General features: G+C 37.8%; 2 protein-coding genes across 4 annotated transcripts; both read right to left on the bottom strand.

Annotated features, from left to right (window-relative positions):
• Positions 1–19,732: 19,732 nt before the first annotated feature.
• CCNJ (cyclin J) lies at positions 19,733–37,170 on the bottom strand (the record flags this gene model as incomplete). Of its 3 annotated transcripts, none has more annotated exons than XM_082674219.1 (5): positions 19,733–22,778; positions 23,397–23,556; positions 23,644–23,943; positions 30,625–30,835; positions 37,102–37,170. In XM_082674219.1, the coding sequence occupies 5 exons, from the start codon at positions 37,168–37,170 to the stop codon at positions 22,367–22,369; spliced, it is 1,152 nt and encodes a 383-aa protein (XP_082530345.1). In that variant the 3' UTR covers positions 19,733–22,366. The 3 variants fall into 3 exon arrangements, with proteins under 3 accessions (XP_082530345.1, XP_082530346.1, XP_082530347.1); XM_082674220.1 differs by having other exon boundaries at positions 23,397–23,523; XM_082674221.1 differs by having other exon boundaries at positions 23,397–23,520.
• A 13,049-nt stretch (positions 37,171–50,219) lies between these two features.
• On the bottom strand, positions 50,220–142,070 carry CC2D2B (coiled-coil and C2 domain containing 2B; the record flags this gene model as incomplete). The annotated part of the gene is made up of 33 exons (XM_082674100.1): positions 50,220–50,408; positions 52,294–52,471; positions 53,999–54,057; positions 58,508–58,630; positions 59,019–59,153; positions 61,363–61,476; positions 64,074–64,163; positions 67,321–67,518; positions 67,661–67,843; positions 70,223–70,321; positions 75,312–75,408; positions 80,166–80,275; positions 81,061–81,157; positions 82,636–82,806; positions 87,295–87,386; positions 90,657–90,749; positions 96,351–96,554; positions 97,696–97,834; positions 101,965–102,112; positions 103,261–103,411; positions 106,072–106,249; positions 108,808–108,926; positions 109,122–109,227; positions 113,982–114,122; positions 118,732–118,829; positions 124,416–124,625; positions 132,804–132,932; positions 133,033–133,169; positions 133,524–133,722; positions 137,463–137,546; positions 140,246–140,311; positions 140,672–140,748; positions 142,010–142,070. The coding sequence occupies 33 exons, from the start codon at positions 142,068–142,070 to the stop codon at positions 50,220–50,222; spliced, it is 4,275 nt and encodes a 1,424-aa protein (XP_082530226.1).
• Positions 142,071–144,179: the final 2,109 nt, after the last annotated feature.

Genomic DNA, 144,179 nt, shown 5'->3' with positions numbered 1-144,179 from the left:
TCCGTGACTTCTTTCTTTTTTTTAACTTTTTTTAAAACATCTTTATTGGAGTATAATTGCTTTACAATGGAGTGTTAGTTTCTGCTTTATAACAAAGTGAATCAGCTATACATATATCCCCATATCTCCTCCCTCTTGCGTCTCCCTCCCACCCTCCCTATTCCACCCCTCTAGGCAGTCACGAAGCACCGAGCTAATCACCCTGTGCTATGCGGCTGCTTCCCACTAGCTATCTGTTTTACATTTGGTAGTGTATATATGTCCATGCCACTCTGTCACTTCGTCCCAGCTTACCCTTCCCCATCCCCTTGTCTTCAAGTCCATTCTCTATGTCTGCATCATTATTCCTGTCCTGCCCCTATGTTCTTCATAACCATTTTCTTTTTTTAGATTCCATATATATGTGTTAGCATACGGTATTTGTTTTCCTCTTTCTGACTTCACTTTATATGACAGACTCTAGGTCCATCCACCTCACTACAAGTAACTCAAATTCGTTTCTTTTTATGGCTGAGTAATATTCCATTGTATATATGTGCCACATCTTCTTTATCCATTCATCTCTCAATGGACACTTAGGTTGCTTCCATGTGCTGGCTATTGTAAATAGAGCTGCAGTGAACATTGTGGTACATGACTCTTTTTGAATTATGGTTTTCTCAGGGTACATGCCCAGTAGTGGGATTGCTGGGTCATATGGTAGTTCTATTTTTAGTTTTTTAAGGAACCTCCATACTGTTCTCCATAATGGCTGTATGGAATTTACATTCCCGCCAACAGTGCAACAGGGTTCCCTTTTCTCCACACCCTCTCCACCATTTATTGTTTGTAGATTTTTTGGTGATGGCCATTCTGACTGGTGTGAGGTGATACCTCAATGGAGTTTTGATTTGCATTTCTGTAATGATTAGTGATGTTGAGCAATGTATTTGTTGGCAATCTGTATATCTTCTTCAGAGAAATGTCTGTTTAGGTGTTCTGCCACTTTTGGATTGGGTGGTTTGTTTTTTTGATATTGAGCTGCATGAGCTGCTTATAAATTTTGGAGATTAATCCTTTGTCAGTTGCTTCATTTGCAAATACTTTCTCCCATTCTGTGGGTTGTCTTTTCATCTTCTTTATGGTTTCCTTTGCTGTGCAAAAGCTTTTAAGTTTCATTAGGTCCCATTTGTTTATTTTTGTTTTTATTTCCATTTCTCTAGGAGGTGGGTCAAAAAGGATCTTGCTGTGATTTATGTCATAGTGTTCTGCCTGTGTTTTCCTCTAAGAGTTTTATAGTGTCTGGCTTACATTTAGGTCTTTAATCCATTTTGAGTTTATTTTTGTGTATGGTGTTAGGGAGTGTTCTAATTCCATTCTTTTACATGTAGCTGTCCAGTTTTCCCAGCACCACTTATTGAAGAGGCTGTCTTTTCTCCATGGTATATTCTTGACTCCCTTATCAAAAATAAGGCAACCATATGTGTGTGGGTTTATCTCTGGGATTTCTATCCTGTTCCATTGATCTGTATTTCTGTTTTTGTGTCAATACCATACTGTCTTGATTATTGTAGCTTTGTAGTATATTCTGAAGTCTGGGAGCCTGATTCCTCCAGCTCTGTTTTTCTTTCTCAAGATTGCTTTCGCTATTCAGGGTCTTTTGTGCTTCCATACAAATTGTTAAATTTTTTGTTCTAGTTCTATGAGAAATGCCATTGGTAGTTTGATAGGGATTACATTGAATCTGTAGATTGCTTTGGGTAGTATAATCATTTTCACAATGTTGATTCTTCCAATCCAAAAGCATGGTATATCTCTCCATCTATTTGTATCATCTTTAATTTCTTTCATCAGTGTCTTATAGTTTTCTGCATACAGGTCTTTTGTCTCCTTAGGTAGGTTTATTCCTAGGTATTTTATTCTTTTTGTTGCAGTGGTAGATGGGAGTGTTTCCTTAATTTCTCTTTGAGATTTTTCATCATTAGTGTATAGGGATGCAAGAGATTTCTGTGCATTAATTTTTTATCCTGCTACTTTACCAAATTCATTGATTAGCTCTAGTAGTTTTCTGGTAGCATCTTTAGGATTCTCTGTGTATAGTATCATGTCATCTGCAAACAGTGGCAGCTTTACTTCTTTTTTACCAATTTGGATTCCTTTAATTTTTCTTCTCTGATTGCTGTGGCTAAAACTTCCTTGTATTGTTCCTGATATTAGATGAAATCGTTTCAGTTTTTCACCATTGAGGACGATGTTGCCCTTGGGTTTGTCATATATGGCCTTTATTATGTTGAGGTAAGTTCCCTCTATGCCTACTTTTTGGAGGGTTTTTATCATAAATAGGTGTTGAATTTTGTCAAAAGCTTTTTCTGGATCTATTCAGATGATCATATGGTTTTTCTCCTTCAGTTTGTTATTATGGTGTATCACATTGATTGATTTGCCTATATTGAAGAATCCTTGCACTCCTGGGATAAACCCCACTTGATCATGGTGTATGATCCTTTTAATGTGCTGTTGGATTCTGTTTGCTAGTATTTTGTTGAGGAATTTTGCATCTGTGTTCATCAGTGATATTGGCCTGTAGTTTTCTTTCTTTGTGACATCTTTGTCTGGTTTTGGTATCAGGGTGATGGTGGCCTCGTAGAATGAGTTTGGGAGTGTTCCTCCCTCTGCTATATTTTGGAAGAGTTTGAGAAGGATAGGTGTTAGCTTTTCTCTAAATGTTTGATAGAATTTACCTGTGAAGCCATCTGGTCCTGGGCTTTTGTTTGTTGGAAGATTTTTAATCACAGTCTCAATTTCAGTGCTTGTGATTGGACTGTTTATATTTTCTATTTCTTCTTGGTTCAGTCTCAGAAGGTTGTGCTTTTCTAAGAATTTGTCCGTTTCCTCCAGGTTGTCCAATTTATTGGCATATAGTTGCTTGTAGTAATCTCTCATGATCCTTTGTGTTTCTGCAGTGTCAGTTGTTACTTCTCCTTTTTCATTTCTAATTCTATTGATTTGAGTCTTCTGCTTTATTTTCTTGATGAGTCTGGCTAATGGTTTATAAATTTTGTGTATCTTCTCAAAGAACCAGCTTTTAGTTTTATTGATCTTTGCTATTGTTTCCTTCATTTCTTTTTCATTTACTTCTGATCTGACCTTTGATTTTTTTCCTTCTGCTAACTCTGGAGTTTTTTTGTTCCTCTTTCTCTAATTGCTTTAGGTTCAAGGTTAGGTTGTTTATTTGAGATGTTTCTTGTTTGTTGAGGTAGGATTGTACAGCTATAAACTTCCCTCTTAGAACTGCTTTTGCTGCATCCTGTAGGCTTTGGGTCATCGTGTTTTCATTGTCACTTGTTTCTAGGTATGTTTTGATTTCCTCAGTGACCTCTTAGTTATTTTGTAGTGTATTGTTTAGTCTTCATGTGTTTGTATTTTGTACAGATTTTTTCCTGTAATTGATATCTAGTCTCATAGCATTGTGGTTGGAAAAGATACTTGATACGATTTCATTTTTCTTAAATTTACCAAGGCTTGATTTGTGACCCAGGATATTATCTATCCTGGAGAATGTTCCATGAGCACTTGAGAAGAAAGTGTATTCTGTTGTTTTTGGATGGAATGCCCTATAAATATCAATTAAGTCCATCTTGTTTAATGTGTCATTTAAAGCTTGTGTTTCGTTATTTATTTTCATTTTGGATGATCTGTGCGTTGGTGAAAGTGGGGTGTTAAAGTCCCCTACTATGATTGTGTTACTGTCAATTTCCCCTTTTATGGCTGTTAGCATTTGCCTTATGTATCGAGGTGCTCCTATGTTGGGTGCATAAATATTTACAATTGTTATATCTTCTTCTTGGATTGATCTCTTGATCATTATATAGTGTCCTTCTTTGTCTCTTGTAATAGTTTTTGTTTTAAAGTCTATTTTGTCTGTTATGGGAATTGCTACTCCAGCTTTCTTTTGATTTCCATTTGCATGGAATATCTTTGTCCATCCCCTCACTTTCAATCTGTATGTGTCTCTAGGTCTGAAGTGGGTCTCTTGTAGACAGCATATATATGGGTCTTGTTTTTCCATCCATTCAGCCAGTCTATATCTTTTGGTTGGAGCATTTAATCCATTTACATTTAAGGTAGTTACCGATATGTATGTTCCTATTACCAAATTCTTAATTGCTTTGGCTTTGTTATTGTAGGTCTTTTGCTTCTCTTGTGTTTCCTGCCTAGAGAAGTGCCTCTAGCATTTGTTGTAAAGCTGGTTTGGTGGTGCTGAATTCTCTTAGCTTTTGTTTGTCTGTAAAGGTTTTAAATTCTCCGTTGAATCTGAATGAGATCCTTGCTGGGTAGAGTAATCTTGGTTGTAGGTTTTTCCCTTTCATAACTTTAAATATGTCCTGCCACTCCCTTCTGGCTTGCAGAGTTTCTGCTGAAAGATCAGCTGTTAACCTTATGAGGATTCCCTTGTATGTTATTTGTTGTTTTTCCCTTGCTGCTTTTAATTCTTTTTCTTTGTATTTAATTTTTGATAGTGTGATTAATATGTGTCTTGACCTGTTTCTCCTTGGATTTATCCTGTGTGAGACTCTCTGTGCTTCCTGGACTTGATTGACTATTTCCTTTCCCATATTAGGGAAGTTTTCAACTATAATCTCTTCAAATATTTTCTCAGTCCCTTTCTTTTTCTCTTCTTCTGGGACCCCTATAATTCGAATGTTGGTACGTCTAACGTTGTCCCAGAGGTCTCTGAGACTGTCCTCAATTCTTTTCATTCTTTTTTCTTTATTCTGCTTTGTGGTAGTTATTTCCACTATTTTATCTTCGAGGTCACTTATCCGTTCTTCTGCCTCAGTTATTCTGCTATTGATTCCTTATGGAGAAATGTTAATTTCATTTATTGTGTTATTCATCATTGTTTGTTTGCTCTTTAGTTCTTTTAGGTCCTTGTTAAACATTTCTTGTATTTTCTCCATTCTATTTCCAAGATTTTGGATCATTTTTACTATCATTACTCTGAATTTTTTTTCAGGTAGACTGCCTATTTCCTCGTCATTTGTTTGGACTGATAGGTTTTTGCCTTGCTCCTTCATCTGCTGTGTGTTTCTCTATCTTCTCATTTTTCTTCACTTACTGTGTTTGGGGTCTCCTTTTCGCAGGCTGCATGTTCGTAGTTCCTGTTGTTTTTGGTGTCTGCCCCAGTGGCTAAGGTTGGTTCAGTGGGTTGTGTAGGCTTCCTGGTGAAGGGGACTGGTGCCTGTGTTCTGGTGGATGAGGTTGGATCTTGTCTTTCTGGTGGGGAGGACCACGTCTGCTGGTGTGTTTTTGGGTGTGTGTGACCTTATTATGATTTTAGGCAGCCTCTCTGCTAATGGGTGGGGTTGTGTTCCTGTCTTGCTAGTTGTTTGGCATAGGGTGTCCAGCACTGTAGCCTGCTGGTCATTGAGTGGAGCTGGGTCTCAGTGTTAAGATGGAGATCTCTGAGAGAGCTTTTGCTGTTTGATATTACATGGAGCTGGGAGGTCTCTGGTGTACCAGTATGCTGAACTTGGGTCTCCCACTGCAGAGGCTGAGGCCTGCCACCCAGCCAGAGCACCAAGACCCTGTCAGCCACACAGCTCAGAAAAAAAAGTGAGAAAAAAAGGAAAGAAAGAAAAAAATAAAATAAAGTTATTAAAATAAAAAATATTTAAAAATTATTAAAAATACAAAAAATTTTAAGTAATAAAAAGAAAGAAAGAAAGAAGAGAGCAACCAAACCAAAAAACAAATCCACCAATGATAACAAGTGCTAAAAACTATACTAAAGAAACAAAACAAAAGACGAACAACAAGAAAAAAAAAACAGACAGAACCCTAGGACAAATGGTAAAAGCAAAGCTATACAGACAAAATCACACAAAGCAGCATACACATACACACAAAAAGAGAAAAAGGAAGAAAATATATATGTCTGTGTATATTAAAAAATGGAAGAGAGCAACCAATAAACAAATCTACCAATGATAATAAACTCTAAATACTGAACTAAGATATACATAAAACTAGAAACAAATTAGATGCAGAAAGCAAACCCCAAGTCTGTAGTTGCTCCCAAAGTCCACCTCCTCAGTTTTGGGGTGATTCGTTGTCTATTCAGGTATTCCAGAGATGCAGGGTACTTCACGTTAATTGTGGAGATTTAGTCTGCTGCTCCTGAGGCTGCTGGGAGATATTTCCCTTTCTCTTCTTTGGTCGCACAGCTCCTGAGGTCCAGCTTTGGATTTGGCCTCGCCTCTGCGTGTAGGTCACCCTCTGGCATCTTTTGGGGAGTCTGAGGTCTTCTGCCAGTGTTCAGTAGGTGTTCTGTAAGAGTTGTTCCACATGTAGATGTATTTCTGATGTATTTGTGGGGAGGAAGGTGATCTGCACATGTTACTCCTCTGCCATCTTGAAGTTCTCCCCCCATGACTTCTTTTAATATGGAGTATTCATAAATGTTATCCTACAAGTTGGTGAAGAAATATTAAATTTCCTTTCTAATCTTTATTAGAAAATCAATCTTTATATTTAATTGCTTAAATTCTTGATGGCCCATTTTAATTGGCAGAATATTATTTTATGCTCTGCCTCCTACTTTGGCAACTGTGAGAAGTCTTTTGTTTAAGAAACAACATTTATGAAGTGCTTACACAGGGTTAAGAGATAGACATGAAAAGATGACTACACCTTGCCACAGCCTGGGAATACCTATATGAGAGTGATGTTTAAACATATAACTGTTGATGAAGGATGATCCATACTGTGATGAAAGTATGCATGGAGTAGAGAGAGGCAGCAGTGATTCTTCCCAGAATCTGGAGAGCATATTAAATAAAGGGGAGGGGAGGGGCTTCATAGAGCTTTGATACCTTGAAGAGACAGGCTCCTTTGTGAAAGCCCTCTAAGCAGCTTGGTGGCTGTGTTTCTCAACAGGGACAGCGTTAACATAGGATAGGACAGTTCATCACCACTGGACTCTCATAAGCATTGCAGGATATTTAGCAGCCTTGTATCTGTGGTCTTTTCCCACCAACTAGCTTCAGCTGGGGTCAGGAGGTGCCACTGGCTTCCTCACTCCCCATTTTTGATCTTTATACACGCTCACACTAGCACTTTCTGACCCTTCATGTTCATGTCTTTCTCATTCATTTCCTTTCATTCACCAAAGACTTTTGGTACCTGGCTTTAAGTTTCCCTTACTTCCCCAAGTCCCACCTTTAAGCCACGTGACTAAAAATTCTGTATGGGTAACCCAGGCAATATCCTGGCCCCTCAGTTGCTTGACTTCCTTAAATTCAATGACCTTTACCTTTTTGCAACGCCACTCATTCCCTGGACTTTGTCATCATTTATGTCAGCTTCGCCCTTAAAAGCTTAAAATAAACTCTTCGACTTTCTGCCCATTCTCCCAACTTTCTAACTGAATGACTTCTAGTGCATCTGCACTTCAGCTTCAAGGACTCCAAGCCCTTGACTGCACTACTCTTTCTCTATCAGTTTCTTCTGCTTTCCACTTCCCATCACTTCAACCACTACATTCTTGCACTCTTGTCCTTCTGTTGCACCTACCCAATAAAACCCAACCCAAGGTCAGAAATGATAATAATCACTAACATGGACTGTGTGCTTACTGTATTCCAGTTGCTCTTCTAAGTTTACCTGGATTGTCTCCTTTAATCTTCATAACAGCCCTGTGAGATAGGCATTATTATTATTTCCATTTTGCAGATAAGGAAACTAAAGTACAGTTTCTATCTATTAAGTAGTGTCTCTAGAATACGAACCCAAGCAGCTTGCCACTAGAACCCATGCTCTTAACTACTACTTTAGACTGTCTTCCAAACCAGTTGTCTTCTCCTTCTGCTTCCATACTTGGACTGATGAGCCATTTTAGGGACAGAGTAGTTTGTCTAGATGGAGAGTATAGAAAGTACTCATCTTACCCCTTGGTTCAGTAAGTGACCCTCTTGGTACTTTTCCAGCCAAGCCAGGAAACACAGAGGTTTCAGTCATTTAAAAAAGTAAAAGTATTCTTAGCTTTCAGGCCTAAGCTTGCCCAACTCTGCTCTAGATGGCTCACAAGATTTTGCTACCCCCTTAGGGTGTAGAGGAGTCACACGGTTAGGCATTTGAATCCCAGCTTCACTACTTACTGGTTGTGTGGCCTTCGGCATATATCTCCCCCTCCCTTTTATTTATTTATTTTTATTATTATTATATTGGCCATGCTTAGCCACTTGCGGGATCTTAATTCCCTGACCAGGGATCAAACCCATGCCCCCTGCATTGGAATCTCTGGACCACCAGGGAATTCCCTCCCCCTCCCTTTTAAAGGAGACTTTCTGGAGGTCTCAAAGAGTGCTTCCACTTACATTTCATTGGCTGAAACTTAGTCACAGGGCTCTACCTAACTGAAAGGGAGGCTGGGAAATTAGGCTCGGTGACCATATGTGCCCAGTTGAGAATTGGGGTTTTGTTACTAAGGCTGACTGAGAGCATGTGTTTGGGTAGGTAACACAGTCTGTGTCATACACTTCCTGTCTACAGCCCTGTCCAGATATTCTCTGAGCCCTTGAATAGACTCTTGAATTAAACCAGACACTGAGTTTAGTCACAGCTACCTGCTTGGGAAGGTGCCTCACAATGATCATTGTTAAGTTATGATGAGAGAAACCAGATTTTAAAGTCCAAGGACTCTCAGTACAGTCTGTGAAAACTCCTATTAGTATTAACAAAAAGCGTCATCCCAAAAGTCTTTAGAAAGTTACCATTTCAGATTTCTTTTGTGATGTTCTGTTTTCCATACTCTTCCAAAGTTCTGGATCAGATTCTAAGGTTAGTTCTATTTCTGGTGATGACAATACTTTGATGAACAAAATGTCAGCATGGAATTTTTCTACCATGCTGGTCATTAAAAATTCAAAATAAATAGGTATAATGATTTTAAATATTTTGCTTTAGGTTTTTTTCTTCTGGTAAATGCTTGTTTCCACAGCACCTGGGCTTTTAAAAAATTGATAGTGGTGACATTTGAGTAAATGGCACCTTGGTTGACCATCTCCAGAGGATTTCATGATAGGCTTAATCTTATTCAAGGTCTTTGATTTAGTGTCTGTTATCAGAGTACTTATCCAGATACAAGGGAAACTCTTCCACAGTCATAAAAACAGTCATGCGGAAATGGTTTCCACAGAGCACACTGCTCTACAACTGCCCACAAAAGAGGGCATTCCAAAAGCTTATACATAGCACATCAAAAGTATTAGGGTGGGAACTGGTGCCTTAGGTTATTTGGATTTAGAGGAATAAACCTTTCTGTTTGGATGAAAATAACATGATTTTATACTGTTATTGAACAAATAAAACATGTTTTGTTTACACAATTTATATACTATAATTTTATCATGTTTCTGACAGTTGGCAAAAACTATTTTGCTTTTGTGGAAATAGTGGGAGCACATGTCTGTCTGTTGGGTTCCCCTCTTTCAAAGCTGTTTTATGCTGAAATGTGTCCTCTCCGAAATGGAAAAACATCACCATCTTCTTGAGGGCTTTATTTGATGGTGTTATTGTTAGGTAGCCAGAGACCTCTGGGTTTGTTTTTTTTTTTAATTTATTTTTTTGGCTGCGTTGGGTCTTCGTTGCTGCACGTGGGCTTTCTCCGGCGGCGGTGAGCAGGGGCTACTCTTCGTTGCGGTGCACGGGCTTCTCATTGCGGTGGCTTCTCTTGTTGCGGAGCACAGGCTCTAGGTGCGCAGGCTTCAGTAGTTGTGACACACGGGCTCAGTAGTTGTGGCTCGCAGGCTTAGTAGTTGTGGCACGCAGGCTGTAGAGCACAGGCTCAGTAGTTGTGGCGCACGGGCTTAGTTGCTCCACGGCACGTGGGATCTTCCTGGACCAGGGCTCGAACCTGTGTCCCCTGCACTGGCAGGCGGATTCTTAACTACTGCACCACCAAGGAAGCCCCTGACCTCTGGGGTTTTTTTGTTTGTTTGTTTGTTTTTGTTTTTTCTTAATGGTGAAGTCATCTTTATTTCAGTACTTGACAAAATATCCCATAAAATTCAAAACTTCTACCATTATACAAAAATGTCTCTACAAGTGATATTATCTGTCTTCATCACCAGTAGCAAATATATTAGGCAGAAACATATAACTTCAGTAGCCTTATAAGAAAAGTGCAGGACACCTCAAGCTGCACATTCAACAGTAACATAATGCCAAAAGTTTAATCTTTTCACAAGCTCTGGGTTTTAATTTAAATGTTTTGGGTCACCTAGAGCAGCAGTCCCCAACCTTTTTGACACCAGGGACCGGTTTCATGGAAGACAATTTTTCCACGGACTGGGAGGGGAGGGGGGAATGGTTTCGGGATGATTCAAGAGCATTACATTTATTGTGCACTTTATTTCTATTATTATTACATTGTAATATATAACAAAATAATTATACAGCTCACCATAATGCTGACAGGAGGTGGAACTCAGGTGGTAATGCGAGCGATGGGAAGCCGCTGTAAATACAAATCTGCCACTCGCCTCCTGCTGTGCGGCCTGGTTCCTAACAGGCCACGGACTGCTACCAGTCCTCAGCCTGGGGGGTTGGGGACCCTTGACCTAGAGTGTCTGTCGTTATAGAGTGAATTGATTTATTGTGAAGTTGATATATAAATGACTTTTCTTGAAAGCATGCTGGTTCTTTATTCTCTGCTAAGTAAAACATCTTTGGGCATTGAGAGTGGGATCCTATTAAAAAGAAACCTGCAGAAATACTTTCTAAGACTTTCATCTAGAACCTCTTTGAGGCATAATGAAGAACTCAGTCTACTTGATCTGAGAGGCTTTTTGTTCTCCCTAAAAAGATAGATAAACAAAATGTATTTTCTCCAGTTGTAAAAGTAATCCATATTTACTGTAGAAAAAGAACACAGACAAAGTTACAGAAGAAAAAATAAAAATCATCCACAGGCCCATTACTCAGCAATAACTATGTTAAAGCCTTTGACAAACATCCTTTGAGATGATCAAATTAAATTAGTTAAACATACCCAGTGGAATACCCTAAAGTGATTTGTGAATAAGGGAATGCTTTGAGCCTCTCAATAATCCAACAACTGCTCTCTTTTCACACTTCGCTGGGAGGAATCTCTGTAAAGCATGTCTTCCTAAATGTATTAATTGCTAATCTGCAGCACATACCCAAACAATCCTTTCAGTATGTGGTTCTCAGTACTTCTTGGAGATCATGGTTTCTAGGATGACATTTTGTGATGCCTTGATAATAGGACCAGTAGAGGCTTTATTCTCTTAAAGATATGAACAGTATTTCCCTCTGGTGTGTGAAAGAAGAGAGAGACGTATGAAATTGAAGGATATGGTCCTATCATCTCAGATTATAGCGAGCCAGTTCCCTACTATCTGAAATCCATGAGGCACCTGTGCCAGAAGCAAAGACACAAAACATTTGCTGAGCCACTTTATTGCCTTTGGTGTGTTGGGATGGAGATTAGTGGTGGCATTTGCTTATGAAGACTTCTGGAGCAGTCATTTTTGAATTCCCTCTAATGCCACACATAATGCCTGAAGCCTAGTAGTTTGGTAGTGTTTAATAAGAGTACTAGCAATTGTGTTAAGAATAACCTTCAAAGAGCACTTGAGGACATATGTTGACACTAGCTCAGTTCTGATGCCCCTTAACTATATAAGAGATCCAGACTTTAGCCATGGTTGTCACCCTTCCTGGATGCGATGCTAGCCCAGTAACCTAATATCTAGGAATGGAGGTAGGTACAGGAATAATCTGCAGACAGTACAAGGACACGGCTGCAATCTGGAGCGCGTGCCACTTAGCCCTGCCCTCTACAATGAGGTGGCCTTCTATGGTGAAAAGATGTCACCTGGTGTCTTGGGAGCCTTTAGGAAAAGAAACGCATGTACAACAGAAGTACCTTGTTTCTGCATTATATGAAGCATAGTTTTTCAAAGTACAGTCTCAAGACTATCTGTACCAGAATACTCTGTATTGCCTTTTAAAAATGCAAGTTTTTGATTCCCATTCACAATTGTGATAATTTTTTTAAAAAGGTGAGATACACAGAGGTAAATGCAACAAGAAATCTGTAGGATCTATCTGAAGAAAACTTTAAAATTGTACTGAGAGTCATCAAAGATTTTAATAAATAGGTATATCTTACTCTTGGATAGGAAGATGTACCCCCAACGCTATAAGCAAGTTAACTTTAAAAGAAAATTTTAACTGGTAAAAATATTTGTAACAGGTAAAATAGCTAGCAGGCTAATTCCTGACTATATGAAATGCTTTTTAAAACAAAATTAGAACAACTGAAGAGAAATCGGCAAATGAATCGACATTCCATAGAAGAATGGCATAGGTATTTCATAGAAGAATTATAAGTGGCCAATAAACTTACTCAAAGCTTTTCAACTGCATTCAGAATTTAATGAAAACAAAAATGAGATATCTTCATCTGTGATATTTACGAAGATGAAAAAATTTGATAATAATATCCATTGTAGGAAAATGGTAAAATACATGTTCATTAGAGCATTTTTAATTGTTTCAAAACATTGGGAAATGATTAAAATATATATTGTATTCACATAATTTAGCACCAACAATTCTTCTAAAATATATTTGGATATACTTTGAGTATATTTTAATTTCATAAAAATATTGCAGATGTATTATGAAATACAAAAAGAATTAAATATTCAGTGTGCAAACCATGTAAGTGTATATGTGTGTACAGGAAGGATACCAAAAGGAGGTTATTAGTTATGCCATTTTGCTTTATATTTTTCATTTTCCAAATTTTCTATGTTCACCAATCAGAAAAAAAAGCAGTGAACATTAACAAACAGAAACCTCATGTGATCCTGTGAGCATTGGTGTAATGGTAGCATACTCTACACTCTTTGATGTATCTTGGAGATTGTCCACATCAGTTTATATAGAGAAATACTTTGTTCTATTTTTGTTGTTGTTATTTCTGAAATATACATTTTAAAGTAATAACTAGAATTATGACTTATTATACCAGAACATATAAGATTTTTAGAGATTTCATGTAATGTCTGAAACATTTATATTAACATATTTCCATACAAATAACCCAAAGAAAGTTTAGTATTAGTTGGTTTTTTTTGTTTGTTTTCTTATACTGCAGGTTCTTATTAGTCATCAATCTTATACACATCAGTGTATACATGTCAATCCCAATCGCCCAATTCAGCACACCACCGTCCCCACCCCACTGCAATTTTCCCCCTTGGTGTCCATATGTCTGTTCTCCACATCTGTGTCTCAACTTCTGCCCTGTAAACCAGTTCATCTGTACCATTTTTCTAGGTTCCACATACATGTGTTAATATACGATATTTGTTTTTCTCTTTCTGACTTACCTCACTCTGTATGACAGTCTTTAGATCCATCCACTTCTCAACAAATGACTCAATTTCGTTCCTTTTTATGGTTGAGTAATATTCTATTGTATATATGTACCACATCTTCTTTATCCATTTGTCTGTCTATGAGCATTTAGGTTGCTTCCATGACCTGGCTATTGTAAATAGTGCTGCAGTGAACATTGGGGTGCATGTGTCTTTTTGAATTATGGTTTTCTCTGGGTATATGCCCAGTAGTGGGATTGCTGGATTATATGGTAATTCTATTTTTAGTTTTTTAAGGAACCTCCATACTGTTCTCCATAGTATCTGTATCAATTTACATTCCCACCAAAAGTGAAAGAGGGTTCCCTTTTCTGCACACCCTCTCTAGCATTTGTTGTTTGTAGATTTTCTGACGATGCCTATTCTAACTGGTGTGAGGTGATACCTCATTGTGGTTTTGATTTGCATTTCTCTAATAATTAGTGACGTTGAGCAGCTTTTCATGTGCTTCTTGGCCATCTATATGTCTTCTTTGGAGAAATGTCTATTTAGGTCTTCTGCCCATTTCTGGATTGGCTTGTTTGTTTCTTTAATATTGAGGTTCATGAGCTGTTTATATATTTTGGAGATTAATCCTTTGTCCGTTGATTCGTTTGCAAATATTTTCTCCCATTCTGAGGGTTGTCTTTTCGTCTTGTTTATGGTTTCCTTTGCTGTGCAAAAGCTTCTAAGTTTAATTAGGTCCCATTTGTTTATTTTTGTTTTTATTTCCATTACTCTAGGAGGTGGATCAAAAAAGATCTTGCAGTGATTTATGTCAAAGAGTGTTCTTCCTATGTTTTCCTCTAAGAGTTTTACAGTGTCTGGTCTTACATTTCAGTCTCAAATCCATTTTGAGTTTATTTTTGTGTATGGTGTTAGGGAGTGTTCTAATTTCATTCTTTTACATGTAGCTGTCCAGTTTTCCCAGCACCACTTATTGAAGAGACTGTCTTTTCTCCATTGTATATCTTTGCCTCCTTTGTCATAGATTAGTTCCATAGGTGCGTGGGTTTATCTCTGGGCTTTCTATCTTGTTCCATTGATCTATGTTTCTGTTTTTGTGCCAGTACCATATTGTCTTGATTACTGTAGCTTTGTAGTATAGTCTGAAGTCATACTACAAAGCTGGAGTCTGATTCCTCCAGCTCCTTTTTTTCCTTCAAGACTGCTTTGGCTATTTGGGGTCTTTTGTGCCTCCATACAAATTTTAAGATGACTTGTTCTAGTTACGTAAAAAATGCCATTGGTAATTTGATAGGGACTGCATTGAATCTGTGGATTGCTTTGGGTAGTATAGTCATTTTCACAATATTGATTCTTCCAATCCAAGAACATGGTATATCTCTCTATCTGCTGGTATCATCTTTAATTTCTTTCAACTTTGTTCTTTTAAATGCATTTATGATAGTAAAACAAAGTCCTTTATTGATGAATATTTAAGTTGATTATGAATCTTTTGCTCTTATCAAAAATAGTAAAATAATTTGTGCCTAGCTCATTTCACATGTATGTAACTCTACCTGTAGGATAAATTCCTAGAAGTGGAATTTCTGAGTTAAAATATTTTTGCATTTGTAATTTTGATACAAATTGCCAATTTGCCCTTCATAGAATTTTATTTAATCAGACACTACCATAAGTCATGTAAGATAAAGCCTACCCCCTTACCAACACTGTCATCAAACTTCAACATGAAGTTAAACATCTTTCCTTTAGAGACATTTGTATTTCTTTTTCTGGGAACTGCCTGTTTATATCTTTCCCTCTTTGTATGTTAAGAAAATTAGCCCTTGCCTAGAGATCAGTTGCAAATACTTGACCCATGTGATTGTCTTTTAACTTTGATTATGGTGATTTTTGCCATGCGGAAAAAAGTTTTAATTTATATAGTTAAATTTTATAGCTTCTAGATTTCTTATATGTTTTGAGATGGGGATCAGTTTTTTTTCCCCCAGGTGGCTACCCACTGACCCAACTCAATTTATTGAATAATCCATGTTTTCCTCCACTGACTTGAGGTGCTACCTTTATCACATATTCAATTCCATATATATTTAGGTTTATTTTTGGAATTTCTATTCTGTTTCATTGAATTATCTGTCAAGTCATTTGTTGGTACCATAGCGTTTTATTTATTGCATGTTCATAATGTATTTTAATATGTTAGAGGGCTTATCTCCTTTCATTATCCCTTTCTCAGAAATTTCCTAGTTATTCTTACTTGTTCAGTTCATTTAAAAAAATAAGCCTGTGAGATTGTTAAATTTATAGATTAACTTAAGGAGAATTGACATCTTTATCATGTCTATTTTCCTTACCCCAGTGTATGGTATGTCTTGTTCAAGTATTCTTATGTGTCACTCACAAGTATTTTAAAGTTTTCTTCATGTAGATCTTGCACATTTCTTATATTTATTGCTAGGCATTTTACCTTCTTTTGGTGGGCATTGTAATTGAGTATATCTTTCAGTAAATCTCACTGGTGGTTGTTTGTATACATAAAAGCTATTTTAATTATGTACCCAGACAATGTATTGAATTCACTTATTCTCTGTATTAGTTTTTCAATTGATTATCTTGGAGTTTCCAGGTGTTCAATCATGTCTGCAAATATTGCTAATTTTACCTCCTCCTTTCCAATTTTTAAACTGTATTTTCTTTTGTCTGGCTGCATTGCATGCATGTATGTATTAGTTTCTTTGTTTTTCTCTTTAATAATCCATTAATTTCTGCATTTCTTTCCTTCTGTTTTTGTTTGGTTTACTTGTTATTTCTCATACTTTTTCAGTTGGATGTTAATTTTCTTCTGAGCACTGTTTTAGGTTTATTCTGGAGTTCCTGGTGTGTAGAATTTTCACAATAGTGATTTTGTACATACTCTTGAAATTTTGGTTTGGATTTCTTATTTAATCCAAGAATTGTTTGAGATTTTTTGGGAGGTCCTATTATATATTTTTTGTTCATTGCACTTTCATGAGAGTATGTTTTCTACATTAACTTTACTTTTTGAAATTGATTGTTTTCTATATGGGTTAATACATAGTCAAGTTTTGTGAAACTTCACATTAGAGCTTAATATTATGAAAGAAAACTTAGGTATAGTTAATTATTAGTACACTATTTACTCGTACACAAGGGAAACCAGTAATGGATTAATTTCATCTAGCAAAAGCAAAAATGGGAATTTGTGTAGTTTGGAAACCATGGATTTTGTTTTTTGGGGGTGAGCTGCAGATTAGCTGGCAGCCAGCAGAGACCCGTTAAAGTCTCTGCTGGCTGGGACCTAAATTCTGATTTTAGACACCTTGATGAGTCAAAAAAAAAGCAGTGTCAGTTGTCTAAGCCTCTTTGGAAGACTGAGAGTTTTGCTGTTGGCATAGGTGACAGGCTCTGTCAGTGTCCTTTGTTATCCTATCCGTCTTAGTTATGCCAGGTCTATACCATTTCCCTTCTCAAAATTTCTCAATATATGTCAATTAAGTATACCACAATATGTTAAGATTTTCTATATCTTATTTTTTAAATTACTGACCTCTCATGGACCAAGAGAGATGAATTATAGTTTCCTACTACCTATGTTTTTCTTTTATTTTTCCTTATATCCTCTGTAGATTTTATGTAATATTGTTGCAAGGTTATTTGATCCACAGATATTCATAACTGTTCATTTTTATTGTGAATTGTAACCTTTAGCATTACAGAGTACCCCCCCACCCTTTCCTGGTCTGGTTTAATTTGGGACTGAATCCAGCCATATCTATTACTAAGATGTTGCTACTTGTTTGTTTCTAGTATCTCTTTACTCATCCTTCTATCTTCAACCCTTCTGAATCATTTCATTTTTGTTGTAGGTCTTTTATGTAGAACAGATTTGAGTTTTGCTTTGTGATTCAGTCTGAAATTCTTTTTCTCTAAATAGTTGAATTTAGCTCATTTACATTTGTTAATTGGATACATATGGTCTTAGTTGTGTCATATTGTTATAGTTTCTGTATTTATACCTTCTAAAGTATTTTACTATATAAACTCCTTGCTTTGTTTTCTGTGTGTAGGTTTCTGTGAGGTTTATATTTTCGTTCCCATAGTTATTTACGTTTGTAATACCCCAGTTATACAATACCCTCAATGATCTATTTATTTAGCCAGACTTTCAGTATCTGTAATTCTCTTTCCTAAATGATGATAGATTGGTAAGCTAGACTTCATTAAAATTAAAAACTTTTGCTCTGCAAAAGACAGTGTCATGGGATTAAGAAGACAAGCCACAGACTGGGAGAAAATATTTGCAAAATACATCTAATAAAGGACTATTCTCCAAAATATACAACAACCTGATTAAAAAATGGGCTAAAGACCTTAACAGATACTTCACCAAAGAAGAATATACAAATGTCAAATAAGCATATGAAAAGATATTCCACATCATTTGTCATCAGGGAAATGCAAATTAAAGCCCACCTGTTAGAATGACCAAAATTTGGAACATTGACACCACCAAATGCTGGCAAGGTTGTGGAGCAAGAGAGCTCATTCATTGCTGGTGGGAATGCAAAATGCTACAGCCACGTTGGAATACAGTTTGGTAGTTTCTTACAAACTAAACATACTCTTACCCTACGATCCAGCAGTTTCACTCTTTGGAGCTGAAAACTTATGTCTACAGTAAAACCTGCACATGGATGTTTATAGCAGCTTTATTCATAATTTCTGAAACTTGGAAGCAACCAGGATGTCCTTTGGTAGGTGAGTGGATAAATAACTTTGATCCACCCAGACAGCGGAATATTATTCAGCACTAAAACGAGCTACCAAGCCATGGGAAGACATGAAGGAAACTTAAATACGTATTACTAAGTGAAAGAAGCCAATCTGAAAAGGCTACATACTGTAATGATCCCAACTGTGTGACATTCTGGAAAATGCAAAAGTCCCGAGACAATAAAAAGATCAGTGGTTGCCAGTGGGTAGGGGGTGGGGAATGGCATGAGGAAGAACGAATAGGTGGAGCACAGACTTTTAGTAGTGAAAATACACGATGGATAGATGCCGTTATACATTTATAATTGTATGCCATTGCACCTTTATACATTTATAATGGTGGTAATAGAATGTGCACCAAGAGTGAACCATAATGTAGACTATGGACTTTGGGTGATTGTGTCTCAGTGTAGGCTCATCAGCTGTAACAAGTGTCCCACTCTGGTGGGGGATGTTGGTAATGGGGGAGGCTGTGCATGTGTGGGGCAGGGAGAAATCTCTGCATCTTCCTTTCAGTTTTGCTGTGAAGCCAAAACTGCTCTTAAAAAAAAATGTCATAGAAAATTTTAATTTAAAAAAAAGTGGCAGTGGGTTAGGGATGAGAGGCATCTTCATAGGGAGCAGGAGCCTGGTCTGGATGTTTTCAACTGACTGTACTTATTAATTAAAAAAAAATTTTTTTTTTAATCTTAGATTTTAAAATGAAAGTTGAGTGATCCCTTAACCAAGATAATTTTAAACTGAGTTCCAGACTATAACCATTCTAATACTTCAAGTGAGCTTGTCATATCAAGCTAAATGTAAGCTGCTTGAGGCTAGAGAGGTGGTAAGTCTATCACTATGTGCTTGAGAAGGCCAGTTATTGATGAATATAAACTTATCACACGGGGCTCAGAATTACTTCAGTGTACAGCTACCTCCCCTGGTCTGGAATGCTTGTTGCTCTTTTTCTTAAATTCAGCCTTAAAGAACAGTGAGTATTAACTGACTCTCTTGAGGTGCGAGTAAGCGACAGTACACAGAACTAATTAAAAAAATACTTCTGAGGGATATAAATTCCTAACCCACATGTACAAACCTGTTAAAAAATTTTACTCTTCAAAACAAATTTTATCTGCTAAATTTTAAGTTGAATTAAGTAGCAAATGGTGCTTAAATGAAGACTATTACTGTTGACCCTCTCACACCTTTGACACCTTTGACCAGTTTCTGCATCCCTACTTTTGAAATCAGACTTCAGATTTTCTGCAGCTTGCATTGTTTCCTAATTTATACGCTGCAATTCTAACATTACTAACAACTGATTTTATGTTCAAATGTCCAAAAAGGTGGTGTCAAATATACTTTTGTTGGCTTTGGTGCTCAGTATGGAATACATAATGAATGGACAAATGTTCCCCACTACTATGGTTATATTCTCCATCTGGATAGCCTTTTCTTAGTAAGTATAATTCCAAGTCTGACTTACATGATATGGTTTAATGAAGCTGCAGATAACCATATTTATATTTAAAACAAAACACCAAAACCATTTTACCAAAAACTAGTTTTATTTTAAAATTAAGTGCATAGCACTCATCTAATTCCATTGGTGTGGACTTCAGCACCATACCGCTATTTGCAATTAATGTCATAACAGATACATTTTGGTTTGCAGTCTGTACTTTAGTGTTTATTTAGTGGACTTTGGTAAAGCCCTTTATGCATATCATTAATTTCTTCACAGTACACATTTAATGATGGTCCGGTAATCTCAAAAAACAAAAAAACCTACTTTAAAGACTAATCAATAAATTAAACAAAACAAAACCCACACCACTCCCCCACCCACACCCCCCGAAGCTAGCAGTTGTGAGTTGTATTTATATTGAAACCTAATGTTTTAAAAATAGTTCTGGTTCTCCAACCACCCCATCCCACCCCACCCTGGGTATGCAGCGACAGGAACCAATTATTTATTTTACTCTACACCGCCCCCCCCCAAATTAATCCAGTGTTCTTTAGCTTTTTTAAATATAAACTGGGAAAGTGTTATTATAGGATTTTTAAAAAGGCATATTCTATAACAAGAATGACATTTAAACCAGTCAGTAAAAGCATTTGACAAGACATTAAATTACCATAGGCACCAGTTGTTGTTTCAAGTTGGGATCTCTATCCCAGTATCTTACATTCATAGTATTATTGAGGTAGTTAAAATACTGAAAATTGGTCCAGGTTGCTAGGTTCTGAATGTGAATGATATATTCTCTTTTGAACCCACCTTCCCCCAAATAATTCAAGTTCTGTTGAGGTAAGAACTACCAAAATCCAATTAGCAGCCTTCTGTAAAGAGAAAGTGGTGATACTTTCAGAAAACAATTTTCATGCTTGAAAACTGCCATGAGTGAGTGTTCTTACCTGAGTGGTTTTTCATTTTATCTACCAGACTAATAACTCCACATCATGCCCTATGTACTTATGTACTCTAAAAGTTACCTTTCTTTAAAGGAAAGGATATTCTCTAAGAATTCATGCTGACAGAAGCCACCCACCCACATTCATCTACTGGAGCCATCTGGATCGATCGCTGCTGTGTTGAGTCCCTTCCCTTCCTAACAAAAGCCATTGGCTTGATTACTGAGACTCCTGCTGCATACCCACAACATCTTTATAATAAGTTTGTCTTCAATGCATATTGTGGCAGTTACATACCTGCCATGCAGTTTCCCTTCTATTCAAGTGCTACCTTTAAAAAAACACAAACAAAAAGACACAACTTACTAATTTTTAAATCAGAAAGCTTCCCTCCACCAAATATCTCTTCTCCCACAGTTAAGAGCACAATGTATACAGTTTCAGTTATTACAATGATTTTTTTCTTTTTACTTTTTCAGTTTATTCCCTCCAAACTCTTTACCCCCAAATTGCCCTTGCTGTAATGACTTATTGCTGTTTTCACTCATCACCAGTATAGTGACATGTCCCAGGGCAGTCCTGGGGCCAATCTAATGAAAGTCACCTTTGCCTGCTTACTCTTGACTAGCTGGATTCAAAGGTTGCTTATAAAACCTGTCTTCCATGTAACAAAGTGCTGCTCTAGCACAACCTGAGAACTACCCTGGCCATGTTCCACTTCAAAATAAACCTATGGGACTTTATTCTAGTACTGACATTTTACAGTTTTGCCTTCCCTTGAAAAAACTTTTTTAGAATAATATCAAATCTGAGTATAAATCATTGATTGCACTGAGAAATGCAAAACTCATATATGTATTATGAATGATAGGAACCACCACTTCATTCATTCTAGGATACAATTATGTTCTCGTTTGAAAACACATTCTAGCAGGAGTATACTAACCTATGTTATTAAGGTAGTTCATACTATAACATTCCCAAAGCATGTTGCATTACAGTTAAGAGTTTCCAAGTAGTTCAAATTCCCTGAGTTAAATGTGTTTAATTCTAAATATTTGAGGCTGATCTTTAGGGGAAAAAACAACAAAAATTTATGACCATGATTTTAAGATAAGAGAGCTACTCCACCCTTAATTTTAGTACATAAATCCAGATACCTATACTACCTGTGATAAGGAAGTTATATAGAATATCTAAAAAAAATTTTTTTAACTGCACAGACTGGTATATCATAGCAATTCATGAGTTTAAACTTAGTCAGAAATTCATTTGTAGATCAAAAATATAACTCAAAACTGCAGAATAAAAAAAAGGACCTCTTCAAAAATTAATACTGTAACTTTCCTTCATAAGAAGACTGTTTGGCAAGTCCACAGATAAACATTAGTTTCTGACATATAAGCCAACTTTAGGCCGAGGCCACCACAGGTCAAATCACAAAACGGCAAATTGAAGTCTGTCCAAGTTTTCTCTTGTGTTGAATGTTTTTGAAATATTTGGACCATCAGTTGGGGCTTTAAAATTTGTGTCATATAAGGATGTATTTTAACAGCATTTGACATACACACTGTTAAAGTGTTTGCAGTGTTAGCTTAGTCCTCCCAGATATTCATGGTGCATTGGAAGGGATATTCAGTCTTCCTGGTGCTGGTGTCGGAAGAGTTCTGATGCCATTTGGATCCCTTTGCTTTTGAAGAGAAGTTTACAAAAAGCTTGCCCCAGAGCTTTGAGTCACAAACAGTCTGGGTTACCAGTCTTACCTTCTCATAAAATCACCTTTCAAAGCATGGAGTAATGCAAGGGTAATGTTCATTTATCTGATAACTCCGGTTATAAGAAACATTAAGACAGGGCTTAACTTCTACTGGTATTGCCAGTGACATCCCAACACCAGTCTGCACGTGCCCAAGGCCCTGAACACTAGTTTGGAAGCCAGCAGGACATGTCGGTAGTGTGTAAGATGAGGTGTGTGTGGTAGATACAATCTGCTGACAGCTTGGTTGTTCCGATACAGGATGGCGATACTGCAGTGAGGTCTGATGCGTCTGATGGAGATACTGAGGCTGCTGAAAGTGAACTGCCCGAGAGGGCTGGGAGGCTGTCTGGAACACACTTAGTTGTGCTGGCTGAGGTCCTGCCTGTCCTCTCTGTTTGTTTGCTTCTTTCACATCATTGTCATGAGCGCTGCAATATGGAGAGAAAGGAAACTGTTGTTAATGTTAACTTGAGAAAAATTTGCAGGAAAGCCATGCACCACACCCAACTCCTTAACAGCTGACTCATTGGACTGCCCCACTGCCCAGGTAGCAGTCACTGCAACCATAATTTCAACAGAAAGATCTCACTCTTAGCTTTCTAAAAGCTCCTTTCCTTGGTAGAGCCCTTGGGAACTGGCTGCTGGTAGCTTTAAGGGCTATTTTCAGCTTAGGAGCTATGTCCACAATAAGTACTTAAATATGACTGCCACTTTGGTGACATCCTGATGGTCCCACAATTCAAAGATGTGGGAATGAGGCAAGATTTGCCTGGATGATCTCAGAGTTGTGGGCTCACGCAAGAGCACCTCCTTTCCTTATTATGTACCCCGAATCATACTAGCAATGACAACCTCTACCTGGGTAACAGCCAAAAGGAATTCCCTTTCCACCAAGTACTGCTCATACAGGGGCTTGCTCATGGCAGCAGGCAGCTGTCAGAGCCAGTATCCTAAAAGCTCTGGGCCTTTGAGAACTTGTTCCCAGGGCCCCTTATACATGAAGAATGTTAATAAGAAATTACAAACACAAGAACAAAGAGGCTTACATCAATAGCCGTTCAATGCACTGAACTAAGAAATCCCAGGAGTAAGCAGTAAGACGATGCAGTCTTGTAGGCCACGTTGGAGAAAGACGAAGTATAATCCTTGAAGAAGCCACACATGCTGCAGCTACTAAAGAAGGTGCATAATTTAGAAAGGCATAATCTGTGGAGACACCAAAAATGAACCTAAGCAACAGAATGCGCAAGTCACAAGCTCACAAGTCACTTACTGGCATCTACAATGACTCACCTTGCAAAGATACTTCCAGGAAGTAATCTGCATACTTGGCCATGTAGAGTTTAGTTTTTTCCAAGCAAATCATTGGCCAGCCGTCATGAAGATCGGTTTCATGCACAGCTTCGGAGAGATAATACTCAATGAAATGGGCAGCTGTTGGAAGGCAGAGGTTCCACTGAAAGGTTTCTAATAATAATAGTTCCATATGTAGCAAATTTTGTTTTGTTAATACTAGATTCATATTAGTCATACAACCCAGGCTGTTGAGCTGCTCCAGCTTAGGCACACTATCTTCTTTTTCTTCAAATTTACCTTATAAGCAAAGGAAAATAAGAGTGAGAGAGAAAATGTTAGGTGGGTGATCAATATAAGTCTAGTCACTTAAATGGGATCTGCTGTCCTAGTGCAAAGATTTAGATCCAAAGATATTTTTTCCCCTACTTTGGGCAGATACAATTGTGCCAGAACTCTGTGGTTCTCATGTCTACATGTTTTCTCTCCTAGTGCCTCTGTTCCCCACCCTTCACCCTCCCCTAAAAAAACCAAAAAAAAAAAAAAAAAAAACGGAATGTGTAAACATTTTGATATATGTCCTACTGTGTAATGAAAACAGTCCTATGTGCCAATGAAAAAATAACTCCATCATCTCACCAGCTGAATCTTTTCAGGAACTTTCTTTTGGGGGTCAGGCGGTAGTTGGTAAAAGAAAATTATGTTAGAACAGAAGAAAGTTTAAAGAATTTAATGTCATAGTTATCTAAAATCAAAAATAGCTAAGCTTCAAGTGTTTCATCTCAGCATATTTTCAGCATAATCTCAATTCCAGAGAGATACAAATAGATTAGAGGAAAAAAACTGGGTGAATATCTAACATAAGCATTCTCATTATACAAAAAATCCTATTCCTCCTCTTCTAAATTCAAAACAAAAACCTAGCCAAGTCTGTTATTAAGAAAAGGGAGGATATTTTATACCACTTTTATATCCCCTTACTCAAAGCAGAATAGGAGTAAAGATGCTCTGATGGCTGAACGTCATTATTTGAAGGCATTAACTTCTTTTCAGGAAATACTCATCCATATGCACAGCTGAGGAATAAAATGCCCTCTCCAGCCCCTGAATAATTTTTCTATGGATTATGTACCATCTCACACTTTAATTTCCAAGCAAGCATTTACTATATATAAATCATTCACTTTAGATGTTTCTAAAAGTTATGGCTGGAGAAAACTCAAGCTATCAAGTACTATTATGATTTTCCAAATGCAGCAACAGAACCAAAAGAGTTATCGTCAAATCTCTTTGGGTCTTTGTTCCATGATTATCCATAGAAGAAGGGAAATTAAAACTGAAGCTTTCTACCTCCTAGCATTATGTTCTATTTTACATTAAGGTATAAAATAGTCATATTATATTGCAATTATTATAGATTTCTCACAATAGCTTTTGCACTTGCTCATAATTAGAATATGTTATATGTTACTATATAAATTTTTTGTTCTACTATTTTGATAACTATTTAAATATATTTGATTTCTTTAGAAATCTTACAATTTTATCCATTTAAAAACATTTTGGGGGGAAGACCACGAAGACTACCAAACCAGAAGAAACCAAATGAGTTTCCCTGTGAAGTTTCTCTTCCAGAAGGAATGGGTTTACACCACACATTGAAGTTCTGACAACAAATGGTAGTGGCCAGAATCACTCAGCCCAGATGTTCCACATAATGGAGTCAGTGAGGTTTGTTCAAGTCAGCCTGCCTTAGGGGCTGGGGAAAAAGTACTGCTAACTACCCTGGTCTTTGCTTAGGGAGGGTGAACGAGAGTAGAAGGTTTTGTCTCCCATGCCAAGAGACTCTAAGCTCATAACTTTAAGAAGAGTCTAGTCCCAGAGAAGTTTAAAATTTCGCTCCCACTCCAGAAATTTTGAACTTTGTTAGATTTAAACTACTCTTAACATCGCTGCAGGTAAGAGATGATCCAAAAAACTTACATAATTCAGACTTTTCAAGAATCTAGATAGTCCTTCCCAATTCAAATCACATAAAGATAAATTTCACAAGTTTTGCCAGAGGCATTTATTAGTACAGCTGAAAGCACTAAAGTGGTCTTAATGACAGTCATCCAGCATGATCACTGCATAAATATAGGAGATGCACTGTTCTCAGTATAACCGAATGGAATTCTTCAGAAGGAGAATGACCTAGGAATTTAGTTCAGTCCCTCTGGATGAATCATTAAGACTTTCAAAGTACTCTATTTGTGTAGAAGCAGCAATACTGGCAGTATACTTCAAAGGAGTATTGTAAAAAATTAATGAGTTTTTTTATATCATGCTTGACGTTCCTTTGAAGAAATTAATATACCACAATCCACTGTTTAATTCAAGGATCAAGAATGTTTCATATTATCTCCTTGAAACTTTCAACATAGAAAACAACTGTATATGACCAATTTCACAGCTCAAGAAACCAAGGTAGCAAGGTTGGCCAATTCATTTAAAGTCAATTAAGTTGAGTCAAACCCAAAATGGAAGACTTATTTATGTCTGAATTCCCAAATCTGTGCTTCTAGACCAAAGTACTACACCAGGTTAAATGGGGACAACAACTACCAGAATAGACAAACTTTTATATTATTAAGCATCCATGGGGTTTTTATATTTATAAAGTACTTGGCTATTACAAGCATGAAAGCCTTTGCATCTTGATTTGCAAAGATAAAAAATAACCTGCATGCTGCATAAATAACCATACTTGGGATTTTAATTAATGTTTAAGTTTTTTTGGAACCTTTTCATTATATATAGTAATACACTCAGATACATGGATATTAAAGGATTTCAAAAAGTGTGACAGCGTCAATGAGTATCTGCATTCATATCCAGTAGCTGAACGCTATGTGTGTGACTATTTTAAATCTACTATCCATTAATACCACATACAGATCACAAAGATCAGTTTCTTCAATTGAAAGGAAATACCAGAAGCCATGTGATTATATTGATAAAGGCCCCCAAACAGGAAATAGAGGCACAGGAAATTCTCATCTGCTTCCCAGAAAACAAAGAATTAGGGGCCACAGAAACAAAACATCAGGTTGTCTTTATAGGAAATGTTCAGATCAGCCATGGAAACCAGCACATTTTCAAAGCCAGGAGTGAATGGCAGATATGTGGTAGTAGGGCATGGATCAGATGTCACTGTAATCTCTGCCAACCCACATTCTAGTCTTTTATTACTAAGTAGGAAAAAAGTCATCCTTAATATTTACCAAGAACTCTCACAAACGTATAAGACTATCTATCTAATTAAAAAATGGGTTAGGAACCAGAAGAGACAATTCATAGGAAAAAGAAAAAAGGTTCTAATCTCACTAAAAATTGATATATCAACAAAATCATCTGTGAAATACAGTTTTTCACCCATCAAATAGTAAAAAGCTTTGTCAACCCAGTATTGGTGAGCAAGGAGAAACAAGTTCTTGTCACAAATTTTTACTATTAAAAGCCTATAATCTCACTTTGGCTTCATCTTGACTCCAAAATCTTAGTTACACAATACCTTGAGCAAATTATCAAAAGCCTCATGTTTAAGACTGTTTCCATGCTCTCTACAAGTTCAATGCTGATCACAGAAGGCAAGGGAAGCCAGGGTATACATGTCAAAGAGTTAGAGTTTGAGAATTTCCCAGGATAAATCAGTCTTTTCTGGAATGAGCCAAAACCTTTGGGGCTAGGGAGCCAGTGAAGATTATAGAACACTTATGGAGGAATTAATCATTACAATGCTAACTTTTATGTGTCAATTTCATACATGCTTTTCAACATATTACCCCACTTGATCCTCACAACAACTTTGTAAGGTGTCTATTTTTATTTTATAGAGAAGTAACTTGAGACTCAAGTTCAGGTTGAAATTCATATTGCTGACGAGATTCAAACCTATATCCATATAGATTTCCTATAATCCCTGCTCTAAAACACTACACCCCTCTCCCCAATCTGTAGGCCCTTTCTTCCTACCTCTAATAGTATGTACACCCAGGCAGCAGGATATGCATTAGTACCTGAACTTACAAGCTGTGCTCCATTTTTAGCCAAACTCCCAAAAGCCTTCTGACCTATTTAATAACTGAAATACAGCCGTCACCCAGTCCTGTCAGCTGTAAGTTGTTTCTCACTTTTACACAACAGGCTGCCCATCCCAAAGCAGGGAGCAGCTGGGGGAGGGGGACATCCATTCTGTGAGGAGAGAAGCACTATTTGAATAAAGTTTATGATAACTAATTGGAGAGCTGACATCGGAATCCAAATATAAGACGACAGAGTGTAAGAAACACTAGAATGAACTCCACAAATTTAAAACAGACATTAGATACTGAAAACAGGCTACCAGTTTATAAGCATCCTAAGCACTTCTGTTGTAGTAAAGTTAGACTGGAGGGAGGAGAGATTGCAGTGGGCTACTAAGGGCCAGTCTCTTTGATTCCTGACCCTAGTGAAGAGCTGATAGCTTGAACTCGTTTGACCAGTGCCTACTTGGGAGGAGCTGAGACCCTGGGGGACACCTATCTCACACTTTCCCACTCTCCAGTGGAAGAGGAACAATGTAAAAGCAATTCTCTCTCAGGGAAAAAGGGGTGGGGTCAGTAGAACAAAGGGAGGCGGTATCTGACTCTTTTAGTAACAGGTGGTAAACAGTTCACATTTGAACACAGCAAATGCAAATCCTAGTTCCTGGAAAATGAGCCAAAAGAACTACATACTACTACACGGATTAAATCAAATAACCTTCAATAAAATAAATTGATCACGACGTTAAACTAACAGTAATAGATAATTTAAAAACAAGAACAACTGAAAACTCCATTCCAACCAATCTAAGATGGTGCACAAATAAAGTATCCTTTCCCCAAACTGTGGAAATTGCAGAAACCTGACACCAATGCCAAGTACTGCATCGTGGCCAGAGTTGTCATTCAACTAGAGACCTCGGTGAACTTTGGTAGTGACATGTAGTTTATGAATATCTAGTTTATAATCCCCAAGTAACTTAGTAAGTTACTAGTAATTTTAGTCACAAATGTAAGTCAGTATACGAACTGACTATGCATCACTCATAATTTCAGTCCATAGGCATAGACCAGGTAGGGCTTGGTAGTGGTAAAAGGACCGTGATAACCATAGCAGGCAATTTTTCATTAATGATCCCAAGTTTTTAAAATAACCTAACTTGCATGTTTGACTTCCAGTGTCTCTCTACTATAAACTGATCCTATAATAAACTAACATTCTCAGGATAACAAGAAGCCATTCCATGTGGATACTCACACATTTGACATGTCAAGTATGGGTTTTTCCAATCCTATGCAAACTATTAAACCACAAAGGGCTTCATAGCTAGTGATGAAACATATACAGAATTGTACACATGATTGCTTATGAGGATGAAACCTTAATTAAAGGTTAAATTAAAGGTTACTTATAAATGTACAAGCATACTCTGGCTTTCTGGATGGTGGGGAGAGGAGCAGGTGATGTGTCTGGATCTCAGAGGATAACAGATTAAGAGAGAAATATAGATATTCAGGAAATATACTATTCTGGTAAGAATTTGACTTAAGTTACATGGGGACAGGGTTGGAAGACAAGTCTAGAAAGGTGGCTGGGTCCAGATGAAAGGTTCTAAATGTTACAATAAGGAGTTTCCACCTCAACCCACAGGCAGTGGAAAGTCATCAGTGGGCTATGTTTATTTATATTCAGCCTGATCCACAAAGGAGTTGAAATAACTTACAAACAGACCTGCTCAAGGAGATAAGAGGTTGAGGTCATCAGATGAAAGGAAAAATAAGGGCAGGAAAAGAAAATCTGAGGAGAGATTGGTTTCATAAATGATACCACACAGGCCTGCATTTGGTTTAGGTTTATTTGCAGTCAAAGTGCAAAGGTGTTTTAGAAAGAATTCTGGTGGCAGGGTAGAGGAGGAATGTTCCTTAGACAGCAATCACATTGGATCCTAAACCCTCAAGTGGAGGTTAAAGGTGAAGGCAGTCAGTGTTTCTACATGCTACTTTAAGTGGGACTTAAATTTCTATTGTAATGACATGAATAATATAAAAACTACATAATGGATTCAACTTCAATATCAAATACCATCTTTTCACATTACTAAAAGAAGAAAACTTTCAGTTTCAATGCCTTTACTCACCCTCTTTCTCTCAAGGTACTAACAAACAATGAAATGTGTTACAGGAAGATGTTAAGAGAAAGGCACCAAAAGGCTCATTATCAGATTCTCCCTTACAGCTTACTACGTAGTTTTGCCTACTGCAAAAGCAGATGTTTTCACATTTATAGCAGTTGCACATGAATCTTCAGTTCGTTAATCCAACTCATTACATACCCAGTAGAAGGTATTCTAACAACAGGAGAGTATGGTACCTTTTAGAGTTTCTCAATCTAAGCTCCACTGACATTTTGGGCTAGATAATTCTTTGTTGTGCGGGGCTGTCCTGTGAATTGCAGATGTTTACCTTCTGCCCAGGTTGTGACGACAGCCAGAACTGTCTCCACACATTGCCAAATACCCCCCATAAGGCACAACTGGTCTTGGTTGAGAACCACTGCTTTAAGACAATGGTTCTCAATTGGAAAAGTACATCAGAATCACCTTTGGAACTTTTAAAAAGTTAAAAAATATCCAGGCCCCATGATGTGGATTGAGTCAGTAGACCTGGAAAGGCTTAGACATCTGTATCAGAATCTTTAGGATGTAGGACCAGGCACACATGCTTTTAAGACTCCAGAGCCACTTTTTAATATGTCTGGTTAAGAACTGCTATGCCAAAAAGCACTTTCAACATAAACTTTCCGATACTAGTAAACTGGAATGAAAGGAATTTGGTGATATTTCACTGAGTTCTATATAAACTTATTTTATTATAAACAATGGAATTTTCCAGTCATGTATATCAGATTCATACTTACTTGCTAGAAGCAGACAGGAAAGTGCAACTAAATGCAGCTGCTGGATAGAGATGTCATACCGATCCATAAACAGGTCCAGCAAATAGACAGCAAGATGTCGGGCAGAAGGGCAGAGGGTGAAACGATTGCTCACAATGGCAATCAAGTCAGCAAAATACCTTCTAAGATTTAGTTGAGGGGACTGGCCTTTGTAGGAAGGTAACTTCAGCTCCTAAATCAAGAGGAACAACATTCAGTCTAACATAGCATATAGAAGAATTATTCCCACAGTGCAAAGGTGACACTTTCCCCCCAATATATTACTGATACAAGTGCCTAAAACACACTTTTCTTGAGTAAAACACAAAAATGAAGAAGATGAGTGGCAGGATAATGAATGGCATTTAAAATTTAAAACCAAACTTTTCTCCTTATTCTTAACCATATCTGACATAACCAGTTGTAGGTGTTTCTTGCATTATGGAATAAATGTATTCTAACAAGATTTTTAATAAGGGAATCCTGTTTTCCCTACCAGGTGTTTTCAGGAAAACAGCATTACCAAAATACCAACCAAACCATACATACACACCCCCTACAAGAAGCTCAAAGCTTTTGGTTAGAAGGTAACAGATATGTTCCTCGTATGATGCATACTGTATTATACATGCAGGGATGTGGAAGGTACAGACTAGTATACATCCACTAGTATCTTCTAATCAGGCTTCTCATTTTTTAAAAATTAGAAAATTTCTATACTATTAAAGTATTTCTAGAACACAGAGAAAGATGGAAGGGTTCTAAATTCATTTTATGAGCTCAGCATAATGCCACACTAAACCCAAAAGGTATCACAATGGAAGGAAGTAACATGGATATGACCCTAAAAGCACAGGAAAAAAAAAAGACAAATTAGACTTCATCAAAATAAAAACTTTTGTGCATCAAAGGACACTATCAACAGAGTGAAAAGGCAACACACAGAATGGGAGAAACTATTTGTAAATCATATATCTGGTAAGGTGTTAATATCCAGATTAAATAAAGGACTCTTTTATATATACAACTCAACAAAAAAAAACAACTCAATTAAAAAATGGGCAAAGGACTTGACTAAACATTTCTTCAAAGAAGACGTACAGATGGCCAATAAGCACATAAAAAGATGCTCAAAATCACTAATCATTAGGGAAATGCAAATAAAAACCATTATGAGATACCATTTCATACCAATTAGGATTGCTATTGTCAAAAAAACCCAAAAAACAAAATCTAGAAAACAGAAACTAACAAGTGTCAACAAGGATATAGAATAACTGGAACCCTTGTGTATTGGCAGGAATTATAAAATTGTGCAGCCACTGTGAACAACAGTATTGCAATTCCTCAAAAAAAATTAAATGTAGAATTACCATATGATCCAGCAATTGTACTTTTAGGTATATACACAAAAGAAGTTAAAGTAGGGACTCAAACAGATATTTATACATCCATGTTCATAGCAGCATTGTCCACAACAGCCAAAAAGTGGAAACAAACAACCCAAGTGTTCATCAACAAATGAATGGATAAACAAAATGCAATATATACATACAATGGAATATTATTCAGCCTTAAAAAGGAATGAAATTCCGATATATGCTACAACATGGATGATTAAGTCATCTAGAGATGATTTAAAGTATACAGGAGGATGTGTGTAGGATATACACAAATATTACTCCATTTTATATAAGGGACTTGAGCATCCTCAGATTTCAGTATCCGCAGGGATCCGGGAACCAATTCCCCATGGATACTGAGGGATAACTATATAGTTTTTCACTTACCAGATTATATTTTATTAACTTTTTGCTTATGCTATCAAGAGTGGATATAGGAACTCCCATATATTATTGGTGACACTGACAATTGATATAACCTTCTGAAGGAGAACTAGGTAATATAAATTTTTGAAAATGCAGACTGTAGATACCCCTTAAGCTAACAACACCAGGCCTAGGAGTTTATCCTACATATAAGGAGGTCCTTTGCAGCACTCTTTTTAATAGCAAAATGGTAGAATAAAAAGGTTAATGTCAAAAACCTGCATGGATCTCCAGAGAATTATTTTGAGTGGATAAAGCCAATCCCCAAAGATCACATAGTGCATAATTCCACTTATGTAACATTCTTGAAATGACAAAATTATAAAAATAAAGAATAGATCAGTGGTTGCCAGAGGTTAAGGGAGGATGAGGATGGGAGGAAAGAGGGTGTGCCTATAAAAGGGTAACATGGGAGATCCTTGTGGTGATAAATGTACAGAAAATGTTCTGTACCTTGACTGTATCAATATCAATACTATCCTGGCTGTGATAATTGCACCATAGTTTTGCAAGATGGTTACCATGGGGGTTGGGGGGGAGATGGGGAGGGAGGACTGGGTCAAGGGTATAGGGGGTCTCGAAATAAGCATAATTTTTTTTAAAAGCTTGATGTCTAGCAACAAGGAACTAATTAAATAAACTTAAGGGACATCGATTCAATGTGGACATTAAAATAAAGGGCAGTAGACCTATATGTGTTGATATGGAAAATTCTGACAAACTGAGTGAGGGTGGGGTGGGATGAAGGTACAGAACAGTGAATATGTATTACAACCTCTTGTATCAACAACAAAAAAATTATATTTGCAAATATACTAATTTATTGGGTATCTTTTCAGGAAAAAAACCAATAATGCTGGTAACCTTAGGGAATCAGGGAATAGTGAGGGTTGGGGAAAGCTCATTTTAAACCCAATACTGGGTCTTCCCTGGTGGTCCAGTGGTTAAGACTCTGCGCTCCCAATGCAGGGGGCCCGGGTTCGATCCCTGGTAGGGGAAGTAAGATCCCACATACTGCAACTAAGCCTGCGTGCCGCAACTAGAGAAGCCCGTGCACCGCAACGAAGACCCAGCACAGCCAAAGTAAATAAACAAACAAATAAATAAAACACCAGATACTATCCCAAAATTTTTAAACCCATATGCATGTATCACTTAAAAATATATTAGTAGGACTTACTTGGGAGATAGGCTAATGGGCTAATGGGCTATTTTATGTTTTTAATTTTTGTATAAGTGAAAAAAGAATCAACAAATGCTATTGAAGAAAAAGAAAACACATTGGCTTAGGCTTGCTCAACTCTTTGAAGAGAAAAAATACTAATTTCTCTAAATAAAGGGAACATGTGAATTTCTCATGTAGTCTCTAGGATTTTTCTCTTCTTTTTTACCATTTCTGTAGATTTTTACAATGGTGCAAATGAGTTACCATTTCAAATTTCAACTTTCTTAGCTGTCATCATGTGACATTTATTGAGCATCTCCCATGTAGCAGATACTGTGCTTAACCTCAGGGATAAAAGCTGGAATACAGTTTCAAGCCTCTCTCCAGCAGGTGAACCAAAATACAGAGATTATTAGAATATAATATAGTAATGACAGGGTATTATAGAACACTGAGGAGGGAGATCTAACCCAGCTCATGGGGTGGGATGTTAGGAAAAAACAAAACCAGGGCAGGCTTTCTGTAAAAGAGGCCTGAACAAGGTCTTAAAGATGCACTGGGAAACTTAGCTGGAAGACACTTGTGGACTTTATTTTTAACAATGTTAACTTTGCCAAATGAAGATAAAACAAAGGCAAGAATCCAAGGGCCGTCACTAGGAGACTGTTAACAATGTGTCCAATACATTCTCTTTATATTATTTTAAATGGTAAAGTACAAGGGCTTATCATATGGCTGTCAGATTTAGTTCCTTGTCCATGTAGTGCAGTTATATGCATGAGAAATGACCTATGCTTTTCTCAGCTTATGAGTTTTTTCTAATGTCTATTCCTGATCCCCTAGAATTGAATGCTCTTGTTCCTGTCTGCTTCTCAGGATCCCACAGGACCAAAGCACAGAGAGACCTAAACATGTCATCTCCATCTCCAATCTCAGGTCCCCACTAGCTCACCACCCTAAATGCCATCCCCTTCCCAGAATGGGTTAACTGTCCTGTCAGGCTGGAAATAAAGGCATAGAAGGAATAGTCACAACTCTGTGGGATATTTTCTTGATGCTTCTCACAAAATTAGCATTGTTCCCATCTGTCATAAAGGCTCCTGAAAATACTTCCCCAAGCATCCTAAGACACTAGTATACATAGCAAAACAATGAGAAGAAAGAGAAGACACAGGGTATAAGAGGACAGCTGCTTTGTTGGGGGTGGGGGGGTGGGAGAAGTGATTGTATTTTACAAAAACAATACAGCTGGCATTTGGGGTTAAAGAGGATTTTCATTTGTTGTAATTTTTACTCTTCCCTAGTAGATGCAAGGCTGGTCACACCAATTACTCCTCCACAAACCTTGGGCCTAAACACAGATACCTTCCATTGTGCCTGAATGGCAACTGCCCAAAGGAAGACCTAAATTCAGATGCTCTAAATTGTATGAGATTAGACTCCATAAAGGTAGGGATCATGTCTGTCTCATTCACTATTACCATTCCAACCCCTGGCATAGCACCTTGCACACTGTAGGCATGCAGATATGTTGAATAAGCATATGACTACCCAACTAAATCACCTAATTAATAGCCTGGAATTAACATGTATTCTCTGTGAGAAAAGTTCATTTTAACTTTCCTTGACTTCAGTATACTGTAAACAGTGGTCTCTCCAATTCCACAGGTTCAAGTTTTACTGATTAACAAATTATAAAGTGTGGCCATTGTGTCAAATAGCAAGAATGTGGCTTACACAATGCTTAAAGATAAAATAAAGACAACCCACAGTAGCATGCCACAGGTGGCCCAAGACAACTTTCAGTAGCATTCTTTCAGGCCCTGTGCTATCTCGTCCTCTGATAGTTTGTAAGTAAGTTTAGTACAGGTTGTGTCTTATTCCTTGGATCCTCCCCAGAGCTCAATACACAAAAACATTCAACAAATCTGCTGGAAAAAAAATCCATTTCCAACCTCAACTAACAAAATTAATTCAGGTAATCACTCAAGATTAAAATTACTCATAAAATGTAAGAATCGAAAACCATGGAAATCACCAAGAAAAATCTTTTAAGTTTCATGTCATTACAAAACATACGTATCATTAACATCAAATATTTTCACCACATACCAGAGGAATAAAGAGCTGACACTTAGAAAATCAGAGCATTTAAAACTGAAAGACAACATCTGAAAAAAAAATAAAAAAACAAAGGTATTTGGACAATTTTCGAAGTGGAAAACCCGCAACTCTCTTCTTAACATTCCAGAGAACCATGCCATAGTTGAGACTTTTCTGTAGTACAAACAGCCTCTTAGGGGGCTGAGGTGTATTTAGTGTCTAAGAGACTGAATGTCAGAATTAATAAGCAGCATTTAGAACTCAAACTTTAGAAAAGAGTACAACTGTAACAATTTAAGCCAGAATTAGGTTTTCTAATCTACTTAACCTGGTTAAAAAAAATCAAGATACAAGTTCATTATCATCCCAGGATCTCTCAACTCCAACAGTGAGCAGCCTTTTTATTAAAGAGTCAGCTGTTTTGCTTCTTTCCAATTTTCTATACATAATGAGTGGCTCTCTCTATCCATAGTGAAATTAAGTTAAGTTAGAGTTAATTTTGGATCTGGTCTCTCTTCTGGTTATCAAAGATGCAGAGCTGACACATTTCGCTGAGATGTGACATACAGAATAAAATTGTTACTTAGGAGCAACAATAAACAAAATTTGCATTGTGCCAGAAAGGTGTACTTTTTCCCCAAAATCTTTTAAAATATACTAGGTCTACTCCTGGCCTTTGATATTAGCTGAAGGAGCAGCTAACTCCTACCTTAAGGCTTTTTGAACACCCCCCAAGTCTTGGGGTTTCGGGGGTAGAGAATAACAAATAGTTATCACTTCCTTAGTGCTTACTATATGCCAAGCACTGTTCTGAGCACATCTACAGTATTACCTCATTTTAATCTTCACAGTCGTCCCATAAAGCACGTTCTATTATTCATCTGACAGATGAGGAAACTGAGAAGCAGAAAATTAAGTAACTTGTCCAAAGTCTCACAGCAAGTTAGTGGAAAGGCTGGGGAATTTACTGTTGTACAAATGTGACGTAACAGACAGCTGCATGCAACAGCAACTATAGAATAAAGGAGGGCTGCTCTGCCCAATTAAAAGCCAGCACACTTATCTTTTTAAATACAGTATCAAATCCATGTTCCATCTGGAAACAAGGACATCAGAATGTCCCTTCACACCTTCCCTCTCCCAACTACCACGCCCCACCCCCTCCTCATTCAAGTTTCAGGTTCTTCTGCTACAACCCAGGGAAGAAGCCAAGAAGTTAATTAACCTTGAGCAAATAGGCAAACTCACCTTTTCTGGTCTGGAAACTAGTGGCTAAAGACCCGGACAGGGCTTTCCAGGGAGCCGAGATTCATACTAACTGGCATAAGACACCGAATGGAAAGGTCGGGGCATCGCGGTTACCTTGTATCGAAGAGCTTGATGGATATCTGCAGCCAGCTGTCCCCGCCACCACTGACCCTCCAGCTCCATGGGACCGGGCGGCGCGCCTGGCCAGACGCGGCAACTTCAGTCTGTAAGACACACCCCAGACGCGGTCACTGCCAGCTCCCTCCACGCGCCCCTCCGCGCCCCCTCCCCGAGGCGTGTGACCTCAGGCCACCCTGGGCGACTGTTCATCTTCACCTGACTCGTCCTAAAATCAGCACCGATCCAAACCAATTCCCTGACGCCGCACGTAAGGCCCGAGCCACCGGTCAGGAGAAGCCGGCTTGTTTGGATAACGGCCGGACCGGGCGCCGGGCAAACTGGGACCAACTTGGGCCCTAGTTCCCAAGGCGCGGACCCGGACGCGTGCTCGGGAAAGCCGGACTGGAGGCCCGGCTTCGGGCTCCCCGAGCCCCGGCTTTAATTCTCCAGCCGGCCCTGAGAAGAGGAGACTTGACACCAGTCACAGCCCCCCTGAGGTGAAAACCTCCCGCCGAGAAACCCGGAGACAAACGCCCGCGCGGCTCCGAGTGCCCGCCGCAGACAGTCGGGGGCGCCCTCCTCCCCGGGAACTTCCTCGAGGCCCGGCCGACCCCAGCGCGCACCCAGGCCGCCGCCTCCTCATCCAGAGGAGCGCACGGGATCGCGCGGCCCCAGAAAGGCGAACAAAAGGCCGGGCCGGGCGGGTCCGGTGCCCCGCCGCCAGCCCCGGCCTGCCGGTTCCCACGGCGGCCTCCCTTACCCGGAACCGCGGCCCTCACAGGCCCAGCCCCGCCAGCGTGCGGGGGACGCCGGCCCCGCTCATGCTGCGGACAGTCGGCCGCGAAGCGCCGGCCTCAGCTCGGGCCCAGCGCCGGGGCGCTCGCGCCGCCCATTGTTAAAGGACCGGCAGGCGGCTCCGCGTACAAAGCCAGCGCGGGGGCACATGCGGCCCCGCCGCTGCCAATCTCGTCTCGCGATACAGCCGGGTCATCCGGAGCCGTCCAATGGGCGGCCGGGCCGGGCCCAGGTGCAACGCCCGGCAGCGGCTTGGCGGCCCCAGCCGGACGCGGCAGCATAGCCGGTCTGCTCTATGCTGCCTTGCGCTTCGCTTTGCCCGAGAGCCCTAACACCACCTACCGCAAAGCCGGCCTGAGGTGCGGGCAGAGGGCTGAAGAGAGCGCCGGAGAAATTAAAATGCTGATCATCCTTCCGCTGGCCAATCCGGTCATGCCCCTCACCTGCTGAGAACCTTCGATGGCTCCCCGATGCGGAGGAGGAAGGTTCCGATGCCTCAAATTGGCGTTTTATAAACGCTTCTCGGAGTGGATTGAGTCGGCCTCATCTCGCGTTACAACAGCCCCGCACATGCGAGGGATGGGATTATCAGTCCCTCCATTTGTGCTTTACCCGTTTCCGAAGCCCCTAAAGTTGCTTTCTTTGTGAAATTCTGTCTCAAGTTCCACCTCGAAACCTATTCCTTCTAGAAACCTAAATTAATCTCTTCGTCCTCCATATTTCCTTTGCTTTAGAGATTCCCAAAGCTTTGAATGAAGGCGGTGAAGATTACCTTTAGTAACCTAGCTTGTCAAATCTGTAGCGGATGTAATTAACCATCTGTGGTCGTAAATCAGGAAAAAAAAACTGTGGAAAAACTCCAGTTAAGGTGATGTAAGACCTTAAGTGTGAAATCTAATCAACTGTACTTTAACTTGTTTAGTGGAATATCACAACAGAAGTAGATGGTCAGACCAGGACAGTGTTCCTCACTTCTGAGAATGTACATCAACCTCTTTAAATATTAAAAAATAAATCATGAAACCCTAACCCTTTTACTTGGAATCCTTTGTCCCAAAAGATGCATGATAGAGATCTACAATTAAGTAATGAATGTATGTTGAATGAATCTGAGTTTTAGTTATGACCTCTTCATATACTTGAAGAACAGCTACAAATATGTATGTGAGCCACGTGACACAATGCTTATGCTCAGGAGAGTGGGGCTCCAGGAACCAATGGCAAGACAAGGAAAACTCAGAAGCAGAAGTTGGCAGAGCCCAGTCTAGCCCAGCATCATTCGGGGAGAGGCTGCCTTGGCCTATCTTAGTTTCCTAGAGAGGAGATGGCCACGTCAGGCTGAAAGCTCCATGCCATTTATAATGGCATTTAAATAGTACCTACCTCCTCAGGTTCCAATTCATGTGCCCTAAGCAACTTTATGACAATAATTTGGCTTCCCAGTAACTTAAATGTCCAGAGCCTATTTAAGAACACTTTCAGAAGAATGGGTCACAGACTATAATCATCAGTTTAGTAAGTAGGCTGTCTCTCATGGCTTCTACTTTCAAGCTGTTTTTCACTGGGAGATATGTGTTCAGAAATCATTCTCAAAACTTCTGGATTTCTGGATATGATAAAAGGACTGGAATGTGTATGTGTATTCATTTTAGCGTGTGTGTGCGTGTGTCTGTGTGTGAGAGAGTATATATATATAATTTTCCCAATGTGTCCCTAAAATGCAAAATTCAGGTTTATTACATTTCTTCATTAATTCCTTTAGGGCAAGCTGGATACAATTTAGGTATTTACTTAATTCCTAAATAAAATAGAGTCTGCTCCCTATATAGAATACAGTTTATATTCTAATGAGAATAAGTGAACAGCAACAACAAAGTCACATAGTGACAAGTGCTATGAAGAAAAATAAACATAAAAAGAGAAACGAAAGTGACAGTGGGTGGACATTGTTTTATGATAAGTAGGGTATGCCAAGTCCCGAGGGAGGTTAGGGAGCATGCAGCTATCTGGAGGCTGAGTGTTCCAGGCAGAGAGAACAGTAAATGCAAAGGCCCTAAGGGAAAGGCATGTTTGGAATGAACATGAAGGACAGGGTATGCCTGGAGTGAAGAGGAGATAGGAAGTCTTAAAAGCAGTTAAAAAGGCAGAACTTCTATTTAATGAGCAGAGTAAGGAAACTGCAAGGAACCCATGTGCCTGCAGCATAAGGCACAAGATGGGCTTGGCAAGAGATGAGCGGGTACCAGAGTCTGCAGAGTTTTTGTAACTCCCTGAACTTTAGACAGTGAAAAGCTACTGATTTTAAATTGTTTATTTAAACAATTCACTCATTATTCAAATGAATTCATGCAAAAGGTAAACCATTCAAACAGTAGAAGACTGTAGGTGACTAGCATTTCTCCCTCTCTCCCTTGATCCCAGTTCTTCCTAGAGGCAACATTATTACTATTTGCTTTTCTTTCCTTCCAGGGATATCCAGATATTTATAACCATGCATGTACATTATCTCCTTGCCCCATTTTGTCACAAATGGTAACACATTACACCGTGTTGTGTCCCTAGCTTTTGTCATACGATATATTCTGGTGAACATTCCATAACAGAACCTCCAGAATTCCTTTCAATGTCTACATCATATTCGACTGGATGCAAACGACTTGAAGTCAGAAGCCCTGGGCTCTGGTTCTTGGTTCTTGATTTGTTGCTTTTTAGTGGAGTGGCCTTAAGGCAGGTCACTGCCCTCCTCATCTATAAAGTGAACTGAGTGATGACTGAGATTGCTTCTGTCTTTAACATTTTAGGTTCTTTGCTCTTGCAAAGACATGAGAGGACATTTTGCAAAGTCCTCTACAGTGAAAGAGACCTAACACTCCCCATAAAGCTCTGATCATTATCCAGTTGTAAAGGTTTTAAATTTAAAGCATATCAGCGTGGCCCGAGATTAAGATGTTGGAATAGAAGGACAACGAGCTCCCCCCCTCCACGTACACATCGAAAATACATCTACACGTGGAGCAATTCTCACTGAAAACAAACTGAAGACTGGCAGAACGACTCTTATACAACCAAGGCTGTAAAGCAAGATCCACACAGAGTCAGGTACGAAGGGAAGAGAACTGGGACCTGTGCCCCTAGAGGGGGCACAGAAGAGGAGGGAGATTACAAGGGCTCAGAGATCCTCCCTGGGGAGTGAACAGTTTGAACCACATATTGGGCACCCTGGCCCTGGGATCTGACACCAGGAAGAGTTCCCTTAGCTGGTTTGAAAACCAGTGGGACTAACAGGAGGGCTATACGAAACCTAGACTCTGCTCAAGAAAAGTGCACCCATGCTTGTTTACTACTGGAAAAGGTAGAGGAAACAGACTGAAACTGCCCAGGACTCTGGTCAGTTTCCCATGACCACCCCAGCATGGGCCCCAGCCCATGCCAAGCACCCGCTCTGGCACCTCTACCCCCAGTGCAGTTCCCCACTAGGGTGAAGGCTGCTGTGCCCAGGAGAGTGGCCAGCTTGGACCCAGCACTGCGTCTGAATGGCGCAAGGGTGGGCATTATTGGTGCTCATGGAAGTGGCGGATGGGGAGCTGTCCTGAGCTATGACTGGTGTGCTGGAACCACCCCAGCACAAGCCCCAACCTGCACCGGTGCCCACTCCAGCCCTCCTTGCTCTAGTGCTGCTCCCCTCTAAGGTAAAGACGTTGCTGACAGCAGGGAGAGTGCACACCTAGACGGAACAGAACCAGCTCCTACCCAACCCTCAGGGCTTCTGCTCCAGTACCTTGGGACCTGCCATTGCCCCCACAGGGCTGTGACAGCCACTGAGGTTAGGAGAAGCCCTGGCTCACACCTGGCTCAGGCTCTAGCCCGTCCCCCTCCAGCCCCATCTCCCACCAAGTGATAGCTGCCAGCACACTCTGGGGGGAAGACATGACCTGTGCTTACTTCAGATCCAGCTCCCCCACCGAATCCCAAGTGGAGACTGCAGAGGAATGCTCCCATGCAAGGACAACGCTTTAAGACTGGAATGGGTAACTGTTTCACCTAATTTTTTTAAATTAAATTTATCTATTTATCTATGGCTGCATTGGGTCTTCGTTGCTGCACGCAGGCTTTCTCTAGTTGCGACGAGTGGGGGCTACTCTTCATTGCTGTACGCAAGCTTTTCATTGCGGTGGCTTCTCTTGTTGTGGAGCACGGGCTCTAGGCATGCGGCCTTCAGTAGTTGTGGTGCACGGGCTTAGTTTCTCCACGGCATGTGGGATCTTCCTGGACCAGGGCTCGAACCTGTGTCCCCTGCATTGGCAGGTGGATTCTTAACCACTGCGCCACCAGGGAAGTCCCTCATGTAACTTCATAGAGACAGAGGAAGGTAGGCAAAATGAGAAGCCAGAGGAATTTGTTCCAAACAAAATAACAGGAAAAAATAAAAAACCTGAAAAAAACAATTAATGAAAAAGAGATAGATAATTTACCAGATAAAGAGTTCAAAATATTAGTAATAAGAACGCCAACTGAACTAGGGAAAAGAATAAAGAAACATACTGAGAATTTTAGCAAGGAACTAGAAATATAAAAAGAACCAATCAGAACTGAAGAATACAATAAATGAAATTAAAAAAACACACTAGGAATTAAGAGCAGACTAGGTGATACAGAAGAACACATAAGTGATCTGGAAAATAGAATAATGGAAATCACCAAATCAGAACAACAAAAAGAAAAACAAATTAAAAAAAAATGAGAGCAGTTTAAGGGACCTCTAAGACAGCATCAGGTGTATGAACACTTGCATCATAGGGTTCCCAGAAGGAGAAGAGAGAGAGTAAAGGGCCAAAAAGTATTTGATAAAATAATGGCTGAAAAAAATCCCAAACCTAAAGAAGGAAACAGATACCTAGGTCCAGGAAGCAGAGAGTCCCAAACAAGATGAACCCAAATAAACCCACACCAAGACATATAATAATTAAAATGGCAAAAGATAAAGAGACAATTCTAAAGGCAGCAAGAGAAAAACAAAGAGTCATACAAAAGGGAACTTCATAAGGCTATATCAGCTGGTTTTTCTGCAGAAACTTTGCAAGCCAGAAGGAAGTGGCATGATATATTTAAAGTCTTGAGAGGGAAAAACCTACAACTTAGGATACTCTACCCAGCAAAGTTATCGTTCAGAATTGAAGGAAAGAGAAAGAACTTCTCAGACAAGCAAAAACTAAAAGAGTTCATCAATCCTAAACTGACCCTAGAAGAAATATTAAAGGATCTTCTCTAAGTGGAAAAGAAAAGGCTACAACAAGAAGTAAGAAGTTATAGAAAAGGGAAAATCCCACTAGTAAACGCTGTGGATCAACCACTTAAATAAGCTAGTATAAAGATTAAAAGACACAAATTGTAAAATCAACTACAAACACAATAAACAGTTTAGGGATAAACATGAAGATGTAAAATATGACATCAAAAACACAAAACAGGGGAGAGAGGAGTAAAAAAATGTAGATCTTTTAGAATATGTTTAAACTTAAATGAATACCAGTTTAAAACAAGTAGATACAGTTATAGGTCAACACATATAAATCCCATGGTAACTACAAATCAAAACCTACGATAGATACCCAAAAACTAGAGAGAAAGGAACACAAGCATACCACTAGAGAAACCACAAGGGAAGAAACTAAAAGAAAATAATAGAGAAGAACTACAAAAACCACCAGAAACCAAGTAACAGAATGGTGGCAAGTACATGTCTATCCATCTGTCTATCTATCTGTCTATCTTCTTAATGATTTGTTTGCTAATATTTTCTTGAGGACCTTTGCATCTATCTTCAACAGAGACACTGGCCTGGAATTTTCTTTTTCTTTTTTTTAGTGTCTTTGTCTGATTTTGATATCAGGGTAATGGTGGCCTCATAGAATGACTTTGGGAGTTTCCCTCCTCTTCAATTTTTTGGGGATAGTTTGAGAAGTTTAAGTATTAGTTCTTCTTTATATGTGTTTAAAGGGTTGGAACTCTCAGCCCTATTCCCTGACTTCCAGGGAAAGGGGACAGGTTGGATATTGAGTTAATTACCAATGGCCAGTGATTTAATTAATCATGCATTGGTTCCAGCCCCCATCCTGAAGCTATCTAGGGGCCCACCAAGAGGTACCTTGTTAGCATGAACTCAGGTATATGCTTGAAAGGGGCTTATGAATATCAAAAGATACTTCTCTCACCCCCATCACTCAGGAAATTCCAAGGGTTTTAGAAGCTCTGTGTCAGAACTGAGACAAAGATCAAATATATATTTATTATATCATAATATCACACCTTCCTAATGTGGGTGGCCCTCATTCAATCAGCTGAAGGCCTGAATACAACAAAAAGGCAGACCTTCCTGTGAATGAGAAGGAACTCCTCCTGCCTGACTGCTTATGAGGTGGGGCACAGATCTTTATCAGCCTTCAAACTCAAAACAAAAACACTGACACTTTGAGGGTCTTGAGCCCCCTGGCTTTCAGACTGGAACTTACGCCATTGGCTCCCCTCGGTCTCTAGCTTGCTGACTGCAGATCTTGGGACTTCTCAGCCTTCATTATTGCATGAGACAATTCTTTATCTTAAAAAAATATATATATATATATGGCATAAAGGCAGAAATGTAAAGAAACATATAAGGTGGATGGAAGCAACCTAAATATCTATCGGCAGACAAATGGTAAAGAAGGTGTGGTACATATATACAATGGAATACTACTCAGCCATAAAAAAGAACGAAATTGGGTCATTTGTAGAGATGTGGATGGACCTAGAGACTGTCATACGGAGTGAAGTAAGTCAGAAAGAGAAAAACAAATATAGTATGTTAATGCATATTTGTGGAATCTAGAAAAATGGTACAGATGAACCAGTTTGCAAGGCAGAAAGAGAGACACAGATGTAGAAAACAAACATATGGACACCAAGGGGGGAAAGGAGGGTGGGATGAATTGTGAGATTGGGACTAACATATATACACTAATACATATAAAATAGATAACTAATGAGAACCTGCTGCATAGCACAGGGTACTGCACTTTGCTGTACAGTAGAAACTAACACAACATTGTAAAACAACTATACCCCAATTAAAAAAAAAGAAAGGAAAAAGAAAAAAAAAGAATATATAGATGTCTCTGTATAAGTGAATCAAGTTACTGTACACCCAAAAGAAACACAACATTGTAAATCAGCTATACTCCATTATAAAATTAAAATTTAAAAAATAAAAACAAAAAAAAACCTAAAACAAAAAAAGAAACATATAAGGTGGTAATAGCTCTACAATCCACTTAAAGTGGTAAAAAAAAAAATTCTAAGTAGACTGTGAAAAGTTAACTATGTATACTACAATCCTCAAAGAAACTTTAAAAAATATATACAAAAATGTATAGTAAAAAATATAATAGGGGCTTCCCTGGTGGCGCAGTGGTTGAGAGTCCTCCTGCCGATTCAGGGGACACAGGTTCGTGCCCCGGTCTGGGAGGATCCCACAAGCCGCGGAGCGGCTGGGCCAGTGAGCCATGGCCACTGAGCCTGCGCATCCGGAGCCTGTGCTCTGCAACGGGAGAGGCCACCACAGTGAGAGGCCCGCGTACCGCAAAAAATAAATAAATAAATAAAATAAAAATAATAATAATAGATATATTAAAATGAAATGCTAAGAAATGTTCAAATAACCTAATAATGTAGGAAAGAGAAAACAGTGGGACAAAAACAGATGGAACAAATGGAATACAAATAATAAAATGGTAGACCTAAGTCCAAACATAAATAATTGTATTAAGTGTAAACAGTCTAAATATTCCAATTAAAAAAGAAATTGTCAAAAGGTATTAAAAAAGAAAACATAACCCAACTATATGCTATCTACAAAAAACTCACTTCAAATATAATTATATAGATACATTAAAAATAAAAAGATGAGGGGCTTCCCTGGTGGCGCAGTGGTTGAGAGTCTGCCTGCCGATGCAGGGAACGCGGGTTCGTGCCCCGGTCCGGGAGGATCCCACGTGCCGCGGAGCGGCTGGGCCCATGAGCCATGGCCGCTGGGCCTGTGAGTCCGGAGCCTGTGCTCCGCAGTGGGAGGGGCCGCAGCAATGAGAGGCCTGCGTACCGCAAAAAAATAAAATAAAATAAAATAAAATTAAAAATAAAAAGATGAAAATATATACACCAGGTAAACACTAATCCAAAGAAGGTGGAGTGGCTATATAAACATCAGCCAAAATAGAGTTCAGAGCAAAGAAAATTGCTAAGGATAAAGAGGAACATTGCACAATGATAAATGGGTTAATTCACCAAGAAGACATAAATTCTAAATCTGTGTGCATCTAACAGCAGAGTTTCAAAATACATGGAGCAAAAACTGATAGAACTAAAAGAAGAAATGGACAAACTCATAATTACAGTTGGCAACTTCAATTCTCCTCTCTCAGTAACTGATAGAACTAGTATACAGAAAACAGCAAGGATATAGAAAAACTAAACAACACTTTGATCAACTGGATCAGAAGTTATTCTTATCGGTAGGAGAATGATGAATAAACTATAATAGATAATATTCACAACCAGGGCTGTCACATAATATACAACTCCAGGGGCCCTTGCACATAAATTGTGAGTTGTGTGGCACACAAGCTGCTTAAGTGCACGTAGTGGTCCTGCCCACACTTTAGAATAATATGGACGTTTTAAGAAGAATGAATTAGTTTACTTGGAGTATTTTCACTATTTTTGAAGGAGAAAAATAACATGCAGGAAAGCATACACAATGTGGTCCCATTTTTATAAAACAAACAGGAACATATGCATATATGTATATATGTATACATGAGAATGTTGGTAAGTGGAAGATACCTGTTGGTAAGGGGGTGGGTGGAGTGAATAATGTGGGTGGAGGAGGGGAGAATAGTAGGACAGGGACCCAAGCAGAAAAGGAAAAGAAAAAGAAAACCTGCACTTTAAAACATGATCATTTTTATGCACAAATAATAAGTCCCTCTAAAAATAATTTTAAAGTATTCTCAAATATAAAAAAGGAAAAATACTACTTTATTCGGTTACCTAAAATCTTTCAATGATTGATTTGCTATTATACTTTAAATAAAATACAAACTCTTTACCATGACCTGTGCGATCTGGTCCTTGTCTACCTCTCCAACCTTATGTGCTACTACCCTTCCCTCTCCATATAAGTCTCTTTCTGGACTAGAGGCCTTTGTAATTGCAGTCTCCTCTGCCTGAAATGCTTTTGCCACAGGTCTCTGCATGACTGGCTTCCTCTCAACTGTGGAAGTCACAGATGCCTACCCAATAGCCATCCTCCCCTACTTCCTCACCAACAGAACCCTGATTTTACTGGGAGAGCAATATGTCCATTTAAAATACTTGATCTCTGGCCTCTCTTGTGGCTAGGAGTGATGCAATTCTGGCCAATGGAATGTAAGTAGAAGTTACTGGACACAGCCTCCCGGAAAGCCTTTTAAAAGAGCTAAACCAGAGGCCTTTTCTACCTCCTCCTTCCCTTTCTGCATTTTCTTGCCATGAAAATGACTGCGAGGCTATGGCCTCTGTGGTTCCCAGGTCAGCAGTCTCAGTATCACCTGGGAACTTGTTATAAATGCAAATTATCAGGCCCCACCCCAGATCCCACTGAATCAGTAACTCTGAAGGTTAGGCCCAGCAATCTGTGTTTCAACAAAGTCTTCAGGTGACTCTTAGGCATGCTGAAGTTTGAGAGCCACTGAGAAAGAGGACGGAAGTCTCCTTAGAGATGGTGAAGAAGACGAATGAAGATTAGTACACTTCTGACATCACAGAGCTACTGCACTAGAGTTGGACTGCCTCCTTCACACTTGGCAGTTGTATAATCCCTATTTGGTTACGCTACTGTGATTAGGTTTCTGTTACATGCAACTGAATGCAATTCTATTTGATAAATCATCTTTTAAATCTCCGCTCAAACATTATCTCCGTGGAGAGGCCTTCCCTCACTACACTGCTTATATCCTCCATCCCCAATAAAGTCCTTCTCCATCATGCCAACCTTTTTGCTTCCTTTATAGCAGGAGTCCCCAGCCTCCCGTCAGCGGCCTGTTAGGAACCGGGCCGCCAAGCAGGAGGTGAGCGGTGGGCGAGTGAGCGAAGCTTCATCTGCCGCTCCCCGCTGCTCGCATTACCGCCTGAGCCATCCCACCCCACCCCCTCCACTCCCCCACCGCCGTCCGTGGAAAAATTGTCTTCCACGAAACCGCTCCCTGGTGCCAAAAAGGTTGAGGACCACTGCTTTATAGCACTCATCATATCCTGAAATGATCTCACTTACTTACTGTTTATTTGCTTCTGAGCTGTTTCCCTTGTAAGAATGTAAACTTCCCTTGTAAGAATGTCTTTTCACTACTGTCCTCCAGCACATATAAAGTGTCTGGTACATAATGGATGCTTTGTAATTATTTGTGGAACGATTCATAGAATTTTATAATTGCATGTTACATTTAATATCATGTATTTTTAAAACAGTAAAATGAAAACATTGGTTCATTATAGACAATCACAATTTTTAGGAAAAATTTTTAGTTGAGAAACACATACACATATTTAAAAATGCATATAATACAGAATACAATACACACGTGCCTATGAACACTTTCTACCTTACTCTCAAGTGGCCTATCAATTCTAAAACCACAAACGATTAGCAAAATAGCTATGTAAACATTCAGTGTGTCACAAAAATGAACTGCATGAATTCAGCATTTCTTTGGCAAACTTGTCTTTTCATAGATACAATTCTGTGCTACCCCAATCAGTGTGGGAGACTTGTTAATAACAAAACTTCCTATAGCATTTAAACACAAACATTCAAATAAAAACAAAAATTCTGATCATTTTTCTCATGCATGTCAGAGGACATATATAACTAGGTTTTAACCTTGCAGAGAAAGCATTCTCTTTACCCACATGCCCACTCTTTCTACTCTTCTAGTAATCTTGAGTTTGGTCCGAGACTAACACCCTGCAAATAAATGAGGTCTTCTCTGGCATCAACCTATGCAGGTATATTGGGGGAGGGGATACAGACTGAGGGTTCCCTGAGGATGAATTTGGGGTCTCTGCTCTCTGCTTGTGGGAGTGACTCAAGAAGCCCCAGTGCCACTACAGCAGGAGAAGTGAATTTTCTTTTTATGACTTTTACCTCATATAAAACTGCTCTCATCATATAAAACCTTTGGAAATCTGTATCTTTTGATTAAAAAAAATAAGTTGTTATGTAACATTTAAATAAACTGTATGAATACTCTTCTCAATGAAGCACAGAACAATCAAATACAAGAAAGTACAGTGTTTCCTTCTTAGATACCTATCCACTCTTTCTTGAGGCCCTAGATGGGTCTCCTTGGGGGCACCGTTGTGAAAGAAAAGCAGCAGAAAAGTGCCAGAGGCAGAATGGGGGGCTGCTCATTAAGAAAAAAAGGAGCTCTGGGATTTGGTAAGACCATTTTCTCCCTTTGTCACAGAATCAGGAAAGCATTTAGGTAGTGTTTCCTGGGAGTCCCTTCCAAATACTTGGAGATGAAATGACTTCAGGTCAGTGGCATCTAAAGAGAAAATTTTTGAGAAGCCGCCAGAAGCGGTCCTCAACCCAACATGGCATATTTCCCTCTTATTCTTAACCAGTGAAATAATCTTTTATCTCACGAGAAGCAATGACCTTGGGTTTCTATTTGAATAACTTCTGCCTGGAATTCCATCAGAACCAGCATCAGATGTACTAGCCTCACTTCAGTAAAGACAACACTCTATAAGGTAAGGTTCTCACTCTTAACTGGTCAAGAGAGTTACCTGGGGAGCTTGTTTAAAATAATGTAGGTTCTGGAGCTGTACTCCCAGAGATCCCCATTTAGTAGGTCCTGGGTGGGATGTGGGATTCTGCATTTTCAATAAGGCTTTCCAGGTGATTTTGATGGAGGTGGTGTGGGGCCCCCAATTTGAGTAACACTGATTCAGAGAGAAGTCAGAATTGCTTCTTTCCCAGAATAAGACCTACCGTAGACAGCAACCCAAGGCACCAGACTTCCCAAAGTGTCCTCCCTGACGAGGTCTCCGGTGAGGAGGTCATTTATGCTTGTCCTCAAAGACTCAGGGAGTGAGTCTTGTGCCCAACTCTATAAGTGAACCAAAAATTGGGCTCACACCTGTCTGGATTTGAGGATAAATAGGAAAATCCCAAGTACTAGAAAAGTTTGGCTTCTGGTTGGAGGGGGGCTATGTACAATCTTTCCCTTTTCCCTTATTCCTTTTCACTGATACCGCGCTAATGAAGCCAAATAGACCCAAACAGATAATATGTTGTTTGGGTAGGGGTGAATATACACAGCTAGAGCAAATTCTGTCTGAGGAAATTCAGAGGAATGAATTCCAGTTTGATACACAGCATCAATAACTGACTGTACATCAGTGTATGGCATCTGGATAGGAAATCCTGCGACCTAGACAAATGGCAGAATAACACGGCAAACCACATTACGGTCACGTAGGTGATGGAGAATTACTGGATGCAAAGAGATTACAGAAGCCTCAAAGAAATAGAAGTCATAAAATAATAATAATAGTTATCATTTTGTGGGTGCTTACTATGTTCTAGGCACAATGCTAAATACTTCACATACATATTTAATCCTCAAACAACCCTATGAGGTAGGCTTTGTTATAATCCCCACTTTACAGAGAGAGGAGCAGAACCGGGTCTGTCTAATGCCAGAGGCTGCACACTTAACATTCCACATATTTGCACCCTTTCTGGAATCGCAAACTGCCAACAAGGAAACCTTGATCCTATAAGTGACAGATTTAAGGGAGCACTTTGGAAGAATTTATTTAACATTGATTCAGTTTATATTTATTGATAACCATATGACAGAATTAAGGGGTACGGAACATGGTCCCATGTAAAATTTTCTATTTAAGAATATACAAAGGACAGTCATTAGCTTCTTTCAAGACTTAGTTTGCTTACTTCAGGAGGCTTTTCCTGATCTTTAAATCTGTTGATGTGCTCTTCTCTTGTGGCTGCATAGGACACTGTCCTTTCCTAGCTTATTTAATAAAATATACTGCAATTACTCGTTTTCTGGTCCATTTCTCAAACTAGCCCACAGTCTCTGTGAATGCTCAAGATTGTATCTGTCTTGTTTACTGTCATAACCCCAAGTGTCTAGCACAATGGCTGCCACATAGGATACAAATAATAGTTAACATTTATTAAGTGCTGGGTGCTATGGTTAAGCAGCTCACTTAATCCTCACCACAACCACAAAGCAGGTAACTCTTTTTATCCCTGTTTATCTTGAGCCGTGGGGTAGAAGGTATAGAGAAGTTAGGCAATCTGGTCAAAGTTAATGAGTGGTTGAGCCAGGATTTGAACCCAAGCTGCAGGATTCGGTCTAGGTTCATGAATGTGTGTTATTAAATAGCAGATAATTTTACAAAGGAACTCCAAGTTTTAAACCTTGGCTTATACTTAACTATGCTTTGCTTATCTCTTTACCCCCTAATTCTATTAAAAAGAAAGCAAAACAAAACAACTTCCTCCCTATTCATGAATGAATAGTGCCTGCAGATCCCTCCCTGGCAGCCTGAGTATAAACTCCCAACAGATTCCTTCCTTTCTTCTCTTAGAGGGTTTCCCGAGGAGACATCTTCTAGTCTACGGGATAGTAGGGGGAAGGAATATCACTATTGAGAGGCTGGGGCTTCCAAAAAACCACTGGAACAATTCATAGGGAAAAGGAGGTGAGAGGATTCCATAACTAAGGATATCATAGGGGAAGAAAAGAAGGACCCTAACAATACACCAGATGCCCACCATGTCTGATTATGGACTTAACTGAGTTTGAAGTGCCTTTCTACCATCCATGATGATGTCAAATGTGCTGGTGAATATATGAGAGGTCAGAAGTCCAGGCTGGATGTATAAATTTGAGAATAATTTGCATGTAGAAGATATTAAAGCTTGCCTTAGTCCTCTTGCCCAGAAGCAAGGACATGGAATCCATTCTATTACTGTACCATCTAGAAATCATTTTTTAGTTTCTTAGTTGCAAGTGGTTTCCTTTTGGGTATCTCTTTCCAAAGTTTGTGGTTTATACATTAAAAAACTGATTCCAAGAAAATGTCATGCAATCTGGTCATGGTACTAGTTACTCACTACATTTGAAATTTCTCAGTCTATAAGTAAATGCATTTTAATGCCATAGCATGTATCACCTAAGATCAAGATAAAAGGCATTTCAGGGATACTTAAGATTAGTATCATCTGGCAATTAATAACATAGATAAAACAAATGACATTAATGCATTAAATCATATACAAACCCAATAAAATTGTAGCAGTCTTTCAAATTCACTCTCTTCTTCAGATGAAACAACGTTTCCGGTGCCAAGCTCTAACTTAGGAAGGATTTGTCTTAAAATGAAAGTACATTGTCTATTCCAACGTGTTGGCTGTTTAGGTCGCCATTCCATTATTTTATATTTCAGAGTTCTTTCAATCCTAAGGTAAGAATGCAAAGATTATTTTATGATAAATTACAACTCATTTAAATAAATGTGGAAAAAGTTTTGTCACTTTTTCTCAAGTATGAGAATGATACTTTTTTAATTTAGGAGAAAACCAGACCTCTATGGCTAGGGATATCTGCCTACTGGGTGTGATTTGCCTACCATCTGATTACTGGGTTGGCATTCCTATTCTCCAAGACCCTCCTTTGACATAAGACATTGTGTTTCCAAGAAATGCCTTTATAAAAATTCAGATATCTTGTCTGGGATAATGTTAGCAGGAATGGGGTAACTGGATCAGTTAATTCAGCAAGCAGCATTGGGAGGAAATGAAGCACTGGATTGGTCAGTATGATGAGCAGTTTCCCTACCAGAACGTATGCTCCACGAGGGCAGGGAGTTTTGCCTACCTATGCCGCCTCTAAAACAGTGCCTGCTGAGAAACTGTTTCGGGGAGGGGAGAAAGTGGAGCACAGTGTGAGTTGGTTGATGGAAGCTTCTCCTCTGGGCAGAATCGTTGTGTGCTCCGGAAGAAGCTGCTGGGCCTCTCCTTTCAGCTGAGTCCATAAAGTGACTAAGCGGTTTCGAGTTTGCAGAGAGTCATAGTCACGGCTATACGCCAGAATCACCTGTAGGACTTTATCAAAATATTTCACTATCTTCCAGATAGTGATTCAACAGGTCTGGTCTTGACCTCTGGCACCTATATTTTAAAATAGTTCTAGAAGCAATTTCTGATGAAAACCAGAAGTTGGGGACCATTTTCCTAGTGCTTTTATTCCTTTTTTGTTAAGAGTTGGGGAAGAAAGAGGGGAATAAGAGGTGAGAGTTGTGTGCTAGTGAGAAAAGGGAGTGGCAAAATGCTTTTTGTCATATTCTGTTTCAATTAGTTGGTAGCGGCTTACATGCCAGCCTGCTGTGTCAGCATGAGTCACTGGAGGTAGTCAGATCTAGAAGCTTCTGACACATCTGGAGTAGGAGTGAGGTCTGCTGCAAGGCTGTGACCCTTTGGGCTTGACTCAACCACTCCTCCGGACGTGTGTGTGTGTGTGTGTGTGTGTGTGTGTGTGTGTGTGTGTGGTGGGGGGAGGGGGAGGGTGCCTACGAGGGACAGTACTGATGTTGCTGCCACCCAGCTTGGCTCTTTTTACCACACACCAGGTTGTGGGCCATTTACCTTCCTGTCCTTTCAAGAAGTGTTAGCTACTGCATTATTATTACTATACGGCTCAACAGGTGTCTGTGTTGAGAACTTCCTAACGGCAGCCCACGGTGTTTTCCAGATGCAACCATATTTAACTTGGCATGTGTTTTCAAGAAGCACCCTGGATAGCGGAGGGGTGACTTTTGATGCACCAAGAGACAGATGACTCAGTGGAACGATTATAATCTGCATTTCATGCTCCTGTTGCTGAATCTAATGGGTATTTTGAGAGCCTGGGTTAGAGGACTGAAGGGTGGCTGAATGAGAGATTAGAGAGAAAACATGATACTCATAATATATAAATAGAGATCATACCTGTTCTTTAGATCTTCCACCATGCTTTTATTAGTATCAGAATAAATTATTTCTTCAGGCTGAAATACAGAAAACTGAAAGTTAGAAAAGATTCTAGGGAGACCATGTTTACGTCAGTAGGCCCTTGGAGTGCTGATTATAATGAGGGTGAACCTAAACCAGTCTCATGTGGCAAAAGCACTCCACGGTAGAGGCACAAAGGTAACACAGGTCACAGTGTTCCCTCTGATTTTACTACTACTTCACCAGGGCATGGAAGGGAGAATGGACTTACAAAAGATATTTTTCATGACAGAAGAAGACAGATCTGCTATCCCCATCTGTTTATTCAAACAAGCATTGGACATGTTTATTGATTCTACCAGATAATCTTGGAAGTTGCACTGGTATCTTCCACTTATTAACTGTGACCTTGGTGAAGTCACTTAACCTCTGTGAGTCTCAGTTACCACGTCTTTTAAAGAGGGACAATAACAGTACCTACTTCCCTGGGATCATGCAAAGATTTTAAAATCAAGTAATACATGTAAAGCCTGGCACATATTGTTCAACAAAGATCAGATACTATTGTTATTATTACTCTTGTAACATGGTGTATCATCTTCCTTCTTTGATTATTTGTTCCTTTCAGCAGGCGGGAGTCAGGGCTCTGTGTTTGCATGTGCGCATGTGCACACACTCGCACATACATGCAGAGTCCATTTCAATCTCCCTGTCGCCAAGCCTTTGCCCCAGGCACCCCAGCAACAGCAGAGAGCAATGCTCTACCATGTTTCCCCATGTTGCCCCCTGAGCAGGATTTTCTGGGAGGAGGAGAGGACTTCTCCAACCCCCTCCCCACTACCTAACCCGTTCCTCCCCTCCCTGCAGGGCTCATATAGACAAGAGTGAGGGGTTGGGTTTAGGCGGTTTTTACTTAGGATATTTCTGAGCTGAGAAATAGAGGAGCTATAGAGACACGGACAGATGTTTCCCCCTCATGAGTGGAATGAGGGTTGTACGAAAAGAAGGAAACATTTGCTAGGCCTCTAGGTCTTAGAAAATTTCGGGAGTGATTTGAGGGGGCTCAGTCTGTCAGGTGATGATCTAAGCCAGTGGCTCCCAAAACATGGCCCCCAGACCAGCAACCTCAGACCCAGTGATTCAGAAACTCTGAGGGTAAGGCCCAGCAATCCATTTTTCCACAAGCCCTCCAGAAGGTTCTGATGCCTGCCGTGGCTGGATAACCACTAGATTAGAGCATAGGCTCAAGCACAGTGACTTTCCCCACAGTGAACACGGCAGGAGATGAGAGATACTGGAGAAAGGGAAGCATAAACTGCAGCATCACCTTACAGGGGCCACCAACTATCACAGTCAGGACAGGTAAACTGAAGTCCCTGATTGCTGTCACCAACCACTGTCTGCCCCTCCAAAACAATCCCCCGCACCCCTATCCTGGCAACTCTTAGGGATTAGTTAGGCCACTTTCAGGCCTGAAAAAGAGGCCTGGGTTATGTTGACTTGATAAGTTTATGGAGTGTTAGTCTATTTTCTTTTCAGACAAAGGCCCCTTTCAGGGAATTCATATCCTTTAAAACTTTGAGAGGATTTCCCTGTTAACTCCATCTCTGAATACCCATATTCTCATCATACACACTCAAATTTGTGTTCTCCATTGCGATTAAGAAAAAAAACGACAACAGTGCTCACCACAGATAGTGGTTTATTCCTGTATGTGTGCGACAAGGCAGAAGATCAAGGGCCATTAACCCACAGGAAAGAAATCAGTAGGGATACAAGTCAAATGCAACTATGAGTTTTATATTTATATATTCAACTTGTCAAAGGGTTTAGTGGCTTTTAAAAATACACTTTTGATGATGGCAGCCCTTGCCTTGGTGATGTTGGCTTCTGACTGTCCTCGGCTCACTCCTTGGCAGCAGCCAGGCTGGCCTTTCAGCTCCTCGACAGACATCCGCTTGCCACTGCAGGTCTTCATGCCTGCTGTCCCCGCTCTGTGCTGGGACCATACTCCTCCTTAACTTCCATCTAAACCAGCTCCTGCTCACCCTTCTTCACTCTGCTAGTCATCACTTTTTTCCCCAGGAAGCCCCTGCAACTACCCTTCACCTCAGGCCTCCTGCTGAGTGCTCCCCAAAGCACATTCATTTCTTCTATAGTAGCATTTATCGCTCTGTACAGCAAGTGCTCATTTCCTTCTGTTTCCTCCTCTAGAACACAAGCTCCAAGAGCACTGAGACATGTCTTTTTCCTTGTGGTACCTATACCTAAAACAGTGCTGGCCTGCTGCAGCACTCAATACACATTACCTGAATTAATAAGAGAATGATTAATAGAAACAAAAAACTTCAACTCTAAATATATCATTCTCCCCCCTAGGAGGCAGCAATACTTTTGGTCACAACTTTGGGATGGGAAAAGCAAGCAAGGTCTGTGGATGCCATAAATGTGGTTTGCTCAAGAGAGATAAGCACATTTCCCCTTCCTTATAAGGACTTTACAAACATCTGCAAGGAGAATGTTAGAAGGATGCACAAGAAGCTACCAACAGTGGCTATTTCTTAGAAAGTGGGGAAAAGATGTTGAAGAGGAGAGAAACTCTTCACTTTTTACACTTTGATACTGTTTGATTTTTCTCCCCACAACCACCATTCCTTCTTTTTGATATTATGAACTATGTCAAACATTCTCAGATAAAGCACTGAGAATAATGTAGTGAACATCCACCCAACATACATACCACCAAGCTACATCTAATCTTTGCATTCTTCCATACTTTAGGTTTTTTTTTAAAGATGTAAAACATTACAGACAGATTTGAAGTACTCTGTATACTGCTCCCTGATATCATTCTTTTTTTTTTCCTCTTTCCAAAGGTAAACTTTACCCTAAATTTGGTGTTTATCATTCCCATGCAAGCTTTTACACTATCACTATATATCTCTATATACGTAAACAACATATATTTTTCAAACTTCGTGTAAGTGTGTCATTTCACATCTTCCTTACTTTGCTTAACATTACATTCTTTATATTCATTCATGCTGATAACAGTGGCTCTAGGTCAGTAGTTCTCAACCTTGGCTGCATGTGGGATCACGTGGGGAGCTTTAAGTAATACCAATGCGTGGGCTCTTCCCTCAGACATTCCGATACAATGCACGTACAGCCAAGTTAAGAACTACAGTAAAGTAGTTTCATATACTCTTGTTTTACTGCTGTATAGAATATCTTATAGTAGGAGTATTCATAACTCATGTGCCCATTTTCTGGTTGATGAATTGTTTCCTTTTATTTATTTATTTATTTATTGCTATCTCAAGCAATTCAGTAATGACCTTCGTGTACTTGTCTCCCTGTGCGTGTATCTCTAGGGTATATACTTAGAAGATGAACTGGTGGATCAGAGGCTGGGTTTCTTCAGCTTTACCAACCTTACCATATTGCTTTCTAAAGTGTTTATAGCAATTCACACTCCCACCATTTCTCTGCCTCTTTGCCAATACTAGATGTGATCACACTTTTAAAAAAGTTTGGCCAATCTTCTACATGTGAAATAGTGTTTTATTGTTTTAAATTGCATTTCCCTCGTTATGAGTGACGTTGAGCCCTAGAGTTTCTGCTTCTGTGAATTGTCTTCTTCCTATTTTTCCATTGTCCTTTTTCTCATCCCCCCTCTCTTTCTTCCTCTGGGTAATAGCTCCTAGTTTTTGAATTTTGCAATTGCCTGCACACTGCCATACCATGGCTCTCAATCCAGAAACAGCTGTCGAAATGGAATTTGGGTGCCTTCCCAAAGCAGTAGTGAGTACATCATAGATCCCCTGGACAAGCCATCTGGTGATTAGGTTGGTTCCTGATTCTCAGCTCTGTACTTTGGTCTCTTACCTCCTGAGCCCCAGGCAGTGAGTCTGCTGCTTTTCTTTCCCATCTTCTCTCAAGAGTAGCAAAGTAGGGGAGCCGCAACACAGTCCCTGGCTTCAAAAAGTGAGACTGGCTCTGGTTCTCTGGATTTCATGAAGCATTTTCAGACCTTGGTGCCGTCCTCTTTGGGCCCCACTCACTGCTAGTGTTTCTGTCCTGCTTCTATTCCATGAGATAACTATCATGGTTGGGAGCCCAGATAAGCCTTCTGTTTTTCAATTTTTATACTTTATCATTGTTATGGATATGTAGTAGAAGGGCTAGGTCCAAGTAAGAACTTATTACACCATCTTGACATTATTTTTTATGTTTCATGATGAACATTTTAAAATTTTTATTTTAAAACCTAAATTCACAATTAAGATGATACCTTCTTCTCAATTCCTCTTTTCTGCAAGTAGAGAAAAAGGATCACAATAGCCCAAACTCAGGCTGGAGGGCAGAGAAAACTAGGTTTTATTAATACTGCCAAATAATTCAATAAGCAATCAGCTGTATAAACATAATAAGAGCTGTCACAATTCCTAAGATTAGAACCAATGGTAACTTTCATAGAGACACACCTGGAAAAGTATAATTTACCTGTATGCTTTGTGCTTTCGTCCCTTGATAATTTTTTGGAAGCAACTGTTTCCAGAAACTTTCCTTTGAATAGTCAAAATATACAGCCCCTGGTGAATTATTTTGCTGAATGTTAAACCAGACCTATTAATACATCAACATAAAATCAGTAGAGGCCCACAGGAGTACGAAGCCCATAGTAGGTTAGGACGGAGCAAAATTTTACAGTCCTACTCCCCAGTGAAGTGGCAGAAGCCAAGGATGGTTCTGAGGCAGGAGGTACAGAGATTCCAGGGGTGTGTGCGCACTAGAATGCTCGCTGGTTCTCAACCTCGGAGGCACTGCAGAATCACGTTAAGGAGCCTTGGGGATAAAAGATTCCCCTGGCCCTACACCCCAGGGATTCTAACTGAACATCTATAGCTTCTTCAAAGTTCCCACATGATTCTAATGTATGGTCAGTGTACAGAACCACAGGTTTAACTCTTGAGGTGATAACTCAAGATCCCGCCGCCCCCCGCCATATACTTACATTTTCACCATCAAACAAACAATCTACACTTTGTAAGGGACAAAATGGGTCAAACTGCTTATGACATTGCCCAGTTAATGGATTCCAAAGCAAATATTCATCAGTTTCTGGCGTTAATACATAAGCCACATGCCCCTGTGCGAAGAAAGAGTTAAAGGCATTTTTGGTGGATGATTGATTTCACTCATTTTCGTATGTGGAAATTATACTGTAAGCATGTGATATCTCTGATTTTTTAATAGATAATATTGCCAGTTACCTTGGTTATTCTTTATTCCTGTATTATTTATTTATTTGCCTTGCCGCACAGCTTGCGGGATCTCAGTTCCCTGACCAGGGATTGAACCTGGGCCACGGCAGTGACAGCCCCAAATCCTAGCCACTAGACCACAAGGGAACTCCCTGCTATCTCTGATTTTTAAAAGCCTTTTTTAGGACCTTTACAATTTTTTTGAAAAGGATAAAACCAAAGCAACTGAAATCCTCAGGCCCAGGCTAGCATGAGGATTCAAATGAGAACTTTTGAGCTAGTGCTGCCACGTATGGTCCTGAAGGGTGTACCCTCATAGCAATAAAATATGTTGTTCTAACAAAATCAGTATATTATGACCAATTCCCAGTATCCAGTACTAAAGGGTTTGGAGGTAGGGGCGCTTTTGTGTGATTCACACGAAGGTGCTACATGGATTAGCCCTGCTTTATGTGGAACATACTTGGAGACCAAGGGTGAACACCGTGCAGAGTTAGGGAATGGAATTTTGCCTAAGGCTCTGAAAAGCCCAGTGAAGTTGAAAAGCCATAAAATTAATTTTGTGAGCAAGATACAGAGTTAGAGGCCAGAGAGAAATTACACAGGAAAGCACCTGAGGAATAAAAGTAGTCATTATGTGATTATTTCGCTCTGCACATACTTTTGAAGTATAAACCTTTCTTATTTAGCAAAGAATAAAAATGTCAGGTAACAATAATAATGACTATCTAACATTTATTGAGTACCCCAGCTACTGTACTCAGCACTCACTAATTTTCTCACATGAATTCCAGATTCTGTGAGGCAGGGATGATGGTCATGCCCATCTTTCACATGAAGCTTGTCTAGGGTAACAGTAAATGGAATGACTCCTTTTCGGGGAGGAGATAAATGAGGCTCAGAGAAATAAGGCTGAGATCGTACAGTTAGTAAACGTCATTTCTGGGTTTTAAAATCCTCTTATGACTTCCAAATCTATACTCTTTTTTTTGCGGTACGCGGGCCTCTCCTGTTGCGGAGCAACAGGCTCCGGACGCGCAGGCTCAGCCGCCATGGCTCACGGGCCCAGCCGCTCCGCGGCATGTGGGATCTTCCCACACGGGGGCACGAACCCGTGTCCCCTGCATTGGCAGGCGGACTCTCAACCCCTGCGCCACCAGGGAAGCCCCAGGGAAACCCCAAACCTGTACTCTTAACACTGTGCTGTGTAGCCTGGTTTCCCTAACTCCAAAGCTCTTGCTCTTTATCACTGTGCTCATCTTTACAGTAAAGAGGCTTCACCTCAACCAGTAGCAGAGGTGAAAGGCACAGATGAGTGCTGCCACCCAGTGTTGACTCAGAGGTAAAACTGTAAAAATGTTTGTTGAAATATTGTTGGCTGTTTACTGCCATCTAGTGGCACTCAAAACTACAGCGGGGGATCATATGGGGAAATTAAGGGAATATAGAGAAATAAAGGATCATGACAAGAACAAGACTGGAAGTTTTTGACACTTATCAAGATATTCATAGTAGAAATAGAAACATCCAAAAGAAGACAGCTTTCTGGAGGTTTGAATGCAAGTGTATATAAGTTGTAAAAATTTCAGGTAGGTTAACATAAATTTCTGGCCCACTTCTTACACGATTAAAAATTGAGCAGTGTAAAACAGGAAGAAGTACTTCTTAAGGATCTTAAAATATAGTGTTAGGGACACATAAAGATGATGGTGGTGATGATGGTTAACAACCACTATAACTACTACTGTAACTATTACTACATCACCTACCACCACCATTTTATTGAGCATTTTCCACATAAACCAGGTGCTGTCCCCAGTGCTATTTACTATGTAATTTAATATTTTTAGTAGCTCCATGAAGTAGCACTCTTATTTGTACTACTTTATGAAGAAAAACAAAAGGAAGTCATTCTTTACATTGTAGAAATTTTGATGAACGAACATTATCCTCCTAAGTAAATAATTGTTCGCCTAGGAAATTTCCTAATTAGCTTGTGAAAAGAAGGAAACCTGGGGTTGAAGTCTTTTAAACTTGCAGCTAAAAGCTAATTAGTTTTGCTTACACTATTTAAATATTAAGTCCAACACTTACTTCCAACATCGAGGTTCCTAGGAGGACCAAAGCTTTCTTTCCAAAATACAGAAAGAAATTACAGAGAAGTATGGCATGCTCCTCCTTATTTCCAATAGCCAAACTGATGCAGCGCTAAGGCAAAACAAAAGCAACAAGGACACAAAAAAGGAGGGGAGGAGAGAAAGTTGAGTAATGCAAGCATTCAACAGATTTAGAGTCCCTCCAAACCCTCACACACACATCCTTGCCAGGTCACTAAGATGACTGCAAAGCCGAAAGCTCCAGCATCCTTTGCCTGTGAACACACTAGGGCATTAGAAAGAGAGAACATTAACTTGGAACATAAGGATCACCTTTATCATGGCATAATTAATGTGGATACTGTGTAAGTGACCCAATAATTTTATCCTCCAAAATGGGGCATTTTTGTTTGAGACATATACCCTTGGAAAACAGGGATATCTTGGCTGATATTTTAAGGAACTTCACCTGATGGGAAATCACATAGTGTTTTTGGAGGAAGGGATCGTTTGGTCAATGGAGCTACACTCTGTCCTGTACCAACATAGTGCTCTCAACTGAAAGAGAGGAAGAGATCTGAGTTGGAGCCCAATCAGAAAGAGTAATGGAAACTTCTTTAATTGAAAGAGCTGAACAGTTGGGCTGGGTGTAATCACATACAGGGTGCCTAGTAAAGCAGTGGTGGCAGGAGAGAAAAAGCACAGCAGAGGTGGCAGACCAGTGGTCTGTAACCTAGTTCTAGTTGATAGGTGTGTTTCGTTTGGCCCCGAAATGCTTTTAAAAGTTGGAAGATCTCATATAAAACTCTGGATTTCTGGCTTGAAAAATCAAAGGATCTAACAAAATGTATAGGCCCAAATGTTCATATGGCAATGATGTGCTATTGCTGAGTAGCGGCTGCACCATTTAGACTGCACGTGTGCTTCCATTTCATTAGTCCCAGAGAAAGGGCTGTGGTGGTCAGGGAGCTTGGGGAGGGGGCGCTCAGGAGCCCTTGGAGTGACTATTTACCAGTCTGGAAGCATTTCAATGTTTTAACAACTGATATGGCCACATCAGTACACACCGACTGAATGTGATGCTGAGGAGGCTAGGGAGGATGGTAACGTGGCTCTTCTGAAAGGTGTGTGTGAACAGGAGAATGAAGAGCAGATTATGAGCAGTCTTCAACGTCAGGCCAAGGAGGTTCCCCTGACTGGATTTCATAAGAGAAGGAGGGAATGGATGAGAGTAGGTAACTAACATACTGCGTTCCAGGTGCCTATCCTTTCAAAACCCCTGTATGCCAAAGATGAGGAAACTGAGGTCCAAAGAAGCTAAATAACTTATCTTAGGTCACACAGCTATCAGATGGTTGACGTAGGATTTGAACCAAGGTTTGTTTGACTCCAAGACTGTATGTTGGGTAGGAGAAATAACTCTTGTCTTGTGACAAACTAATTAGTCATTCACTCATGGGTATCCCAAGTCCAAACAGTTCATGTCAATGGGAAGACATTGGCCAAGAGGAAGCCTATGACTGTGGTAACCTGTGGATTATGGGTATTGTTTGGATTGGAGGGCACTCGGGAGCACTAGTATTTGCCTGAATGGTTATTTTGTGGTTATTTTTAGCTACTTTAGAGGCTATCTTTCAATGTTCTGCAGGATCATAATACCCCTGGACACATTCTGATTAGTTTGAAGAGTCTAAGAAGAATCTAGAGTTAACTGACTCCTCTTTGAGTTTTACCAGATTTGAATCACTGGATCCTGAAACAAACCACGTGCTTGTATCTCCCTTACTCCCACTTAGCAGAAGGCAGGGTAGCTGACCTATTAAGTTAGTCCTGTGCCCGCTAAGTCCATTTCAGCTAAAAAAATCTAACCTCTAAATCATTCTAGATAAGTGCCAGGACTATCAGTTCCAGATGGAGAGTGTCCTTCTCTTAGGCTCCCATCAGGATGGTATTTTCCATTAAAAATATTGAATACTTGCTAAATTTAAAGTACGTACAAGTGACGAATATAAAAATAAATAAGAATCAAATCTTCCTTACCACTCAAGGAGATTAAACTTGGGATGTATATGTACAGTGTGTGGGTATAGGGCCAGTATATAAGCAACTAAATATAATTTAAGGTGGAATGGAAAATGTGCTCTAATTAGGGCTGCCACACTTGTGGAGGGGGGTGGGGAATAGGATGCCTAGTTCAATTTGAATTTCAGATAAACAAGTAGTTTTTTAGTATAAATATGTCCCAAATATTGCATGGGGCCTGTATTTTACTTGGAAATCAGACTAAAGACAATTTTAATCCAAGTGCCAAGGAAGAGCACTGCTATACAAGCTCTTCATTCAGATGTGGGAAAACTGGGGAAAGCTTCTGGGAAGTGGTGGTATTTCTGCTAGACTTCAGGGTCTGACCACCTCTATAGTGAACAAGCCATATTTCTCTCTGGAGAATGTCATAATATTATACTCCTGGAATTCCCATTGAATCTCAATATTATGAGCTACTTAAAATGTTGAATAAGAATTTTGGTCTTTAAGAATTATTTTTACGGATCGTTATAGAGCTGAAAATGATGTATTAAATTATCAATTACCTTCAAACTGCACGAAGCAAATTACTACATAAGTGCATAATATTTTTAAAAAGTTTTCTTTAAAAGAAAAGCAAGTAAGAAATACTATACATTTAAATTATAAAATGTCATTTGTTACCTCTGATGTCATCCATATGTCAAAACCATCATTTTCATCCAGTGTATCAGGCATAATAGGAATCAAAGATACAAAGCGAGCAACGAGGTCCTAAAATAATATTAACTAACAGTTATTGAGAGCATACTATATGCCTATCACCAAGCACAGTGCTTTACATGCACTGTCATCACATTTAGTGTATCCTACAAGCCTATGAAGTACACACTATTATTAATTTTATTTTACAAAAGAAGAAACAAGCTTAGAGTGCTAAGATAACTTGCTCAGGGTCACACACGAACACAATTTATGGGTCTCTGGGAATAAGCCCAAGTTAGCGTGACTTCAGAGCATGCATGTTAACCATTACATTTCATTGTAATAAGTAAAAAATTTAAACACGATACATTACATGTATACTTTAAAGTATAACTGTTTAAAAAATGAAAAAAGATGTTGAAGAATAGCAAAAGTTTGATTTACTTTTAGGTTCAAAATCTAGCAGAAATATTTTTATTAATAAAAACTAGTTATAAGTTGCTGCAGCAAGAAGTCATTGGTGCAGCCGACTTTTTCCAACAACAGAAGGTCTATTGTGGATTGTTCCCCCTATAGGGCTGGAGATAAGGACTCAGACTAGAGTAGGAAAGAAGAAAGGAGTACAAGTAAACAATGAGCTAACACAGAAAGTTCACCAACATTTTCACTGATTTACAATAGCTACCATTTATGCACTATTATGACTTCCTACACTGGTCACGTTTCTGACTTCATGCAATTAATTAAACATGGTTCACAATCCTTGATAAGCAAAGGAGCTTAGCAATCTTTGCCTTTTTAAAAAGGCAAAGATTGTCCTTGAAAGAAATCTGAGAGCACTATTATCTCCTTGGACTTTCGGTGTCAGGAAACAGGCAAGAAGAAACACGTAATGGAAAAGCAGAGTGTAGCAAATGGTGATCTAAACTAGGACTTTTGATTTTAGCTTAAAGAATCCAGGTAAGAGCTTTATACTGGGAAATAATATAAATTTTCTGAGGAGAGTCAATTGACTCAATCAAGCCTGAATAAATAAAAGGTATAAATGATTTTTCATAGATGCCCTTTAATCAAAGCTTCTTTTTTCTTTTTTTTTATGAAAATAAAATCTTTATTTTCAGTTATTACCCACCAATAAGAGAAAGTTCACAGTTTTAGCTCTTGACACAAAGTGAACTAGGAGGCAAATTTACATCCATCAGATACAACTAATGGACTAACTTTTAAAATCCAGGCTATCTTGAAAGCATGCAACATACCAGATATTGCTGTGTATTCTCTAGTGACAGAATGCCAGCAATGGCTGACAATGACTCGTGAAGTGTTTTTAATAGCAGTGTTTTTTTATATGTTGCTAGAAATCAGGAGGTTTATAACACATTCATGTCCAGAAATGGGTTAAGATACTTTAAAGTCTAAACACAATATGTATGAGTGTGTTTAGGAGTATGTATGTTGCAGTCTCAAGAGGGGTCAGTAGTCCATATGGACTAAATTAATACTTGCCTCTGGGTAGCAGGTATGTTTGTAAATATAAAATTATGTTAAACATTAGCACCAGTGCAGAACATGCTCAGCATCATAAGATCCAAAACACCAGCACACGTTTATCCATCATTAAAAAAACCCAATTACCTCCTTCCTAAAATGTCAGACTAGTAGGTAACTAGATTAATAAATCTAATCCCAATGAATGACTCTTGTACTGTACAATTTCTCTTTTAGAAGTATAGGGGAGAACTAATCAGCTAAACAGACATGTTATGACTTAAAGTCTTAAATCATAAAGTATTTTTAAAACTGGATATTACCATACATAGATAGAGAATTACTAATAATAGTGACAAAAAAGAGCTTTAAAACTGTAAATAAAACCCCTTTCCTGTTTATCAATAAATGTTGCAGAAGACTTAAAAAAAAAAGATCCTAGAAAGCCTGTTTATTGATTATTCTCTCCATGTACGTTTTAGTAAGTGGTGATGCTCTTGATCAAGAAATCCATTATTAAACTAATTTTCTAATGGAGGAAGAGGTAAAAGATACTTATCACCTTCTGTGGAATCTATCAACTTAAGACCAAAATTAATAACAATATAGGAACTTCAGAAACAGTAAAATTTGTGGTTTGTATTTCATGGATGGTGCTGCTGTTCCAACCTTATAAAGTAAAGGTGTCTGCAAAGCTTATTTTTTTCTTCAACGGGAGACTAGATCTCTGATTTCACATATTCGTTTCTCAAAGTGGAAGAAGCTACATTCTCTTCTGAGTCCGTAATGAATACAGGTACGTGTCTCTTTTATCAGCTGGTAAATAACAGATATGCATAAAGCCACATAAGGATGGGGTGGGAAGTGTTATGTTGGTGGTTTACAGAGCAAAACGTAACATAGTTGGACTTCCCTGGTGGCACAGTGGTTAAAGAATCTGCCTGCCAATGCAGGGGACACGGGTTTGATCCTTGGTCCGGGAAGATCCCACATGCTGCAGAACAACTAAGCCCGTGCGCCACAACTACTGAGCCCACGTGCTGCAACTACTGAAGCCCGCGCTCCTAGAGGCCGTGCTCTGCAACAAGAGAAGCCACCGCAATGAGAAGCCCACACACCGCCAACGAAGAGTAGCCCCCGCTCGCCGCAACTAGAGAAAGCCTGTGTGCAGTAATGAAGACCCAACACAGCCAAAGATAAATAAAACAAAAAAACATAGTTTCTTCACTCCCACATACAACAAGAAGCAATCCTTAGAAGGGCACAACTCCTTTAGAAACATAGCTTTTAATTTTGCCTGGAAGTCAAAGGAATTTTTCTGTGTCATTTTTCAAAGTTTGACAGAAAAGTTGTGAAGCTGATATGGTCACGTGAACTGGTGTGGCAACAGTGACTCTCTAGTACAAGTGGGCAGAAGTGAAGGGGATCAGGAAGAAATGTTTTCTTCCATCTGGTGCTCAAGAGGACACATTGCAACATAGATGGTTTCTCTCTCAGGAAACTGTCTCTGAAGGTAAAGTAATTTTAATAAGAAAGTTATACTCAAAGTTAATAATAAAAAGTAAACAAGTTAAAATAAATATAAATTTGGAGTGATCAAAATGTTCTAAAATTTACTGTGGTGATGGTGGCACAACTCCGTGTATAAAGTAAAAGCTATTGAATTATATGCTTTGGAAGGGCAAATTGTATGGTATACGAATATCACAATAAAGCTACTAAAATAAATATAACTTACAAGTGTTGCATTAGAATCATGAAGAAATATATCCAGGAGTTGTTGAGGTGGATTCAATGCCTTGATGTATCTTGTTACTAAGATCTGTATCCCTTCATCATTAAAAACAGTAGTTGTGATTCTTCGTTCAGGAAATAATGCCTTACAATTTTTTTTAAAAATCTGTGCTCTCTCCAAAACATCTATTTGACCTGAAAACTAGAATCGAGTTGAAAACATTTCAACATTGTACTATATTGTCTCCACAGGAAAATATCAAGAACCAACATTCATTTTTGTCAGCTTTGAAATTAACACTTCTTTGATAGTATATATGAAAATAATTCAGTGTAAAACCTACCTTGTTTAGTTCTGGATTACAGATGGCATATGATATTTGAGGTTCAATAGTAGCAAAAATATTTAAGAAGGTACATTCTTTTAAATTCTGTCCATTATAATCTTCTTTAGGAGACACGTAAGTCTCACTCCAAGTATACCCAAGCAAAACTGGTGGAATATTTACTTGAAATGTTCCACTAATCTGAAAGAGTATATCAGTATAATGGATTCTGCATGATGAAAATAAACATCAGTCAAATATAGTATAGCTCAGTTCAGTCTTCTCCATGGCAGGAAACAGGCTTGCATGGGTTCATGCTGATTCTACTAATAGGTACTTGCACAAGGATGGTAAGGTTCTCCATGATGATTTGTTCATAGGCAACCTTGACACCCTGGGTCCCTGTCTAATATGTAGTACGTGGAGAAGGCAGAAGTAAGAAAGGGATGAAACAATGAAGCAAGTTAATGGACCAGAGTGATAAAAGCTCTTAGAAGATCTAATTTAAGCTCAGAGAAAATGCTAAAAGACCATGATACATTTTGCATTGGGTCTGGAAAGAGGAAAAAAAATATAACAGCAGGAAGGATGACCCAAAGTCCACTGGAGGAGGGATCTTATGTGTGTGTGTGTGTGTGTGTGTGTGTGTGTGCGCACGCGCATGTTTGGGAGGAGATAATTTACAATAATAACTAATAATACTACTAATATAACTAATAGTTATTGAGCACTTACTATGTACAAGGCATTCTGCCAAGTGCTTGATATAGATCATATTATTCAATAAGGTAGATACCGCTCTTATCTCCATTTTATAGATAAGGAAACTGGGGCTCAGAGCATGTAAGTAATTTGTGTGAGATCACAAAACTAATGAGTAGTAGAGCCGGGATTACAACCCAGGTTGGTCCACCTTTTTTTTTGCGGTACGCGGGCCTCTCACTGTTGTGGTCTCTCCCGCTGCGGAGCACAGGCTCCGGACGCGCAGGCTCAGCGGCCATGGCTCACGGGCCCAGCTGCTCCGCGGCATGTGGGATCTTCCCAGACTGGGGCACGAACCTGTGTCCTCTGCATCAGCAGGCGGACTCTCAACCACTGCGCCACCAGGGAAGCCCGGTTGGTCCCCCTTTGAAGCTCACATTCTTAACTACTTCTCTATCCTAGCATCTGGCCTGAGACTGAGAAACACCTGCAGGGATTTACAAACATAGGAAGCCCTATACCTCCAACAATTTAAAATCTCCGTTGCTCTTTATTTGCAGCACTTGTATTTTCAACGTGCTCCCTCATGACATCCTGTGATTGCATAATACGCAGACGTTTCTATTCTCCTCCATTCTCTTCTCCTTTCTTACCAACAGTTTTAGGTGGTAACATGACAGCCATGTAGTGACCAAGTCACATAAGTAAAATGCAAGAAGTCTGAGAGGTTTTCTGGGGAAGTGTCTGTTTTCCTGATACAGGCACTGTCCCTTCTTGCTTCACCCCACCTCCTGTCTGCAGCATGAATATGAGGCTGGAGGTGCAATTATGAGGATGAAAGTCACATGATAAGGAGAGTAGAACAGAAAGACAAAAGTAGCTTGGATCCTTGATGATATTCTTGAGCAGATGCACTGGCATCTAGACTTCTTTTTTGTGAGATAAATAGACCTCTTACAACAGCCACTGTCAGGTTTTCTGTTGCATATGACTGAATACAGTACTAACTGATAGACACATAAATCCTTCTGAGTCAAATGACTTTGTGTGCTTGATAAATGCATCTTTAGGGACTTGATTAAAAGTTATCTCCTCTGTAAATATTCCCCTGACCTTTCATGCTCCTCCTCATTCTCCTCTCACCTACCCCGAACCCCTCTGAACACCCCCTTGCTTCCCCCTCCAAACCAGGAAGGGTAGGGTACTCCTTACTCAGTGTTCTCATAGTACCAACCTCATGCCCCTATCAAAGCCCTACAGCATTACCATGTCGTACTGAAATGGTTTTCTTCTATAGACAGTGAACTCCTTGAGGTAGAAAATTCATTGCTGAATCATCTGTAACTGGCATATCTCTGTAAGTTACAGGGCCCCAGATGAAATCTAGAATGGGGTTTTTATATTTTGCTGGCCATGTAGGCATTTTCTTGCTGCAAAACCCAACAGCAGAGCCCTCTGGGGGTACCACAGACACAGATGCTAATCGTCAGTCTCACCATTATCAATAAACAGTGTTTGAGGAGCTGAAACTCCTGGAACCCATGGTTACAAAGCAATGTCATTAATCAGAATATTTATGAATCTGGTCTTACAAAACTATTATGAGCAAATATGAATGTTGCTTTAAGATCTAAGGCTACCTGTCCTTTTCTTCATCAACAAACACTCTAAAAATACATGAAATAAATTTGTGGGTGTCTCCTATTCCAGAGACAGCTAAAACCTTCAAATACTCCAACACCCATGGGGCAGTTGAATACAGGATCATTTTGACTGACTTATCAACCTGCCAGTCAGAATCTGACTCAAAGACACAGGTATTTCTATTAGCCAGAGACAAAAATTCAGAATAATTAGCAAAGAATCATCTTCTATTACCTCAGATTGTTGCAGGAGAGCAGAGAAAGGGAAGACAATGGATCCAAGCCAATTCTTTCTTATATATGAATGACCACTGCAGCTCTTGAAACTGTGATCCTATTAAAATAAATAATTTTTCTATTACTCATTCTATATCATGTGTTGGATAATTTCACACAAACATGTAGGTAAGTATAAAAAATTCTCTTCCTTTTTAAAAAGAAACCAAAGAGTAAATAGAAAAGATTTTTTTTCTCCCTTTAAAAAATTTCTTTAAAAGATAATTGACCATTTAAAGCAATAATAATGACCTGTTGTGGAGTTTATGACATACATATAAGGAAAATGCATGATAACACTAACACAAAGCACAGGAGGGGAAATGGTAGTATAGTAATATCCTGTTCTTACACTATATATGAAGTGGCATAATATTATATAAAGATAGACTGTGATAAAGAATATATAATAAAACCTAACACCATACACAAAAATAAACTCAAAATGGATTAAAGACCTAAATGTAAGACCGGACACTATAAAACACTTAGAGGAAACATAGGAAGAATACTCTTTGATGTAAATCACAGCAAGATCTTTTTTGACCCATCTCCTAGAGTAATGGAAATAAAAACAAAAGGGACCTAATAAAACTTAAAAGTTTTTGCACAACAAAGGAAACTATAAACAAGACCAAAAGACAACCCTCAGAATGGGAGAAAATATTTGCAAATGAATCAACAGACAAACGATTAGTCTCCAAAATATATAAACAGCTCATGCAGCTCAATTTAAAAAAACAAACAACCCAATCCAAAAATGGGCAGAAGACCTAAATAGACAGTTCTCCAAAGAAGACATACAGATGGCCAAGAAGCACATGAAAAGCTGCTCAACATCACTAATTATTAGAGAAATGCAAATCAAAACTACAATGAGGTATCACTTCACACCAGTTAGAATGGGCATCATCAGAAAATCTACAACCAACAAATGCTGGAGAGGGTGTGGAGAAAAGGGAACCCTCTTGCACTGTTGGTGGGAATGTAAATTGCTACAGCCACTACGGAGAACAGTATGGAGGTTCCTTAAAAAACTAAAAATAGAATTACCATATGATCCAGCAATCCCACTACTGGGCATATACCCAAAGAAAACCATAATTCAAAAAGACACATGTACCCCAATGTTCATTGCAGCACTATTTACAATAGCCAGGTCATGGAAGCAACCTAAATGCCCATCAACAGACGAATGGATAAAGAAGATGTGGTACATGTGTACAATGGAATATTACTCAGCCATAAAAAGGAATGAAACTGGGTCATTTGTTGAGACGTGGATGGATCTAGAGTCTGTCATACAGAGTGAAGAAAGTCAGAAAGAGAAAAACAAATATCGTATATTAAGGCATATATGTGGAACCTAGAAAAATGGTACAGATGAACCAGTTTGCAGGGCAGCAATAGAGACACAGATATAGAGAACAAACGTATGGACACCAAGGGGGGAAAGTGGCGGGTGGGGTGGGGTGGGATGAATTGGGCTATTGGGATTGACATATATACATATATACACTGATGTGTATAAAATTGATGACTAATAAGAACCTGCTGTATAAAAAAATAAATAAAATAAAATTCAAAAATTAAGAAAAGTACATGCACCTAATAAAGAGTTACAAAATATATAAAGCAAAAACAGAGCTAAAACATATGACACCAAAAGCAAGTTGATAAATTTGACTTCATCAAAACTTAAAACTTTGCTCTTCAAAAGGCACTGTTGAGAAAATGAAAAGACAAGCTATGTACCGGGAGAAAATATTTGTAAATCATATATCTGATAAAGGATTTGTACACAGAATATGTAAAGAATCCTCAGAACTGAATAATAAGAAAACAAATAACCCAATTTGAAAAATAGACAAAAGATTTGGACAGACACTTCACCAAAGAAGATATTCAGATAGCAAATAAATACACGGAAAAGTGCTCACCATCATTAGTCATCAGGAAATACAAATTAAAACTACAATGAGATACAACCACACGGTTATTAGAGTGGCTAAAATTTTTAAGTCTGACCACTTGTCTGTAAGACTGTGAAAGAACTAGAAGTCTCATACATTGCTGGTGGAAATAAAAAATGGTACAGTCACTTTGGAAAAACTGTTTAGCAGTTTCTTAAATGTCTACTTACCATATGATCCAGCCATTTCACTCCTATGTATTTACCCAAGAGAAATTAAAGCATTTGTCCATACAAGGACTTATACACAAATGCTCATAGCAGTTTTATTTATAATAGCCACCCCCAAAGAAAACCCAAATGTCCATCAACAGCTGAATATTTAAACGTACAACAGAATGTATGTGTTCAATAGACTACCACTATACAGTAAAAATTAATGAACTAGTTGATAAATAAAACAACTGAGACACATCTCAAAATAATTTTTCTGTGAAAGTTGCCAGACCAAGGGGAAAAAAGTGCATACTGTATGCTGCCATTTTTATACAATTCCAGAAGATGTAAACTATAGTTAAAGAAAGCAGATCAGTGGTTGCCTGGGGTGGGAGGAAGGAAAGGAAGGAGGGAGGTATTCTAACAGGACAGGGGAAAACCCTTGAGAGTGGTGGATATGTTCATTATCTTGACTTTGATGATGGTTTTATGGGTATATATACGTCAAAACTTGTCAAAGGGGCTTCCCTGGTGGTGCAGTGGTAGAGAGCCCGCCTGCCGATGCAGGGGACACGGGTTCGTGCCCCGGTACGGGAAGATCCCACATGCCACGGAGCGGCTGGGTCCGTGAGCCATGGCCACTGAGCCTGCGCGTCCGGAGCCTGTGCTCTGCAACGGGAGAGGCCACAACAGTGAGAGGCCCGCGTACCGCAAAAAACAAACAAACAAACAAACAAAAAAAACCAACCTTGTCAAAGTATACACTTTAATTATGTGCAGTTTATTATATGATAATTATGCCACAATAATCCTATTTTTTAAATTAGAGAAAGTATGTGTAGTAAGAGAAGCAGGGACTAGACATAAATGGGTTTGGCATTTACCACCACGACCAACCCCACTGGCAGTACTCTATGATTCACTCCACTTTTAGCCATTTAAATTTTTCACTTCATCAACAAAAGTGCTGAAATGGGGGAATATAGGAAAGGTGTTAGAGAATAGCTCTTGGGACAGGCATGTTGCTTGTTTAAGACTAGTATAGGCAATATCCCTCTCTTTAGCACTAGTATGTACTTATATCCACTGAATTTTTTTGTTTGTAATTAGGGAAGGTGAGAGCAGTTGGGCTGAGTTTAGGAAGCAAGGTGAAGAGAAAGGACAATGAGGACATGGAAAGGGTTGGTGTGCACTGTACCCCACTAGGTCCCTTGTCCTGGGTTTGACCCCTGATGATTAGGGTCGGCGGCTGGAGAAGCTCTTCTACTGTGAGATTTTGTGTACCAATACTGTTGCTTTAAGGTCTAGATATATAATATGTAGCATGAATTCAGAGAAAATAGGGCCATTCTTCCCATGTTTGTGCAGAATCCAGTGCCTCTTGGGTATTCTGAAGTTTCATAGCTTTGGGCTCAAGGATAATTGGGGAGATAATACCCTTGGCACAGATGATGGCATCCTAATCAGGGGCAATGTCAACAGTGGTGGTGGTGAGATTCTTTTAAGTGGCTTTGAGAGCTGTGGAGCCTGAATCAAAAGAACACACACACACTGTTGAAATGGGAAGGATGACTATAGCTAACAGTCATGTTTAGGCACATATATGAGGACTACTTGGAGGCTTCCAGAAAATTTTCGGAGGGACTGGTGGAGGTTCTGTGAGTAGAGGGTGGACCAAGAGGAAGACCTTAGATTATTTATGTTAACGTGACTTCTTTTAAATCCATAAACTCAGAATTTCTGTTAATATTAAAGTTATACACTATTATCTGGGCTGAAGTAAGGAGATAGGATAAAAGAAGGGAGATAAAAAGCGTAATTCATTGTAGCTTTCCTCACACACTATCTTGCTTTCTGCTTCATTTTCTACCTTTCCACCATCCACCTCTGCCTTGCTGCTGTAATTATGGACCATGTTGGCTTACTGCCAAGAAATAATGGTATCAGTTAGGTTGCCATGGCCCGTTCCTTAGAAAATTCATCTGATGGTCCACTTGTAGATAGTCCAGGTTAGAAATGTAAAAACCTTGCAAAAGAAAATGCAGTATATTCTGGCTCCCATTTTAATCTGATCTCTCTCTTCTAAGAAGAACAAATGCCAGGGAGTCCAGGGTCATAATAGACAATTTTGAGATTCTAGTGATCATATGCAACTGTTAAGAATATCAAGAAAGCCATGGTATTCAATTTCCAAGCCCTGGGATTGTTGTTGCTACGTACCTGAATCTGGGGAAGGGCCGAAGTTTGAAAAAAGCTGCCAATACCCCGGATTCCTGCCTTCAGTTCATAACCACTGCTTTTGGATATCTTGCTGCATGTCAGTAAACAGTGTAAAGCATCTTAACGTATATACCTTTATCATAGTAAATATGCTTAGTGCAGCAAACTTCAAAAATACGCTAAAGCTTGGCTACCAGGAAGTTCACATGTAAATGTAACGTTCAATTGCAGAAATCTACTTTTCCCAAATTCTTGGTATATTTATCTCTCCTCCTCTTATATGTGGTTTATGATCCCTGTTATTTTATTTTATTTTATTTATTTATTTTTTGCAGTACCCTCTCACTGTTGTGGCCTCTCCCGTTGCGGAGCACAGGCTCCGGACGCGCAGGCTCAGTGGCCATGGCTCACGGGCCCAGCCGCTCCGCGGCATGTGGGATCTTCCCGGACCGGGGCACGAACCCGTCTACCCTGCATCGGCAGGCGGACTCTCAACCACTCCGCCACCAGGGAAGCCCGATCCCTGTTATTTTTGAATTGACTTGTCATATGTCTGATTTTATTTCAAGTTGCCCCATATCCTTTTTAGAAAATGTTGGAAATAGATACTGTATCTAAAATCAAATTTACAAATATGTTAATAGACTTCATTCAGTCTGAACTTATAATTATTTCAACATTGATTATTATTTTACTTTACCTCATGTTTTTCAATAATCATTTCATCAAAAATGTTGATATATATATTATCTTTTATTTTAGATAAGCTTGAGACGCTATAATCATGTCCTGGTAAGCTGTAAATAAGAAAAACGTATTTAAATGCTTAATTGATTTTATAAAAGCATTATTCATAAAGGACTATAAAATTGCCTGCATTATTTTCTTTTATAAAGTATAAGATAAGAAAATCTATGTGCTTTCAGGACAACTGCTATCTTTCATTAAAGCCAGTATCAAAATATCTACAAACAATAAATGCTGGAGAGGGTGTGGAGAAAAGGGAACCCTCTTGCACTGTTGGTGGGAATGTAAATTGGTACAACCACTATGGAGAACAGTATGGAGGTTCCTTAAAAAACTAAAAATAGAACTATCAAATGATCTAGCAATCCCACTCCTGGGCATATACCCACAGAAAAGTCTAATTGAAAAAGATACATGCACCCCAATATTCATTGCAGAACTATTTACAATAGCCAGGATGTGGAAGAAACCTAAGTGTCCCTCGACAGATGAATGGATAAAGAAGATGTGGCACATATATACAATGGAATATTACTCAGCCATAAAAAGAAATGAAATTGAGTTATTTGTAGTGAGGTGGTTGGGCCTAGAGTCTGTCATACAGAGTGAAGTAAGTCAGAAAGAGAAAAACAAATACCATATGCTAACACATACATATGGAATCTAAAAAAGAAAAAAAAGTTATGAAGAACCTAGGGGCAGGACAGGAATAAAGACGCAGACTTACTAGAGAATGGACTTGAGGACACGGGGAGGGGGAAGGGTAAGCTGAGACAAAGTGAGAGAGTGGCATGGACATATATACACTACTAAATGTAAAATCGATAGCTAGTGGGAAGCAGCCGCATAGCACAGGGAGATCAGCTCGGTGCTTTGTGGCCACCTAGAGGGGTGGGATAGGGAGGGTGGGAGATGCAAGAGGGAAGAGATATGGGGATAGATGTATATGTATAGCTGATTCACTTTCTTATAAAGCAGAAACTAAAACAGCATTGTAAAGCAATTATACTCCAATAAAGATGTTAAAAAAAAAAAGTCAGAGGGATGCCATCAAAAAACCATGCAAATAGTCAAGAACCATATGATCTGCAGAAATTGAGGGAGATGAACAAGATTGGCAAGAGAAGGGGGTAAGGGCGCCAGGAAAAGAGAAAGGACTTTGATAACAGATGTAGTTGACAGTTCTTTATATTCCTTTTACCCGAGGGAGAGCTAAAGATGTATAGGAAGTAACAACTGAAAATTGCTACTTGAGTTTAGAGAACAATTTTAAGTTCCACATTTTAAATCTGTCTTGATCAGTGCACTTTATTTTCAATTACAAAAGCCTATTTATATAGCTTTAGCATCAAATATGAACCTTGAGAAAGAAAAGAGCTGGAGATCCCACTTCCTGATTTCAAAATACATATTTTACGAAATTACAGTAATTGAAACAGTCTGGCCTAAAAACAGACATATAGACCAGTGGTACAGAATAGAGAGCCTAGATATAAATCCTTGCATCTATGTCAGGTCAACCGATCTTTGACAAGGGTGCCAAGACTACTCAATGAAGAAAGGACAATCTCTTCAACAAATGGTGTTGGTAAAACTACGTGCAAAAGGATCAAATTTGAGGGAGGAGATATGGGGATGTATGTATATGTATAGCTGATTCACTTTGTTATAAAGCAGAAACTAACACACCATTGTAAAGCAATTATACTCCAATAAAGATGTTAATAAAAAAAGAATCAAATTTGATCTTTATCTTATACCATACACAAAATTCAACTCAAAATGAATTAAATATTTAAAATGTAAGACCTGAAACTATAAAGCTTCTAGAAGAAAATACAGGGGAAAAGTTTCATGACATAGGTTGTGGCAATAATTTCATGGACATGATACCAAAGCACAGGCAACAAAAGCAAAAATAAAAAAGTGGAACTATATCAAACTGTAAACCTTCTGCACAGCAAAGGAAATAATCATCAGAGTACAAGGTCAACTTATGGAATGGGAGAAAATATTTGCAAACCATATATATTATAAGGGGGTTCATCTCCAACATACATAAAGAGCTCATACAACCGAATAGTAAAAAAGCTAATAATCTGATTTTAAAATGTACTAAAACTTGAATGGACATTTTCCAAAAATGACATACAAATGGCTAATAGATACATGAAAAAAATGCTCAAAATTACTAATAATAAAACACTCAGTAATAATCAGGGAAATTCAAAGCTACAATGAGATATCACTTCACAATTGTTAGGATGGCTATTATCAAAAAAAATAAAATAAAGTAACAAGTGCTGGTGAAGGTGTGTAAAACTGGAACTCCTGCACACAGTTGGTGGGAATGTGAAATGGTGCAGCTGCTATGGAAAACGTTATGCAGGTTCCTCAAAAAATTAAAAATAGAACTGATACCATATGATCTAGCAATCCCATTTCTAGGTATTTATCCAAAAGAACTGAATCAGAATATCAAAGAGATGTTAGCACTCTTCATTGTTCATTGCAGCACTATTCACAACAGTATGGAAGCATGCTAAATGTCTGTTGACAGATGAATGGATAAAGAAAATGTGGTATATACATGGAATACGGCTCACCCTTTAAAAAGAAGGAAATTCTGCAATATGTGGCAGCATGGATGAATCTTGAGGACATTATACTAAATGAAATAAACCAGTCATAAAAAGACTGCATGATTCCACCTATATGTGGCATCTAAAGTAGTCAAATTCATAGAGTCAAAGAGCAGAATGGTGGTCACCAGGGGCTGGGGGGAGGGGGAAATGGGAAGTTACTAATCAACAAGGCGTAAAACTTCAGGGAAGCAAGATGAATAAGCTCTAGATCTGCTGTACAACATTTTACCTACATTCAGCAGTAGTATATTGCACACTTAAAAAAGTTTGTTCAAAGGGTAGATGTCGTGTTAAGTGTTCTTTCCACATTAAAAAAGTCAGTAGATGTTGAGTAAGGCAAACTACCCTCTGTAACAGTGGCTCACGTGATTGTGGGGGAAGGCAAGCCCAAAATCTGCAGGGTAAGCTGGCAGCCTGGAAGCCCAGGGGAGAGCTGCAGTTCAAGTCTGAAGCCAGTGTGCTGGCAGAATTCCATCTTCCTAAGTGGGGTAAGCCTTTTTTCTGTTAAGCCTCCAACCAATTGGATGAGGCACACCCCTATTACAGAGGGTAAAGAGAGTCAAACAGACACACACACACACACACACACACACACACACACACACACACACACACACACACACACACACACACCCTGTTAGTTCTGCTTTTATGGAGAACCCTGAAATGCAATGACACTCTGGAAAAGGTAAAACTATGGTGGCAGTGAAAGGATCAGTGGTTGCCAGAGGTTCCAGGGGAAGGATGAACGGATAAATGGGTGAAGCACAGGGCATTTTTAGGGCAGTGAAACTATGCTGTATGATACTACAGTGGTGGATACATGTCATCATACATTTGTCAAAACCCATAGAATGTACAACACAAAGAGTGAACCCTAATGTAAATTGCGGACTTTGATAATGTGTCAACATTGGTCCATTGATTGTAACAAATGTACCACACTGACACTTTAGGGAGCTGTGTGTGCGTGTTGTAGGGAGAGGATGTGTAAGAACTCTGTGCTTTCTGCTCAGTTTTACTGTGAACCTAAACTGCTCTAAAAATTAAAGCCTATCGATTTGTTTAAAATGGAAAAAAAAAAAGAAACTCAATCTCATTAGAAATCCAGGAATGTAAATTAAACCACAACAAGAATATCACTTTAGATCCACTGTATTAGAAACATTAATTTTAAAAATACAAAATATTATTGAAGATGTGGCACAATAGGAACTTTTATATCGCTGTTGGGAGTATGTATTGGCACAATCACTTTAGAAAAAACTTTGGCATTAGCTAGTAAAGTTGAAGCAATTCCACTCCTGGATACAGATCCTAAAGTAAAGGGTCTCAAAGTGTCCCCTGACTAGGAGCATCAGTAACACCTGAGAACTTGTTAGAAATGGAATTATGTATCAGAGCTACTGAACTAGAAACTATGGAGTTGGGCCCAGCAATCTGTTTAAAGAAGCTGTACAGGTGATTTCAGTGCACAAAATACTTTGAGAACTACTGTCTTAAAAAGAAACTCTTACATGTGTGTTCCAGATGACAAGTACAAGAATGTTCAGAGCAATACTATTTACAATAGCAAAACATTAAAGCCAGGCAAATCTGCATCAACAGGATAAAGTATAAATAAATTATGGCATTTTAATACAGTGGAATACTATACAGAAGTGAAAATAAAGGAAGGAAGGAATAGGTACAAGTATGAATATGGATAAATCGCTCAAAATAAGAGTAAAGAAACAGACTGCAAAAGATCATTCAATTTACATAAAGTTGGAAAACATCTCAGGTAAATAAAACATAGCTAGGGATAAATACCTATGATTTAAAGTCATAAAGAGAGGGAATGATAAACAAATTCGTGGTTGGTTACCTCTGGGGAGAAAGAAAGGGGATACAAATAGTTATTGGCACAGTGGAGCCTTCAAAAATATTGCTAATACTCCATTTTTTAAGCTAGATGGTAGATACAGAGGTATTCATTTTATCATTTTTCCTCAGAACTTACATTTACATTATATATATTAATATCTATGTAAGAAATACTTCATAATTTAAAAACTTAAAAATTAAGCCTATATCCATCATTATTTTCAATAAACAGCTCAAGAAAATAATTTTGTTACTGCTCTATTTTAGAAGCTGAGGAAAAATGGACTCCAACTTACATAAAATCTACTTTAATTTCTTCATTCCAGCATGGATGAGATCCACTTGCAACACTGGTTTGGTACACAGTGTGCTGAAAGGAAACTTCCACAAAGGGGTGCACAGTATCCTGAAACACATGATTAACACGACTAGATTTTTGTAACATTTTATATAGCTGATAAAAGGTAGAAATTAGTTACTGGCTGATAACTGGATGGCTTACTTTTTCCAGTTTTTCAAACAATTATTCATTCATTCATTCAATTAACATTTCTTCAACCTATTCAATATCAGGTACTACTTTGCTAGGATCCAAAAATAAATGGAAACCCTTAAGGATTTTTATCTTAAGTCTATCAGGAGAAAATAAACAGGTAAACAAATAATTGCAATGAAATGTAAGAAATATATTCAAGGTATAATAGTAACTCAGGAGAGAGAATGATTAACTCTCTGGGGTGAGGACAAGGAGAACTTCACAGAGAAAACATTGCTTGGGCTTGAGCTTTGAAACATTAAATAGTAGTTCATGTGGCCAATAACATGGAGGTATGGTGGCCATTCCAGGCAAAGGAAAGGGCATATACGGAGGCCTTCTAGAACAAGTAGTAGTATGATCGATACCGCTGTGGGCTGATGAGAAATGTGGCTGATTGGTATGTAAGAACCAGACCATCACAGAGTGGTAGCCGTTCTAAGGAGCTACCATTGTAAGGAGCTTGCACCTTATTCTATAGACCCTGAGAGCAGGGTAGCAGAGAATGAAATAGTTAGAATTACATTTTATAAAGAGCACCTTCACTGTGTTATGGAGAGTAAACTAGAATTAGATGGATAGTCCAGTTAGGGGCCGGTTGCAATTCAGGGAAAACATGATCAAAACGGCACTTTACAGAAGTGTTAAATACTTACCTCATTTAAGATCTCATCTGAGGTTACGGATTTGATTGTTTCTTTATGTCTGAGGCGAGACATGGATGATATCAAATAAGTAGGCATATCCAAGGCTCTTCTGAAAAACAATATAGAGATAGGCACTTTAATTAATTTTAATATTAGTTTTGGTGGGAGTAGCTGGCTTTTTGCTTATGCTTATAGAGGTATGTAAGTCAGCTACCCTGGATCTTATAGAGTTTGCTTTGGATCTTCATAACATAGGTGGTTAGAGATAAATACGTGACAATCACTACTCTGAAAGGGTAGCTCCTAAATGCTGAACTATGGATTGGAACCAGTCTGTGACAGAGTTTTCACTGACCCTCAGCAAAAGGAAAAAAATAGAGCAAGTAATACTTTGAGACTATATTCTTCCTATTTTTGGTGTTACAATATTCTTTCTTTTACAAATTGATTATTATAGAAAATGGTGGTAATTTTATAATGTCCTTATTTCACAAAACAGCCTTGAAATGTGCATTTGTTTTGAGAATATCAATTCTATCATAAATAAAGTCATATTTTATAATATAAAACACAGGCAAAACCTTTAAGAGGTTTTAACTATAGATTCGTAGCTAGTAAGCAAAATATTTGTTTTGCATATGTAGAGTTCATGGGATGTGGTAAACATAAAATAAGCAAGTAGAGCACATAAGTGTTAAATGTAGACAGAGAGGGCTGATCAGTATTCCTGAGGTACCTGGGCACTAAATATTCACAATACATAAATTATACATGAGATTAAATATATGAAACACTTGAAATTCGGGTTATACTAAATATTCATGAGTATTTAATATTCATGATGCCTTAATTTGGCCACTCTGACCCTACATATCCTCTGCCCAAGAAACGCAAATAAAACACACTGAGTGCCTGCAGAAGAGATAGGTAAGATTTGATTTTTGTAGAAGTCACCTAAAATGATAAATCCAAAATGGAGCTTACTCTCTCCTGTAGTCTATATACTTCCAATACTGTGAGGGGACAGTGGCAGGAAACAGTGTAATTAGCAATAGCAGCTTAAGTTTTCACAATAGGGAATAGGGACAGAAGGTATTTATTTGATATAGCACCCAAAAATATACATGTTAAAGGTACTTCGGGCATCTCAAACTTCTGAAAATTTGTAATACACAGCAATGACAGTAAGTTTGACTATCCAAATGAAGATTTCAACTTTCATTTAGTTTCTGTATATTGAACATTAATAAACTGCAAAGTTTTTTTTTTGTTTTGTTTGTTTGTTTGTTTTGTTTTTTGTTTTTTTTTTACGAGGGCCTCTCACTGTTGTGGCCTCTCCCGTTGCAGAGCACAGGCTCTGGACGCGCAGGGTCCGCGGCCATGGCTCATGGGCCCAGTCGCTCCGCGGCATGTGGGATCTTCCCGGACCGGGGCACGAACCCGTGTCCCCTGCATCGGCAAGCGGACTCTCAACAGCTGCGCCACCAGGGAAGCCCCAAGTGCAAAGTTTTATTAAGAAGACAGTATAGAAATTTACATTTAAGACATCTTTTGCAACTCCAAAAATTGGCTCAATTGCCTTACCTATTAACTATTGCTTTCCTTGTAGGAATATTATAAGCCCTCAATATTCTGACAAGAATCTTAATATCTCCGTCACAGATAGTCTGTGCTGCCACTTTTTTCCTTTCTTGCCTCTGAGGCTTTAACTTTCTTCGTCGTTCAAGAAGCTTACAAACTGCACGTGTCAACTGGCTAAAGAGTAAAAAATGATCAATCACACAGATACAAGATAACTTAAAATTTGAAATATATCAATTTTTTAAATTAACTATTATAAATAAGGCCATTATTCTGAACCATGTTCTCTCCATTGTGGAGGGGAGACAGAGTTGTCTTAGACCCAAGGAAAGAATCTTTTTCTGGGCATAGAAGAGATGCTATGTTAAGAGAGAATGTGATTGCTCCACGTAATTTGGGTGTATGGTCCAAGAAGAAACAAGGGCGTGGAGAGGTAATTCCATGAAACATGACGTTACATCAAAGGATTATTCATTTTTTAGGAATCGTTCTCTTGAAAGTGGTTAGATACTCAACTTTTCTACATGGTTCTGAATAGGAGTTAGTTATATGTGCTCCCAACCCTGGCAGCACAAATCTATGCAATTATAGCTTTATGGTCACACCTATTTTCCTCCAAAGACTGAAAATAAAACACAGACTTCAGACTATACTACAAAGCTATAGTCATCAAAACAGTATGGTACTGGCACAAAAGTAGAAATATAGATCAATGGAACAGGATAGAAAGCCCAGAAATAAACCCACACACCTATGGTCAATTAATCTATAAATATGACAAAGAAGGCAAGACTATAAAATGGAGGAAAGAAAGTCTCTTCAACAAACTGTGCTGAGAAAACTGGACAGCTACATGTAAAAAAAATGAAAGTGGAGCATTCTTTAACACCATGCACAAAAATAAACTCAAAATGGATTAAAGACCTCAATATGAGACCAGACACTATAAAACTCTTAGAGGAAAACACAGGCAGAACACTCTCTGACATAAATCACAGCAATATCTTTTTCAATCCATCTCCCAGAGTAATGGAAATAAAAACACACATAAACAAATGGGGCCTAATTAAACTCAAAAGCTTTTGCACAGCAAAGGAAACCATAAACAATATGAAAAGACAACCCACAGAATGGGAGAAAATATTTGCAAATAATGTGACTGACAAGGGATTAGTCTCCAAAATTTACAAACAGCTCATGTGGCTTAATATCATCAAAACAAACAACCCAATCAAAAAATGGGCAGCATACCTAAATAGACATTTCTGCAAAGAAGACATACAGATGGCCAAGAGGCACATGAAAAGATGTTCAACAACACTAATTATTAAAGAAATGCAAATCAAAACTACAATGAGATATCACCTCACATCAGTCAGAATGGCTATCATCAAAAAATCCACAAATGGGCTTCCCTGGTGGCACAGTGGTTAAGAATCTGCCTGCCAATGCAGGGGACACACGTTCGAGCCCTGGGCTGGGAAGATGCCACATGCCGCGGAGCAGCTAAGCCTGTGTGCCACAACTACTGAGCCTGCACTCTAGAGCCCACGAGCCACAACTACTGAAGTCCACATGCCTAGAGCCTGTGCTCTGCAACAAGGGAAGCCACTGCAATGAGAAGCCTGCGTACCACAACAAAGAGTAGCCCCTGCTCGCCCCAACTAGAGACAGCCCGTGCACAGCAACGAAGACCCAATGCAGCCAAAAATAAATAAATAATTTATTTACTTAAAAAAAAAAATCCACAAACAATAAATGCTGGAAAGGGTGTGGAGAAAAGGGAACCCTCTTGCACTGTTGGTGGGAATGTAAATTGATAGTGTCACTATGGAAAACAGTATGGAGGTTCCTTAAAAAACTAAAAATAGAACTACCATATGACCTAGCAATCCCACTACTGGGCATATACCCTGAGAAAACCATAATTCAAAAATACACATGCACCCCAATGTTCACAGCAGCACTATTTACAATAGCCAGGACATGGAAGCAACCTAAATGTCCATCAACAGAGGAATGGATAAAGAAGATGTGGTACATATATACAATGGAATATTACTCAGCCATAAAAAGGAACAAAATTGGGTTATTTGTAGAGATGTGGATGGACCTAGAGAGTGTCATACAGAGTGAAGTTAAGTCAAAAGAGAGAAACAAATATCATATATTAACACGTATATGTGGAATCTAGAAAAATGGTATGGATGATCTTATTTGCAAAGCAGAAATAGAGACACAGATGTAGAGAAGAAACTATGGATACCAAGGGGGAAAGCAGGAGTGGGAGGAATTGGGAGATTGGGATTGACACAAACACACTATTGATACTATGTATAAAATAGATAACTAATAAGAATATGCTGTATAGCACAGGGAACTCTACTTAATGCACTGTGGTGACCTAAATGGGAAGGAAATCCAAAAAAGATGGGATATATGTATATGTATAGCCAATTCATTTTGCTGTACAGTAGAAACTAACGCAAAATTGTAAAGCAACTATACTCCAATAAAAATTAATTTAAAAAAAAGATGTTCAATATTGCTAATTATTAGAGAAATGCAAATCAAAACCTCAATGAGATATCACCTCACACCAGTCAGAATGGCTATCATCAAAAAATCCATAAGCAATAAACGCTGGAGAGGGTGTGGAGAGAAGGGAACCCTCCTACACTGTTGGTGGAAATGTAAATTGGTGCAGCCACTATGGAGAATGGTATGGAGGTTCCTTAAGAAACTAAAAATAGAGCTACCATATAAACCTGCAACCCAACTCCTGGGCACACACCTGGAGAAAAACATGGTCCAAAAGGATACATTCATCCCAATGTTCATTGCAGTGCTGTTTACAATAGCCAAGACATGGAAGCAACCTAAACATCCACTGACAGAAGAATGGTTAAAGAAGATGTGGTACATATATACAATGGAATATTAGCCATTAAAAAGAATGAAATAATGCCATTGCAGTAACATGGATGGACCCAGAGATTGTCATACTGTGTGAAGTGAGACAGAGAAATAGAACTATCATATGATATCACTTATATGCAGAATCTAAAAAAAAAGATACAAATAAACTTATTTACAAAACAGAAACAGACTCACAGACTTAGAGAACGAACTTATGGTTACCTGGGGGAAGGGAGGGGAGGAGGCATAGTTAGGGAGTTTGGGATTGACATGTACACACTGCTATATTTAAAATGGATAACCAACAAGGACCTATTGTATAGCACAGGGAACTTTTGCTCAATATTCTGTAACAATCTGACTGGGAAAAGAATTTGAAAAAGAATAGATACATGTATATGTATAACTGAATCACTTTGTTGTACACCTGAAACTAACACAACATTGTTAATCAACTATACTCCAATAAAAACCAAAAAGTTTAAAAAAATAAATTTTCATCATTGACACACACACACTACTATATACAAAATAGATAGCTAATAAGGACCTACTGTATAGCACAGAGAACTCTACTCAACACTCTGTAATGGCCTATATGGGAAAAGAGTCTAAAAAAGAGTCGACATATGTATATGTATAACAGATTCCCTTTGCTGGACACCTGCAACTAACACAACATTGTAAATCAACTCTACCCCAGTAAAAATTTTATTTTTAAAAATTTATTTATTTTTGGCTGTGTTGGGTCTTCGTTGCTGCACATGGGCTTTCTCTAGTTGCGGTGAGCAGTGGCTACTCTTCTTACAGTGCGTGGGCTCCTCATTGCAGTGGCTTCTCTTGTTGCAGAGCACAGGCCCTAGGCGCACAGGCTTCAGTAGCTGTGGCGTGTGGTCTCAGTAGTTGTAGCAGCTGGGCTTAGTTGCTCCGCGGCATGTGGGATCTTCCCGGACCAGGGCTCTAACCTGTGTCCCCTGCATTGGCAGGCGGATTCTTAACCACTGCACCACCAGGGAAGTCCCTACCCCAGTAAAAATTTTTTAAAAGTAAGTTTTCATTTAAAAAATGTGCCCATGAAAGAATTACTTCAAGGTATATTTTAGAATAGAACACCCCCCTCAAAAACAATAGACTTCAGCATCCTACACCAATTAAAACCTTATTATTAATACTAAGAATCTGCAAGTGGCCCCAGGGTGGTTTTCCCAAACGCAGCATCCCTAATTCCTGCTCCCACCCTTAAGTTTCCCAGATAGGACAGTATGAGAACTGAGTTACTTCAGCCAAAGGCTCCCCCAACTGCTGCCTGTGGATCACAGAGCCCTTATATGGCTGAGGATTCCGTTTTGAAAGGGAGAGATTACAGGTTTAGTGTGTGGTGCTACCAGCAATGACTCTTCCAGTAGCAGTCTCGGGACAGGGAAATCTTAGGGCAAAACTAATTTGGGACAAAGGTATTTCTTTTTTTTTTTTCTTTTCTTTCTTGCCCTAAAAAGTATCAATAAGGAGAGGGTTAAAATCTAAAATATTATACAATTGAAAATACAAATCATATAGTTATGTCCAAAATACAATTTTAAAATGACAAAAAAAATTAAGTCACTGTATTTCATTTTATGCTTTGTAATTGCATTTTGACATTAACTTAATTAATATAAAAATACAGAACTTATTAGAGGACTTTGAAGGTATTATCTTATAGCTTTATATTTTGTACTTAAATAATAATAATTTTAGATGTACCTTGTAGATACAATTTCTTCATAATCAGCCACAATATCTGATAAGTTAAATTTGCTAACTTTGGCAATTCTTTTCATTATTGACCTTCTCATCTACAAAAAAATTTTTAGAATTTAAAGAAATGCACAGTTTATATTTTAAGATTAAGTATATACGATGCTACTGGTGTCACTATTTTTTACTCCTAATTTTTTCAAGCAATAAATGGAAAGGGGAATTAGGTAAGTGAAAGTATGGTTCTGTTTGCTACCATTATTAAAATCACTCCTAATGCTCTCATTAATGTCCCTCTCATCTCTTTTTCCACCTAACTCTCAGTATATGTGGACAGAACGAATCTTCACCAAAGGAGATGATTATCCTGTGAATGTGTTTCTACAACAGTCACTTGTACACACACAAATCTTGATTCACAAGGAAATGTGGTCACATTTCTGTATTTCCTTTGAGTCCATCCTATTCTGACCTTAAGCTCTCATTCTGTCAGCTTGGTAAGATATTTAGTGCTTGAACAGAGCCAATCCCCTAAGCCCTTGCACCTTGCAGAACCCACAGACCTTGGTTCCTCCAAGGACTCTGAAATTCTTCTTTTTAGTCTGAGGAAATCCCTCCCTTTCTCCCCTAACCCCATGCTTCACAACAGATTTAGACTTTCAGAAATGAAACCAGGAAGAAGTGTGTCTGGAGGCAATTTTCTTTCTGTCCTGCCACAAATCATCCCAAAGATAATGTAACCTAAAGCCTAATGATCTGCTTAAATTCGATAGGAAAATGGGGTGATAGGAGAATGGGAAATTATAATTCCTAAGAATTACCCTGCCATGTGGGGAACAAATTGTTTCCTTTGAAGGTGAACCACAGCCCTCCTCCCTCTGACCCCATCAGTGTGCTTGAGCCTTCTCACTTGTGCTTTCTCTCTCTGTCTTTCTCTCTTTCTCTCTCCCTCTCCCTTGCTCCCTTGCTATCACACAGACTGAGCTCCTTGCCGTTCCTCCCAAAGGCCACGCATATTCCTTCCTCACAGTTTTCACATGTGGTTCCATTAGCCTGGAATGTTCTTCTCCCAAAAAACCTCCATGGCTAGCTCCTTCAGTTCACTTCAGGTCTTTTGCTGAAGCGTTAGCATCTCGAGGGCTTTCCTTGATCTAAGGAAGGCTTTCCCTTATCTAAAATCACACCTGACCCCCCCACCCCCATACACACTCCTGTCCTCTCTTCCTACTTCACTTGTCATGGCACATATCACTTTCTAACATACTAATGTTCTGTTCATTATCTGACTTCCCCCACCAGAACGACCTCCTCTAGGAGGCCAGGAATTTTAATCTATTTTGTTTACTGCTGTAATTCCAATGTCTAGTATAATGACTGATTCATAGCAGGTGTCCAATAAGTATTTATTGAGTAAATTAATGAAAGGGACAGGTTGCGGAGAAGCACTGGCCTCTTAGATGCAAATATTTCAGCAAAACTTTATCTAGCAATCCTTGAGACTGCCGGGACTTTACTGCTCCAATCCCGGCCTCAGCCACCACTGACCCCAGTAACACAGCAGGAAGTGTAATGCATGTAACTCACAGTCCCTCCCACAGCAGGATTTAGACACCATGGCCCTATTAGGCCTCCAGTGTCAAAGCAGGATTCCAGTACCTGTAATTAAAGTAATTATCCCTTAAACTTGTAGTTTTAAACTATCCTGAGATAGCAAAGAAGTCTTCACAAGGAGGTGAAACCCAATCACACAATGTTCTTAAAGCTCCTTCCCAGGATTCCTATATGAAGGCAAGAATCCTCAGACACTTGCTCTCTTACCACATTCCTGATCTTTTGCTGCCCTCCCTTCTGGGCTTCCTCATACACCAAAAAAAGAGAAGGCATAAATGCATGCATGAAGAATTGTTCTCAGAAGGCATAAGAAGGATATGTATTCTCTTTCCTTTTTTTTTTTTTGTGGTACGCGGGCCTCTCACTGTTGTGGCTTCTCCCGTTGTGGAACACAGGCTCCAGATGCGCAGGCTCAGCGACCACGGCTCACGGGTCACGGGCCCAGCCGCTCAGCGGCATGTGGGATCCTCCCGGACCGGGGCACGAACCCGTGTCCCCTGCATCGGCAGGCGGACTCTCAACCACTGCACCACCAGGGAAGCCCTCTCTTTTCTTATGAGTAAGAACACCTCTTTATTTCCTAAGACGCAAATATCATTATTAAATCACATCTCAACTTAAAAAAATATATATGGAGCTAATGAAGAAGGTGTAGGAGGGGCAAGAGTGAGTGGAAAAAAACGTCTGCCAGCAATAAAGAGTGCTCTTTCAGGCTACAATAGCTATAGTGGTCTGCATTTCCACCACACTTCCATAGGAACAGAGTACAAACTAGCATAGACCTTGAGGTTCTATCTTATTTGCCCCTTACTTCAGAAGTAAAGCAAGGCAGGCATTTTTATTGTCTGTTTTTATAGAACAATAAGGCAGGACTCAGTGCATAGATTACCTGCCCAAAGACAAACAGGATGGTCAGAACAGGTCTTCACACACCTGCCTAGGGCTTTTCTAGTCACACAAGGTTGCTTCTCTCCTGTCTCCACGAGGGAATTGTGTGTACCTCTTAGATCTTCCCATGGCTCTCTGCTTCTTTTCAAGTTACCCTAAAAGGCTGCTCTGGTGCCCTGTAGCAAAGCCTATAGATTCTACTCTTGCAGAAGTCTTAGAAACCTCCTCAGCCTGCAATTTTATCCCTTACTTCATTAATTGTTCAAGCGTTTCTCAACATTTTCTGAGTGAAGAGCACTGTGCTGGGCATGATGGATCTATACATATAGTCACTGGAGCGATGAGGGGTCAGTGGAAAGAAATCAGGGGTGAAATTCAGTGAGGGACTCCACCTCAAACCTGGTTTAGGCTTTGTTACGGTGTTCTGTCTCCTAGTGGCTCCTCCCTTTGTCCCGTGAACTGCTCTGGTGTACGGCATTATGAGTTATTAATAAAACTAGGGATTCTGGCAAAATGCTGGCATACTTCCCAAAATGAACTTTTAGGGTCAAAAAGAGATGGGAAGTCTTTAACGTTCATTTGTAAATAGAAAGAGTGGGATATGCTTTAATAATGAGTTTGCTGTCAATTGAAGTAACTGCTGCATCAACAATGTACATCAACAGTGTACATTTACAGATGGTCAGTAACTAACTCTGAAAAGGAAGTCTGAATAGAACAGAAAACCTCTCGGTGATCAGAAAGAGGTGATGAGTAAGTAAGTCTGTCCATCTGACTCTCTGGGAAGAGTATAGTACTGTGCATCCAGCAGACCAGTTTTCACAAAAGTAAATTCAAACATATTGATAAAACTATTCTGTTGTTGTTACCTTTTTCAGAAAATTGGCAGAATTAATCCTTTGTGCGGTAATAGAATTCATATCTGAAATGGACATATCCTTCTCTATCTGACTTTCATATTCCTATAAACAGAGAATTAAATTAGTTTCACTTCTTGAAGGTAACAGAGTTTAGATATGATACACTGCAATAAAGTATTAACTACTCATTTCAGTTCATGTGTAGGAGATATTGGCAACACTCTGGAATTGAGAGGAGAGAATACTTCTTTTAGATTCTCCCAATGAGAATTAGCTAAGAACACATATTTTGTTTGCTTCTAGGAGGAGGTCCATTCATCTTTTAAAACTGAGTAATGATTGAGAAAAAATTTGCGATTGAGAAAATTATAAGAAAATGTAAAGACGATTGAGAACAATTCTTCATGCATGCATTTACCTGGTAATCACTAGAAACAAAAGAAATGGAAAGTGGTAGAGTATAAGGGTCAAGAGAGTGGGATTTGGAGGCCATAGTCCTGGATTCACGTTGGCCCGGCCATTTATTAACTTTGTGGTTTGGGAAAAAGATGATTAACTACTGCAGACCTCAGTTTCCTCTTTTGTAATAATTATAATATTACTGTTATTAATATGTCACAGGATTGCTGTGAGATTTAACTGAAACAATATCTATAAAGTGCATGGCATACAGTAAGTAGTCAAAATATGCTGGCCATAATCAATAACTTTAACTTAACATCCAGCAGTGGGTCTAAGATTATTTGTCAGGATGCTTCATCTATATAATTTAGAATAAATTGCATCTGTTATAGCTGCATTTGTGGGATACGTTCCTAACTGCACACTGAAATCATTTTACATTATAGAGAGCATTAAAGATGACACAAAAATTATGAAGTATCTCTTACCTTAAGTAGATAAATTATCTGAAAGTAATTTATTTGTTTTTCTAATTATCCACAAGAAATCTTGAAATTAATCCTGTTGACAAGTAACATTTTACCTAGGGATATATTATATTACTATTTCATATCACTTTATTTATTTTAAAAGTATTAATTTATAGGAGTTACTTAAATACTCTGGATACTAATTTTTATTAATTAATATATAATTTGAAAATATCTTTTCCTAATCTGTGGGGTTTAAACTTTAATATTATCAAGTTTATTAATCTATTTCTTTATAATTTATACTTTTTGTATTTTGTTTAAGAAAGATTTTCCTGCCCAAGATTAAGATATACATTTAAAGTTTTGCATTTCATGTGTAATCTTCATTACACATAGTATTTATTTCTTTTGTGAGGTCTGAATCTAATTTTACACCATTCAAAAATGTTTTATAATTTTCTCCATCAAGTTTTTGTACGTGTTTTGTTCAATATATTCCTATGAATCTAAGAGTTTTTATTGCTACTGTAGGGTGTATCTTTCTTAAGTTACATTTTTAGTGAGTTTTTGTTGGTGTATAGAATGCTATTTATTTTTTGTTTTTAATTTTTCCTCAAGTTTTTCAAACATACAGAAAATTAGAAAGAATGTTAAAATCTATGTACCTACCTTTTAGATTAAGTAATTAATATTTTGCCATATTTGCTTAATCTGTTGCTTTTGTTTTCTTTTTTTTGGCTAAATATCTCAAAGTATAAATTACAGACACCATGACACTTCATTCCTAAATAAATACTTCAGCATGAATCTCCAAAAACTAAGGACACAACCACAGTGCCATAATCACAGACAACAAAACTAACAATTTTCCAATATATCTACTATTCAATTATCAATATTACATAATAGTCCAATATCTAAATTTCACCAATTGCTGTTTTTTCACCAATTGCTGTTTTTTCACTATATATATATTGTATATCTCCACATATATAATATATACTTTTCAGATTTTTTTCCCATTATAGGTTATTACAAGAAAGATATGGATAAAGTTCACTGTGCTATAGAGTACACCCTTGTTGTTTATTTATTCTATATATAGTAGTTTGTATCTGCTAAGCCCAAACTCCTAATTTATCCCTCCCCCACCCCCTTTCCCTTTTGGTAATCATAAATTTGTTTTCTATGTCTATGAGTCTGTTTCTGTTTTCTAAATAAGTTCATTTGTATCATTTTTTTACATTCCACATATAAGTGGTATCATATGATATTTTTTTCTTTCGTCTTATTTTATTGAGAACAAGCTTTACATGAGACAGCCAAATGATGGCTTTACAAAATTCTAGAAAATTGCTACTGATTCCAGCCTGGAAATTCCTAGCAAACCTAATATCATCAAGGGACGTATGTGTATGAGCACATAATTGCACAGCTCTCTTTTTAAGACTTTGTAATGCATTTCCTAAATTGAAGGTGATATCATATGGTATTTGTTTTTCTCTTTCTGACTTACTTCACTTAGTATAATAATCTCTAGGTCCAACCATGTTGCTGTAAGTGGCATTATTTCATTCTTTTTATGGCTGAGTAATATTCCATTGTATACATATACCACATCTTTTTTATCCATTCATCTCTCAATGTACACTCAAGCTGCTTCCATGTCTTGGCTATTGTAAATGGTGCTGCTATGAACATTGGGGTGCATGTATCTTTTCGAATTAGAGTTTTCTCTGGATGTATGCCCAGGAGTGAGATTGCTGGATCACATGGTAACTCTATTTTTAGTTTTTAAAGAACCTCCATACTGTTCTCCATAGTGACTACACCAATTTACATTCCCACCAACAGTGTAGGAGGGTTCCCTTTTCTCCATACCCTCTCCAGCATTTATTTAATTTGTAGACTTTTTGATGATGCCCATTCTGACTAGTGTGAGGAGGTGCCTCACTGTAGTTCTGATTTGCGTTTTTCTAATAATTAGCAATATTGAGCATCTTTTCATGTGCCTGTTGGCCATCTGTATGTCTTTGAAGAAATGTCTATTTAGGTCTAAAAATGATGACTTTTTAAAGAGATCAAAATGCAACAGAGAGAAACAGTTGTACTTGCTAGCCAGTTGGCCCACATTCCAAATTTGTCTGATTGTTTCTTTGTGGTGTCATTTAACTTGTTCCTTTATTCCTCATACTTCTTGTAAACAAATTAGAGGAGGAGGACAAGGGGGAGGAGAGGGGGGAGTAAGAGGGAGGGAAGAGGAGGAGGAGGGGGACAGGCTGAAGATGTCTCCAGGCATGTGGGATCTTAGCTCCCCGACCAGGGATGGAACCCACACCCCCTGCATTGGAAGGCGAAATCTTAACCATTGGACCATCGGGGAAGTCCCTTGGGCATTTAAAAGGAGCATATTTTTTCCTTCCTTAACTCTGTTAATGTGGTAAATTATATTAATAGATTCCTTGATTAGATTAGCTTAGCTCTGTTATCTGGAAATAAACCCTACTAGATTATGGTGTATAATTATATATTTATACATAATATATTGCTTTTTGATTTGTTAAAATTTTATTAGTAATTTCACATCTATGCTCATAAGTGAAATTGACCTAAAATGATCATGTTTTGCTTTCTTTGCCCAATTTTGGCATGAAGGTCATCAACCTCAGAAAATGAGTTGGGTTGCTTTCCCTCTTTTTGTGTTCTCTCAATACTTTGTATAAGATAAGGAAAGTCAGCAAAGCCCCTAGTTTCAGAAGCAGAAATTCTTCCTTTTTTATGAAGTTATATCCTCAATTATGCTGAGCACTGTGCTTTGCCCACAGTAGTTTACGGAACTGTAGAATTGAATTCAATCATTGAGAGAAGCAGGAGGAAACTGAATAACTTTTCAGCCATTCTAAGCCAAGGGCTTCCCACTGCAGTTTACTAACTGAAATTCCTAAGGTCTCAAAACAGATGAATCACAATTAAAAGTTGAGCAATGCTTTCCAAAGCCAAATATCAATTGGTCTGTTTGTGAATACATATATTTCTACTCACCCATGTTTGTGAAAATAATGAATAATCTGCAAATCCTATGACTATTATAGTCATATGTGCTAACTGGTGGTGCCATGATATTATCATTGAAAAATCATTGACTTGCATTTCCTCTTTCACCTCTGAGCCACACCAAAAGAGATTCTCAGACAATCCACTTGGTTCAGCCATGAGCGTCTTCCCACTATTACTTGAGTTTTAAATGTAATGAGTCCTGTATAGTTTTGTTTGTGTCTCCTCTATATTAGGGTATAACAGCTAAAGGATGGCTGAGTGGCAACAACAAGAAAAAACATAAACCTTTTTATAAGTAACTTTTACTATTTTTAATATTAAGTGGCTTGCTGCTACTTCCCTTCAGTCCAGAATCGAATGAAATCAAATATCAAAAAGTTTATCCGTTTTTTATCAATTGATAATAATTCACCAAAGTTAATAAACCTGTTATAACCAATTTTAGTATAAGGCATTCACTCTTTCTGACTCATAAGATGTATAAACCTCAATATCCTTCATCAGCATCTGCTATCTTTAAGTTGGCTGACATCACCCTACAGTGGTAATTCTACTACACAGGCATTTTCTTCAGAGATGGAACATTGGTTTCTTCCTTCTTGAACCATCTCTTTGCAAGCACAAGTGTTAGGATTAGTACAATTGTTTTTTTCTACAGGAATTAGCTCTTATAATTCCATTCTTTTAAGCCTAGTGGAGTGCTGGTAAATGTTTAACAGCCAGTTCTCTGGGAGTGGGAGGGGAAGCCCCAATTTGCAGCATTTGTTGATTTATGGTGTAGACATTCTCCCAGCAATACATTTAAAGCAACCAACATGAAATCACTGAAGGAGGAGCGGGGAAGAGATGCACACAACAGGCTCTTACCAGCTGGTGCCAGCAGGCTCCAGCGCGCCATCACTACACAGCATAAGATGAACTTTTCTTTCTTTCTTTTTTCCCCACATTTTAAAGTTTCTGAAATTGAGATGTGCTTTATAATCAAGTGTAAGTTTAATGTGGTAGTGCCTCTCTCCATTATCCCCCAAAGTTGCTATTAAATTGGTGATATATTTTACAATAAAACCCACAATATTTACATAAATTTATAATATACTTAAAAGAGTCTGGCTGTGAAATAGGTTGTTGGGACAATTAAGTTGCAAAATTAAGCTAAGGACTTTCTGAAATTTGGGAGAGCTATACATTTTTAATGCCTAAAGAAAAGGGGATCCCAAAAAAATCAAGAAAGAAAAATTCCCATGTAACAAGCTCGACTTAATTGTGAAAGAGAAAGTATTATCAACATGGACATGACTGTTGCCTATCTATGTCCAACATGTTGCCTAATATGTCCAACAAAACATATTGTTTCAAACAACTGAATATAACAACAACAAAAAAGAGACTCACAGATATAAAGAACAAACTAGTGGTTACAAGTGGGGAGAGGGAAGTGGGCAAGGGCAATACAGGGGTAGAAGATTAAGAGGTACAAACCATCATATATAAAATAAGCTACAAGGATATGTTGTACAACACAGGGAATATAGCCAATATTTTATAAATAACTATAAATGGAGTATAACCTTTAAAAGTTGTGAATCACTATATTGTACACCTGTAAAACTTATATAAATATTGTTCATCAACTATACTTAAATTAAAAAAATTTTAAGAGGGGAAAATTGTTGTCTACAGATTATCAGTTTAAAAAAAATTAAGATAGATTTAAAGCAGCAAAACGTTAACTTATCATAGAATAAACTATATTCAAATAGAAACCAAGTACCTGGAAGAGTAAATCTGGAATCTCTCTGTCATAGAGAGGCATTTGCGGCAGAAGGAAAACATCTAATTGACCTGCATTTCTAAGTTGCAATAGCTGGAAACGTTTACTCTTTTTCATTTCCTCTTCAGAAACAAAGTTAAATTCATCTTGCAACTGTTTGAGACGAAAATACTTTGGAATATCCTGTTCTTTATGTTTCATGTACTATAAAACACAAATAATGTAAAGTCTTTACTTAAAATATTAATTTTTTGAAATTCAAGAATTATTTCAAAACAGTTTTTCCCCCTAACTGTGAGATATGAGAGTTGCAATAGAAATAGGAAATGGAGCAACTGAATCTGTACAGAAAATCTGAAAAAAAAAAAAATGCGGAATCTGGCCTATACAGTTTCTCAGCCTTTTCCTGGTCATGATTTATACAGAAAATGAAAACATGTGTACTGCACAGCGGGTTAAAAGATGAGAGTTTTTGTGTCTGGTTGCCCTATGAGTCGACAGAGGCTCAATATTTCCATACACATGTAATCAATTCAGCACATCAGTTGAGAAGCTCTGATCTGAAGAAACTTAATTGCAATAATCTATGCATGCACTGCTTTATTCAATAAATGTAAATGTGAGTACATGGTACATGCAAGGAAAAGTGCTAGCTGCCATAAGAGAGACAAAGATTTACTAGTTGTAGTTCCACAAGGAAAGATAAAGCACATGCACAAATAACTAAGGTAAAAGGCAGAATGGTATTAGAGCCATAAGAGTTTATAAAAAGAAAAAAAGTTAACAGGACGGCAAGGGAAGAAAAGCCCATATCTAACTGAGGTTGCCAAGGAAGGATTTACCCAGACTTGCAGGGTGGGTGACAGCTGCTATAGGTGCGCTTCTAAACAGAGGGAACGACATGAATAAAGGTATGAAGAAAGCCTGTTGGAGCACACACAGCAGTTCAGTTGGCTGTAAGGAGGAGTAGAAGTGAATAGATAATAGAGTCTTTGAGGGAAGGAGTGTGTCTATAAATCATCTTTAAAATCCTCAGCATTTAATAATATGGCGGGCATTCAGTAGATGTACAATAGATGTCAGCCTGGATGCAAGATGCACCAGGCAAGGGCTGCTAAATAGTGGCAGAGTACCAGTCATCAGGCCTAAGGTAGTAATTATTTCAGTTGCTGAATTTCTAACTGCCTTACAATACTATAAACTGTCTGAAAACTCTATCTGTCCTCAGATTTACTTTTAATGCCTCCTAATGCCTAGAAAAATACACTGCAAACTGTGGAGGAGTATGAGTGTAGAGCTTAAGAAATAAAATATATTTACAGTACAGATATTTGCTATAACTTACCATAACAAATTCCATTAAATCAGAATATTCTGGATTATTTGGGTCAATTCTGACCTCATTTGCCCATTCAAAAAGCTTCTGTGCATTAATTAGCCATGGAATTCCAGGAACACCTCTTGCATCTACATCCCTAAACACACTAACATAAAGGAAAATATTTTGTGAACTTCTATATAATATGCAGGTGATAAATCTGTTATATGGGGTAAAACCTACCCATTCCAGGTATTTAAAGATAAAGCTTATCCTGTGTTTAAGGATAAAATAGAAGGTTTAGATGTGATATCTAAAAAAAGTGAGAAGAAGTGGTTCTTCTCACTTTCTAACTATATCATAGCTTTTTTTTTTTTTAACATCTTTATTGGAGTATAATTGCTTTACAATGGTGTGTTAGTTTCTGCTTTATAACAAAGTGAATCAGTTATACATATACATATGTTGCCATATCTCTTCCCTCTTGCATCTCCCTGCCTCCCACCCTCCCTATCCCACCCCTCTAGGTGGTCACAAACCACCTAGCTGTGTATCATAGCTTTTTGATAAATGTCTACCCCTCCCTTAAGAGACAAGTAAGCTTCTTAAGGGTAAAGTCTGTAAATATTCATCTTTGCTATCTAAAGTCCACAATATAAAAAGAATCTTTAGGCTATATCTTTACAGTTGAAACATAATATAGAGTATGTAATACAATTAACTGGGAAGTAAGGGCCAGAAGAATATCTTTGGTCATATGAGGCCATCTTCAGAGGTTAAGAGAGCTATAAAAGATGGGCTAGACTCATAATGCATCCTTAGTGACCTCAACTATAGGCTAAGTGAAGAAGGAATTCAACCCTAAACAGTAAGGGTTTATTTTCAGCCATCAATTATCCCAGTTATTTAATCTCTCTCTTCACAGATAATTTGTTTCATCATGTAGAATTAGAGCAATTTGGACTAGAAGATTTCTAAGATCCTTTCTGTAAAGTACTCAAGAAAAATTCCAGTCCATAAACTAGGATTCCAGAAATACAGTTCTGACTCAGATTCAATAATGTCAACCCAAACATGGACATACATTTTACACTGTCTACTTTCCATCAGTATCTATTCATATTTTTACGATGAATCTTTGGAAGCTATTGCTAACAAAGCCAATGTATGGTATGATAGGATGTTAAGCAAAATTACAAACAGATAAAGTTTGAGTATTCTTCCTTTCTTTAATTCCTATGTCTGCTCTCATATTTAAACTGTTTTAAGGTCTTTGTCATAAGAGATATCTAGGGCCTGACACCCTTAACACCATCATGTAACAAATTTTCCTTCTCATGGGAAGATTCTTAGCCCAGGTCCCCTAGAGAACAAAGGCTGAGGTACAGTTTAAATGTCAAAGAATAGATTAGGGAGAGAAACTTATCCCATTATAGCCTAAAAAATTTAGGTTGTAATTGTATTTCAAGGTAGTCTCCAGATTTCTGCCTCAGGGGAAGTAATAAAGACCACAGAACATTTCCTGCCCTTGCTATATTGATTCCCCCAGCTGGCCCTACAGGTGTTTAGCTGTGGGCTACGGCGAAATTCCTCAGTCATCTGCACCCCCTCCTTCACAACCAAATGCTAAGCAAGTAATATAATTCAGTGATATTAAGTATACCCACAGTTGTACAACCACCATAACTATGTACTTCCAGAATTTTTCATCATTCCAAACAGAAATTCTGTACCGTTAAACAATAACTCTCCATTCCTCCCTCCCCTCAGCCCCTGGCTTTGTCTCTATGAATTAAGCAAAAAATTTTAAAGTTACCAGGGAGAAAAGACAGTCTACAAAATACTAATGTTTAGACTGATGGCAGACTTTTAAACAGCTATGATAAATCCCAGAAGATAATGTAACTATAGCTTCAAATAGGGAAAGTAAATATCAGCCTCAAATTTTATGCCCATCTAAACAATTATTCAAGAAGGAGGAAAATATAAATACATTTTCAGATCTACAAAGACTAAACAAGCTTGCTAGCCATGAAAACTGAATCATTAAAGGAGCAACTTTCAGCAAGTAAATCCAGAATGAAAGTCGTGGGAGGTAAGAAATGAAGGCAAACATAAAAGTCAATTAACCACATCAGAAAATAATTAACTGGTGAGTGTGAGAAAAACTGTTTTATGTTTTAAAAATGTATTAAACAAAAACTCTAGACAACATGGGATTGGAGAGGTGTGCCTAATGTTATACTGAAGCATTCTAAGATCTTCTTTTCGTTCTCTTCTTTGTCTCTGGCTCTGTCAGTAGTTGATGAATAAATGAATGAATGAGTGAGTGAAACAGTGAATGAACATACTTTCTTTGTGCTCTCCTTTGGCTCCATGCTCTGACTCTCACAAGTCAATCTTGCCTTTTGGAGCACCCATCCCGTTCCTAGAACCACTGCTCCTCACCAGTCCTTGGGCTCCCACAACTGTAGAGGAGGAGAGTTCTGTAACTTCCTTCTCTGATCTCAGAGGCCCCAACTGTAAAGTTTTACTTCTAGTTCACTTTAGAAAGTACTTTGAACTTTGAAAACCTCTCCTGCAATTCATTCCCTGTTGAAACCTGTCATCTGTTCCAATCTTGCAGAATTACTCTCAATCTTTTAGAAACTTGAGTTCCCAACTAACAGGAACTGTTAAGTGCAGCATCACAGAAGCCATGAGACAAGAGACTTCAAGAAGCAAAACGAGGAGGACAGGCCAATGAATATGTCCAGAAGGTCCCTGGTAGCCTTCAGGAATAACTGAGTTGGGTTAAGGACGAAATGTGTGAATTAAAAGTAGACGCAATGTATGCAGACCAGTAGACCACCCATATGAGGACTTGGGCGAGAAAAACAACCAGAAAGAGTTTTCAGGGTTTAATCAAACGCTTGGATTTTTCTTTGTTTCAAAGCACAGAAAGCTTCTTGGATACAAAAGACTTATAGCGTAGGAAATGGAAAAGTTGAAGAAAAGATAAGAAAAGGATATAAATATGTCAGCAGAATCCTAATGGAGACGAAGGAAAGTTCCAAATTACTTGGATAAAAGCTAGCTTTAGAGTGAGGAGAACAAACACCTGACTCCAAGAAAAAGGCAAAGAATAGTATGATGAGGCAAAGATTAAAAATAGCTGCAGTGGGGACTGTGCCAGGGAAATACTAAGAAACACAAGAAAATAATGGTTCAGCGTATTAAAAGCTTATTCACTAGTTCCAAAATGAATTACCCTTATTAATTGTCCATTTTTCTCCTAAAACACCCTGCACAGCCTACCTCACTATCAACATCCTGCACCAGGGTTATAATTTATGTTTGTTGCAATAAAAGAATTGCACTTGTTATAATCCATGAACCTATGTTGACCCATCATTATCACTCAAAGTCCATGATTTACATTAGGGTTTACTCTTGGTGTCTTACATTATATGGATTTTGGCAAATATGTAATGACATGTATCCACAATTATAGTATCATACAGAGTAGTTTCACTGCCCTAAAAATCCTGTGTGCTCTGCCTGTTCATCCCTCTCTTTTCCTAACCCCTGGCAACCACTCACATTTTTTACTGTCTCCATAGTTCTGCCTTTCCCATAATGTCATATAGTTGGATATAGCCATGGTTTTTTAAAAAATATGTGTTTAGATGGGGAGGGGAAAGGCTATCTTCTTGTTATCATCATTCACTGATTTTTAAATGATGGAATCTTTTGGTCCTTTATATACACCGTCTTACTCAAACATAGCACAATAGGTAAGCCAGCATTATCATCGTTTTTATAGAATTTTACTTTACTTCTAGTAATCCTGTTTGTGGATGTGGTCTAGCAGTTAATCCCAATTCCTCTAGGAAGTCCTGGGATATAGATGAAATTTCTATGTCCAGCAATTTCTTCCAGCAAATTGATAATGCAAAAAATGATTCTTTCATAATCCAGAACGACTGGGAGATATAAAGGTCCCAGAAGTAAAATCCTTTGGAGTCTTGGCCTTTGCCTACAGTTTAAGGACTGTGGAACTGCCTCTCTCATCATCCATGTGGCTCTAATCCTAAGCATTGAAGAGATACATTCTCTTACATACAAAGATACTTATTGTCTTAGTAGAGTGATTATAAATAAAATATATAAATATTTTACATATTTATAAATACAAATAAAAAATAAAGCAACATCCAAGTAAACTAAACTGTTCCTAGAGTTTTCCCTTTTGTAGGTCTTGTGAGATGCTTTGCTGAGGACTGGCATTATTTTTCAAGCATAAACATTTATTACCTGCAGTAAGCAGATCTTAATGACTGTGACATAGGTGTCAGAGGAACACCATTTTCATCTAACGCCCATGATAGAGAATAGCTTAGTTTTCCTGAAGTCAAAAGACAAAGTTCTTCAGTTCCGTTTCCCTCAAGAAGAAAGGGCACATCTATTTATAAAAGGCATTAAAAACAAATGAATATTTGAGCACATTACAGTTTTTTTCCCAGACTTTTACTTGTGGAACCTCAGGAACACAAAGTTTATGTTGACCATAGGCTCTAATCTTAGAGCTCTCCCTCACCTCACATCTAAGATCCCTCAAGGTAGACTGCTTCAAACAGACTACAAAAGAGAGAGGAACATATTTATCTGGACACAGAAGTTTTTAACCCATTCTTTCTGGGAGTGGCTGCCAGCAAGAAAAAAATATTGGCAGCAGAAAAAGAGCTACTGTGTGTCTCCTTTCCTACATTCTTGAGCGTTCCCCCTCTCCTCATCTTCTTTCTGTCTTCAGAGAGCTTAACGATACTCCTTGAAACTTCTGCCAAGTTCCTAGTGCTCCCTAAAATTTTCACTCTTAAGTCTTTTCTGCTGGGTCTCCACAACCCTATTTTCTGCTTCATCTGGACTCTGTCTAAGCAGACTACATTCCTCCCTCATTTTCTGTTCTCCCCTGGTTCCTTTGCCTATTCGTTTTCTTCTCTCTCCTCCTTGCTCACTCATTCATACTCCCTTTCTTTTTACCAGCTGGATGCAGCAACTGCAAAACCCCTAGGAAGGTGAAAGAGAAGGGAGCTGGGGGAGAAGAGAAATGACAGCATTCTGGCAGACATGCTAACTTAAATTTAATTGCAGGAGGAGTAAAATCAATTGAACAACAATAAACAAAAACATCACTTCTTCTTTCCTCTCTCCTTTACCACTTCCTTTCTCTCTCTTTCTCTTCCTCCCTCCCCTATTCAGTTCAAAGATGAATCAACCTGTCCTGGAGCATCTTTAAGATTTACTAAAGGATAGGCAGAGGCAGAGCAGCCTACCCATTCAGGAGTGGAGCTCACGTTCCAGAGAGCATAGCGCCCTTGTCTCAGATGTCCCGGGAAAAGCAAAGGGGCTAATCCCGAATTTTAGATATCCCAAAGATGATTCAAGTCAAAGTTTTAAAAATTAGTTTAATGTCTGGAAGAAGAACTTAATTCATTTTTAACCTAATACTGTAAATATAGGATTCTTTATTCATATAAATGACCCAGGGTCATTTAGGATATGGAACTCATGAAGAAAATAGAAGGGAAGAAACATTTCTAATAAACTTACTGCTTCCTACTTCTCCATATGCAGGTATGACCAGCTGATCAGAGCTAAATTCTACATATTCCAAAACAGTTTTGCTTTTTAGCTCTGTGTTTTTAGGTAAGGGTAAATGTAGTTTTGCCAATAAGCTTGTCCTTTTACTTATTTCATAAACCTAAATATAAAAGAAATGGTTGATAAATCACTGAAAGTACAAAATAGAAAAAGAACTAAAATAAAGATCATCACTAACATAATTCTTTTAAAAATACTAGAATGTAAAATAGGTATTGCTCTATAGCATTTGATCCACATGATTGTGAGAAAAGTAGATAATCCTAGGTGTTTAAAAGTATAATGCCTTTTACTGGTTTCAAAGAAAATCAATTGAATAAAAGGATTACAAATACAGTTCCGTGAATATATTACCTATAACACAATACCCGAATAACTCACTTTTGTGTAGCACTTTTAAAATTCTTTATCTCATTTAAACCTGATAAAAATTATAGGAAATAGGTATTATTCTTCCCACTTTGTAAATGAAGAAATGGAGTCTCTATATGAAACTATATTAATTTTTATTAAAAGTGATAGAAACCCAGGTGAAGTGCTTAAGAAAAGGGGAGATGTGCTGGCTCATGGAATCCAAGGACAGGTTAAACAAGTTATGGGGCAGGGAAGGGAGGAAAAGTCCCAGAATGAGTCAGGGAGGTGCTGGGTAGACTGTTCCATAGATGTCCACTGGGTACTAACCCAGGTCTTCTGATTCTGTATGCTGTGCTTTCTACTATAGTTCCATCACTGCCATAACTACAAACCTAAAGTTTTTTCAACAGAAAAATCTTATTTTGACTTATACTGTGTTATCAGTGTTTGGGGAAACAGTGATATGTGTTCTAAGAAGAAGGAAATGGACAGTGGGGGGTGGTAAATGCCCCATGAAAGATAAAAAAGAATGTACCAATCAAAAGGATAGTTGATTAACCAAGAAAGCAGGGGAAAAGGAAAGACAAAGAGGCAAATTTTTTCTGGTCATCTAAATACTGTCCCTGTAAGAGTGAATTTAACCCAACACATTGGTCCCTTTGACAAAGGCCTCCCTAAATACAGAAATGTTTGTAGGGGTTATAGCTAATGGACTTAAAGTATTTAGGTCTGTGAAAAAATTTTCTTACTGTAAATTAGTAAATTGACTAAAAAGAGACAACGAACTGATAAATATATTCAGATATTGAATTCGTAATCTGATTTTACACATCGTCCTTGTAAATTTATTTAGGGTATGTAGATGCATTCTCATGGAACTGTTAAATCCAGTTTCTGAGACTGCAGAGCTGGAGGCCAGATCCTGGATGGTAGCAAATGTAAAGGTAGCGAATTCTACCTGGAATCTCCCCAGAGACAGACTTGTCTCCTAATGGAAGCTATCAACACCACTGTGTGGCTGAGATGGAGTGTGAAGAATGAAAATAGGCATTATAAGTGGAGAAAGTAGAATATTCAAAACTCTAAGTAGGAAGTTGCAAGAATGTATGGAAAAAACAAGCAGTTCAGTTTGGCTGAAGTGAAGAAAGAGTAAAGAAGAATAGTAGGAAGAAAATTATAAATGTAGGTTAGAATGTTAGTCTAGGGCATATAGATTTATTTAGCAAGTTTTGCACTGCTAATGGTACAACTTATCCCTAGATAGATTCCTTTCTTTCCCTGCCTCTTGTTTTGTTAAGATCATGTGCTAATTCATGGGATGATGAGGGATTCAAAATACACACTTATCTATTTTGGGAGGGGGCAGATTTTAAACTTCAAGTGGTTGGATTATTATATCACAATTTATTTTAGGTACAATAGTAGGAAAGTGTAGTCAATATATTTTTTAAATAAAAATTTCAACAGAGGTACATTTTAAGATGATAGTAACTTGACAGCTCAGATGAACAAAATGAATACAGCTTTTGATCAGGGATAGCACAAAATTATTTTAGGCATTGAAAAATAACTTTGATTTAGATTTGTAATAATAATCTTCTCCCCACACCTCAAACTCCACCCCACACTCAAATACACAAATCTTTTTATTTTTACTTTTATTTATTTTTATTTTTTTGTTGGGGTATAGTTGTTTTACAACGTTGTGTTAGTTTCTACTGTACAGTGAAGTGGAGTTCTCTGTGCTATACAGCCGGTTCTCATTAGTTAACAAATCTTTATTCCCTCCTAACTTTTCTTTCAGCTCTAGGTACAAGTTTAACCCTTATATTAACCAGCAAGACTTCTTGTCTAAACTCCTTTACTGTCTCTAATTTTTCTCCATCATCCTATTTTCTAATTCTTTTAGTGAAGGGATTCTTATGGTGGGGTGTTTGGGCAGGAATCAGGGGTCTGCTGTATGTGTGTTCTTTCATCAGATTCTTAAAGGGATCCAAAATTTTTTTAAAAGATGAACAAATATATCGAGACTGATATCACCAAGTTAAGGTTGGGGCAATTTGGAGAAATCATTCAACACTTACAATAGCTATACTACTCATAGTTTAAACCACCCTCTTCCACCTCACTAACAAATGAATAATAATGCTGCACATCTAGGGTTGGCAAGAATTTCAGCAGGATAGACGTATTTAGAACAACTACAAATCAAATAATTTTGTACTTACAGCTATTAATAAAAGACTATTGATGAATTATAAATATATTATTTATAAATGTCTATCCATATAGATCAGTCATCTCAATATAAAAGAACTTACTTATCACATATAACAGTAGCTAACAAGAAATTTAAAATTATGTATGTCATAAAATAAGATACAAAATTAAATGACAATGGCATACCTCCAAGCAAATTGTTTCAGGCCAATATATTAACTGAATATTGAAAATTTGTTGAAACATGACTTTAAAATCAAACTGTAGGGGAGATACTGAAGTGCAAGAAACTTGTTTATTGTTGTATAATATTTTAATAAAATATTTAAGCTTCTGAATTTTGGCTCTCCTCTTTTGTTCATGCCTAAAAATTAAATAAACCTTTATTGGACCCTTGAAAAGCAAACCAGATATAAAATATTATTCTTTTCAAAATGTACCTCAACATGTTAAAATATGATCATTTTAGAGGACAAATAATATTTGAGCCCAATAACATTTGCCTATATGTGGATAAAAGCCTTTCCTACCCCTCAAGTGTTTTTTTAAAAAGACATTTACTCAAAAATACAAAAAGAACTAAAATTAAGGTACCATAAATCATTCAGCTATTTTACTAAATTATAACTTAAAGAGATTATAGCACTTACCCATTATGTCTCATGAGAGGAGAAAGCTGAGAGACTTAGGAATGGGGGTGGCGGAGCTTGAATTGAGAATTCAAAAATATTTTCTAACTTTTAAAAGACACACACACACACACACACACAAACACACACGCACACACACACACACACACACACACACACACCATGTCTTCAATAACCTCAAGGAAGTGGCTCTAAGTCAACAGGCTTGCTGTGTCCTCTTAAAGGTCTTTGTGAATCTCTTTAGGCTTTAGGTTGTATACCGTTTTTGCCCCAGGACATTGTTTCTCTGAACCCAAAGATCAGACAGGCAAGCCAGAGAGGTAACTTTCCTGGGGCTCTAATGAAAACACTTTTTGGGGAAGAAATTGATCCATTCAATGATATGAGACTACAAAGAGAGTCTTCAATCCATCCATTCATTTTTGTTCACTCAACCAACATTTACTGAATATCTTCTCAGCTGCAAGGCAACTGACCTAATGATATTTAAGACTTAATCCTGCTTTTCAGAAGGTAGAAGACTAGTTGGAAGATAAGCCATAGGTTGAAAAATAAAATCCCCTTCTGTTCTCCATCCTAATCATCCTATAGGCCAGTATCTCCCTGCCCCCATATCTGCTCATCTTCTCTGTAATCTTCTCAGAGGGTTATGGGACAAAAGATTAATTATTCTTCCTGTCTCCCTGTAGGCCTTTTTTGACCTTCCTCCCAATTACCTTTAAAGAAATAGTTTCATAAAATAAGTCCTCTGAAAGTAGTTTAAATAATGAGCTTATGAAAATTTGTTAATTCGGGGTTATATTTATCCTCATGAAATCTTGCCTTTTTCTTCACCTGTAAACTCTTTTTAATTTTTCTTTAATCCCTGTACTCCTTTCACCTCTATCCTTGACATCAGTATATTATTGTTTTCTTTTGTTGTTGTTGTTGTTGTTGTTTTGCGGTACGCGGGCCTCTCACTGTTGTGGCCTCTCCCGTTGCCGAGCAACAGGCTCCGGACGCGCAGGCTCAGCGGCCATGGCTCACGGGCACAGCCGCTCCGCGGCATGTGGGATCTTCCCGGACCGGGGCACGAACCCGTGTCCCCTGCATCGGCAGCCGGACTCTCAACCACTGCGCCACCAGGGAAGCCCTATATTATTGTTTTCTAAAGAATCAATTCTTATTCAACTGGACATTTGAAATGGATAATGACAGCAATGACACAACAATAGCTTTGAAAAGATATAAAGCATTATATTGCCTTTTGCCTTGACCTCCACTAAGTTTTAGCCTAGGCTTTCCAGCACAAATATCTTCCTCCTCTTCTTTCTCCTTTTTACTTCCAACTTCCATTTTATGGCTGTTCTCTTGTCCTCATTTAGATGGTCCTTTTGCATGGGTGTCTTACATAATAAATCATCTTGGGCCCTTTTTGGAAGTAGGTGTAGAACAAATAAAACATTGCTTCACTGATGCACTTCTCTAGTCAGAAAGAAGGTAATGATAATTGTGCCTTTGTGTTTGCTACTCTTTATGTTCATTTAAAAGTTTAACCACCTATTCATTCATTTAATGAAGATGAGTATTTACTGGGCACACACTACCTTCCAACACCATGCTAAATGATGCACATTCACAGTACTCAGAGACGAATCTGTACCAAGTTTTCCATGGGACAGAGATGTTGGAAAGTTGTACCTAGTTCAGTGCTCTAAGTTGCTACATCCTCTTTAAGGGAGATGAGATCCAAAGGCTTAGAGATGGGAGAAATGGCGATCGACATGACATCGGTTTATGCATGGATGTCCTAGGAGTAGGGAGAAAACCTTAAAGCTCAAGGAAGACGTCACAACTGAGAAGGAAAGAAGCTTGCATTGTCAAAGTAGAAAATTGTCCAGAGGGCCCTTTCTACACCAAACACTTTCTATGAAATCCAGGAGGTCCTTCAACAAGCAAGGGTGACCATATAACCTTATTTTTCACAGTGGCTTTATATTCCACCTATCTATACCAGAAAAAAAATTACTACCATAGTAAAACAAAAAACAACCATCAAACTAAACTGGGTATGTCCCACCTCAGTCATTAATTAGAAGTGTGACCCCCATCTCTAAGATGAAGATAATACCATAGAGCTATAGTGGCAATTAAATGTGCAAATATATTTTTTAAACTCAGCATGCTAAGTGCCTGGTATATGGTACTCACTCAAGAAATCTAACGTTATTAAAAAAACAATACAATTACTAGACAATATATAATGAAGAAATAATCCTTTAAAAATGCTTACAGTGAACATCTAGATAAGTTTGTTAATTCTGCTGTGAAAGAAATTTGTGGCATCAAGGTAATTGGATTTATCCTTTCAATATCTATTTCTTCAAATTCTGAAGCTAAATATGAGAAGTTCTAGAAACAGAAAAATAAATATATAATTTATAATGTAAGTTCATTGCTTAGGACAATTATTCTTAAAATTAAACTTTATTTCTTATATTTGTCATTTTCTTGGGTAACTGTTACAAATACCAAGATTTCCTATTCTACCAAACAAATATTATAACTAGTTAAGATGAGTTGAATGTTATTTTGCAATATAAATACCTCCTGTTTCTCCCCATTCTTAAATGCTTTTCCTTCAGTTTTCTTCTGAGTCTCATATATTTTTGACAATTCTTGTTTTTGTTCATCACATTTATTCATTTTCATCCTAATTAATAATAAATAGAATTATTTAAAGCAGGAATAATGGATTTGAGAGTTGTTAGAGATCTTGCCAACACACACACACACACACACACACACACACACACACACACCCCACAATTTCTTACATAAAATAATTTTACATCCCAAGGAAATTATCAATATGATACACACACATATATATGTATATACATAAAATTTCATAAACTTGTTCTTAGTTTTCACAGATTTCTCCCTACTTAGTGTCTTCAGCCTTTTCTAAGGACATCAAGAAACCTCTCTGGTGAGAATGAGTAACCAAGGGGGATGGAAGACACAAATTTAAGGGCACATGCCATGTTTCCTCTCATTTTGCTTCCTCTCATATTTTTAAAAAACTTTTTGGCCGCACCACATGGCATGCAGGATCTTAGTTCCCCGACCAGGGATTGAACCCATGCCCCCTGTAGTAGAAGCATGGAGTCTTAACCCCTGGACTGCCAGGGAAGTCCCTCCCATATTTTTTAAGCTGTGAGAACATGACCATGTGTAAGGGCAGGACACTATAGGAATATTAAGTGGTAAATCTCAGTTATACTCCTTGGGGTTTATGCATAAACAGTAAGCAGTTCATGACATTACTACTACCACTACCACAACTACCACCACCACCACCACCACTAACAACAATGACAACTACTACCACTACTACTATCACTACTACAACTAGTACCACCACCACTAACAACAATGACAACTACTACTACTATCACTACTACAACTAGTACCACCACCAACAATGACGACAACTACTACTACTACCACTACTACAACTAGTACCACCACCACCACTACCACTAACAACTACTACTACTACCACCACTACTACTACTACCACCAGTACTACTACTAGTAGTAGCAGCAGCTAACTTTTACATTGTACTTACTAAGCACATGGCAGGCAATATTCTAAGTACTTTATACATATTAACTCATTTAATTCTCACAGCAACCCTATGAAGTAGGTATTACTATTATTCCTCTTCTATTAGTCCAGCAAAACCCCAGTTCTCTGGAACCCTTTCAGAAAATAATTGGTCTGGGAGTTGACTTTTTATTCTTTTCAGTTCAAAGTTCAGTTTTTTATTTTTAATCTTTTAAAAAGGAGATTCTTTGATAAGTATTATATACTCTGTTGGGAATAGAAAATGGTGCAATTGCTTTGGAAAAGTCTGGCAGTTCCTCAAAATGTTAAGCACTGAGTTACCATATGACCCGGCAATTCCATTCCTAGGTATATATCCAAGAAAAACAAAAACTATATCTACACACGTGAGGAGTGACTGCTAATAGGAAGATAGTTCTACGGGGGGTGGGGGGGTGCCTAAAATGTTATAAAATGATAATTGTGGTGATGCTTGCACAGTGCTGTGAACATACTAAAAACCATTGAACTGTACACTTGAAATGGATGAACTGTATGGTATGTGAAGTATATCTCATTATCATTGTAAAGTATCATATGCTTTTTGCCTTTTGCAGTAAAATATAGGGAACCTAGTGTAGATACTACCTATATGGGCTAGAGACCAGACCACCTGTGTTGAAGCCCAGACCCATTACTGACACTATGGAATTTGGGCAAGTTACTTAAGTACTCTATGCCTTACTTTTCTCATCTGAAAATCGGGTTGTTATGAGAATTAAATGCACTCATTCATGTAAAGTGCTCAGTCCAGTGCTTGGAGTATAACAAACACTCAACAAATATTATTATTGTTTTCCTCTGATTCAGGGTAATCAATATAAAAGTCATTTAACTTATTGTTTAATCCAACGGCTCACAAACTTTGTCACATATTAAACTCACCTGAGGATATTTTTAAAGTTCCTGATGCCCAGACCATACTTCATACCAACTAAATCATAACAGTGGTTTTTAGATCTCTCCCAGGTGATTCCAGTGGAGAGTAACTTAGGCAATGTACAGTACTTAGACAATAGGTGTTTTAACAGGCAGTCTCTTTTTGAGGAGATCACCGAGACAGTGATCTTGGTTCCATAGCTTCCTCCTTTCTATTCAGTAGCTCTGGGAAATGACATGGATTTTCCTGCTTGAATAGATTGCTCTTTCTATATCTTTTAAAAGCCCCTTTGACAGTTATCTGGATCCCTTCCAGGTAAGTAGGAGCCTAACAGAGAACACAGGAGAAGACAATATACAGGAATCTGGGTTCACCGTGCTACTTACCAGTGCTGTGGTTTGGGTTCAGTAGCCAAATTACAACAAGGTCTGTGGCTACTTACCCAGGCAGTTTCTCTAAGTTTAATGTAGTGTTGGTAACGTGTGACAAGGAAAATTATTGCCTGAATGAGAAGACAGGACTAGATCCTCAATTTCCTGCTATTTTATTCTGCCATCATCACTTCATCAAACCTGCTCTAATTTCTCAATCAGTAACCTCCATGTGAGGAAATCCAATGAACATTTTTAGTCCTAGACTTAACTGATACTTCAGAAGCATTAAATACTATTAACCCTCCCTCCTATTTAAAATACTCCCCTTTCTTTGCCTCTGTGGCAAAACACTCTAACTGGTGTTTCTCTGTCCCTCCTCTGGTTTCTCCTCCTCTATCAAGCCATTCAAGGCAGTTTCTCAAGATTTAGCTCTCGGCCCTCTTTTCATCTCATTCTCTACCCTCTTCCTAAGCAGACTCATGCACATGCATGGCTTCAATTACTATTACTCTGCCATAAAAATTCAGCATTTTTCTTTCTAGTACAAACCATACATCCAGCTGCCCATTCAGTTGCTTTATTTAGGGATGTCTCAAAAGCTTATCAAATTCAATATGCCCAAAACCAAATATATGAAGAAAAGATAAGCTGAGCTTAGTGTCTAGGTCCCAGGTCTTCCTGTCATAAGTACTGTCTTTCACATAGGCCTGGCTACAAGCTTATTCAATTAGGGTTCACAAGGTGAAGGCCTGTGGTGAGGTTGCTGGTGATACACCTAGCCTGGAAACAGAGTTCCCAGGAGCACCTTCAAACATCAGCTTTTCTAGTTGATCAGAATGATACTTTGCTCTTTGTAGTGAGGTGGATGGACCTAGAGTCTGTCATACAGAGTGAAGTAAGTCAGAAAGAGAAAAACAAATACCGTATGCTAACACATATATATGGAATCTAAAAAAAAAATGGTTCTCAAGAACCTAGGGGCAGGACAGGAATAAAGATGCAGACGTAGAGAATGGACTTGAGGATATGGGGAGGGGGAAGGGGAAGCTGGGACGAAGTGAGAGAGTAACATTGACATATATACACTACCAAATGTAAAACAGATAGCTAGTGGGAAGCAGCTGCATAGCACAGGGAGATCAGCTTGGTGCTTTGCGACCACCTAGAGGGGTGGCATAAGGAGGGTGGGAGGGAGGGAGACGCAAGAGGGAGGGGATATGGGGATATATGTATGCATATAGCTGATTCACTTTGTTATACAGCAGAAACTAACACAACATTGTAAAGCAATTATACTCCAATAAAGATGTTAAAAAAAAAAAAAAGAATGATACTTTGATCAAGTGAAATGCCCCATTTTAGTGTAGCTGGGGCTAGCTAGTCCTGTGCGGCCAAACTCATCACTGACACTGTGGGGTTTAGTTCAGAAGTCTACAGGAGCAATCTGGAGAGGCAAACCCAAGCCAAAGTCCACGGGGAAAGTTGAATGGTAAATGTCAGAAGGAACAAATGCAAAGGGCCTCAAGTGGGATTGGAGTTTAGTACAATAAGAGTAGGTGGTGAGCAGGAATATTGGTCCAGAGCTACTGTTCTGAACAAGCTTATTGCATCTGTGACTCTCCTTTTCTGAAGAGGGGTTCATAATGCAAGAGTGTATTAGACCGGTTTAAAATATGAGAGGCAAGTCAGCAAGTTTATATGAATTCAGGAGCCTAAGATAAACAAAGTCCATGCTGGGTTAGGTTTAGAAACTGTCAGAAGCACTTTTGTTAAAAACTACTACAGCAGGAAAAAAAATCAACAAAGCTAAACATCTTTCTTAATTGCCTGAAATTATACTAATCTTTTATAGTTTTGAAAAACAAAAGACCCAGGACAACGGCTTGTGGGAGAGAACCAGTTATTTCACTGTGGGTTCACAAACAGCTTAAGAAGTGATTTGCAAGCAAAGTTTTTAATTTGTAACTATCTCCTCCACTAGATATGTTTTTGTGACTTACATGTTCCATCTAGAAGTATGACTGCTGGGTCTATGTTTAACTTTACCAAAAAGTGCCAAACTGTTTCCAAAGTAGCTGCGCCACTCTGCATTTCCACCAGCCATCAGTGAGAGTTCCTGTTGCTTTGCCAGCATTTGTTATTGCCTTTTTCTTTTCTTTCTTTCTTCTCTCTATTCTTTTCTCTTTTTTTTTTTTTTTGGATTTTAGCCATTCTAATAGGTGTGTAGTGTATCGCATTGCGGTTTTAGTTTACATTTCCCTACTGATATAACATAATGTTGAGCATTGTTTCCTGTGTTCATTTGCCATCCATATACCTTCTTTAATGAAGTGTCTGTTCAAATCTTTCGCCCATTTTTAAATTGAGTTGTCTTATTAAGTTGTAAGTGTTGTTTACACATTCAAGATACAAGTTCTTTGTTGACTATGTCAAATAGTTGACTAGCTTCTGGATTTTCTTTTCCAAGTTACTTTGAATTCCCAGTTATTCGTGGGCAGCTCCTCAGGAGACCTATAAGGACAAATAGAGCAGCCACTCACCTCTGAAACTGCAACTTTATCGAGGTGCTTGTAAACCCTTGGCGTTGTCGAAGGGATTTCATCTGTTTCCAAGTCCATAATATACTCTGTAGTAGGGAGAAGTCCTTTTCCTTTTCTAAGTCATAGAGCTGTTTTGTATTCCTACAATAATGTTAGATTAAAAATATGTTAGTGGGGCTTCCCTGGTGGTGCAGTAGGTAAGAATCTGCCTGCTAATGCAGGGGACATGGGTTTGAGCCCTGGTCTGGGGAGATACCATATATCACGAAGCAACTAAGCCCATGAGCCACAACTACTGAGCCCATGCACCGCAATTACTGAGCCTGTGCTCTAGCACTCGCAAGCCACAACTACTGAGCCCGCGTGCTACAACTACTGAAGTCTGCATGCCTAGAGCCCGTGCTCTGCAACAAGAGAAGCCACCGCAATAAGTCCACACACTGCAATGAAGAGTAGCCCCCGCTCGCCACACTAGAGAAAGCCTGCGCGCAGCAACGAAGACCCAATGCAGCCAAAAACAAATAAAATTTTAAAAATACGTTAGTGGATTAGAACTACAGTACAAGTCATTACAAATGGCCTGGAAGAATGTATTGTACTAACTCTTCTGGGGCCCCCCACCCTTCCTTTTTTTTCATTTTACCCACATCTTGATGTAGAGAATGAAATTCCATTTAGAGATTCATACCTCTTAAAGATTTTTCACTACTCAAAAGTGCTCTGCTAACATCCATGTATTTCCAGATTTTCTGGACATTCTGTAGTATATTTCTTATACATTTTTTCAGATTAACAATTAGAACCATTGCTTCAAATTTAGAGGTACTTTGCCTGACGGGTAGTGAGCAGATTATTTGGATGCTGAAGTAATCTACTATTACTGGTTTCCTGACTTTGCAAACTCACTATAGTATGGCAAATTATGCCGATTGATTTTCTAATATTAAATCATCCTTGCATTCCTGGAATGACCACAGTTTAGCTATATTATTTGATAAAATTCTGTTAAGCATATTTCGTGAATGAAATTGGGTTGCAGTATTTTTTGTGTTGTTGTTAGGTTTTAATTTCAAGGATAATATAACCTCATAAACTGAAGTCCCGAGTTTATCAATTTTTTATCAAACATCTGGATTTGTTGATTCTATCCTAGCTTTCTTATTAATTTCTGTTCTCTTTATTTCATTCCTTCTATCCTTTTCCCTAGCTTTCTAAGAAAGATGCTTAGCTCATTAATTTTCAACCTTTCTTTTTCTCTAATATATGTATTTAAATAGTCAAATTTTCCTGAGAATTATTTTAGCTGTATCTCACAAATTTTGATACATATTAGTTTTTTATCAGTAAATTCAAAACATTTTCCAATGATCAATATGATGTCTTCTCTGGTTAACAAATTATTTAGACCTGTATTTCTTAATTTCCATACATACGGAGATTTCCTAGCAATATTTTTTGCATTTTTATGTTGGGTTTCTGCACTAAATGATTTAAATCCTTTGAATATATTGAGACTCCGAGATTTGTTGAGATAACATAACGTCAATTTTTGTAAATGTTCCATGTGTTCTTGAAGACAGTGGTATTTTGCAGTTGTTAGGTACAATATTCTACAAATACACCAAGTCAAGTCTATTAAGCATGTTGTTCAAATCTTCTATATCCTTAATGAGAATTTTTGGTTTATTTATTCCATCAATTACTGAGAGGAATGTGTTAAAATTGCCCAATACATTTGTGAATTTCTATTTTTCCTTATATTTCTGTCAAATTTTGCTTTATATATTTTGAAGCCATATTATGATATGCATATATGTGTATGTGTGTGTGTGTGTGTGTATGCACACGTGTGAATTAAACCATATACTCTGATGTGGCCCTCTAGCTCTAGTAAAGCTTTTTGCCTTAAAGATCTATTTTATCTTATACTAACTTAGCTATGCCAGCTTTCTTTTGTTAGTGTTTATGTGGCATTTTTTTCCATTATTTTGTTCTCTAACTTTCTATATCCCTATGTTCTAGATAAGTCTCTCCTAAATAAAATATAACTGGATTTTTAAAAATCCAATTATTGAGCTTCCCTTGTGGAGCAGTGGTTAAGAATCCAACTGCCAATGCAGGGGACACGGGTTCGAGCCCTGGTCCAGGAAGATCCCACATGCCACGGAGCAACTAAGCCCGTGTGCCACAACTACTGAGCCTGTGCATCACAACTACTGAGCCTATGCGCCACACTACTCAGCCCATGTGCCACAACTATTGAAGCCCATGCACATAGAGCCCGTACTGTGCAACAAGAGAAGCCACCCGCTCCCCGCAACAAAGAGTAGCCCCCGCTCGCCACAACTAGAGAAAGCCCGTGCGCAGCAACGAAGACCCAATGCAGCCAAAAATAATAAAAATTAAATAAAATAAAATTCGGACATAAGTGCCACAAAAAAAAATTCCAGAAAAAAAATCCAATTATTTTAATCCAGTCTAGATAAAAATGGATCACTTAACTCACTTAGATATATTTAGGTTTAACTCCACCATTTTCTTTTACGCTTTCCCCTTGTCTCATCAGTCTCTACAGTCCCTTTTCTCTCTCTTTTTTTTTTTTTTGCCTTCTTTTGGATAGTTTGAGTATTTTCTTATTATACTATTTTCCTCTTCAATTGATTTGGAAGACATATTTTTAAATTCTCTTTAGAGGTCATAAGTTAAAATCTAAGTCCTTGATTTATCAAAGTCTAATATTAAGCTTTACCTTTTTCTCCTCCTAGTCAATGCAAGTATCTTTAATTACATTTATGCTTCTCCATTCTTTACTCCATTCTAAAAGTTTTATTTTATTTTATTTTATTTTTGCGGTACGCGGGTCTCTCACTGTCGTGGCCTCTCCCGTTACAGAGCACAGGCTCCGGACGTGCAGGCTCAGCGGCCATGGCTCACGGGCCCAGCCACTTCGCGGCACGTGGGATCTTCCCAGACCGGGGCACAAACCCGTGTCCCCTGCATCGGCAGGCAGACTCCCAACCACTGCGCCTCCAGGGAAGCCCTAAAAGTTTTATATTTTAACTCTCTCTATATTTTTATACACTGTAAGACATCATTATATCACTACATGATTGTTCATTGAGACTACCCACATATTTACCACTCTCTTTGCTCCTCAATCCTTCCTTACTTGCTCTGTGTTCCTTATGCCATGACTGTTCTTTGCCTTAAGTTGTAGTTAATTTTATAAATAACGCTAGTTTGTTTTGTAAATACTGAAGGTTTCTGTTCATTCACTCATTCATTCAACTAACATTTATTGAGAGTTCACTATGTGCCAGTACTTGTACAAGACATATGTCAACTTCCTCAAGTAATATTGTTTGCATTTAACTAGGTTATTCTAGGAAACCAATTATTTAAAACAACTTGCCTCTAGTGGTTAAGAGCTTGTAGAGCCATTTCAGGTCAATGGGCAGAGAGTCAGGGAAATTCTTTAACTATCAAATCACTCTCACAGTTGTCATATCTTTGTGCACAGTTTAACTTTCTACCCAAAAAAAGGCTCCCAGAGAGCCTTCTTGCTTTTGAAGATTCCTTGACACATAATCATGTGTTGTCCTGAAATTATTTTTCCAGTTATTTTATTCTTTCCTAACTTCTCTTCCCAACAAGTCTATCAGCCAATGATTCCCAACTTGTAGATCACGTTTTTTTACAGGGGTCCTTAACTCTATATACTATCTGAGTATTGTTTTTAGATGGAATTAATAATATATCCTGCACATATGTGTATGTGGACTAATTCTCAAACATATACAAACACTTGAGATAAATATAATCCAAGTCAATTGAAAGGTATTAATAAGCTCATAGTAGTTTTTAATCAACATGTATTTTTTTAAAATAGACTGTAAAACTACTTTCATGTGACACCTCTATGAAATATTCTTACACAAAAATGAGTTTTTACAAAAGGTTGGAACCATTTCTATAATTGCCTAAAGACTAAGGATCTTCAGCAATCCCACTCCTGGGTATATACACAGAAAAAATGAAAACTCTAATTCGAAAAGATACATGCACCCCCAACGTTCATAGCAGCACTATCTACAATAGCAAAGATATGGAAACAACCCCAAGGGCCCATCAACAGATGATTGGCTTAAGAAAAAAAAAATACACACACACAGCCACACACACACACACTGGAATATTACTCAGCCATAAAAAAGAATGGAATAGTGTAATCTGCAGCAACATATGGACCTAGAGAATATTTTACTTAGTGAAGTCAAAAAGAGAAAGACAAATACTATATGACATCACTTATATGTGGAATCTAAAAAATAATACAAATGAATCTATACACGAAACAGAAACAAACTCCAGATGTAGAAAAGAAACTTATGGTTACCAAAGGGGAGAAGGAGAGAAGGAGGAACAAATTAGAAGTATTGGATTAACAGATACAAACTACTATACCTAAAATAGACAAGCAACAAAGATTTACTGTGTAGCACAGGGAATTATATTCAATATCTTGTAATAACCTATAATGGAATATAATCTGAAAAAAATACAACTGAATCACTTTACTGTACACCTGAAACTAACAAAATATTGTAAATCAGCTATACTTTAATTTTAAAAAAAGAGTAAGGATATTGTTATTTTCTTATTTTATATCATCCATAGCATTGTACTATACTCTGTCTAAAGAAATTACTTAATAAATGCTTGATGAATACATGAATGGCCTAAAACCTACCTTATCTGCCAATAATAATCCTGTAAAGATTTTCTGGTCAGCTGGCTTGTTTCCAAATTTTCGTTTGCTAATTTGGTAGCATCCTTCAGTGCTTTAAGCTACAACAAAGAAAAGAGCTTTTTTGGTACATTTCATCCACTTGTTACCATCATGCCAATTCACCTGTAGGTCTAGGTATGAGCAGCAGAAGCACAAGTGTATAACTTTTTGTATATTACTGTCTTGTCTTCCAAAATATATTTTATATAAGCACCTTGGGGCAGAACTGAGAAGAGCCTCAATATTTGTCTAAGAAACAAACATTATACCTTGAAACTTCTAAGTAATTAATCAATTAATATAAAGAAATGCCAATCAATCAAGATGATATATTGAGCACAGGCATCTATCTTATCTTCTATCTAAAATCCCATGGTTACAGAAAAGATCTATCTCTCTTTATCATATCCACTACCATCATCACAACCATACCTATACATGTATTTTATAATTATATCAACGCATCTATATCTCACTATAAAATAAGTGTATAACAACACAGGATAACAAGTAAAATAAAATCAGCAAAATATATGGAGGAAAGTATAAAACAGACAGAAATAACCACAGAGAATATCGACAGAGAAATAAAACCGGAGGAAACAAAACCCTAAAATGTGCAGAAGTCGTCTATCGCAGTTAGCGACAGTTTCTGGCAACTCCACGACTAGAGTCAACTGATATAAACTTTTAGTGGAAGACATAAGAGAAGACCTCAACAAATGTGAAGACATACTACATTCCTAAATGAAGAAACCCAAATTTTATAAAGATAAAATTTCTTTCAAAATTAATATAACAATGCAATTACAATAAAAATGGTAATATGATCTTTTTTAAAATTTTTGTTGGAGTATAGTTGATGTACAATGTTGTATTAGTTTCAGGTGTACAGCAAAGTTAATCAGTTACACATATACATGTATCCACTTTCTTTTTTTTAGATTATTTTGGTAGTAGGATCTTTATTTATTTTATTTATTTATTTATTTTTGACTGCGTTGGGTCTTCGTTGCTGTGCGCGGGCTTTCTCAGAGGGGGTTACTCTTCATTGAGATGTGCAGGCTTCTCTTGTTGCGGAGCATGGGCTCTAGGCGCGCGGGATTCAGTAGTTGTGGCTCACAGGCTCTAGAGCGCAGGCTCAGTAGTTGTGGTGCACGGGCTTAGTTGCTCCGCGGCATGTGGGATCTTCCTGGACCAGGGCTCGAACCCGTGTCCTCTGCATTGGCAGGCGGATTCTTAACCACCGTGCCACCAGGGAAGCCTTGGTAATAGGATCTTTAAAATAGAAGTTGACAAGCTAATTCTTAGGTTCATATGGAAGATCAACTCTATAAGAATATGCAAATACATCCTAGGAAAAAACCAATAAGGAGGCACTTGTCCTTACACATCATAATTTAATAATTAAACATAGTAATTAAAACAGGGCAGAAACAGACCAATAAGTCAGTGGAGTAGATAGTCCTTAAATCTATGTAAATATGTGAAGCTGGTTTACAATAAAGGCAGAATTTTAAATCAGTAGAAATAATAGGCTAACCTTTTAGGGGAAAGAAATTGAGTTGAAGCCTGACCTCAGAAAACACAGATATAAACTCTAGATAGAATAAAAAGCTAGAAATTACATATCACACACACATTATTAGGAGAATATATAGAAAGACTTTTTTTTTTAACATCTTTATTGGAGTAAAATTGCTTTACAATGCTGTGTTAGTTTCTGCTGTATAACAAAGTGAATCAGCTATATGTATACATATATCCCCATATCCCCTCCCTCTTGAGCCTCCCTCCCACCCTCCCTATCCCACCCCTGTAGGTGGTCACAAAGCACCGAGCTGATCTCCTTGTGCGGCTGCTTACCACTAGCTATCTATTTTACATTTGGTAGTGTATATATGTCAATGCCACTGTCTCACTTCGTCCCAGCTTCCCCTTCCTCCTCCCCATGTCCTCAAGTCCATTCTCTACGTCTGCGTCATTATTCCTGTCCTGCCCCTAGGTTCATCAGAACCTTTTTTTTTTAGATTCCATATATATGTGTTAGCATATGGTATTTGTTTTTCTCTTTCTGACTTACTTCACTCTGTATGACAGACTCTAGGTCCATCCACCTCACTGCAAATAACTCAATTTCATTTCTTTTTATGGCTAATATTCCATTGTATATATGTGCCACATCTTCTTTATCCATTCATCTGTCACTGGACACTTTGGTTGCTTCCATGTCCTGGCTATTGTAAATAGTGCTGCAATGAACATTGTGGTACATGTCTCTTTTCAAATTATGGTTTTCTCAGGGTATATGCCCAGTAGTGGGACTGCTGGGTCATATGGCCATTCTATTTCTAGTTTTATAAGGAACCTCCATACTGTTCTCCATAGTGGTTCTATCAATTTACATTCCCACCAACAGTGCAAGAGGGTTCCCTTTTCTCCACACCCTCTCCAGCATTTATTGTTTGTAGATTTTTTTGATGATGGCCATTCTGACCAGTGTGGGGTGATACCTCGCTGTGGTTTTGATTTGCATTTCTCTAATGATTAGTGATGCTGAGCATCCATAGAAAGGCATCTTTATAATTCTGGTTTGCCAGACACTATTGGTCGCCCTTGAATACTCATTTCTCTTGGTAGGCAGAGCCCAATTTTGTTCAGTTGCTCAATCTTCTTCCATTTATTTTAGACGTAAACCCTGATGAGTCTAGCCATTTGTAGCAATGTCATTCTTCTCTCTTGTGACTGGTTTAGGCATTTTAATGTGATATAATTCTAGGCAATGAGACATGAGGGGAAATCTGCTGTGGTGTAAGGGAAAGGTTGGAGAGGGCTCTCAAAGTGAGACTCTAGGCTGCATATTGTGTGTCTGGCCAGCATGCCTTCAGCTGGAGCAGCCACTCTGTTAGTTCCCATGAGAAGAGCTAACCAAGTCAACTTTCTGAAGATGAAGGTTAGAAAGAGAGAAAAGCCAGGGTTGTTGATGATATTGTTGAGCCATCAAATTAACCAACTGTAGAGCTGCCCTAACTTCGGACTTTTGATACAGAAGGTAATACTTTTTCCCTATTGTTTAAAGCAATTGAGAGAGAGTTTTCTGTGAGTTGTAACCAAAGGTATGCTAATTGATACAAATCTAGGAAGCGTAGTAAGTGAACAACAAAACTTAAAATCCCCAAAGAAAAAAACTGACAGATTTGACTTCATAAAATTTCAAATATTTCCAAGAGATAAGAAAAATGAAGTTGAAAGGTAAGAAACAGAATGGGACAAAAATATATAAAACATATTCAAAAGACATATATCTTGTATGGACTTACATCCAGTGTGTGTGTGTATGTGTGTACATGTGTATATACGTATATGTGTATATATATGAAAACTCTTATAAAGATACACAAAGCTACAGAAAAATGGGCAAATAATATCAACTACTGGTTAGAACTCTGGGAAGTGGGGTCTGTCCTGTACTGTCAGTGGAAATTCAAACTGAAAACCTTTTTTGGAAAGGCAATTCATTACTCTCTAATAAAATTTAAACTTCATGCACCCTTACCCTTGACCAAAAAATATCACTTCTATGAATCTAGCCTAGATTTCACTTGTGTGAAAGAAGTTTTCACTTGTGTGCTCAAATATATGGGTACAAGGATGTTCATTGCTTTATTATTTGTAATCATAAAAAGATGGAAATGACCTAAGTGTCGTGAATGGGAAGTGATTAAACATATTAAAATACAGGTATATTATGGGTCTATATATAGTGATATGGAAAAAGCTCCAAGATGCAGAATTAGTTTTAAAAAACGAAGTTGCCAAATAATACATATGGGAAGATCCAATTTATGTTGAAAACTATCATGGCGTATGTATACACACAGATACATGAAAAGAGAACTTTAAAGCTGTAGTTCAAACCATGAGGTGAAGATTGAAGTGGGTCTTTCACACTTTGAAACTTCTACACTGAATCATTTACAATGAGAATGTACTCCTGTATTACTTGTGTAATTTAAAAAAGACTGGAGGGAAAAATAGCAGAATGCTGCCAGGTTGAGGATCCTTTCTACTCTCCAATACTGTCTGCAGCACTTCTCCTTGTTCTTTAAGTGAGATTCATACTCATATAAAGGGACATATTCCAGTTTCAGAATTCCTTGGATGTCAGTGAGTTTCCCACTACTCTGAAGTTGGTTTGAACCCACTGAGAACAAGCAGAGCCATACATTTCACACCAACGGACTAAAAGGATACATACATTATAAATCAGTATTTTGGTAGGAGACCAATGGACATACTCTGTAACACTTGGCCTTTTCTCCTCCTCCCTACTGTTCTTCTCCTCTTTCATTTTAGAAGGGCATGAACATGACCTACCAAATTTCTCTTTTTACAATTTACCAGGAAATTGGAGAAAATGTTTATGTGCACATAAGGGAATAAATTGAAGAAAAGTAAAAATCAGCTAAGAAATTACTTTGGGTTCCTAAGAATCAAAATAATAATAATAATAAAAAACATGTTACAAATAATGATCCCCAAATGTTATTTTATACAGAGAGCCATGCTACATGAAAAACAAATGTAGAGTTTTTATGTACAGTAATAGATAGTACTCTAGTGAAATATAATTGATATTGCTAGATCAGACTTCAAAAATTATACAATACTGTTGGAAAACTGTCTATTAAGTAGAAATCTATAAATCAAGTCACTTTTTCAATGACCTACATCTTAATTTCAGAGTTGATTCCTTCATTCATAAAAACAATGGTCATATTAAACTAAAAGTTAGAATATTCAATATTTGTTTTAGGAAATATTCTGACCTTATTAATTCATGGTCTTCATCTGTTAAGTTCTCCCACACAATTGCTATGTGAAAATTCAATCAAATGGATTAAGTCCTGTAGTTTTTGCACTTGTATTTTAAAAGGCAGATATATTAAGGTACAATTCATTTCCAGCTTATTGGAATATCTTGGTGACTCTATTAGTTTTGAATATTTAGCTAAATACCTCACTAAATATTTATTTTTAACTGTATTAATTAGCTGAATGAGACCTATCAAAATATCTTTTCAGAGAGAACACTAGTTAACAAAATGCTCATGTATCAAAAACTCAGCACAGAGTCTAGATGAGAGGTGCAAATTCATAAAAATAATCAGTGGGTACTCCTTCGATTTCTCTTCAGATTTTATGTACCCTTTATGACGTCATTAGATGACTACTTGGATCAATCATTCTCAGACTAACACTCTTCATATTTGATGAGAGATTCAAGGTCGCTAATATTTTTATCAAAAATACACTCTTACAAGATTGAAAACAGCCATTTGGCTCTTTTAAATAGTAATGATTTCAAATATTCTTCTTGAGTCATAGGACCAAGAATACCATTGATTAGCAAACATTTATAGATGCTAAATATCCTGCAGGATATGTTTGAGGCTGCCTCCCTAGCCAGTTAATTCCTATAGTTTCTTTTCAGGAAAACTGAAATCAACCATTCTTTTATTTGATTAAATATTCAAAGTGCTAAGGGAACATATTCAATGATAGCTTGCTCTGTACTAAGAAGTCTCTTTTCTCTTTCAATATTAAAAGTTCAGCTCTGTAAATATAATGAAAACCATTCTCACCTTCTCATAAAGCAGCTGAGGTAAATTCTGTTGCTGCCTGTCCTGAAAACACTCATAAAGTTGGAGCAGCCTAGCACATAACACTTGCTCTTGATTGAAGAGAGGATGATGACTGAATTGCAAACCCACAATGTTGAGATCTAATTGGTACCTTTCCCTTTGACCTTCCATTTTGTTCCTAATAGAGCTTTCTAGATCAGATTTCACTGCCTTTTAAAGAAAAATATTTACAGGATATTAATTTTATTCTATTTCTTTTGAAATTACAAGTAACTTCTTTAAAAAGTAATATGTTAACTGTAAGAAAATTGAGATACAGAAAAGAAAAAAAACAATTATTTGCTCCTTCTTCCTCAAAATTGATTATAGCCCTTGATTTCATAAAATATATTTATACTGCAGCATTTTAATCACCTTGCTATAAATTACTGTCATCTACCTTACTATTGTGTGCTGGTAGAGGTTGAACTTTCAAGTTATAAGCCGCCAAATAATTTCCTATAGGAGCACTATGAAAAATGGTGTTTAGAACTGGTGGGTCAATAGTTCACTATGTGATGTTCTAACAGTCATCTGTGGCCAGAGTTAAATGACAAACCCTTATTAAAACATTTTTCTTAAGTGAATATGTTGGTAATTCCCTGGAAAATTCCCTGGAGGGGCCTGGACTCTCTAAGCAAATGTTATAAGGAGACCATCTTTCTTTATACATGACACTGTCTCCATTTGTAAACCAGATTGTCCCTAAATTAGTTGAAGTCCGTAGGCCTTAGATTGTATTAAAAATGATTCAACAGTGTTTTAGTACACTACTTTGAATTTAAGTACTTATGTTTGAATATTCATGTGATTAGTTTTTAGTGATACAGTTTGAGAAGGTTAATGGGTTACTTAGCACGTACAGCTTAATTCATGAATGGCTAGCCACTCCTGATATGAGCCATGACTGCAACCACCTAAAAAACACAGCATGAGCTCTTTCTAGATCAATCTGTAGTAGTAGAACATACCCTCCAGTCTGTGTCATTGCTATTACACCTGTTATTACACTGAAAAAACTGCTGTCCCACCCCTGATCTGGTGTGGCATATCCAGTGCTTCTCAAGGACTGTAGGTCACCAGGATGATGCCTACATCTCTCCCTCCCTCCTCTCTCCTGAGCTAGGAATCTCCTCCTTTTTCCTCTCTGGGTTGAGGGGAGGCAAGAAAATAGTAATAAAGCTTGTTTTTGTTTTATCCTTATCTTGTAAGTCTCTATTCTCAATGTAAAGGCCAACTCAGAAAGGGAAACCTGCACTTAATTCCACCTATAAAATTTAGTAATCGGTAGTAAATTGGTCATTAACCAGGCAAAACCACCAAGGAAATAAACAGTTTCCATTTTACACCACCAAATTATAATGGAATAATTTTGGAAATTCAAGTTGCTAAGCTAGAGATGCCTGTCTTATTAAGCAGATTCAGTACTGGACGAATAACCATGCTGCTTACTTGCTTTGGGTTTCTACTGGAATAACACAAACATCTGCCCTCGGTCCCGTCCTATTCAATACCTACTGATTGTGGTGCTCAGATGCTAGAGAAGGGTAACTGAGATGGCGGAATATCCAACAGCAGTCAAAGGAAGCAAGTTTAGACTGGAAAGCAAAAGCTAAAGGTGGAAGTAGGCTTCAAATATTTGAAGAGCTGTCACATAAGTGAGGTAGTTTATGAGTTCTTTATGGCCAAAGTCAAAAGAGCAATAGTGATCCAGGAGACAGATTTTAATTCACACAGAAAACAATAAACAATTGGAACTGCCTAATACTGGAATGAGCTCTCTTGGGAGATAGTAAGCTCCATGACACTGGTTAAAAGCAGCAGTTGACTGAAGGAATTATGTGAACTTCTAGAACTAGGTAAGTGTGTTAGACCATAAGAACAAAGATCTAGGCAACAATGAATCAAAAACCAGATGAAAGTACAAAAACATCCATGCTGTTACATGGCATAACAAGTTAAAAAAACAGATTTTCAGAGACCCAGATATTGGAGTTTGATCAGATATGGACTTTAAAGTAGCTACTATTAATGGATTTTAAAAAGAGTAAAAGATAAAATACATGAAAAGATGAGAAGATGAAAACATAGGGCATTCCACAAGAAAACTGGAATATATACAGAAGAATCAAATGTCAAATGAACACTTTGAAGCTAAAAATATACTGAAAATATCCGAAATTAATAATTCATTAGATGGGTGATTCTGGAAATATAGTGGCCATGTAGTTTTAGATCCAGGCATACTTCATTTCATTGTAACTTGCTTTATTGTACTTCTCAGATGTCGCATTTTTTTTACAAATTCTTTAATTTGTAAAAATTGATTCATGGCAACCCTTTGTTGAGCAAGTCTGTCAGCACCATTTGTCCAACAGCATTTGCTTAATTCCCGTCTCTGTGTCATATTTTGGTACTTCTTGCAATATTTCAAACTTTCTCATTATTATATTTGTAATGGTGATCTGTGGTCTGTGATCTTTGATGCTACCACTGCAAAAAGGTTATGACTCCCTGAAAGCTTAGATGACAGCATTTTTTAGCAATAAAGTATTTTTTAATTCAGGTATGTACATTGCGTTTTTTTAGACATAATGCTATTGAATACTTAATAAACTACAGGGTAGCATAAATGTAACTTTTACATGCACATGTATAAAATCCAGGTAAATGTATAAGAAGAATGCCAGAAGGAATAAAGGGCATATAGTAAATAATTACGCAAAACTAGTCAACAAAAAACAAGCAAATAAGACCTGGGGTAATAGAGGTATGACAGAGTATTAAAGTACCTGGCCGCGGCAACAGCAAAGAGAGGATTTTGATACTCAGGGAGCTATTATCTCTGTTTCAATGGCCCTTATGTTATTTTTATTCCAGTGAGAAACCCCAAATGAACCTTGCCTCCATGCCTGGCTGAGCAGAGTAAAAAATGTAGAGAAGATAGAAGGGAAAGGCAGGCAGAGGCATTTGTGTGGCACTAATTTGAGAACATTAGCTGTTAAGGATGCTGCTACAGAATGAATTTTAATGCTCAGTTTACATGCTTGATGAAGTGACATTTACATTTATTCCCAACTCTAAGAGTCCATGAAATACTGAAATTAGCTTGGATGAAGCTAGACAGATGCAGTTGAGGAAAAATTACTTGTTCAGCTCAGTGGTTTCCAACTTGGGATTCCAGATGGTTACAAAGGTTAATCTGCATAGTGGTTAATGTTTATCCAAAAATTATATTTTCTGCATTTACTTATCATCGCTTTGTTCATTCAGTTATTCATGCACTCACTCATTCATTCAGCAAACTGCCATTGTTTCAAGGACCTCCTTCTCCAAGAGCAATGGTCTCCAATAATTATGTTAAAAGATCTGTGCTATATCTTGAGCAAAATTTAAATAAAACACACTGTCACCATACCATGCAAAAGTTATGCCATGTAACAACAAAAAACAAGATAAAATAAATACCAGGGATTTCCCTTCCTTCCTCTTTTATCCTTTTATTTTTTGATTTTTTAATGGAGATGGATTTTATAGTAACTGGGGAAAAACAGAAAGATATTGCACTGTTGGGTGGGGGTGAGGGGGTCATTTATAAAATCTTGGTAAATGTGTTATACTATGAATTACGATGAGGCAGAGACATTGCCAGGCTCTCATGGTGTGATAGGCACCATGAAGAAAATAGGATTGTCTAAGATTATGCCAGTCAACTGATGTCTTTCTCTTCTAAATTATACAGGACCCTAAAAGCTTACATCTACTGAAGTGATGAATTCCATTACAAATTATATAAGTATTCACTGAGTGTCTGCTATATGCTAGGCATTTGGATATGTGCTAGTGATTTAAAAAAACAAAACAAAAAGAAAATCTTACCCTGGTTACAGTCAAGCAGGGAAGAGATTAGGTAAACAGAAGACTTAGATACAGATTGAGCCTTAACAAAACTGCAACCCAGTCTGAAATCAGTTAAGTCCCTGATTGGATTAAGATGATTATCCCCACTCAATATGCCTAAAAAGTAGAGGAATGAACTTTTCTGCAAGAAGATATGATCTAGAGTTTCTACAACTTTTCATATATAATATATGGAATATAATAAAAAAATACCAACTATAATAAAAGACAGGACTAAAAGCGCAAAATCAAGAGAGAAGAACAAATAATAAAAACAGATTTTCAGGGACCCAGATATTGGAGTTACCAGATATGGACTTTAAGGTAGCTATTATTAATGTGTTATAAAAATAGAGTAAAAGGGGACTTCCCTGCTGGCACAGTGGTTAAGAATCCGCCTACCAATTCAGGGGACAAGGGTTCGAGTCCTGGTCCAGGAAGATCCCAAATGCTGCAGAGCAACTAAGCCCATGCGCCACTACTGAAGCCTGCACGCCTAGAGCCTGTGCTCCGCAACAAGAGAAGCCACCGCAATGAGAAGCCCGCGCACCGCACCTAAGAGTAGCCCCGACTCACTGCAACTAGAGAAAGCCCGCACGCAGCAACAAAGACCCAACACAGCCAAAAAAAAAAAAAAAGCCATCAGCCAAAACTGTTAGAGGTTTTGTCTACTCCAGTTATGGGTTACAGCAAGGAATTCTGAAGCAGCTAGGGGCGCCTACTCCCTAGAAAATTTTATGACAAGACTTCACACTAAAGAGAAACTACTGGAAGTGGAATAAAACTTGAGATGGTCAGGGACCACAGAGATTAATAGAAGATACAGAAAAAAATCTGGGAAGGAGAATACAGCCACTATATTGTTTAACACTACACAAAAACAACAGAATTCTGTGACATCAGAAAAGTTATCTGAAACAAGCTTTTTTCCTAAAATTTCAGGAAAACTAATTTAATATAAGAATGAACAGCAGAAAAGGCTCAAGATTAAATCTATACAAAGTTTCTATAATAAAAATGAATAAACAGTAATATAATATCCCCACAATCAAAGCATACCAGAAAGACATTCAAAAACATAAAAATAGAAATGTGGATTACAAAACAAGCCAAAAGACATTAAGAAAATTTATGACATTAAAGAACACAAACCAGAATTTGGAAAACTCAGAAATGAGGTAACAATAGAGTAATAGAAATAATTAAAATTTTTTTAAGTATTTAGACATTAAGTCTAAACTAGAAGGAACACAAAAACAAAGATCACAGAATGCTTTTTCCTTAAGGTAAAAAAAAGAGAAATCTTTTCAAGTAAAAAATAAATGAAGAAGGGGAAATAATTCATTAGATGGATCTAACAGGAGATTAAACACAGTAGAAAGTTAGCTAAGTGAACTAGAGGGCAGGGCAACAGAAAATATTCAGACTAAACTCAGAGGGAAAAAGGGATGAAAACAATGCAAAAGCAGAAGATAAAATGGATATGTATACTTGATGTTCCAGAACACAAAGAGAAAGAGATTAGGGCAGAAGCAGTATTTGCTAAGATAACGGCAGAGGATTTTCCGAAACGGATGCATAACATGGAGGCATACAGTGAGGAAGCCCTAATAGCCCAAAGCAGGATCAGTATAAAGAAAAAGCATACCTTAACATATTACAATGGAAGTCACACCTTAACATATTATAGTAGAAAACCAAAGACAAAGAGAAAAACTGAAAACCACAGTAAGACTTTAAGCTGACTTTTCAGTAGAAACAATGAGATTCAGAAATGAGTGGAAAGTTATCTTCAAAGTGCTAAAAGAAGAATAACAACCAACCCAGAATTCTAGACCATTTACTTCAATGGTGTGCTGGAACTTCTCCACTGGACTCCCAGAATTCCATAATGGCACTCTTGTCCATGGGTGATTGTCAAAATCAGTGTTCTCTGGAGAGAAAGATGGTAGAAAACTCTTGACATAATGATGATGTCACTCTTCCAGTTTTGCTCATCTCTATCAAGATTGTTTTGGCTATTCAGGGTCCTTAGAAGTTCCCTATGAATTTGAGAATTGTTTTTCTATTTCTGTGAAAAATACCATTGGGATTTTGATAGGGATTGCATTGAATTTGTATATTGCTTTGGGTAGTATGGACATTTTAACAATACTAAGTCTTTCAATCCACAAACACAAGATGTGCTTCCATTGGACAGTCTTTTATTTTTTTAAAAAATATGTCTATAATAGAAAACATTCCCACAAATAAATTTCCAGGCCAAGATGCATTCAGCAGTGAATTCTCCCAAACATTTAAGGAAGAAATAACACCAATCTTATACAATTCTCCCAGAGAAGAGAAAAAGAGGGAACACACCCCAAATTGTGTTGAAGCCAGTGTAACCTAGATGGAAATCTGACAAGAACATTACAAGGAAGAAAAATCAAAGAAAAAGTTATCTCAGGAACATGTATGCAAAAGTCCTGAACAAAATATTAGAAAATCAAATTCAGTAATATATAAAAAGAAAATGCATCACAAATGGGATTTATTTCAGAAATATTTGAAAATCAGTGTAATTCACCACATTAAAAGTTAAGAAAATACTATTACAATACTTAAGGCTTAGAGAAAGCATTTGATAAATGTCAACTCTCATTCATGATAAAAATCTTTGTATATGTCTTTAATTTTAAAAGTAGGACAACTGGGCTTCCCTGGTGGTACAGTGGTTGAGAGTCCGCCTGCCGATGCAGGGGACACGGGTTCGTGCCCCGCTCCGGGAAGATCCCACATGCCGCGGAGCGGCTGGGCCCATGAGCCATGGCCGCTGAGCCTCCGCATCCGGAGCCTGTGCTCCGCAACAGGAGAGGCCACAGCAGTGAGAGGTCCGCGTACCGCAAAAAAAAAAAAAAAAAAAAAAAAAGTAGGACAATTAATTAAAGCTTAAATGCATTTTGCATGGTAAAATGGTAAAAGATTTTCTTGGCAGCAAAAAGTTTTGGTGTATTTTTAGAAAATCCTGAAAGAAATTTGTGAGTGGTATAAAGATATAAAAAACATATTACAACATAAGGAAGACTTTTTTTTTCAAATTTTCTAGTTTCTCTGGGAAAGAAATAGAAACTGTGGAGAAGAAAAGAGAGCATATATCATAAAGAAAGAAGATCCTCACATGTTACAGAAAGAGAAAGAGACCTCCAAAAGTATAAATCTCTTCAGTTTAGGGAGAAATCTCATTTCCTATGGAGGCTGAGAAGTAACAGCCTTATAAGGAACTAAGTGCTCTTGCTGTTAAAATGTTGCAGTTACTGGAATATGCAAGAAACACAGAACTGCAACTGTAAAGAAAAAGCATTAACTACAGAAGGCATATAATTACTAGAAGAGGAGAAGTAACTCACAGGTTTAAAGCAACAGAGGGAATAGAGAATGAAGTCCTGTAAGTACAGATGACCCTTAAACAACATGGGTTTGAACTGAGCTTGTCCACTTATACACAGATTTATTCAATAATTACAGTATCTATATTTTCATTTTACAGATCTTTAAATTAACTAAGTGTGGGGAAAAGTTGGTGTTCGATTAGAGATCACAATGTGTGGAATCAAAAGAACTAGGGTTTGAGTCCTGAGTCTACCCAAACTGTCTCAGCTTCCTGCCTTTGGATGAGCAAGTTATTAATTTCTTTATTTTTGAGGCAGAGAGAGCAGTACGCAGATTTTTGACTGCATGGAGTTGGTGCCCCACTGCTGCATTGTTCAAGGGTTGACGGTATTTTTAGGAAGTATTATTTCCACTTTGTATCTACCTACAGCCATATTTCCTATATATGGAATGGTTAATGCAAGTGGTTGAGCAATTAGGTTTTTGTACAAAATTCTTATTTAAATTGTTTCAAGCCAAATTTTTAACATAACTATTTCTGTCTAAATATTTCTTCTCATTAGGTTAATGGACTGCTAATTTTCATAATGTCTTTTGGAATACACATAAATTAGTTTAATTATAAGTATAACATATATTCATTTCTGAAATTTAGAAAATAGAAAAGAGTATAACAAAGAAAATAAAAATAATCCTATGTCCTACTATCCAGAGATAGTTATTGACTATGATATATTTTCTAGTCTTTTTATCTACATACACATATATGTACGTACTTATTCATTCATTGATAAATTCATTCATTCATTATCTATTTTTATAAAATTAGGATCATATGAAATTTTGCATTCTGCTTTTTTTTAACTTTACATTTTATTTTGAGCACTTCTCCATATCATTAAATATTCCTTGAAAACATAATTTTAATGGATATTTAATATATCATCATAGTTTTGCCTTTACTAGACTTACTAATATCTTTAAAAGGTGAATTAACACCACAAAAATAAGTATATAAGTTATAATTGATATTACAAGAATTCTAACCATAATCATAAATAAACTGTTGTTGGTTACCTTCCTGTATATGGTCTTCAGTGCTGGATTTAAAGGTTCCTTACTTATGTTGAGTCTGAAATTCCACGACCGTCTAACAGGTGAAGGTAATGACATTATTTCTCCACTTTCTTCAAACCAACACTTCCCCTATCAAAAATATTTAAGAATATAGTAAGTAAATATTACACTAAAAACAAATGTCACACACCATCAGTGAGTGGTTTCCCTTGTTAGCTAGTGAACTTGCCTCTTCTAGTTTAAGCAGGCGATTTTCCATTTTGTTGCAGGTCTTTTTATATATTTCTGGCTTTTTGTGAACATAGAATCCTTCTTCTTCTAAAATGCGTGGCATCATATCTTTTGGCAGTTTAAGTTGGTTGATCACTTAATAACAAAACACAGATATTACTTTAAAGTCCAAAATATTAAACTGGTATTGACCAAACAAGAAGCAAAAGGGAACTATCATATACTCTACCACTAAAGCCTAGCAGAAAGTCTACACACACACACACACACACACACACACACACACACACACACACACACACACACACACACACAATGAATGAGCTCTTTAAACCAATTCCCTTTAACTCAGAGAAAGCATGAAGAACAAATATAGAAAATTTTCTATAATTTTAAATCAGTACTTTTTATCTATCCAGCATACAAAGAAGCTATTATCCTACAATATGATTCATTAATGACTTGAATATTTTCTTGTAAAAACTTTACCCGGAGAATTGCTTGGAACAAAAATATTTGCCTGTTGTTTTTTTACTTGTTCTTGATCATCTTCATAATCGGCAGCCTTTACTTCAAGTAAATCTAGGAAAACGACTTCTTCCATAAAATCTTCATCTCGGCCCTCAGCAAAGTTTTGTAAATTATCACCAAGTGAAAAGTGTTTGTGGTAACTATCATTTACTGATCTCTGTTGAATACCAAAAAGAAAAATAAGTATATGTGTTTGTCCTCAATGATTAACAGGCAGATAAATGAAAGGTACTAGAAGCTTGCTGTGAAGTCTTTCTGATCTATGCCACCCAGTTCAAGTTCAAGCTGAAACTGTGTGACAATGAAATTTCATTGAACACAGAGGAACTCACTTAAGGCTTAATATTACAAAATATGATTTTTCTATAGCCCTTCATTGAAATTCTCAATGAAAGACTACTGAAAAAGAACTACAATTCAAGTCTCTCCTCTCCTATGGAAAATGTTCTGAAATATTGGACTATGATATTTCAACTGTTGAGAATTCACAGTGCAGGGCAAAGTCTAGAGACATCAAGCCATGTGGTCTTCAGCCCCATTTTTTTCCACCATTCAGAAAGAAGTACTACCTAAGGTGATGTGGAGTAGTCATGCTGTTTTCTGGATGATATTTAAGAAAAAAAAGAAAGAAAAGTAAAGATACAAATAGAAGTCTGTGGCAGTGTGATTGATTATGATACATTTCTGAAATATGATATATAAAAGTTACAAACAATCTGAATGTAGGTATTGAAACAGATGTATTACTAAATATAAAAATGTATACTTTTATATTATATCAGAAATTTTATATGAGTCTCTTCACAAAAAATATTACCAATTTATTTTGGATGACTTTAGTTGTCTAACTTAAAATCTACATATGTTGAAACAGAGAAGGAGACAGAGTATGTGAGTCATGCAAATAAAAACCCCTTAATTTTCAAAAACATACATTTAGGGGTAAATAATTAAATTAAAAGAATTAATAATAGAATTTCATTGAATAGATAACCGTAGATGGCCTTGATCAACTCTGACAAAATTAAGTGAGTAACATGGTTAAGCATCACCTAGGTTCACATCAAGTCATCACATCATCATACCTTCCCTATATCCCTGTCATGAAATCAAGAAAGTATTTTATATCCAGAAATCTTTGTGGCATCATTTTCAGAAGTCTAACAAGATATGACACTGGCACCTAGGAGCAAGATTTGAGGGATCTTCACATAGGGGATCTCTTTGAATATTCCAATCATAGACAAAGAGGGGCTCTTTGCTCCTGCTGGAGGTCCCATTACCAAGCTACTTTCACCGCACCCCTGGTGTGGGCCAGGGCTTTTAACCTGCCTTCAGAGCTGAGGTCTGCCCTGATGGCTGAGTCATGTCAGGCTCTCATCTTGGACCCCAGCCTTTTATTTATAACCATGTAGGTCTCTTTCATGAATCCTACCCCACTACAGCTACCCATATTTTTAGCCTGAGACAAGCTATGATCTCAACCAATATAATCACCTTCCTGGTCTTCACTATGCAGCTCACAGCAGACCAGTGTCTGTGCTGTTAGCTGTTGTGTGACAGGAAGCATGCGGTCAGAAGGCAACCACCTAATTTTCCATGCATAAGTCTAAATGAATGCACCTGAATACGGTGTGGTTAAAAAAAAAAAAAAAAAAAAAAAGAGAGAGAGAGAGAGAGAGAGAGATTCTCCCCTTTCTCCCAGTAGGAAGGAGCCACAGTCACACTCAGCCTCCCACAAAACAGTAGCTTTCTCCTCCTGTGATGAGGACAGTAGATTCCCATTGTCCCCAAATTTACCAGGTGCAGGGCAGATGGCTTTTCCAAACAACTTCTCTAAACAACCCACATCCAAGCCTGGACTTCCTTGTGCCCAGTCTACTTGCCCCACTGACCTAATTTCTCTCATGTCTTCCCTGTGAGAAGGAAAAGCAGCCATAACCACAGCGCTTCGTCCTGGTGCCCTCTGCTGGGTGGACCTTCTCGTTCCCCCTGAAAAGTCCATTCCTTAACCGATATCGTGGGATTCTGGGGTATCAAGTGACTTGGCAGAGCATGTGCATGTTTGATACTCATTTATTCAATATTCACTCAAACATGGGGTGCCTGATATGTTCAAGGAAGAAAATAAACAAAGAGACAGAAGTACATGCGAGGTGGTGATAAATGTCATAAAGAAAAATGATGCAAGATAAGTGGCTAGAGAATACTGGGATGGGGGGTTGGGGGTTGGGGGGTACTATTACATAAGGTTTTCAGGCACAGTATTTTTAATTATGTGTCATTTGAACAGAGACCCAAAGGTAGTGAGGGAGAGAGCATGAGGATAAGAGAAGAGATTTCTAGACAGTTAAAAGGTACAAAGTCCCTGAGGCAGGAACAGGAAGGAGGCCAGTATGGCCGGAGTTGGGTGGGAGAAGGGGAAACTAGTGAGAAAGGAAGTCAGAGAGGTACTAAGGGGGCCGTGGAAGCCCCTATAAGGACTTCAGCTTTTTTTTGAGATAGGAAACCATTAGAAGGTGTTAAAAAAAATGTTCTGTCTTAGATTTTAACAGAATCACTCTGACTTCTATATGGTATACCAAATAGACTGTTGGGGCAATAGTAAAAATAAAGGGAGACTATGGCAATGATCTGGATGAGAGGTTACGGCCGCATAGATTAGGCTGTGCCAGGGGAGGTGATGAAAAGTGGGCTGGGTTCTGGAAGTGGGTTGGATACTTTGAAGGTAAAACCAACAGGATTTGTGACAAACTGGATATGAGGCATGGGAGTAAAAGAGGATCCAAGGATGACACCAAGGTTTGGCTGAGCAATTGGAAAAATGGAATTGCTATACTGTGATTCTATTTATATAAAAGTCTGTGTGTGCATATATGGGTATAAGCATAGAGAACAGTATGAAAAAATGGTAATAGTGGTTTATCTCAGAGCAGTGGGATGTCACATGATTTTTATTTTCTTCCTCATGGTTTTCTGCATTAAGTTTTTATAATGTATATAATAAATTTGTTATATTTTTTAAAGATAAAGCTCTTTTCTGTGGAACAAACAACAACAAAAGGAACGTAAAGACGGGAGCAGGATACAGGATACAAAGAAAGGGGAATGGAAGAGACTGAGAAATAAGTAGAAAGGCAAAGCGGGGTCCAAGAGAAATTCAGAAGGAGGACCTGAAGGATTTGGAAATGACTGGGAGGTGTCAGAAGATACTGGGTAGAACTCTGGAAATACAGGAGGGGGCTCAAGGAAACTGTAGAGAGATCTGAAGGTAGAGAGGAATGGAGAAAGTTGAGAGGAATAGGAGCAGAAGGGAGACCAATGAGACTGACAAATCAGGAGATGGGAAAGACTAGTGAGACTGATTAGGACTGGAGGAGAGGACGGCCCTAGAATAACAGTGGGCTGAAGAGTTTGGGAAGAACTGACAGAAATTAGAAGGGTCTGGGATTGTACAAGGAGGGATGAAGAATGGGGAATCAATGAAGAGTAATAGAGATTACAGAGAACAACGTGGGCACTTGGAGAAATGAACAGGAAGAACAAAAGAAAACACAGGCTTTGGAGCTGATAGCCTGTACTTCCCGGCTCTATCAGCTCTTACCCCTGTGTGCCTATTTCCTCACCTATAAAACAGAGATCATAATAATGCCTACCTCACAGGGTTATTATGAGGATTGAATGAGATAATCCACATTAAAAATTTAGCATATCACTGGGCATCCAGTAAGCACTCAATAAATGTTAGGAATTATTATTATGAACAGCTTCTCAATAAAGAGAAGGCAGCTCAATAATAAAAATTTCACCTCCCTTCAAGTATTTCATTCTATGCCTTTAATAAAGAGTTATTTTTCCTGAGAATGAGGATGTAGGAGGAAGGGAAACAAATCCAACCTGCTCTGCAGACTGGCCTAAAGTTGAGTCTTCTTCACCACTCAGAATAAAACACGAAAGACCTTCATCCAGTGAGACTTCAGTCTGCAGGTTAAACAATGGAAAACTAGTATTCAGTGTTGAAGTGAGAGCTTTTTCTGCTTTTAAGGGAAAGAAGTAGTTCTCTGTAATATGGTAATAGTAACTGTATTTTATTCAAGAACAAAAAGCAGTAGGAGAGATAGTATCAAGTTAATATTTATCTTTGAGTCTGTTTGGCTCATGAATTATTTTTGTATTTTGTTTTGTTTTTAAGGTCCGGTAACTGTGATTTAAAAAAAAAAAAACAATAAAATTGCAGCATTATTTCCAATAGCCAAGGTATGGAAACAACTTAAGTGTCCATCAACCAATGAATGGACAAAGATACACACACACACACACACACACACAATGGAGTACTATTCAGCCATAAAAAGAATGAAATCTTGCCATTTGTGACAAAATGGATGGCCCTTGAGAGCATTATGCTAAGTGAAATAGGTCAGACAGAGAAAGACAAATACCATATGATCTCACTTATCGATGAAATTTTAAAAAAGCAAAACAAAAAATCAAGCTCACAGATACAGAGAACAGACTGGTGGTGAACAGAGGCAGGGGGTGCAGGGGGCAGTAGGCAAAATGGGTGAAGGGGGTCAAAAGGTACAAACTTCCAGCTATAAAATAAGTCTTGGGGATATAATGTGCAGCACGGTGACTAGTTAATAATGCTATATTGCATATTTGAAAGTTGTCAAGAGAGTAAAACTTAAAAGTCCTCATCACAAGAAAAAAAAGCTTTTTTTTTGCAACTGTATATGGTGACAAATGTTAACTAGACTTATTGTGGTGATGGTTTCCCAATATATGCAAATATTGAATCCTTATGTTGTACACTTGAAAGTAATATAATGTGTCAATTATATGAAAGTAATATAATGTGTCAATTATATCTCAATTAGAAAATTTCTTAAATTAAAAAATTAAAATATAGGGTCCAAATCTTCTCCATCTTCCCAAACTATCTCTTCACTCTAGTCAGAGTACTGAGAGCATCACCTTACAGTTAGATCAAAATTGGACTCAGGGCAAACTCTTTTCTCTCCCTGTTTTTGGGTGCTCTCATGTATGAATGCACTCACATACAAGTACCACCCCACCCCACCAATAATCTTTTGTGAACTTAGAGATAATAAAAAGTATTAAAAGTGGCATATTCTTAGTGATGAACTTGCTTGTAAGTAGGCTCTCATTTTTCAATACTGTAAAGTCTGAATCTTTCAATTATAAATCACCTATCACTTCTTTGTCACACACGTTTAAATGAACTGTTTTTAGAGAGGTTTGAGAGAGGAATCGAAGGAAGGAAGGGAGGGAGGGAAGGAGGGAGGGAGGAAGGAAGGAAGGGAGAGAGAGAGAGAGAGAGAGGGAGGGAGGGAGGGAGGGAAAGAAAGAAGGAAGGAGGAAATCTGCTAGTTCCTAGGAACTGAAGAATTCAAAAATATGTAAAATACAAAAGCTTATCCTACATCCTGTTTGTATCTACAATATCGCTGTCCCATTAACTTTAAAAGTTATGTACCTTTCAACAATACTGATATATAAACTGTCCATATATAATTTTACTTCCCTCTGTCTCTGCTCATTGAAAAATCATTTGCTAAAATCCTCAACTTCCTGAGCAGATATCCCTTCCTAGTAGTTTGTAATGGAAACTCTTAGAAGCCAATTTCTCTTCCTTTTTACCTCTTTTCTTGATATTCAGTGGACTTATCTTGATAAACTTCCAATTTTTTACTATTCATAGTTAAATTAAATCCAAGTTAGGCTCATTTTTATTCATTTGTTGAATGAACAACATGTATACAATCATCTTTTTTTAGTCTGCTTTTACTATTAAATTTAATTAATTTTTACTAAGCACCCAAGAGGGACCCTGCAGAGAAGACAAAGATGAGTTTTTTAAAAACCCGAGATACACTCCTTACATTTTAAAATTTGAGAGTATTTTTTAAATACTCTCATTGCTTATGGCAGAAATGACTAGTTGTTCATTGCTGTCTTTTCTCCCATTTCTAATAATAGAACTTACTTTTAGCTGGATACCGAGACATTGTTTCCCACATTCCTTTAGTGGAAATAATGTGTGCAATTTTCAGGTCTTGTCCTGTAAGAGATCAATCTGCAATCCTATGGCTCTCTTCCTCCTCCCTCCCCTTTGGTTAGCAAATGAAGACACAGTAGCTTTGCCATTGGACTCAGAGATGGAAACTAAGTGTTGAAGATGGCAGAACTCTCCTAGTAGCCTGGACTACTTATCTATTACACTAGAGAGAAATAAAACTTCTATCTTAATTAAGACATTTTACTTTGAATCTTTTTGTTAAAGCTGCTTAGCCTTTACTCTAAATAATGCAGTTCGCCCAAGATGTGAGTTCTTTTGTCATTTGAAGTTTCAAATATGTGATTACACGTTGTATTTCAGAACAAAATCTGTAATTCGGGGATCACCTATAATATTTTATTATAATTTTTTAAGATAAGAAATAATGTCAAGTAGAAATAGAGAGTGATTAAATATTGGCATGAGAGATCTTTTTGGAGTGACAAAATGGTCTAAAATTGGATTATAATGTTGATTATATATTCTGTAAATTTACTAAAAATCATTGAATCATACGCTTAAAATGGATGAATTTTTGCTATGTAAAGTACACCTCAATAAATCTGTTCTAAAAAGTTTTTTAAAAAAAGTTATTCACCTTAGACCACTGATATATCTTATTATCAATGAGAAGCTGAGTTGAAGATTTTTTGCCTTGATTAATCTGAAACACAATGTAAATAAATAGTATGGAAAACTTAATGTTCACAGATATAGACATAATCATGTTCATAAGTCTTTTGTCCAAAATGGATAAAAACAAAGACTTCTCAATGTTTTTCTTTTAAAAAGTATATACATGTTTTCTCCTGAGATGTCAAATTTAGTTACCATAATCAAATCACTTAACTTTTCTTGGCTTCAAGTTTGGAAATAGAAAGCATGGAAAATAACTTGAAGCTTTTTGGATTTAAGGAGCTATATTAAAATAGAATTTTAGCTCTTTTTGATAAAGAAAAGTTTATCATGATATATGCTGATTTAAACAGTAAATTTGAAAATAGGAAAGAAAAAATAATATTACCTTGGCATTTTTTAGCTTTTCTCTTACTTTGCCTCTCAGAGTTTCTATTATGTCTTGATTTTCTTCCACATTTAAATCTATCAAGAAGCCAACATAATATGGAGTTCATGATACTTTCTTATAATATAATTAAACAGCAACAGCAACAAAAGTACTTATTAAATAGCTAAATAACATGAATTTCTTTGGATCATGACAATTATGAAGACTGGGTCATTGCCCCATGAGAGCTTAGAACCTAGAAAATAAAGCTTAGAAACTTCCCCCTCTTCCATCTGGAATAAATACTCATGCATAAATACTGAATTTTGTAGTGAGGCTAAAAAAAAAAAAATAGGGTTCAGGTAAGCAAACCTTTATCTTTTTCCTTTTAGGAAAAAAATCAATGAAAACAGTAATATTCTATATAAAGTGCTCTATAGTCCACAGAATATACAAATAACAAAACCAGTTTACTTCAACTCGATTAAACTGAAGAGGAAGGAATCTGAAAAAAAGAGAGGTAAGTCTCCAAGCATCCATTCTAACTACTTATGTCAGTTTTGTAAATTCAGTATAATACTGCCAGCTCTTAGAGGAAATGAAACAGTCTTGCTGGGTATAAAGAAGGCTCCAGCTGCTATGTGTACTCCAAACCTCATGTTATTTTCTTCTCATCCACCAGATGATCTACTGTATGGATTGAGAAAGACAGGGGTTATGCAGTCCTAGGTACAATAGAAAATGGAGGACCTACTGGTCATTTTGCCTTGTATTTTTCTTTTTCTTCTCCCTGCCTTTGAGTAGTTAAAGGTTAAATAGAAAATAGTGGAAATAAAGGGTAAGCATAAAGCTAAATCAGTATAGGTCATGAGAATCTTCATTCTTAATTGCAGTATTCCATGATAAAATTTAAAAATTATTAGTTGGTTTGTTTATACTCTATTCCCAGAACTTAGAATGACAGATGGCACATAGTAGGTGCTTAATAAATATTTGCTGGATAAATGAAGCAGGAGTCAACCATTATTTATATACTTTTCTCCCTGAGACATGGAAACTTCCTGAAACAGGTTCTATATCTCTGTATCTTTATGGTGTAACATAGTCTGAAGAACAAGAAGATTCTCCATGTTTGCAGAGAGAGAGAGAGAAAACAAAACTTAGTTTTATTACATGCACTGACTTTACCATTATTTCCTTATACCCACTTGTATTATATAGGAAGTTTAGTTTCTGTTTGAACTTATCCCTTAAGAAACTGTGTTCCCAAATGAAACCCTGGGATAGGATTAGTCATTTATATCTTTTAAAAATAAAGTCCAACAGTATTAGAGCTGTGGTATACTTAGTGAGAACCTTTCTGGAGATGCTTGTCTACATTTTCTTCTACTGCAATGTTATCTGTGTCTTCTGACATCTGCAAAAAAAAGGGGGGAAGCGTTACCTTGTATCTTTTTGTTTTGGCATTTAACATCTTTTCATAGGTTTATCAGCCCTTTGAAAGTCATCTCCTTTAAAATGACAATTCATATCCTTTGCCTGTTTTCTTAAATTTCATCCTTTTATCAATGGGTATGAGCTCTTTATATATGATAGATTTTTTAATTAAAAAATTGCTCTCTGTAATATCAAAAAGAACCTTTTAATGATAAAATCCAGTAGATAGTTGTTGGTGTTCATATACTGCCTACTTCATATACCTTTTAGGAGGGTCAAATGAGATCAAACATATGAAAATACTTTGAAACTCAACACTATATCAATGTTAGCTATTACTTGAGTACTCTGTAGCATCTGATAACTTTCTAAAAGCTTTCTATATCCTTTTCCTCTACCCTTATACCTCTCTGGCCACTAATTCCTTGTATCCTTTCTTGGTCACACTTCTCCTCATAGCCTAAATGTGGGCACATTCCAAGAATTTGGAGAGTGCATGGATTCCCATGGCTTCCCAAATCTGTCTCCAACCTTGACTGCTCTCCTGAATACCATATTTCTAGTTGCCTACTGGTATTTCTAATTGAATGTACTACCATTATCAAAAATTCAATATTTTAAAATGAGCATTTATTTCTTTTACCACTTTTTAAACCTCAATATTCTAAAATTAAACCATACTAGCAACGTTAAATGTTTTTTTTAGAATATGGATAAGTTTTTCATTTTAAGTTGAAAAAATAGAATAGCAAAAGACTCCTTAAATAACAACTGTACATGCTAACCAAACTAATGTGCAGTTGGAATGGGAAGAGCAAGCAGACACACATTAGATTTCCAATCACAGTAAAAACATGGATTCGTGTCAAAAGCCAAAGCAGGGTATACTGACATGATCACAGTAAGAGCTTAGTCTATAGACCTTCTGAAAGAACTCCAAATCCACCAGTGGTTCCTGTACCACACTTAAGAACTACTGAGTAAGGTCAGTATGAACTAAGATGTTCTGTTCTTACTAAGCCTTCAGTATTTTCCTCAACAAAATTAAAAATACCTAACTTCACTCTTGACCAAGGAGACAGTAACCCTTGAAGGTGTGATGGGACATTAACCCCAGCAAGTGATTGATAGATGTCTCCTTCAATTCCCAATAATCTCACCCAGCATTCTGGATATACTTTTCATAACTTCCCATCCCCATCTAGAAGGCAGGAATAAAACATGAATCTTAATTGGACTTACTCTAGGTGACACGTAGATACCAGTCCTAAAAATGTTTCACTCATTCATTGATTTAAAAAAGAAAAACTTTTTTTTTTTTTTAGCAAAGCAGGAAATGGATTGTTAGCTGGTTGAGAGAACAGAGAAATAAATATTTAAATAAGGGAATAAATAGATAAATAAATATATAAATAACTCACCTCTAATACTTTATTACATAATTGACAGACCAAAGAGTATAACTAATCTGTAAACTCTCTTATTATTTTTTAACATATGAACTATACGATTTGTATATAGAACCAAATATATCACATTTTTTCAAGAGTCTCCTACATTTACAATTGAGCTATTTAGTATAATCAAAATCCTTATAAACTCCATTAATACCTTACTTTTCTAAAAATATCTTCTTTTCTCTTTGAAATCTTTTTCATGATGGTTCTTTCATTTCCACCTTCTAAATAAATAAGAAATATTTTTAAGAATTATATATCATATTACTGAGAGAAAACAATTATTTTGATGCTTGAGATAAACATGCTATTTAAATTTTTTAATTTAACTAAAAACTAAACAAAGAAACACACTATTGCCTTTAGTATTTAGTTGTTGATCACCTTTAGTATTTAATAGAAATTCTAGTTAGTCCAATAAGACATGTAAGAGTTAGAGGTAAAACTATTGGAAAGGAGACAACAAACTGATTCTTTTGTAGAGGGTAGGTTTTATATATAGAAACTCCAAGACATTCAATCAAAAAACTTTAGAAAAAATGAGAAAGTTGATAAGTGGCAGAATACAAGAGAATGTATGGCAAAGTTACCAGCTTTCCTATATGCTAGAAATATAATAGAAATCACTTTCA

Source organism: Grampus griseus (assembly GCF_964374135.1).
Source record: "Grampus griseus genome assembly, chromosome: 16".
Classification (NCBI taxonomy): domain Eukaryota; kingdom Metazoa; phylum Chordata; class Mammalia; order Artiodactyla; family Delphinidae; genus Grampus; species Grampus griseus.
The sequence above is the reverse complement of the archived record's forward strand: the minus strand, read 5'-3'. Positions and strand labels throughout refer to the sequence as shown.